Raw genomic sequence first — 121,896 nt, 5'->3', positions numbered from 1 at the left:
TCAGGGTTTGCAGGGATGAGATTGGAGTGCCCATGGCTACAGGACACCCCCTTCCCCCTCCCTCCCCTGGGTGTCTTCTCCCAACTTGTAACCGCTTTGCAGCTCCGTGGTTGGAAGGAAGACCTGCCGATCAAGGTAAGATGGGCTTCCATTCGGGTTTCCAGGGCGACAGAAGGAGCGCAGACATAGTTCAGGCATTCCCCTGGCTCCGTTGCCAGGGGAATTGATTGCTGGTGCCTGACTGTCTGGCTTCCCGAACCACGGCCAAACGCACCGAACCAGGCCTCTTCCGAACACTGGTTCGTTGGCTGTGGACGATCACGAACCGCTGGATCGCTATCGTGCGATCACCATTTTCGTGGGTTTTTTAAGTTCGTAATGCAGTTCGTGCCCATCTCTACTCTTTAAAATGGTGCAGTCCCCACAGTGCAGTCCCAAACAGAACCCTGTGACTTTTGTAAACAGATGGACTTTCATCCCTGTGATTGACGTGGGGTTGCCATTGTGTCTAGTTTATTGCTGTAGGAACAGCCAGCAGGTGGCAGCTTGAAGACCATGGTTGGTGCACAGGAGCAGGATGTAGGATTGACTGGGAAAGAATTCCATGGCTGAGCAGGAAACTAATTGCAGATGGTCCCCAGTCCAAGCCCAGCACCCTAACCACTACACCACATGTTCTCTCTGAAGATATTTTTTATTATTTTCACTTTGGTGGATATAGTCTGTGAGATCTTGTAAAGTTTTCAAATGAAAAACACTGCCAAATACTAAATACCATTTTATGACAGCCATAAAAAGCTATCAAATACTAAACTAAGGTATTATTGAATGTCAAATAAAGTCCAAAGATACAATTCTGCCAACATTAACAACAGAATGACATTTTTATATTGGTGGGGAGGGGGATTTTGCTGAGTCCCTCTTTCCACTGAAGACCCTATTTCACCTCCCATGCTGTTTGTGGTGGTCCTCTTACCCCAGGAGCAGAATTTGAAGGAAGGCTCAGTGGACTAAAGTGGGAGGGAAACGAAGTCCTTTTCCATGAACTTTGTTCCACTCTTAGTATTTTAAAATCCAGTCCCAAACCTTCAATGAATATTTTGCATATATTTGAATAGTCAGATGATATACACTGGGAAGTTTTAGGATGGAATATTGTGATGTACAGCAAACTTTTCCTAGGTGTCTAAAATATCAAAATGGCTGTGAGAAGCATTCCAAGTCAACCTGTCTGAATATTTGACTGGAGAAAACAAAACAGCATGTTACTGGCTTTCTGTCATCTTCTGAAAAGATTCTTGCTACAGGTAACTCAGAACCACAAAATCTTAATATTGTGCACACTTTCAACAAGGGTTACCATGTGCTACATAGAGCATAGGGGGTCGTAAGAGGCTTCTGTAATTACAGTGAGTCAATTATGTACTTGCTAAAATGTGCTAAAATAAAAAATACAGTTGAGAATTATTGAAGATAATTTTATCAAACCAAAACATTATTGTAACAGATACTATGGATTCAAACTTTCGCTAAATTTTGGAGAGAACTGAACCTTGTACTGTCATTCATACTTCATAAATGATAGTTAACTATATGAACAATGCCAAAAGGGTAAGAGATTATAATTTACTGGACCTGTTTCTGAGAAGTCCTTTTCAGACATTTGATTTTAGCAAAGCAACCATGCATAATGGGAATGCACACTACTTGCAATCCTCCCAATATATACTATCACTGTTTTTTGTGAATAGGACAATGTGTGTATTTTTCCAGGCTTCAGTACTCACAAACATGTACTATTAATACAAAATGGTGACTGTGCAGATTGTATCATGTACATATTCCTGTTACATGTGGCTGGTGCACCAGAACTGATGGTTTTTAGAATTATTCCTCACATAGAGATCCATATTCAGAGGTAGCACAGGTCACACACAAAGCCTATCGATATTTGTGTCCAGAATGGAAATGTGTCTGAAGAGAAAGAGAGAAGAATGACACAGACACACTAAATTGTGGGGAAATCAGGCCACAGCTCTATTGATTACAAGTTCCTCAGGTAGATGCCTCCAAATGCCTAGCATGTCTCTGGTCCCTTTCTTTTAAACATGAACTGTGGACCAAATTGGAGCCCAATCATGAGGTGTGCTTGCCCCACAAACAGGGCCAGGCTGCAGAAACCATTGTGAGATGCATGCAGCTGACCCAATGCTGGGCACAATTGCCCGGGATCCTGCCTTTCCCCATCTTCCACCCAACCACAATAATTGTTCCAATTCAAGGCTGTGAGCAGGCATTCCTCAAAAGTAAGTTCCAATGAATTCCATAGTCTGATGCATAGTATTATAGATTATGGCCCCAACTGATCATGCAGAAAAACAAGGCGATAGAAACCTGGGGTGGTAGAACAGACTGTGCCACTTTGATCTGCAAAACATTTTAAAATGTTTTGTCATGTAAAAGAATCCTAGCAAGTAAATTAAAAAAAAGCAGCACTGCAGAAACATTCCAGCCGAGCCCCCTCAATGCACTGCTGATTTTCAATTTTCGGGCAGTCTGTTTAGCTACTCCTGGATTTTCAGCATATATCTGGCTTGCATGTAGACGTACTTCAGTAAACAATTACTGCATTAACATTCTAGTCAACTTCAAGAATGCACCTTTGATTGAACATGAAAATGCAGAATGTGATGCTCAGTATGTCTCTCATTTTGACCCAGACTTCTGAGTGCATATTCCTAAGAAGGCAATGACTCATGTGTGCAACACGTACTGCATGCACAGATCCTCTTCCCAGTCCAGTTCTCAAAGCTGTATTCATGGTGCCCTGTTCACAAGTAGTAATCACACTGATCAACTATTTGGAAGAAGGTGGAATGGAGAGTCAATTTAGTGTGCAGGGTTGCCAGCCTCCAGGTATAGCCTTGAGTTTTTCTGATCTCCACACTACAGACATCAGTTCCACTGGAGAAAATGACTGCTTTGGAGGATAGATTCTGTGGCCTTATATATTACTGAGGTCCCTCTCATCTCCAAACCTCACCCTCCCCAGGTTCCAGCCCCAAGCCTCCAGGAACTTCCCATCCCAGAGTTGGCAACCGTATTAGTATGCTCCTCTACTCCTATGGGTCAGTTGATCAACAGAATGGCTACTTTTTAAAAAGAGCTACACGTGTGTGTCCAAGCCCGTATTATATTTCATAAACAAAAACTTAAGGTTACTATGAATTAAGGATGTTTTGCTTCTGTGACTTCCTTCTTTCAAATGCTGACAAAACTGGAAATTCACTGAGGAAGGTGAAGGGAGTTCTCTGCCTATGTTTTCATGCCCTATATCAAGCCATCCATTGCCTGTTTTCAGTACATGTTGCACAAAGTTTAACATGATTAGTTAATTTTATTGATAGACTAACCTACCTGGCAAAAAATAGTGCAGAGTGTATTATCTTAGATATGAAAGAGGTTTTGTCAATGTAAAGGTTAAGTGGCAGCACAACAGAAAGTTTGAAGATGCAAAGCAGTTTTATTTTGCTAACAAAATCCTTGTATTTGACATCAGCAGTGTAGTGCGGGTTTGGAGTGTGTTCCCGAGCTCCGCATGCATGCATGCTTTGTGTGCATATGCTCTCAGGACTGTGTGATGATGTCACTGGAAGTGATGTCATCATGCAGGGTGCAGGAGCGCTCCCGTGATTCTGGCCACTTGCCTCCCTGCCCCCATCAGGCAGCCCTCCACAGCAGCTGCCCACGCCGCCGCCTGTTCGGCGTGCTCCTCAGCTACAGGATGGCCAGCTCAGTGTCCAGCGAGCCAGTCACCCCATTGGCATGGCAGGCGGCCAGGGTGCCGCAGGTGGCCTCCTGCAGAGCGTGGGCTGTCCTTGGCATGGTGCCCCATGGCATCCCCCCTACATTATGCACCCAGGGCAACTGGCCTTCTCACCCCCACCCCCATGCTATGCCACTATTTGACATTATTCTGTTCCCTAATATTTAAAAACTTAGTAAGTCTTCGAGTTCTTTGTATCAAAATATATTGGAACAGTAGGGATCAATACTACTGAAGAATAGTTAATGTTATGAATACGCTTCTCAAATTTAAACCTATCATCATAGTATCACTTGGTAAAAATTTGAAGTTCTAAACCATGTTTGAGCATTAGCCTCACATTATGATTGTAAATTATCTCTCAAGTACCTTGTTGTTGTATTTACCGTATTGGTTTATGTTTCAAACTGTTGTTGTTGTTGTTATTTTTTATGAAATAAAATTTATTAAAAAAAAAAACTTAGTAAGTATGTTAAGCCCCCTAACCTGGGTAGCCCAGTCAATCCTGATCTCATTAGATCTCAGAAGCTAAGCAGGGTCAGCCTTAGTTAGTATTTGGATAGGAGACCTCCAATAAAGACCAGGGTTGCAGATCCAGAGGAGTTAGCCGTGTTAGTCTGTAGTTGCAAAACAGTAAAAATTCCAGTAAGACCTTTAAGACTAACCAACTTTATTGAGGCATAAGCTTTCGAGAACCATAGCTCTCTTCATCAGGGTTGCAGAGGCAGGCAATGGCAAACCACCTCTGATAGTCTCTTGCCTTGAAAAACCCAGCAGAGGTCGCCATACGTCAGCTCTGACTTGAGAGCACTCTCTCCACCATTACCAAGTACATTACGGACTGCAGCCTAAATGCTTGTCCATCTCCACGTCTCAAAGTGGCAAGACTTTCTAAAGGCAGTGCTTACTTTCCTTTGGAGAAGAGAAGACTTGATTTAGGTATCTTTGTGAACAATGCTTTATTTATAAGCACAACTAGAAACTCTCAGCTTTCTCTCCCACTCCTCTAAATGCACACTTGCTTCTTTTTTGACTTGCTGCTTTCAGCAGTTTGCTGCCCTATGGCAGCTTTGTAACTGTTCGCAATATTGTGAGACAGCAGAGTGTGACTGCCATCAGTTTCAATTTTGCTACCATCATTAAAAGGACTCAGAAATTAGATATATGGGGGGGGAAGGGGGGAGCTGAAAATAGCTTTCTCTTATATCTTTACACATTCTAAGTAATTTAAATAAATAGCTGTCTCAGACTCTTCCCATCTTTTTATCATGGCTTCGACCTCTCATTCATAGTGATTGAGCCAGCCAAACTCACAGGGAACAAGTTAATAGTGAGAACTTATGCTACTTTCATGAGTAGTCAGAAGTGACTTTCTGTCAGAATTCTGTATAGGGAAAACTATCTACTTGTCCATTATAGGATTACTGAATCCACACACACACACCCCTAGAATTTTGTTGATTGAAAGTCACTCACCCAGATATTATCCTATCAAAGGATTTTTTTCCCATTAAGAGCTAATACTAGTTCAGGGAAGGGGATTGGGTATCAGTTTTGTTCAGCAAAACCTCACAGGAAAAGTTACACCCCCCCCCCCATGTGGTCACAATCCAAATCCAAATAAGCTCATGTGCACCTTCTATTAGCATTTCAAGGATCTTCCAGCTTCTCATCTGGTATGACCTTAGAGAGAAGAGAACTTTGAACGGTAGAAGAAACAAGGGGAATAAGGGGGGAATTCTTGGAACCTTATCTAACATCACCACACAACCACAAATACAGCACTTGTATATATACATTGGAGTGTCCTTTAAATGGGGTGTCAGCAGCTCATTGGGAAGCTGAACCTTCCCCACCCCCCATGTACTAGTGATGACTTTTTCTCTCTAATACACACACTTCTTTTTTAAAGTATAAAACTAGGAATTTCCTAACTTGTGGTCATTTCAGAAAAGGAGAAGTTTCTTCTCCAAAGAGAGAGAGCTACAGACAATACATGACTGAAGGGAGATTAGCAGCATTCGGTATCTCGTCCATCTCTTTTCTACCAAAGAAGACCCATCCGGCTGTGGCACTGGCATCCTTCTAATATCACAGCACACCTGCCCGGTGCTGGATGGATACCTCCCCACCAGGGATGATGGGCTTGCCGTTCTTGATGCTGCTGGTAGCAGCTGTTAACTGCCATGGTAGGTTTGATTTTTACCAACTCTGCTGATACAGTGCTCTTAACAACAGGACAACGAATGATCGTGGGATAGAATTATTGGGTAGAGGCAAGGGTTTACATAATTCTAGGTGATATTTTGAGAGACAGAATGGTCAGAGTTTCCATCTGATTCCTTGGAAAAATTCTGACTGTGAGGATCGTCTGCCTAAATACAAATTTAACAAAATGTTCAGGACTTGACATGAAAAATTCTCAGCTGATATGGGAAAGGTCATCTCCTAACAAGCTTTACTTTATGAACAAAAGTAGGCTGAACAATAATGCAGGTGGTTGTCATATTTTAGAGGCTATCGCCAGATATGGGAACAGCAGCTGCTTGAGTGAATTAAAGGAGTTGCCTGTGATGTAAAGTCAACAGAAGATGGATAGTATCTGACCATTCCCAATCTGTTTACCTTTTGTATCTGTTTACGTATTGTATATTTCTTATTCACTGAAGCCAATATGTAATATTTCCTGCCAAACATATGCAATGACATAACTACCATGCACTGCATTATTTCCTATATATAGCTACACCACAGATTCAATGATAAAACTGAATGTCACTTTCACAGTATTTTGAATCCCAAGATAACCCTCAGGGAAAGACCTTATGAACTGACCACAGAAAGTACCCAGTTCAGTCCTGGGCATCTCCAGTGTAACAAATTTCAAGTAACAGGATTAAAGACCAGAGTCCTTAGGGTCAGACCAGAGTTGAAAAAGAACACAGATCACTTCAAATATACAACTTGGATTGAGGCTGTGTAGACAGAGGGTTTGACCCTTCACTTCCACATACAGCAAAATTGGACATATATTCTGTCTTTATTTACCTTGGCCACCATCTTCATAGCCTCCCCTTTAGAAAACTTTATGCTAAAAATTTTATATTGCACGCAGGCACGTCTTTAATTCATATTCTGAAAAACAGCTATGATGGAATAAAGATGCTAGTAGCAGTAGCAGTACCAGTGAGAGTAGACTATACTGGGTTTGATGGGCCACTAGTCTGACAGTATAACACAATTCACAGAACCGTGGTTAACTTTCCTTATGGTTCGTTTGTGAAACCAGGATACAGCTTACAAACAATCATTCAAATCCTGCTTTGCCTTGACATATGCGAGTTTCATTTCCTTCTTTCTGTTGCCTGGTAGGGTATCACCAGAGAACAAGCTAAAATTGAACCAGGATTAAGCTGGGAAGTATGCATTCAGACATTATACAAAACTAGAGTTACCTGTTGTTATAAAACAGCTTTAGATCTTAGTTTCACAGTCTGGTTTCAATTGCCATTATTCATACAATTACACTAACCATAGCGTGGTTTACACAATCATACTGACCATTATGGAAACAACCCATTAATTAGTGTATCATGTGTGTTAGAAACACCTACTTTTTCGCAAGGGGGTGAACTCAAGTAATTCCCCCTTGCCTCTTTGGCTGCCAGTATAATGCACCGGCAATGGGGCTTCCAAATGCTAAGATTCCTTGCAGTTTTCCTGCCCCGGTACAGCAACAGTGGCAGTTTCCCCTCTGCCATCAGCGGCTTTTCAGTTTTATTTAATCAGCAACTGCATTTCCTAGTTTCTCTGAATTCCAAGCTGTCATGTTTTAAAAAGTAATTCTCAAGCACTTTTTGTTGATGAGACATAAGGGAAAATGCAGATCTCCACAACAAAAAGGATCAGACACTTTTTTTTTTCAGAATGAAAGCTGGGAATTCAAAGAACCCGATATACACATTGTTATGATGTTATATACAATATTCAATTGCCAATTAAGAACAAAAACAAAGCCCTCTGGTGGCGTGTGGGGTGGAGGGAGACAGCCATAGTTGGTGATTGGGACAAGGAAAATGGCACCAATTTTGGAAGGACCGGGAAGATCTGGACTTTCCTATCTATGTGGGTGCCACCTAAGGTTGCCAATAGCCTGGAGAAAAAAATGTCCTGTCTTTTAACAGAGGTGTGATGGGATGTTGAGTATCAGGTGATGTTATTTACCAGCATGCCATGAAAAGCTTCAACTGCCAATTTCCGCACATCAAACAACTGTTGAAGGGACGGGACATTTCTCCAGGCCTGCTGGCCACACTAATACCACCCCAGCTTTACAGAAGCATCATTCATGATGCTCTGGAGACACCAGGGAAACTTCCCAGCTGCATGCAAGATGGACTAATGGCTCCTGCATAAGTGACCACACTGACAGCATAACTGACTAATCTGTTAAAACCATATGATTCTGCCAAAGTTTGTTGCTTTCTCCCATTCGGTATTGTTACCAGCTCCAAATACCCTGTATTTTGTAAATTATCACAGAATTAGGCAACATGTGTGATATGATCCCATCTGGAAGTAGTCATAGATTTTCTTGGACAGAAAATTGTCTTAGCAGTATGTTTATTTACTTACAGAATTCATGGAGGTTTAGTTCAGAGTCAGACACTTTGCAGAACCACCACTTAATTAAAGTAACTATAATGAGTGAATAGTATGACTGTCTGAACGCAGGCCTCTCCTCTGTACTATGGATAGTCAGGGTTTGTCAAACCAGTATCTTAAGCTAGGATCTGGAGTTGGTTTATTAACTACAGTATTAATTATGGTTCTGCATGGTGTGTGAATGCACATGTGTAGTGGCTTATCTTGGTTTAATGCTGATGTTACCAGAACTGCTCTTATTAATGGGGGAAATTAGCTTTAGCAGTCTGTAACTTAAAATTAGCGCGGATCTTAACCTATGTTTACGGAGGTCCCGATCCCAGACACTCTAGTGAAAAAGAGGCAGACTACAAATAGGTTCAATCACGTGTATTTGCTAACAATGTGGCGTAAGCCTAAACTTGCACAAGCATACAAGAGAACACACAAGATCTAAGAAATACAGAGTAGGAAATGCAGAGACTTTCGCATTAGCGGGTTCCCAACGATGGTGGGGAATACTCACAATCCTGGAGCGAAGCAGAGGCACGGCAGCGAGGTGGCCCAATGCCAGCACTGGGACCACAGATGGACAGCAAGGGGTTCTGGATAGGATGGCACGCACACCATGCGGTCTGAGAGACCGGCTTAAATACCCCAAAACGTACCCTGGGGCTGGGGCTGTACTTGGTGGTTCTCACAGATTAAGACAAAGGTTCTAATGGGTTACTGAATGGCTTGGATGGGCCACTTTGGTAATCAGATTGCGATAAGTGACACCTCAGGAAGAAGGGACAAAGGAGGGAGGGGGAAATCCGAGTGGGCTGAATGGATGTTCCAGCGGACAGGGCTTGTCCTGATGTCATCAGCTCTGGAATGCGGAGGTTTCTTTGAGATGCATTCTCTAAGTGCTTGGGATGGTCGGCACTTAGTTCCTTCTCCGGGACAGCTCCTAAGATATGCAGAGCGGGGCGAGGTGCTCTCGCTGCGGACGTGGTGTGCCCGCTTCGCCAAAATGGCTTCTCAAAGCAGTCTTCTTCCCTGGGTCCTCTGGGTGCCTGAGAACATGGATGCCGGCTGGGCATAGCTGGGGCTGGTTAGCAGGTTGCCTGGTAGCGAGGGCAAGCTCGGGGACCGGCCCGCGGGAGGCTCCAGGCGGGAACTGACCAGGGAGCGCCTAGCCAGGCTCGCTGGAGGTTTCCCCGGCAGGCGCCCGGCTGCTAGCAGCGGCTTGGGCCCATATGAGGCAGGCTTCTATGGAGGCAGGGGAAACAGCACTTAAAACACAGTCCAAAGCAGGAAACAGGCACGGTCTGTGGCAGATGGCAATGCAGGCATGGGGCACACTTGTAATAAAGTCCAAACACACACTGGGAAGTCCAGATACAGGTCTGGGCAGGGCTGCCCAGGAAAAGAGTCCTTTGTGCAGTTAACCAAACATGGAGTCAGTAAACTACACAGTCTATTGCAGCAGCAAGGTAGTTGACACGCAGGCAGGAAACTGACACGTGTACCAGAACACACACGTGCAGGGCAGTCTTTGGTGCAGCAGTAAAACAGCAGCGCAGGAAACTTTAACACAGTTCATGGCAGGCCTTAAAGCAGGAGAGGGGGCCTACTTGGCAACAATTCCCCCCCTCGGGGACCACGTGACGTCAGGCGCGTGGCTCCCCGAACTTGACTTCAAAGGCGAGGTGGTCGGCAATGTCCGGTGGTCGAGCTTCGAGCGAAGAAGGAGTGGGAAGGGAAGGAGGGGGAGGCATCACTCAAAAATTTAGTTTGGAGAACCACCTAACCGAATAATTGCAATTTAGATCAGCCAATGGGCTGCAGGTCTCTGGGTTCACACCAGGAGGTGTGCTAAGTGCAACCGTCAGAATAAATAGCAATAATTCATAGCAATGAGCAATTCATAGTTACATAGGCAGTAATGAGCAATTCATAGCAATGAGTAATTCATATACAGCGGTAGATTCATGGGTATAAGGTTAAAAGCAAAGGCAATTCATGAGCCAATTCATGAATACAGGATAAAAAGCGGGCTAATTCATATACATGTAAAAGCACAGGCAATTCATATAGCAGTTAGATCAGTTCATATGTATATATAGATTAAAAGCAATTCATAGAAGGGAGTCATATATGTTGAAAGTGAAAGGTGTAAGCAGGGCATAACTCATAGATACAAGATTAAAAGTGAGGCAATTCATAGGATATTTAATTGAATTAAAACCAATATACGTATGTATATGAGATTAAAAGCAATCATTTAAGAGATTAAAACCCAATTCATAGATAAAAGCAGCAATAATAAAAGCAAGTGCGAGGAAATAATTCATGAGGGTAAGCGGCGGAAGGGCTCATGGGGGCAGAAGAAAAATAAACTTCGCAATTAAAAGGCTAACTCATGCGGCCAGGTTAAAACCAAATTCATAAAGTTTAAAACAGGAATAGAATGACCTTTTAAAAGGGTCCGGTCAGGAGTGGTCCCGGTTAAAACCAAATTCATACAAGCTAAAACCAATGTTTAAATACCCAATAAGAGAGACCGTTCCGAAGGGGGGCCCCGGTTAGAACTCAATTCATAGGATGATAAATAGGCTAAAATCACGTCGGCGGAGGGAGTCAGGTTAAAAGGCAATTCATAAGGTTAAAAGCAAATTTATAGGAGTAAAATCGATAGGGGGAGATTAAAAGATCCCAGTTCATGGGAGGATCATGGGTGCACTTGCAATGGATAGAGTGAGGGATTAATTCGGGGCTAAATTCATAGGGGTGAAATTCATGGAAGGCAATGGAAAGAAATTCATAGAGAGCTTAAAACAATGAAGCAGCAAAGATCACAGACGGCTCAGTCCGCAGTACAGCTGCTGGACTGGGTTGCATATATACAGGAACAAGCAAACTCAGTCCATGTGTTCCAAAACACACTTCCACCCCCCCCCCTTGCTGTCTGCGTCAATCCGCAGAGCAGGGTCGGCTGGCGGCAAGAAGGGCTTCAGGCACACAGTTCTAGTCCTCATGGGGGTGGTGCTACTGGCGGTTGTTTGTAGGCGGACCGTGGGCTGGGGGGCCGAGAAATATGTCCCCCCCAGTCCACAAGAGGGCCTCGGAGCGGTGTCCGGCAGCAGAGCGTCCATGGGGCTGGTTCAGGATCCGTACACATAATAAAACATAAGCATAGTTCATAACACCATAAATAATAACACAAGCAAGGGAACAAAATGGGGCGCCAAGAATGACCTTTAAGGCAGAAGGAGGTCGGGATTGTAATGATCCAAGCGGTGGGACATCTGGAGTTGCTGGAGCTGTCGGCGACTCCAACAGCCCAAATAAAGTAGTGAGGCACACAACAAAACTTGGAAGGCCAAAATAACAACGATCGGGTGCAAAGCCAAATTGTAAATTCCAGTGGCAGTGGGGCTCCAGCCAAAGAGGGTTTCCCACCACAAGTGCTCCCCAGTGGTCTTGATCCGCTGGGCAAGATCCAAAATCTCCTTGCCATTGTGGGACACAACCAAAGCAGTAGTGTCTCCGTCCCTCTGGATGCTCTGGAGGGTGCGGTGGAGCTGCGGGTGGGTCAGGAGCTCGTGGAGCAGCTCCAGACCGATGCCAAGGGAGACTGGCTTCACATAACGATAGATGGAGGGCGCCACCAGGATCTCTTCTTGGGTCCAGACCGGTACCGTGTAGGTGAAGTCGCAGGCTGCCGCTGAAGACAGGTTGCAAAAGCAGCGATTGACTCCCGGGATCACGGGCTTGAGCTGGAACGAGTTCAGGATCACAAAGTCGCAGGCCGTTCGCACGCAGGCACATCCTTTCCCAAGGTAGACCACAGCGGAGCTGTTCTCCCGGACGACCTCGAAGGAGCACTCATTGAGGGCGTCGACTTGCGGGGCTACACAGGGATGGTGTGGTGCAAAGGCTTGGTCTTGGCAAATGAAGCCGGTCTGGTCTCGATGCTGGCACCCTTGGAGGCTGACGAGCTGCCATCCGGTCGGGGTGAAGTGGGCCCAATGGTCGGGGTGGCGGGCGTAGAGGACTTCGGTGTCGCTGACTTGGAGTCCCAGAGACACGACTGGATACACGTGGAATGACTTGTGCGCACTGGCCGTTAATAAAAATAATTTAAGCTCCTGGGTGGTCGGTGAGAATGAGGAATTTACAAGGGACCACCAGGATTCAAGCTCCAGTTCTATGGGTGACAATTTGGGCATAATCAATCTTTTAATTTCCAGGGGCAAGTGCCCGTCCGTGGCTTGCCGAATTAACCCCATGGCCACAGCCTGGTTTAATTGTTGGGCTTGCATACATGCCATGGCTACTGACACGTTGCGTTCAAAAGACTGCGTTCCTTTGAGCAGCAGAGAAAAATCTCTTTCAATTTGACTCTCCCAGTTAACTAAAATGGAGCTGATCTCGTGTTGCCCATTTGAAATGGAATTTAGGGACTGCACCACCGGTTTACCTAAGTCGGAGATGCTAGTCGTGACATGGGCAAACTTATTAGCGAGAGTCTCGATATTGACCGAATTCATGATTGCTAAGCCTCCGGCTGCGGGAACAGTCCAGTCGGCGATGCTTCGTCTGGCACGCGAGAGAGAGAGGGAGGGATCGATCCACAGTTGTAGCCATGCATTTCAACCCTTGCTACCGGCCTCCAGATAGGGAGCGCACTGCGGCAGCCTCTGGGTTATATTTAGCTCAGCTAAGTCTATGCGGATCTCTTTTAAAGACATTTGCGGGCGGACTAGAACTCTCTCTCGAATGTCAGTTTTTAAAACATGGGAGCCCACTATATGCGTGCCGCCTTGGCTTAATTGTTCGTTGCTAGCAATCAAAGGGTCAATTTGGATGGTGTGGGTCTCCTGGGTCCGGATCAGCAGGGAATAATTGCCTGGTTCATGAGTCAAATTTACAAAGAGCAGCCCAAGCCGGTGAAATTTCTCTACTAGGGGCTTGGTTTGGCATTCGGGCGTCTGTTGAACCAGTATCCAATCGGGCGGGCCGTGTTTGGCTAGGTCTTCCTCCTTTACAATCCAGGTCAGGTTCTCCCAGCGCTCTATAGCAAAGGAGAGGGCTGCACCTGAAGGGGGCGTGACAGTGACTGATGCAGTTTCCGTGGTAGTAGTGCCTAGTAGGATGGTCATTCTGAAGGGGTCTCCTGCCTTCCATACTGCGGCCGACACTAAAATAACTTCACAGTATGGTCCGAAAACCTCAGTGACAAATGGCGAGGTTTCGAAGTTGGCAGGGGTGGTATATTTGTCTACCACCGGGACTGCGGTGGGGGCTGGCCTGATACGGGGAAGGAACATACATGGAATCGGAGCAAGTGGTGAAACCGTATCAGTAGGCGAATAGCATACTAGCTCCTGGGACATAGTTTTTACTCCCACACATAAAATAACAAGCTCTGGGGGTCGGATCCACTGCTCTTCACAACTGCGGAAGTTTGTGCGATCCGTAGGGGTGGTCATATTACTCTGCTGTACAACCTTGCAGACCATCATTTCGTTTCCTGCCAGGGTGTTAATACATCTCCAGTGGGGGTAGGGCATTAATTTGGACGGGCGTCCCTCTGTTAGGGTGCCTGCCAGTACGAGCAAACACAGAGTAGAGAGGTGCCTCATCTCCTGGCCTTCTTTTCCTTTCTGTAGTGAAAATATCCTGGGGAGACCTGCGGATATAAGTACAGGTTCCCTGAGTTTGTTGCAGCAAAATGAATGAAGTAAAGCAGGGGGAAAAAGGGAGGGTGTTTTTCTGCCAGCACTGCCTATTAGGCGGGGTTCGAACGAGAAGTCCCGGAGCATTAAGCGAGCCTTCCAGCTTGTTGTTCTGGGGGACTCCTATGCGGAGGCTTCTTCCTATAGTATGTATATTTCAGGGGGGATGTCTTTGCGTCGAGCAAGGGTCGGCTGTACGTTAGGCGGGATTATGCAAACTCGCCCCAGGGGTCCCTGGGTGCCTAGACTATGTGGCCTTCAGGTGCCCCTTGCTCGGTGGCGGGCTGCTTATTTTGCGGGCTGAGAGTTATCGGTCCGGCTCGGCCTTGCCTTGCCGTTTGTTTCACTTAAAATGGCCTAGAGAGCGGCTTCCAGTAACCATAAGGGTTGCTGCTTAGGGAGACCTTCGTTTAATTTTCTAAAAATTATTTTTAAGTAGGGGTGGTTAGGGTCGAAGGTATGTTTTATGATGGTTTGCTTTTGCTTTGCCTTTTTCCCTCTGCTTTTTTTGCAGGACCTCTTGTATGTATTTCGGCGGACCATTTTTTCTAGGAACAATTTTTGGAGGGACTCCCTCGGGAGGCCCCATTTTTATGTTAAAAGAAAGAAACACACAAAGCAAAAGCACACGGGTGTGGGATACTTTCAGGTTGCCCTCACTTGGAAGGCCTGGCAGGGCTTCATTATAACTTCAATATGTCTCCCCCCCCTTCTTTTCTCTTATACGGTACGGGCAAGGGAAAAGATTACGTTAGATGGGGTGGGCGGCTGCTGGCGGAAAGGGCCGAAATGAAGCCGAAGGCTCTCGGCAGCGTTTATCGAAAAGCGGCGGAGACGGCGAAAATCTTTCGGCGCCACTGGGTCTGGGCTATTCAGGGGTCATCTTGGCGCGAGGGATTCTGGCTATGTAAATGAGGCACGCTGCCCCTTGTGCGTAGCGAACGCACCTCAATAACACATTCCAGAGGGCACATATTTACAAAATACTGACGGGTCTTTTACCTTTGCACTAAAGCGTACTAGATGGCGGCGCCGTATAGCAACTCACCATGACGAATATGAACATCAGTAAAAGAGGGGGTTGACGGGCTGGATGGGGGTTTCCTTCAGGGGAGGCACGGCCCTCAAAGCCAAAGCTGACCATCATGCGAAAGCGTGGGTCTGGCAGGTGAGACCCCGAATCTACGTAGATGCGGGATCTTCACCAGCACGGCGGGTGAAATGTTTTCAAATACAGAGATCACCTTTATTGGTGAATCTACAGTATTGGAAATCACCTTTGGGCTAAAGCCTCTCCAAACACTCGACACACGGCAACTCTCTTTTGCCTGTGCAATTTTTTTCCAAACATGCGGCTTAAAAATCCAATTAAGAATCACTTTCGGTGGTGGTCCTATTTGGCTTTGGTTGCCGTGTTTCCCCCAAGGGTCCCAACTATGGGGCCCGCCTAGTGAAGTTAAAGAATAGAACTGAAACCAAAACTCTTAACATTCACATATTGTCTGCCTTTTCTCTATACTAAAGCTACAAAGGTCTGGTCTAAGGGGACACAGGGTGTCTCTGGCCCAGGGTGGAGGGATATCTGGCGAATCACTGGGCAGAGGGGGGCTGGACTGGCGGCTGTTCCCCCAGGATCATACACAGGCGGGGCGGTTTGGAGCGGCTTTCCTTTCAATTCCTTCAATTGGGAAGCGTGGAAGTATTTTAGCCAAGTGCCTCCTGTCTTTCTCTGAATGGCTACCTGATAGACTGCTGGGGAGATTCTTTTTGTGATTGGGACGGGGCCTTGCCATTTGGCCGCTAACGAGTGCGCTTTTTGTGAGAACTTCCTATATAGAACGAGCTGTCCTTCCTCCCACTGCCTCGGGTTTCTGACCCATCCTAGCTTGCGGTCCATGTCCTTCTGAGCTGTGCCTAACTTCTGGGCCACTTGCATGTGGACGGCGTGTATGGACGAGATGAGGTCCTGAACCCAGGCGTCATTAATTACTACGGGTTGCATATCAGAAGGGAGCTGCGTGTCTAGCCAGAAGGCTTCTGGGAGCTGCATTTTCCGTCCTGTCATGACCATATGGGGCGTGAGTCCGTGAACTGCGGTGGTGCCTCTGATGGCCATTAGAATTATGGGGAGTTTTTCATCCCAGTCTCTTCCGGAGGAGCGAACCATCTTGCGGAGGGCCTCCTTGAGGGTTCGGTTGGTTCTTTCTATGGCGCCGGAAGCCTGGGGATGGCCGGCTATGTGAAAACGTTGTTAGATGCCTAATTCCTTGCAAAGTTCCTGGGTGACTTCTCCAATAAAATGTGAGCCCAAATCGGAATCCATGACTCGTACAGTGCCCCATCTCGAGAATAGGTTATTGAACAGTAGTTTGGCCGTGGTGGCTGCAGTGTTATGCTTGCACGGGAACGCCTCGACCCATTTACTGAAGGGATCTATGACCGTGAGACAGTAGCGATTGCCGCGGGGAGTGGGAGGAAGGGGGCCGATAAAGTCGATTTGTATACGAGCCCAGGGTCCATCAATTCTCTGATGCTGGAGGGGAGCTCTGGGTCCGGTAGGGTCTGCATTGACCATAGCGCAGGACAGACAGTTGTCCACCCATTGTGCTACTTCGGTACACATGCTAGGCCACCAACCAACCTCTCTGACCCTCTCCAGAGTCAGATCCTTGCCTCAGTGTCCCTGCTCGTGGACAAACTGAATCAGGTCGGCCCTGACTTCCAGTGGCACTACCCAGCGGCGATCACCGGCTGTATCTATTGCCCAAACTATGCCTTCCTCTTCTCGGATCACTAATCTTCCTGTCTGGTCTCTTCCTGCGGCTAGGAGGCCAGCTACTTCTGGGTCGGATGTCTGCAGTTGGGCTAGGTCTAGTGTACCTGCGGTTCCCTGAGCCTGGTTGCGGGCCTGTGCCCGGGTGGTGACAGGGTGGAGGGGACAGTCTGGGGCTGGTTCCGGTAAGGGAGCATTTTCCGTGGCGGCTGCCTTGGCTGCGAGGTCTGCCTGGTCATTCCAATAGGCGGTCTCTGAGTTCGTCTTTTGGTGCCCCTTAACATGCGTGACCTGCGTTGGGCCTGTGCGGGACTGGAGGAGCGTGGCTACTTGTTGCCATAGCTGCAGGTGGGCTACGGGTTTCCCATCGCTGGCTTTCCACCCCTGATTCTGCCACACCGGGAGCCAGACTGTGGCGGCTTTGGCCGTCCAATCCGAGTCTGTGTAAATGGCGAGTGGGCTTTCTGGGGGCTCAAACTCAAGCACTGCCAGAAGCGCTCGGACCTCAGCCGCTTGGCTGGAATGGGGGCGGGCTGGACCTTTGAGGGTATATGCGTCGCTCACTCGCACAGCGCCATAGCCTGTCCGAGGGGAGCCACCAATATGAAAGGAGGAGCCGTCGCAGAACCAGCATGTGAAGCCGTTCAGTCGGGCTTCTTCTAGTGGGACTCCCCAAGTGACTGGCCAAACAACCTGTGGTGGCGGGTCCAGGGGGCACTCGTGCTCGGTCCCGGTTACTAACAGGCCATAGGGGGGCTGGTGGCTCAGTGGCTTCCTTCTTAAATTCTACTCCGCGGTTGACTAAGGCTAAGGTCCATTGTGCTATGCGGGCGTTCGATACCTGCCCGTCCTGTATTTTGCCAGATAGGATGTATTTGAGGGGCGTGTGGGTGGTCTGAACTATCGTGCGCGAGCCACCTATGATAAATTCCCAATGGGTCAGACTCCAGACTAGAGCAAGGCAAGTCTTTTCGCATGGGCTGAACTTGGTCTCTACTGAAGTTAGGTTACGAGAGGCATAGGCTACTACTCTAGCGGTTCCCGCTTGCTGCTGGGTGAGCGTGGCTCCTATGCTTTTGTCCGAGACTGCTAACTGGATAAAGAACGGCTGGGTGACATCCGGATGGGCTAGAGCTGGGGCTGCAGCCAGACTACGTTTCAGTTTGGCCAAGGCTGCCTGCTGATCTGGTCCCCATTCCCAGGGAGTGTTCTTTTTAAGTAGGGCATAAAGAGGGCGAGCCTTGTCTGCAAAGGACTCGATGAAATCTCGGGAGAAGTTGAAGGTTCCTAGAAGGGCTCTAAAGGAGGGGACGTCGGTGGGTGCAGGCAGCTTGGAAATAACCTCCATTCGCTGGGCGTCCGGGGTGCGACCCTCGGGTTCCAGGGTCAGACACAGGTACTTGACACTGGTCTGAACCAATTGGGCTTTTTCCCTGCTTGCCTTGAACCCGGTCTCGCGGAGGAGTTCTAGGACTTCCCTCGTGATTTGGCGAGCTAATTCTTCCGTGGGGGCGTGGACCAGAATATCGTCCACGTAGCTCAGAACATGGGGCCTCGAGGAGGGTTGGAGGCATTCCCACATCTGGACTACATGGGCATGGCAAATACTGGGGCTGGAGTGGAATCCCTGGGGTGTTCGCTTGAATGCGTATTGCTGGCCACGGAAAGTAAATGCGAACTTATACCAGCAAGACTCATGCAACCGGATAGAGTGGAAGGCGTTGGCCAGGTCTATGACCGAGTAGAACCGGGACCCAGCGGCAATGGCCGTCAGGATCTCGTTGTACTTGGCCACAACCGGGGCAACTGGAGGGGTGGTGGCATTCAGGGCACGGAAGTCGACCGTCATTCTCCAGGTCACTCCATCTGCCTTTAGAACCGGGCACAATGGAGCGTTGCAGATGGACTGCATCGGGAGTATGACGTCCCACTCAAGGAGTCCTTCTATGGTCTTGGCTATTCCTGCCTCAGCTTCTGCTGGGTACTTGTACTGTCTCTGGGGAGGGGGGTCCTTTTCTTCAATTAGTACGCAGGCGCCCTTCACTATCCCACACTCGGCCTTGTCTGTCACCCAAACTTCGGGAAAATCCTGAACCCAGGGGTCTCCTGTGATAGGGGCGAGAGGCAAAGGGGCCTTAAGGGCTGCACATTGATGGACTGCATTGACAAAGTCTGGGCCTCCCGGGATGCGCCACAGGAGCCCATTCGCTAAGTCAATGGTCAGTCCCTCGGCTCGGAAAAACGGCATACCCAAAAGTCCGTCATCTTCTCCCCGGTTTGCGCATGCCGAAATCCGGGTGGCCAGGCTCCCAACGGTGAGGTGGATGTCCTGCCAGACCGGGGATTCCTGCATGCCGCCTCCAAAACCGGCGAGCTGCATGGTAGTAGGGGTCTGGGTTCCCTTGGTTACTAGGGTAGGCCGGAGTATATTAAGTGAAGCTCCGGTATCTATGAGGAGGATGGCAGGCTTCTTCTTTTCCCCGGGAGTCCCGATCCCTGCCTTCACTGTCGGTCTCCCCCATGTGTCCGGCTTTAGTCTGGCAACTATGCCCACGGAGGGAGACTGGGACTCGGGGCGGCCCTATTCTGATCCTGTGCCCTGGCCGGTGGACATGGCGCTTCCTCTGAAGGGGTTATTGGGGCTCGGGCGTTCCCGGACCGCAGCTATCGGGGGACCCGGAAAGGAAAGGTCCGGCGGTAAGGGGGGCGCCGTCGGGGGTACCGGGGGTTGCTGCTGGTCTTCCCAATCCATGATCGCCTTCATCAGAACAGATGTGGGCTTTCCATCGAATAGCTCCATGTTCGCTCCAATGTTTTTGAGGCGCATCCAAAGTTCCCAACGGAGGGGGTCCCTGGACTGAGGCATGTTGCCGCGGTCCTTGTAGCCCTCGTGGTCGCCTTGCGGTGCTCCCCAAGCGTTAGACTGATCTGGAGGTGGGTAGACCTGGTGGTTGTACGGGTGCGATGCTCGAGAGTGGGAAGGGGCTAGGGGCGCATCCTGTGGTCGGGGCTCGTGGGGTCCCTGCTGGGAGGAGGAGCCGTAGCTCGGGGTGGGTGCGAAGGAAACTCCCGAGCAGTAGTCCCTTGGCCCTCTTCCCCGGTTGAAACTGCTACTCCTTCCCCGCAGGATTCCTCCCCTTGCTTCCGAGTACGAGTTGCGTCCCTGCGGTCGGTACTGGGAGTGGGGGCCATGGTTGGCATAAGTGACTGCGCTTATTGGCTCGCTCTCCTTCCTACGGGAGGCCGGGGACTTCACATGGCGGATCGCTCCGGTTTCTCGCAACAGGCCTGCTATGCTCCTGATGCGAGCTTCCAGGTCTCCCCATGAGATGCTCCCAGGTTCAACTCCTGCCAGGGCTAGGCGGGTAGTACTGTTGAGGCCATCTATGACTGCCCTTCTGAATTCTAACTCGTCGAAGTCTGGTACATCGCTTGCATCTAGGTCTACCTCGTCTGCTAGCTCGGCAAGAAGCTGCTTCCTAGCTAAGTATGCCTCCGGGTCCTCTCCGGGCTTTTGGGACTCTGCAATGTACAGGGCTTTTAAGCTCTTGGTGGGCCATAGGAATGCGCACAACTCCTTGATGGACCCATACTGACTGCGGGTGGCTAGTCTTCGGTTAGAAATATAGGAATTGAGGGCCGAGACTATATCAGGGGCGGCGCATTGGCAGGCTAACTGGGCCACGTCGGAACCACTAGCGGAGGGCTGAGAGGTGGTTACATGAGTAAACCATTGAATGGCCGTATCTCGGTTTAGGGGCCCCATGCGATCTGCTATGGCTTGGAGCTCGTCGGGCCTCCAATTGCGGGTTTCCTTAACTACCCGGTCCGTCTTTTTGCCGTCTTCGTCCATGGAGACGATTTCTTTAGTGGCTATCGGATGGAGGGGCTGTGGGGCTTCCTCAGGCTGGGACGAAGGGGATGACCAGCTGTCGGCACTACCTTCGGGGAGGGCCAAGAGGGCGGCGGGATGCACGGCGGAAATTACGGCCTGCTGCATCCCCAGGTGCTGCTTTAGGGCCTCTAGCTCCCTCTTACAAGCAGAATGATCCGCGGCCGCGGTTTTGGAATGGTTGTGTTCCGCCATGAACTGCGCGGCATGGGTGAGCTTAGCAATCTTCTCTTGTCCCTCGGTTAATGCGTGCTCAGCCATATCGGCACGAGCAGTGGCCGTTTCAGCCTTGTGCTGAGCGTCCTGGAGGGCGGTAGTTAGTCCTTGTTTTTCTAATATGAAATTGACGCGTTCGGCGCGCCACTCAACTGCTCTTCTCTCGTACTCTTTTTCCTGTTCGGTTAGCTTAGTCCTGAGAGTCTGGATTTCTAGACGCAAGGCGTCCTGCTCTCGCTCTGACCTCTCCTCTAGCTCCTCCTGCGCTGTTTGCAACTTACTAATTAGGGACACGCTGTCCTGTAGGGCAGTGAAAAGTGCCCAAGTCCCATATCTATCTTTCTTGCTAGACCTAGGTTTCTCCTTCTCGCAAAAATCCTGGAAGGCGCTTCTAACTATCTGGAGTGGGTCGGGTCCCTTGAAGGAACTGGCTTCCCAAGGGCAATCTCCCTTCTTAACTAGCCACTTCTCCAGGTGGGGCACGGTGGGGTTTGCCCGGTACATTTTTCTTTTTAGTTTAAGGTTGATCTCGAGGGGGTTTAAAGGGTCCTACTTTCAGGTTCACAAGGGTATTTTAAGGGTCCTACACTCGGTTCTTCTCCACCGGAGGAGAAAGAAAATTCCTATTCCTGTTTCAAGCTTGCCTACAAGCCACGGGACCAGGAAAAGTTTACTGGCTCAGAAGGTGCTCCCAAGCTCTCTAAGCCCAAGAACAAAACGCTCAGTGCTTCCAAGCCTCTGCTCAGAAGCCAAAGCTCAGGGGTCTCCCAAACCTATACTTGGAAACCAAAACTGCTCCCAAGCCTCTGCTCAGAAGCTACAAATGCTCTCAAGCTCTCTGCCCAAGAACTAAACTCAAAGTGTCCCCAGGCCTTGTGCTCAGAGACAAACGGTTAAACTGTCTCCAAGCCTCGACCAAAAGACTGAAAGCGCTCAAGGACTGCCTCTGCAAGTCCCCAAGTAAAAGTACCCAGGAGTAAAACTACGGTACTCCCAAACGGAAAAGCGCTCAAGAGTTCAAACAACTCCCAAGCAAAAGCGCTCAAGAGTCCTACTAACTCTCAAGCGGAAAAGCGCCCAAGAGTTCTAACAACTCCCAAGCGAGGTGCGCCCAAGAGTCTACCTTAAAACTCTCAAGCACGGTGCGGCCGGTTGCCGCGGGGCTTCAGGAACCTGGCTTTAGATTCCCAAAGCTAAACTGACCAAACGGACTAACAATCCCTTCACGTTTCCTCCGGAGCGGGGATTGAAGCCTAAGTGCTGGCAGGAACGGGGTTTGGACGGACTTAGGAGAGACGGGGGAGGGCGGAAAAGAGTTTTATATGTGCTGCTTCAGGATGTATATATATATATATATCTATAGCCTACTTCTGGGATCCCACCCACATAGACGCATTTAGGTGGCCCGGAAGGTGGCCAGGAACTTCACCAGTTCAGAGGTCCTCACCCACAGTACACTGGTTATAACGGCTGGAGGGCTTCGCGGTGCACCACAAAAGGCAAGTAGTCCAAAGCTGGCTGAAGGAGGAAATGGGGAAAAGCCAACCCACAAGATAGAAATGCTCGCTAGAGCCACACACACTCACACTTTTAATTCCCTGAGCTAAATTGCGCTCTTTACACAGAGGTCTGGAAAATTTTCCTCTACGGCAGTCCGCTGAAAACACGTCTGTCGACTCACGTGGATTCACACGAACTGGGTTATGCCCGCATTCTCCACCAGTAAACTGTTACCAGAACTACTCTTATTCATGGGGGAAATTAGCTTTAGCAGTCTGTAACTTAAAATTAGCGCGGATCTTAACCTATGTTTACGGAGGTCCCGATCCCAGACACTCTAGTGAAAAAGAGGCAGACTACAAATAGGTTCAATCACGTGTATTTGCTAACAATGTGGCGTAAGCCTAAACTTGCACAAGCATACAAGAGAACACACAAGATCTAAGAAATACAGAGTAGGAAATGCAGAGACTTTCGCATTAGCGGGTTCCCAACGATGGTGGGGAATACTCACAATCCTGGAGCGAAGCAGAGGCACGGCAGCGAGGTGGCCCAATGCCAGCACTGGGACCACAGATGGACAGCAAGGGGTTCTGGATAGGATGGCATGCGCACCATGCGGTCTGAGAGACCGGCTTAAATACCCCAAAACGTACCCTGGGGCTGGGGCTGTACTTGGTGGTTCTCACAGATTAAGACAAAGGTTCTAATGGGTTACTGAATGGCTTGGATGGGCCACTTTGGTAATCAGATTGTGATAAGTGACACCTCAGGAAGAGGGGACAAAAGAGGGAGGGGGAAATCCAAGTGGGCTGAAAGGATGTTCCAGCGGACAGGGCTTGTCCTGATGTCATCAGCTTCTGGAATGCGGAGGTTTCTTTGAGATGCATTCTCTAAGTGCTTGGGATGGTCGGCACTTAGCTTCTTCTCCGGGGCGGCTCCTAAGATATGCAGAGCGGGGCGAGGTGCTCTCGCTGCGGACGTGGTGTGCCCGCTTTGCCAAAATGGCTTCCCAAAGCAGTCTTCTTTCCAGGGTCTTCTTGCTGCCTGAGAACATGGATGCCGGCTGGGCATAGCTGGGGCTGGATAGCAGGCTGCCCGGTAGCGGGGGCAAGCTCGGGGACCGGCCCGCGGGAGGCTCCAGGCGGGAACTGACCAGGGGGCGCCTAGCCAGGCTCGCTGGAGGTTTCCCCGGCAGGCGCCCGGCTGCTAGCAGCGGCTTGGGCCCATATGAGGCAGGCTTCCATGGAGGCAGGGGAAACAGCACTTAAAACACAGTCCAAAGCAGGAAACAGGCACGGTCCGTGGCAGATGGCAATGCAGGCACGGGGCATACTTGTAACACAGTCCAAACACACACTGGGAAGTCCAGATACAGGTCAGGGCAGGGCTGCCCAGAAAGAGAGTCCTTTGTGCAGTTAACCACACATGGAGTCAGTAAACTGCACAGTCTATTGCAGCAGCAAGGTAGTTGACACGCAGGCAGGAAACTGACACGTGTATTAGAACACACACGTGCAGGGCAGTCTTTGGTGCGGCAGTGAGACAGCAGCGCAGGAAACTTTAACACAGTTCATGGCAGGCCTTAAAGCAGGGGAGGGGGCCTACTTGGCAACACTGATGACCTTCCAGACTGCAGACAGAAAGAAATCAGTGCTTGTCATAGCATACAAGGATCTGAGTGATTATCTTTGAGCTGAATCCTGGTTTCACAAGCTAACCATAAACTTTTGTGAGATTTTTGAACTGAGCCAGATTGTCTTCCAGTGTTAATTTTCAAAGCTAATATATATGGGACTATAATATTATATTAAAGAAATATGCTAGAAGCTTTCATTCTTTCTTGATGACTCATTAAAATGAACAGTAAAATCAGTAAAACAATGCAGTGCCTCACGAATGTATCAGTTATTATTTTTTAAATAAACATTATTGTGCTACAGTATTTAGGGTAGTCAAATTTAGGGTAGTCAAATTTAGGGTAGTCAAATTACAAAATATATATTTTTAAAAATATAATAAAAGAAGAAAGATTTTAAAAAGAAAAATCAGTCTCTTTCCAAATATACCAATCTGTATATATTTACCCAAAGGACTTTTCCTCTTATATTTTCTATTCATATCAGACTTCTTTCCTAGCCATGTTCCTCTCTCTCATACATATAAGTATACCCACACTTTAAAAAGCCCTAATTGCAAAATTCCCAATTATGTAAAACAAAGAAAGAATGAAAGCTTCTAGACTCAGAATTTAGCATATTTCATTAATATAATATTATGTAGTCCCATATTCAGTGGCATCTGATTTTTTTCTGCCATAGATTGGCTAAAGTAGAAACTAAGGGGAAACTGTGATTCTGGTTTAGCTTCTAAATATGACAGCAGATAACAGTTGGGGTGAAGAAGTAACATGCCTGCTTTTCATGGCTTGAATGGGCCTCAGAACATCACTGTTGTGCAATGGTAGTGTGGCCTGCAGTTACGGAAAGTACAAAGGAAGTGGGCGAGGAATGACATGAGTGATGTACTGGAGCTTCGTGTGAAAATCCATGCTGGTCAGCATGAGAAATAACAACGAAGAAGAAACTACAGAATGGATTTATATTTTCTAGTGTTCTATCTCTATAAAACTCCATGCATGTAACTAAACTGGAAAATAACTGAATATCACAAGTGTTGCTGGGTTGTATGTGTACAAATACAAGATATACAATACATACAACTGGTATATAAACTATAAGTACAATCAAATAAAATATATAAAAATTCAAAAGCCAGGTCCTGCCTAGTTCTAAGTAGCAGAAAGATGTAATAGCCTCTCTCTTTTCTGATGCGTCAGTGCTGAAGCCAATGTAGACATGATGTTTTGAATGGATATCCTGGATATTTTTATTAGTAAATTTCTGCTGGGAGTAGGGTTGCCAGCTCCAAGTCGGGAAATTCCTGGAAGTCTGGGGAGTGAAACCTGGAGAAACCTGGAGAAAGTGGGGTTTGGAGAGGGAAAGGACCTTAGCATGGCATAATTCCATAGAGTCCACCCCCAAAAGTAGCCATTTTCTCCAGGTCAACTGATCTCTGTGGCCTGGAGACCAGTTGTAATTCCGGGAGATCTCTAGCCACTACCTGGAGACTGGCAACCCCAGCTGGGAGGCATTCTACTGGGGCAAAACAAGGTTAACCATCTTGTTCTGGATGACTCTAGTCAGATTTAATTCAAATATAGGCGTGCAGTTAAGAAGCCCCCCCCCCCCCGATCAGCTAATTAGCTATCCTATAGCAAATTATTTAACTGCTGGCCAGAGGTACACCAGAGATAACATTTTTGGTTCATTGCTGGGTGTAGTGTACAAGTAACACAATTATGGTTCCCTTTTAAGCTTTTTTTATTACAGCATACCTACTTAGTATTCTTAATAACAACTCAATCAACAGAAAATCATACCATCCATTATAACAAATACAAAGACCATTAAGGAGAGCAGTTGCATGAGTTCAAAAAGTATCTTACCCAAAGATAAAAAGGTCATAGATAAGGAGCCTCTTCAAAGAAGAAGAAGCTTCTGATTAGTTGAGCTTGTCATATTTATAGGGTTTCAGAACCTTTTCTTAACAATGGCTGCTTCAGAGACTCAAATTCTTTGCTATTATCTTATGATGTCATACACCAAACAGGATTATCCATATTTTAAACAATGTCTTGAAACATATAACAATAGCTAGTTCATTCTTTCTAATTTTTGTGTTAACAGTCTATGTACACTTAGTGATTACAAATTTCTCATACATCAGAATATCTTTTGGCCCTCCACCGACGTAACTATCTTCAAACAATGTTGCCAGCCTCTCTGAAGTTAGACATTCCTGCCATTCTCAGATACTCCCTGCACCTGGGCCTTGGTACATGGTGTGCATTAGTATGAGTTATATGGCTCTTCTAATCTACACATGGAAATACAACTGTGTAACTCTATGGTTTTATGCCCCCTCCAAGGATATTTTATTCTAGGCCTCTAGACTGTCTTTGTGGCCTGTCTAGTTATGGGGCCAGGCTAGCCTATTTCTGTATGCATAGGTGTCTTGAACAACTTTCTTGGTCATATCCAGCAATATCCCTATAGTTCTAGCCATATCCACAACAATCTGCCCTGTATTATTTCCCCAACTTAAAATGCCCCCCTTCCAGTTTTCTATTTGCCCTGTGGGGAACACACACAAGTTGTCTGCATGTTTCCCCAGTGGGGCCAACAGCAGCTCTAGAGGGAAATTTGAGGTAAAGAAAAGGAGTGGCAAGAAAAAGTTAAGATTCATCTTTCCCAACTCTGTAGTTCTGGCAGCTTGCTATTTACTGTTTTTTTATAAATAAAGCTTAGAAGCTCTAGTGTCCCAAGTCTCCCAGCATCGTGTCTAGTTTATCTATGGAAACATCAGTAACATTGGGAAAGAACGCAGTTTCTCCCCACAGTCCTCTCAAAGTTTCCCACTTCAAAGAGGGTTTGGGAAACCCTGGTTATTTTACAAGGGTTGGGTTGAGCAATATGGCTGTTTGCCACATCCTCCTAAGTCAGGTGCTACGCTTATGCTTTAACATCAGACACAGGGAAGAACAGGTCAGTATACTTCATCTCCTTAGACACACTGTGCAGATATCCTTTCACATGCAGCACACACATATACTTCTGTGGTTAATTGGGAATTATTTATTTACCCAAAAGAACAGACTATCTGGAAGATCCAAGGTGCAACTTAGAATAAGCAAGGAAATAAACAAACAGATCTAATTCTAGACATGTTTGGACTGAGCACCTTAAGATAAAACATTTGCAGTGTAAAATAATGTCTCTTTCACTGACTTGCAGTGCTGCAAGACTGCCATAAGGTTTATTGCTGGAACATGCCATAGACTCAACAATATCTGCCCATTGGGAAAGATCTGTGCACTCCACTCAGGATGACTGGGAGGTATGCTGGCTCTCGTCAGTCATCACCCAGTCCCAAACCACTGATGGTATATATGGTGGGCCTGGTCTGTTTGGTATTCTTATCCTTCACTGAAGAGCTATTTACATTTGTCTGTTTATCGCTGATCCCCTATGAATATATTGGATATGCAACAATACTTCATTTAAAAAAAACCCTCCAATTGCAAACAATGAAGCATCCTATATCTTACCCCATCAGTTCAAATCTGACCTTTCAAAGCCAGGTGAAACAAAAATTCTTACATGGCTTCTGGGTATGATGAGTTTTAGGAGGAATTGTGCTTTCCCAGAGTCCACCTGAATCATTGAGAACTCATCTGCTTCTTGATAACAATGGCAGGTCAACATGTGTCATGAATAACATTGGATTTTATACATGCAAACACAATTCACCTTAAGTTCAAGCATTGAAATAGCAGATATTCTTGATTTGGATCAAATTGGAATTTAAGTAGAAGACCATGTACCGATCTGATTATTTTGAAATACCAAGGAAGACTGGGCAAGAAATAGTGATTATAAAGTGATGATGACAGTATGCCGTGAGCAACTATAGTGTATGTCCATGTTATTTATGACTGACATATCCTTTTAAACCCCCATCCCTCAATGTACCAAATGCTAGGAAGGTTTTACCCTTTCTCTATAGGAATACACCGTTTCATTCTAGCCCCCCGCCCCGCCCCGTCCCGCCCTGCCTTTTTTCCTTCTTGAAGCAAACTTTAGCCTGGAATTTCCATTTTCTTAGTCAATACTTAATTGTATTCATTTTAGAATTGTAATTTTTCAACTGTGTTCCTAGTCAGAACAGAAGCAGATTTGTTCAATGATGATCAATGGTGAATCTAGAGTGTTTGACGGCTGAATGACTCGGTGCTTGCACAGGGGACTACCTTTACCTTTACCTTTAATGATGTCCTCTAAATGTGCATCCACAAGGGGGAGAGTGGCATTTTGCCCCCCTTTTGAGACTTGTATTTTGCTGCCATCCTGACTTTCTTAGTGTTCCCAAAAGGTTTTCATTGCCACCAAAGACTCTCACCTTCATTCTCTCAATTTGACTTGTAGCATAGGAAAGTTTTGTCACATGTGGATGAATTTAATGGAGCAGAATATTTTAAGTGCCTTTCATTAACACTATGCAATTTTATTAGTAATATGCAGTTAAAGCAAGGTAGAATTTTGATGTACTCTGGCTCTTTAATTATAAAAGGTTACATACCCCTGTTCTAGGGCATATTCTCAGTTCACATGGAACTATACAAAGGACTAGTTGGCTTGGCTGGATCCCTAAACTGATTATATGTCCTAGAATTCTCCCTGGAATCTTCTGCAACATGCAGGGAACAGAGGTTCTTCAGCATGGAGACAGTCCTGTGAAAGGAATTTATTTATTTATTTATTTATTTATTTATTTATTTATTTATTTATTTATTTATTTATTTATTTATTTATTTATTTATTTATTTATTTATTTATTTATAGCCCGCCTTTCTCACTGAGACTCAAGGCAGATTACACAGTACAAGCTTAGTATAATCAGTATCAAGTACATTTCCATACAGTATATCAAGTATATTTCCATACGGTATCAAGTACATTTCCATGCAGTGTCAAGGACATTTCCATAAACAATGCCATAGGGTAAATAGGGTAAATAGATACATAGGATTAGCAAGAATCCAATACAAGTAGAAGAAAATACTGGAACAGAACATAATCACTTCTAGGATTGGCAAGTCAAGCAAACTCCATTGAAAGTGGGGAGTACAATATCCTTCAAGATCTCTGCCTTCCCAACAAGCATCATTTCAGTCTTGTCTGGATTCAGTTTCAGTTCGTTGTTTTTCAACCATTTCACCACAACTGTCGGGCAGCAATCTAAGATTTCTCCTGCATCCTGTGCAGTAGAAACTACCATTCTATTTGTCAAAGTTTGATTCTAGTAGCACCTTAAAAGACCAACCAAATTTTCCATTGTATAAGCTTTCGTCAGTCAAACTTCTGGCAAAAGTGAGCTTTGACTGACAAAAACTTATACCCTGGAAAATTCTGTTGGTCTTTCAGTTTGATTCAAATTTTGTTCTCCTACTACATATTAACATAGTGGTTATCCACTGGAAACTATTTGCCTAATTGTCCCAATAAAGGATTATTCATTTTGAGTAATTGTAAGTGGAAGATGGCAATAACATCTTTTCTACAATGCCTCAAATTTAATTGTGCCGTTAGGCCCTTTTCATCTTGTCAATTATTATTCCTATACACATATTCAACTGGGTCTAAAGTAATGAATATAGTAATGGATTGTGTATCCATATTAAATAGATTTTCAGATATAAGTAAAAATATGGTTTAGATTCTTTATAACCTCATTAGGGACACCTAATTCTTGAATCTATCTTGCCATAACTTCTCTATGGATTCTAATTCCTATATAAATAATTTTATGTGATTTTATTAGGCTGTACAAATTATTCATCCATTTTAATTCTGGTCCAAAATATTTCTCCAAACCACTTAAATGCTTACCTTTTTTCAAATCCAAACAGCCAAGAAAAAACCATGTAATACCTTTTATTAGGACCAACCCAGTGACACATAAGTGTTGTAAGGATTTGGTGCCAGCGTATGGAACCTTTTAAATTTCCCAAAATTCGTCATCAGGCCAGATTTTACAACATAAAAAAGGTAGGACAGCTGATTTTTCAAATCATCATGATTTTAAGACTATCATACTAGGATATGGTGGAACTTCTGGCTGGTAAAGAAGATTCAGGTTTCAGGTTTCAAGAAAGAGGCAATAAAACAATTAAACTCCAAAGCAACAATTCCCCCACAATGGGATTCTGGAATAAAAGGGACGAATGGTCAGTCACTCAGTCAAAATTTATTTCGATACAAGATCTGCTCTGGAGAGTCACAGAGTATTGTCAAAATTGTCAAAAATTATGCTTCCTCGTCTTCTGCTTCTGTCAGTGAAACACATCGGAATCACATTATAAAATAATTAAAATCAATCAAAACACATTAAAACAGTTAAAACCAGAGCTTTGACAAAATACAAAGATATAAAAACAATTAAAAACAATTAAAATATTTTAAACAAAATTTTGCGCATGAAGAAGGGTGCACCAGACAAAACAAAAAAGTCTTCATCTACTGGTGGAAGATGGCAACAGAAGAAGACAGATGAATCTTTCTGGGAAGAGATTTCCAGAGTATTGGTGCCACAACTAACAAGGCCCTCTTCCAGGTTGCCAACCACTCATCTAATCTCAGAATATGGGGGCATCTGAAGTAGAGCCTCCAAAGATGACATCAGTGGTCTGGTAGGTCCATAATGGAGTAGGCAGTCTTTCAGATATATTGGTCCCAAAGCATATAGAAAGGCTTTAAAGGTCAACACCATCACCTTGAATTGTGCCCAGAAACCAACTGGGAGCCTGTATAGAAAGGCCAAGACTGGAGTGATATGGTACCTATGACTCACTCCAGTGAACATTGTGGCTGTAGCATATGGCACCAATTAAAGTTTCCAAACACTTTTCAAGGGCAGCCCTATGAAGAGTGCATTGCAGTAATCTAATCTAGATGTAACCAGGGCATGCACCACAATGGCCAGATTTTTTCTGCCCAGGTATGGCCACAGCTGGCTAACCGTTCAAAGCTGATAAAAGTACTCCTGGCCACAGCTTCCACCTGTTTATCCAGCTGAAGGCCTGGGTTCAAGAGCACCCTCAGACATCTGTCATCCAAAAGGGTGATACCTTAAATACCATGTCAGAACTTCTGCTCACCAGTAGCACTTCCATTTTATCAGGATTAAGCTTCAGTTTCTTACCATGCATCCACTCTAAAACTGCCTCCAAGCAATGGATCAGAGTTTCTACAGCCTCCCTGGGATCATCTGGAAGTGTGAGATGGAGCTGTCATCCACATATTGGTGGCAACCCAGCACCAAACTCCTGATGACTCACCCAGCAGTTTCATGTAGAAGTTAAAAAGCATAAGGGATAAGATGGAATCTCTTGAGACCTCACAAGCCAAAGGCCAAGGGGCAGAGCAGCAGTCCCCCAGCACCACCTTCTGAAACCTACCCTCCAGTAGGGTTTCTAGGTGTCCGCTGGTGTTGGTTAAACTCCTGTCAGTTTGCCCATCTGACCACCAATTGCTGGAGATGCGCAGGAGCTCCAGCGGGCAACTCAGGCAAACATGCAGTCCAGAAAGATACTATGGTTGTATCAAATGATGCTGAAAGGTCCAGGATAATCAACAGAGTCTCACTCCCTCTGTCCATCTCCTGGCTCAGGTTATCCAAGGCTGTTTCAGTCCCATAACCAGGCCTCAAACCAGATTAGAAAGCATTTTGTCTCTTCCAGGAAAGCTTTAAATTGAAACTAGGAGCCCAGAGTAATGTATGAATTGATGTTAACAGTTAAAAAAATAGGTTTTCTTTTTCACATCCACATAAAAGTTCCAGGTGATCATGGTTATCAGAAGACTGAAGCTGGGCCAGAGAATCATATAAGTAGTTATACTTGATGTATCCAGTGTCTAAAGCAACTGAACTTCTAAGACTTGAACTTTATTACTTAACACTGGAATAAATAAAAATGCTTTTCATTCAACTGCCATGAAAGTAAAGATAATGTAACGTTAGAATAGACTATCTGATCAGTTGAAAAGACTTGGTCATTTGAACTGTAAAATATTGACAAAATACTTTCAAATATTTTATTAACTTTACTACAGCAACAAAAATACTTAAATAATCAGCAGGTTGTATTCATGCTATAAAGAAATTGGTTAACTGTTGTTAAAAGATATCTTTCCTTTTGAAATGGTAACATATTATTATTGCTTTTAATAATGCTAGCCAAAGTATCTATAAATGTAAATGATTCATGGAACAGTAGCTCTTCTTCTTGGCTTTTCATCTGAAATACCAAGTCAGTTTTTAACATCAGTTTCAGTTATGCTAAAGAAAGTTGCCAGATCTTCGTTTGGAGGTCCCTGCAGTTACAGCAGATGGCCAGCAGGAGAAGCGTCCTTCTGTTGCTAGAACTGCCAGATTGCTGTAGGGGGGCGGGGGGGGGGGCAGCTCTTGCTCGTGTTCTTTGCTACCAAGTGACATTTCAAGGGATTTTGAAAAGTAAAGAGGCCACAACAACATTCTGGTCCCCCCAGAAATAGTTTACAACTTGGATTACAGTAAAACTTGTTCATTGACCGTATTTAACCAATTTGCCAGCATGCCAACCCTAGGTTACATATAGTAAGGCCATGCTAAACTTCAATCTGTTTTAAAGTCTGTAATAGTGTATAAAAGCAGAAGTGGAAGAACAGTAATGTTAAGGGGGAACATGGGGTGGGGGCAGAGAGAGAGAGAGAGAATCCAAAGCAGAGATAACCATTTGCAATGTGTTTCCTTAGCTACTGAAAGACCTTGTTGAGCTTTTCGTTTGCAGTGCTTTCCTCAGCAATCTGAGGCTCTGATTCACTTCTCACTTCCCCCTCTCCCTATTATAAATATCGTCAGTGGTCAAAAGAACTAGCTGACTTAGCGACAAAAAGAGGGGGGATTACTCCATTATGGTCAAAGCTTGAGGGTATTTTGCTGTTGTTGTTCCCTCTTTTATTTAGGTTAAGGAAGGAGCCATTTGTAAAATTCTCTACTGGAGAGAACGGAATGAGCCATACACGCAAGTACTGAAATACAGGGTCTTTGACTGAAATTTCTGCCACTGAAAATGACTCAGATGAATAATGCACTTTGTGGAGAAATGTCCACCACCCTACAGTTCACATTTAAAACTTTTGGTAACTGAGCAGGTCCAGTGGCAGAGTCTGAGGCAAGTCAGGATGTGAAGCCCCACAGAAAAACAGAAGTGAGAATAACCCTCACAGTTGGCACGTAGCCCATCAGTACATGTATATCCCCCCAACGGGGCATGTTTTGCTCCACTTTGGCTCCCTTACATAGCAGTGTTTTGGAAAGCATCCACATGAAGTCATTCTCTAGTCATCCTGCTGCTTTTTCCCTGCTTTATTACAATTTTCCCAGATCTGGTTTATTTATTTATTTTATTCATTCCATTTATAGTCCACCTTTCTTGCCTAGACTCAGCATGGATTACAAAACTAAAAACAAAGCAATAGGAAAAATAGACAACAAACAATTTAATGAAAACAATAGACAACAGTAGTAAAAGTGGATTGCAAAATTATAGAATGCACTAGAAAAACCATATAAAACGAACAAGAAAGCAGGATTACAAAACTGCAACAAAAACAGCATAATATAAAAAATGAGTTCTGCAATGAAAAACTGCCTGAACTTTCACAGATAATAACTACAACCCTGTTCCCTTTATAAAAATGTCCTCTAGTATACTCTTTTTGGGAAACTGCAACAATCTTTGAGTGCTGTGTTGCTGGGAAGGTATGCCTTTTTGCAGGTTGAACCTATATGGCTACCATTCCCCCTGCCATAACAACAACAACAACAACAACAACAACAACAACAACAACAACAACAACAACATCCAATTTTATACCACCTTCCAGACAACTTACACTCACTCAGAGTAGTTTACAAAGGGTGTTATTATTATCCTCACAACCATCAATCTGTGAGGTGGGTGGGACTGAGGGAGCTCTGAGAGAGCTGTGACTGACCCAAGGTCACCCAGCTGGCTACAAGCAGAGAAACAGGGAATCAAACCCAGCTCTCCAGATTAGAATCCTGCCACTCTTAACCATTACACCAAATTGGGGGGGGGGGGGAGGACTTCCTAAAATAATCAGTAATTGACAGGTCATGCTAGCACTATAATATTATAACAATCTCTTGCAACTACATACAGTCTGCATGTTCCCCCTTCTAATTCTGCAATGAAAAACATTAGAGACTTACTTTTTATTATATTGAAAGCTGGGAACTAGTACATTGTCACAACAGATTGTAATATATTATAGTGCTATAGTGATTTGCCAATTACCAATTTTACAAAAAAAGAAAAAAGGTCCTCTGATGACAGGGGCCTGGGCCGGAGGAAACGTGGCTGTGGCAAGGCAAGTGCAGAGAAAACTTATGTGATGATGCTCCATTGCTTCTGGGAATGCTTCTGCATTTGCAGCAGCAACAACAGCTACATGGAAAATCATCTTCATGTAAAAACAGCCCATCTAAAATATGGGATGATTATATTTATAATGGCCTAGTCTGAATAGCTCTGGTAAAGATTATAAGAAGATAACATGCGCTAGTGCTTTAAGCACTGAAAGCCCCATAGAAATGTAAAGTGCTACTATTACCTGGCTCAATTTTTTTTACATTAAGTCTGATATAGGGCTACCCTTAGTAACTACAGAAAATATGTATGTTTTGTATAAGCCAATGTAAGTTGATGGAACAAAATATCATGAGGGGGAAAGGATGAAAGCCTTGGATAAAGATTTTATGTTGCATCAAGCATCGATTCTGTTTAGAGGTGGAATGTGTGTGTGAATAAATGTGTGGGGAGGTGTCCCCCACAAGCAGATGGTAAGTAGTTCAGCATATTATTTAATTTACAGATCCACTGAAGAATTGCAAAACCCAAGTTGTGTGGTAGCCTTGTAAAATGGTTACCCACACAATGAGAAATCAGAATTATTTCACCACTTGTCCCGGAGAACTGAAAAGAAGAATAAGTCAAAGCTTTGAAGAAAATTATTATGAGAAAAAGAAGATCTCACTGGCTGCTTCCACACACGTTGGATAATCCACTTTCAATACGCTTTAGTGAACATTTATAACTGATTTTCTATGTGTGGAACAAAAAATCCACTTCTAAAGGATAACTAAAGTGCATTGAAAGTGCATTATTCAACGTGTGTGGAAACAGCCACTGAGTGTTTTTAGCCAAGAGCACAAAGTATGCATATAATAAGCAGACCCCTAACATTTTTAGGGAAAACAACCTCCAAGTGAACTCCAATTATGACAGATGATGAAGGATAGAAAATCTCCATGTCTGAAAATGACATCCCATAATTCCTGGCAATTCTAACTTGTCCATGTTTACCTATGAGAACTGCCAATTCTATAGTTATGAAATTCTGGTTCTCAAGAGTCAATGTTTCTTTATTTGCTTCATTTTTACCCTGCCTTTGTCCTTTCTGATTATTATTAGAAATAATAATTACTGTAATTATTATTACAAAATAATAATTACAATCCTTTCTGATTTTACTTAGAAGTTGAGCCTGTGTCTGTCTCAATGGAAAAGAAGCACTATGTGAGAATCCAGGGCGAACCATTCAGTATTAGCTGCAAATTAAGTTATCATTTCCACAAATATGATTGCCACTGGAGTTATCCTCCTTCTTCCAAAGTAAGTAATTTTCTAAGATCTTTAGTGAAGATTGTGAATTTGCCTTTTATGATGTGGCTGGAGTAGATAAGCATTGAGATGGCAAGGGTTTGCAGAACAAATAATTAATAAAAAGATGTAAACTGTTTCATGTTTCCTTGAGGATTTTATAAAAGCATCATCTTTTTACCTATCTTTATTTCCAGCCAATTTATTTTCACCTATCCTTATTCCTCCACCTACTCTGCCAACATGAACTTTATTAATTTCAATGCGATTTACACCCAATCAAATGATGGTAAGAAAGAAAAGTGTTTGCTTTCTGCTGGTTGTTTTAAGGCAGCTTTGTGACAATAAAGTTTTTGTATGTCCCTATCACAATCTGAGAAATGATACAGCTGTAAATAATGTCAGCACTCTGCTTATTTAAGTAAAATAACTTGAGCTTTATCCTTTGTGCAATGTGGGTACACATGTTTTAGGATGAGCCTTAAAAGCGTGCGAAGAATTTACTGAGGGTGATAATAACTGAAACAGTATTTTGTGTCCAACATGTGTAATGATATCCTCCTTGGCTACAGGTTCATGTGAATGCATCCTATGGGCATAGTAATAGACAATTCACTACAACATTGCAACTATACATTCCAGAGGTGCAGTTAAGTGATAGTGGGAAATATATTTGCTCTGGAAACTCTTCTGAACAAATCTTCAGTAATTCTTCAGCTATTCTTCAAGTGACAGGTGAGCAGACCTTGATGGATTCTGGGAAAGAGAATCGTCCCTTCCCAAATATTTCAAATAGGTTCCTTCTAATAGAGTATTCTAGGACCTCTATTGCTTTATTATTTGAGTCATTGTTATTCACTTGGTATGGCAAAAACTGCAGTGTATGAAAAGAATTCCAGAGAGATTTCTTTGTTGTTTGAACAGGTCATTCGTCTATTCAAAATCCTAATCTCTTGATATGATATATGTATGATAAAGGGCAAAGGTTTTTCTGGAAATAAAATATTAGAAGCAAAGAATATGTTCCCAGTTGCAAACCCCATGATGCTAGTGCAACACCACTGTAGCTACACACCTGAACAGAGAAAAGAAAGACTATAAAAAGATAGTATTTTTAGGATCTGACAGCATAACAAACTGTGCTGGAATCCATATGGACACTGCTAACACCGATCAATCATAAAACAACATGTCACTGGACACTCCCATTCCAGCTAGATAAGGAAGAAGGCAATCAAAACATCATGATAGCAGCATACTCCCATGGCACCAATGTGCCTCCACTCACAAGGGAAGGAATAAAAACAACACAGTACCTTTCACTGTATGGAGAACCATGCAATGCCCAATAGAGATCATGTGCCTATCACACTCCAAGGATCCCCTTCTGTAAACACTTTTGACAAGTAGACACACAGGGAAGGGTGCAGAATAGCCCTTTCCATAGCTCACACAGGAATGCCCAGGGCCTCTCTGATTAATGCCTGTAGAAGGAGGTGGAGCTTTCAGCAAGGCAATATAAGAGAAACAGAGACACTAGGAAGAGAAGAACAAAGAGAAAAGCCATCGAGTTTACCTCCCAACCACTCAGTGGGGAATAAGCACTGATGGAGGAAACAAGAGTTCTTGGTTTGAGTCCCACCAGCGGTCTGGATAAGGCAATGTTCACCTTTTGACAAGCACCAATCCCAGCAGGAGCAAGACAAAAAAAGGTGAGGGACTAGGATTCATACTTGACATGGCAGTTCTGTAGCCACACAGCCAGCTAGGCATACCAGAAAAGAATACATCATGGAGCAACTGGAATCCTACTTTTTCAAAACCAGTGACATATTTCAGGGCAGGAAAGAGCAGAGAACACTGATACTTGGGGTCCCCAGTTTGAATTCTGTGTATGGCTAACTACAAGGCAGCTCTGTAAGGGGTCGATTCCACATGGGTAATTTGCCCCAAGTTGAATGCTGTTGGGAAGTGGGGGGGGGGGGTTGCTTCTTCTCTGCAGCATCATGGTGCATTTGTCCACCTCGTATGGTTTCCCCAGCTTTCTCCAATCTTTCCCAAGTCTGGTTTGCTAAGCCTGGATTGCAGCTGTGTGTATGGGAAATTTTGGATATCCCTACCCACCCCAGTGTAAAACTTGAAAGCTCCAATGATAACTGTTGAGCCTTGCCTCCTCCGAAGAGAAAAGCCTTTGTCTTTCCCATGTGTTTTAATTCTTTTTCTTTTCAGAGAGAGGCTTTGTTCATTTGTCCACCCTACAGAACATGAGCCAGGAAGTGAGTTTGGGTGAAAACCTGGAACTACAGGTGCTCGTTGATGCTTACCACAGTCCTCACAACTGGACATGGACATATACGAATCCATCAACCGGCTCCAAAAATGCCATATTAAACAGCTGGATGAGTTTTGATTACACCAGGTAAAGAAATGTGTATCTGTTCTGTCTAAACTGTAGTTTTATTTCAGAAGGAATGTGCGGCCCTTACTTGGGCCATTTTTACACGCATCCTGGGAGATCGCGCAAACTCACAGCATGAAGCGTTTTCCTAGCATGATCTCCCAGCACGATCCCCTTTAATGCCCAATGATGTCAGAAAAGGGGCCATTAAACGGGATCGTGCTGGGAAATCCTGCTAGGAAGATGCTTTTATGCCATGAGTTTTGTGCGATCTTCTGGGTGCGTAGCCATGTGAAAATGGCCTTGGTTGGGGGAATCCAAACATAAGCCTGAGCAGGCATCAAATTCTATCCTAGTATAAATAGTGAAAGCAAGGTCACATTTTTTCAGCAATATAAACTACAGCGTTTTGTTTGAGATTCTAGATTCATACACATCTATACAAACTATTGTGATTGTACTGGGACTGCATTAGTATCCTGGGTACTTAGAGTCCTTGAGGTGACTACAGGTGAGAAACATAACTCTTAATCTCATTATTTTGTGTGCTATTCCATAATTTTCTGAAGCTGCACTGTCCATTTCTCTAGTGCACCCTCACACTCACTAGAATGGCCTGATCTGTACATGCCGCAGAGTAAGATACTAGAACACTGAGGTGGATTCCATGTCTTGCTACCAGGCATATTTTTGAATGCTTTCTCATTCAAATAATTTGCTGCAAGTAATGGAGCAGCACAGGAGCAGTAGAAAAAGTTTTTGCCCACAGGCATAGAATAATGAGAGCTGACACATAGGCTTGGATAATCAAAGGGCCAACTTTATTTTCATTGCTCAAGGGGATCTGCACCACACAGATCATGATCCATCTCCAAACCTAATTGCAGTGTGGGCAATTGGTGGGATGCAGAAGAGTCAGGCCTCCTCTGTTTGTGCATCCCTTATCTTACGGGCAAAGCCACCTTGGCTCTGAGCTGTCAGCCGTCATGAGGGTACAGCTCATGCTCCTCTTTGTCTAGTGTTCTTTAATGGTCAAGAGAAGTGTGCCACATCCTATTCTCTAGCCACAAAGTCTATGGGTGAAGGATAATGGCATCTCTCATGTGGGTCCTGTCTCAGATCCCTGAAGGCACCAAGGTCCCAGGCTTCTGGACTGAGGATTATCCCTTCATCATCCTAAATGATGTACCACTCAGGGTGCTCACCTAAACTGTACATGTACCACTCAAACAAAGTTCTAAGCACTGCTACCACCACAGGGGGCGATCAGATGGTCTGCCCCCCCCCATACTTCCATTTATGGCTTCTATGAGCCCTGACTTTAGATCCCCCAAGATGATGTCATGGTCTTCATCTGAAAGGTAGACTCTGTTGGCCCCTTACAGGTGTGGATAAGAATGCCTGATATCAGGGTGTTCAGTATGCTTGTTATGCATACCAGCGACCCACATCATACCTCACCATTCACCTTAGCCCGCACCCTATTCAGGCACCCCCAGGCACATTTCATCCTTCCAGCCCCTCCTCTGAATCATATCCAACCATACAATCAGGACACCCAGGAGCACTGCCTTCAAGTGCTCCATGTCTACAAGAGCCTATAGAACGAGGGACTTCCCTGCACATTTCCCCATGTGATTCTCATGGAGGTGAATTAATATGATGTGGGGTGGGAGAAAGACCTCCAGGTGTTGGTAGAGAGCAGGCAATGACTGGCTCCACAGATGCCCCTCTTCTCCAGCCATCTGATCTGGACCACATTGCTCATGCCTATCTGTGAGCTGGAGCCTCCAGCAGCCACCCTGCAGCTGGCTCAGAAGGTAATGCTGCGGCTGCAGATGGCAGCTAGATTCCATGTTTCTTGCCCTACCATACTTGTTAAAAAAGACTCTTAACATTTGCCTGCAAAGAACACTTCTGCTTCTCCTTTAACCTGCAGTTGCCCCATTGATCACATGGGTCTGACATAGATTTTGAAAACTGAGGAATGCCACTTTCTGATTGGCCTACTCATGACACCCCAACCACCCAGGGAGGCCTCTGTGGAAGCTGTCCAGAGCAGAACATGCCAAAGAGGTAGGCTGGTACCCCAAGGCCAGCCAATACATTCTTGATTACTGCCCAAAACTGATGCTTGGTAATGGGCCTACCATTGGCATGTTTGAAGAGTGGACTTGCCTCCTGGCCTTGTAGCCCTAGGAAGCCCTGCAGGACCCTTACTGGGCAGATGGTGACCTCTGAAGAGGCATAAAGGTTGATGGCCTCTCCCACCCCACTACTTCTGATCTGTTGTTTTGAAAATCTCAGCTTGGTTGCCATCCCTGCACTAGTGAAGGCAATTTCCTATACCTGCAGTGCCTTTCCCAACTGGTCCTTTCTGGATCCAGTGAGCAATTTCCTGATGCACAGGGCCCTTAAGAAGGCCAACAGTGCCACTATCTGGTACAGTCTCACCTTGAAGCCTGAGGTGCAGTATGACTCAAATACAAGGGACAACTTTGAAAGGATCTCTACTGAGACTGTGGTTCTGCTGTCCACCTTCCTTAAGTGTTTACGGGCCCACCTCTCCAGCTTCCTTCTTACCCTAAAGTTGCCTGCATTGTTTGCCTTGCCAGGCGGCCAGCTATAGTGGTGAGTGAATAGCCCAATGTGTGCAGCTGGACGTAGTATTGCATTGAGGTGGTCCACTGGGATTGACCAAGACTGCTGCAACTGCTTTTCAGACCTATATTCCTTGAAGGTCCTACAAGTCCTAGCATAACTATGCCTAATATGCATGGAGGAACAGTTTTCTACTGCCCACCAAGCCTCACCCCTCCAAGGCTTCATAGTGCCACAGGCATCTCTTCAGGCAATACCTGTGCCAAAGGGGCTAGGAGCCAAATAAGATGTACAGTAGTTCTTCTATCATACCAAAACTGTACCAAGTAGTTGGATAGGACCTCTGGCCAGAGATAGACTGCCACTACAATGGGGAAGAACTCTAGCAAAGTCAGATCCCTAATAATCCCAATGAGAACCCATTCTTGCAGCCATCTTTCCACACACCACCAGCTCCTAAAATAAGGTTGCCAGGCCTCCTTTCCCTCCCAGTGGAAGTCGGTGGGATCCAGCTCTATCCTTCACTTCCAGGAAGTGATGTCATCGTGTCACTGATGGGAGCACACACACACTTTGCAGCAGGCCAATTTGAGGCCCACTTGGCCTGATTCAGCCTTGCAGCCCAAATTGGTCCACTGTGAAATGCAGGAGTGCTCTCAAGGTCATGTGATGACATCACTCCCAGGAGGGACATAGTCACGCTGCCCTGGGAGTGCCCCTGGGAGGCCTGTTCCTCCACCTCCGCACCCGCCCCCTGCTGCCAGCCAGGTGAGTGGTGGTAATGGTGGAGCAGGGGATTCCCCACCCCCACTGGAGGACATGGGATCCTTATCCTAAAGTATACACTGAAACTATGAGTGTCTACTGCATCTTACTGAACCTGAAGCTCTGCCTTGTGCAGGAGCTCCTCCCTCCGAAATGACATGCCATTATACCCCTCCCAAAAACTGTCCCATATCTTTAGATCTTTCCTCCTGGTGCTTGTAATCCTTATTTTGCAGTGGGGGGCACAAATGCTTACATGGCAGAGCTGGCAGACAAAAGCCCTCCCCAGACCTATGATCCTACAGGCAAAGTTCAAATGTCCTACCAGAGACTGGAGTTCATGCAAAATGAATTTCCTGGCTTTGACTGGAGACAAGTCCAGTCAAGATGGCCAACTTATCCTCCAGGAGCCATGACAGCTGCACTTTTCTGTGTTCAACTCGATCCCTAATTATACCAGTTTGGTAGCAGGCCCTGCTGTTTTGTCCTCTGCTAAAGGCACCCACAGCTCATAACATGTCCTGGAGCAGCTGTATGAGCTCCCCACGCTATGGCAACCCCACCAGGCCTGTGAAAAGGAAACCAGATAGTGTGCTGTGCAGCATTGCTGAGGCCATGTTCTAACTGCCCATTCCAACTTAGTGCTGAATTTCTCAAACATTGCACTGGACAAGGAGCATGCTATTAGCAATGTCTTGTCAATAAAAAACCTGCCATTAAATGAAAAGCCCAGGAGACAGAAATTGCCTGGGTGCACTGGCAAGAAGTGGGATGCTGATTTGACATCACACTTCCCCAGTAGCACCCCCTTTCCACAGGCCCGCTCCATCTGCACCACACCAAGGAAGGATGAGTATTTAACAGAGAAGAGCTCTGGGGAGGATGCCTTCATTGGCCAATCCTCCCCTAGGGTATGAGAGATCGGGGAAATTCCCCTGGGGCTTTCTTTGGTACTTTCCCCAATGTGCAGGTTCTCCAATGGAAGGTCATTAAAAGTGTCTGCTAGGGTGCCATATGGTCTTAGTGCAGCCTACTATACTAGTTTTATGCTTGCAGGAAGATTATTTTATGCAGGTAGTATTTTAAAAAGCTATTCTTCATCTGTATTCTGAAGGTTGCCTTTTGCTGTTTGTGCTAGGGTAGAATTGTGAACTGATGGCCATAAATTCAATGTGTGGTAAAACCTACATTATGGTCAATAGTGTTCAAATACAGTACCCTGTACTGGATTGTGATCCTTTTGTATAAATGTATTAAGTGGGGTGACAAAGACCTAAACTATAATATGAATTATGCCTTCATCACTTAAATTTTCTCAGTTGCACATGGTATATTTTGTGAAAGCAACATAACTGGGCTATGAAGCAAACAAGCATGCAAAATTGTCCCAGGTCTGGTTGTCTCTGTAAAGACTATACAACTCACAATTTGTTTTCTCTTGTTGAATGTACAGCAATATACTTGGACTGAGCAGGATGACAGAAACAATGAGTGGAATGTACACTTTCTTTGCCATGAATGGTGATGCCAGTGCCTCAATTACTTTCAACATCTCTGTGAAAGGTAAATGTCTGTTCATTCTCATTGCTTCAATATTCTTTAAGTTCAGAAAGAAAAAAAGAAAGCTAATCCACATAACCAATGAACTAAAGGGAAAGTTTCAGGGTGAAACTTGCTGCTTTTCCTGCAGGCAAATGAGGTGCTGCAAAAAAGTCACAAAAGAAGTTCTAAAGAAACTCTGATGAACACCTGGTCTTGACTCTCCCTATTTTTGGGATGCCATAATCACTCACAGGAGGCAAGGTTCAACCCTGAACCTCACTGCTTTTTGTGGTGTAGACTGAAGTATCACACACGGAAAGAAAATCTTGACTGTGTTCTTACTTGAGTAAAGGACAGACCAACTACAGAGCAGCTCAGATCCCAACACCATACCTGTGATGAGTCATTGGCATGTTAACACCTTCCCACTGTATTTCATGATGCAGTTTTCAGTCAGTCAAGCAAGCCTTTATTGGCATATATAAAATATAAAATTTTAAATACAGAGACTCCATACAAAATGAGATTAAAATACAGATAGGAGCAGGGCAACAGTGCAGCAAAACCAGTATAGAATATTACTTGTCAGGGCGTATAGCCATGGCACTGTAGAGAAACTTAGCTACTATTTCAGTTATTTCCCCATCTGGGTTGTCAAGCAGGAACTGAACCTTAAAATCATCAGAAAACTCTGAAAGTTGGGCTAATATAGGATGTAGAAGATCCCGGCGTGGCGCCAGATAAAAAGGGCACTGGAGAAGAACATGGGAAACAGTTTTAACACAGTCCATCAAACAAGGACAACACTTGCTATAATAAGGAATCCCATGAAATCTGCCAGATAAAATGGCTGAAGGAAGAACATTAAATCTGGCCAGAGAAAAGGCTCTGCGTAGATTGGGAGCCAGGAGTTGGTAAAGGTATACTGCTGGGAAACTTACATTAGGGAAAATCCCCACGTTTAGGGGAGAACAAGTTCTATTAGCAGAACTATAGAGAGTTTGTAACTCTAATCCCAAAAGACTGGATTTTATTTTTGAGAAGGCCTCAGACTCAGATAGCAGGGATAAAGATTCTATAGATAAGTTCAAGGAACTTATTTTAGCTTCAATACAGGCTGACCAACTAGAGTTGGCAAATTCAGATAATAAATGGTACATATAACTGGGGAGATCAGAATTAAAATGGAGTATGATGCAGTTTTTATAGCCCCTTCTGCACCAGGGACATAACTCCTCACTTTCCCTGAAGTCAAGCCAAAAGGTATGGAATCAGCTTGTATGTGGCCATTCACACCTCTCCAAAACTTGATATTAAAATCTTTATTTTTGATACCTGGATATTTAGCCCCTATACAATATTCCCACCTGTGCCAAAGCAAAAAGAATAAAAAGGGAACTTCCCCCTGTGTTTTCAAACCAGCGATTCATCGATCCTGTGTTAGACTTTTAAAACATTTAAAAAGAGGAAAGAGGGGAGCAGGGATGAATGGAAAAGAGGGGAGGCTGGCTAGATGAGAATAGCCAGTCACAATGCAGTGGGCTGGCAGGGGGTGGGAAAGAAGCGGGGGGGAGGGGGGGACACCAAAAGAGGAATAACGAGTATGCATGGGGAAACAGCCTACCACAAAGTATTTTTTTTTAAAGTCATGGTATAAACATTCCCAGGAAAGCTGGGGGGAAGCCACATAGTGGTTTGAGTGACTCATGGCGGCAAATCTGGTGCAGAGAGTCATTAAAAAATGCTGCAATATGGGAACTGAACCAGTGAAATTGACCCATGCAGACTCGGCTTATGTTGCCAATCAAAGAACACCGTACGGAATGAAGATACATTCACTGCTTTATTGCTCCTTTGCATTTTCTATGCAGTTCCACCGACAGCCTATCCGGTGGACAGTAACTCCTCCAGCCTTTGGTGTGAAGCCAGTGGTTACCCTGCTCCACATATTGAGTGGTATGAATTGCCTCGCCATAATTCTACATCTAGGTAAGTTAATATATACGCACATATGAAGATGCCTTTCACCAGACTGCTTGTTCCCTATTGTCTTCTCTAACCTGCAGTAGCTTTCAGCACTAGATCCTTTAACTAAACTGAACAAGAGATTTTTTGCATGCAGAGCACGCAGTCTAAGACTGAACCAGAGTGAGACTTTTTAAACAGAGATATTTGGAGGTCCCTTTGTATGGCCAAATTCCTCCAGTCATTGAGAAATGTCCTGAATGATAATTTTTCTTAAGGCAAAATCTGGTTATGAATAAAACACTCAAATGAAGGAAATAAAAGATGTAGGAATTTCTTTTTATAATAACTCAGCACCCATAGTAGTAAAAAGAGTAATTAATTCATCAGCACTTTCAAAATACTATGGAGACCTCGTCATCCATTTTGTTACTGGATTGGCTCCTACCAGCTTATTTGCTGACAAGGGAGGAGGTACCCCTGTGACCACCAGAAAAGTTCCAGTGAGGACTGTGGGATATGTGAAAAAACCTATATGGGACAGGAGCTGTAGCAAGGAAGTAAGAATGCTGGTAGGATCTAACCTATTGTTTGCTATGAGCTGTTCTATCCAGCCCACTCACAAACTACATTAATAATGCTGATCATGGCTAGTTCAAATAAGCTAACAGGGTAAGTGGAGATAGCACAGAAAATGTTATGCAAAACTACATTTTGTAGAGCAGTTTCCATTCTGACATCACATTAAACTCAAGTTTAATCAAACCACCTAGTACACTATGATTTATCACTGTGTCTGGATGCAGCCATATTACTTCTCTCCTCTTTGATTTTCTAACAGATGCAGCCAAGATGGAGTGCTGCTCAAGAAGGACCCCAATCCACAGATCATGCATGACATTCCCTTTGGAAAAGTGTCAGTGAAGAGCATCCTTTTAGTTGAGGAGATCAAAGAAACTATTATGTTTTGTTGCCTAGCAATTAATAGTGAAGGAAATGATCCTATCTTCTACAAACCTCCAGTTAAAGGTGAGATAAATAAGAGCACTTCATTAGCAAAGCAAGGCTTTTCAAGGATATGTCACTCAATCTTGGCTGCAGCTGCACTTAACACTAATATAACACGCTTCTAGTAAGAAGCAGTGTAGACATACGAAACATTACTTAAGTAGTGGAGCCACGCTGGAAGCCTACTAGTTATGCTCTGTTCAGAGAACCAAGTTTATCTCTAGGATCAAGGTCACTGAAAAGCAGTTCTGAAAGTTTTCAGAAGTTAATTGTGCACAGTGCTGATTGGATGGCACTTGTATTGTTATGAAACTTTCCCTCTCTCATCCCAAGAGTAGTTTCAACATTTTAAAATAATTTATTATACTTATACTTTGCATTTGCATGGGGTGCCTGAGGGTTTTCCATCAAGGGAAATCTCTGCAGTGCCAGAGATGAGATGCCCACAGGTTGCTCATTGGGTACAAACACACCTTAAGCTAGCAAATAGTTGGGGGATCTGGTAGACTCTAATAGAATGAGATGCCCTTTCTTTTAAAAAAAATATAAAATTTTCGGTTTTTACATACAAGATAACAAACCAAAGTCTCCATTACTGGGAAAGAAAAAACATTAATAAACAATGTTTAGTAATACAGATTCTAAGGTTAGTGTTCTATAGTTATTCTTTCTGACATGCTCACTGAAAAATTAGTGAGTTAGCACCAGATTATAGGTCATCAATTTCCTTTTAAGGCAGTAACAAACATCCAGATATTTAAATGGCAAGACAAGTTTGGTTCAGATGGGGAAAAGTAAAGTGGCAAATGCTTTGATGAATAAACATTCATTAAACGGTTTAAACTAAACATACAAAATAAAGATGGACAGTTTGCCTGAAGCATCAGTGCTAGAATTACTTCATTTTATGTAACAAAGGTGAGAGGAAACCAACCTCATTGTATAAAAAGAAAAAAGCAATGAGTGTTACATTAGTATGCACCTTAAGCTAGCAAATAGTTGAGGGATCTGGTAAAATGGTTTTCTCAGTAATCCACAGAAATCTCCTTCTGTCTCTTGTTTTTTCAAAAGTTTTCCAGGAGGCCCCCACAAAGATCTCCACAACACTGATTGCCAGCTGTGTGGGAACTATAATTTTGCTTCTTCTGTGTATCATCTTCTTATTCTACAAATATACACAGGTCAGTTTCATATCCATCGACTTGTTTGCTAGTTTACCTGTTTACCTCTTCAATCGAGCTGGTCCTATCTCAATCCAAGCACTTCCATTTTACTGTGATTCTTTATATATATATATATATATATATATATATATATATATATATATATATATATATATATTCTCCACAGTTTTGTGGAGAAAGAAAGAAAGAAAGAAAGAAAGAAAGAAAGAAAGAAAGAAAGAAAGAAAGAAAGAAAGAAAGAAAGAAAGAAAGAAAAAGACCATATGCAATTGTCATCTATATACTCAAATGTTGATAAGCTTATAAGGTTCTCAAACCAATTAATTATGAGAAGTGGGCTTTTGTTTTTCCAATGCTGTAGCATTTTAGCAACGATAAGAGCACAGAGAGTCCATTTCCATTGACCATCAGTTAGGTTCCATGAGACAGGCAAATAGTTTAAAAATATATAAACATCCTCAAAAATAAATGTATATTCTAATACAAAATTAATGACTTCTTCCCAAAAGGACAGAATAACTGGATATGTCCAAAGCATATCCTTAAGAGACATGTCTTGTAAGGTTCAATGCTAACCATTGGACACTGTACTTAATCCTGTACCAAAAAGGCACTGTGGTGTCCAATATACCCTAAACATAATTTTTTGCTGAGTAAGTCACAGCTTAAATAGAAGCTATGGGTTTCTATTTCAGGGCTTAAGCCCTGTCCCATTGATTTGGCAGAACTGGACAACCTAGCTTAGTATCCACTATCCTGTAGTATAGTGGTTAAGTGGTTGGACTGATTCAGCACCCTGCTGGTTTGAATCCCACTATTGCCATGAGATGAGAGTCTCTCTGCATGAGACATCTGGCATGGGAAGAACACGTGTCAGAAGATGCAACGTTAGCCAGGAACCAAAGTTTAAAAAGACAGAACTGGCAGCAGGGCAAAGGCTTTGGTATACACTGGAGCTGTGTGAAGGGGCTGTGAAATACCAGAAGGGAAACTTCAGCCTATTATAACCTCTCCAGGGTCAAGCCTGACTCTGGAAGGCAGCTCCTGGCCATTTCCATTCCTCATTGCTCTCTGGTCAGGATCCCACACAGTTTTAGACTGGAGAGGTGAAATTGACAGAGCCTTCTGGGACGCAAAGATGAAATTAACAAACCCTCTGAGGAGCGCTCTCTGCCAGCTGTCTTTTTAAACTATGCTTCCCAGCTAACATTGCGTCTCCCTACACTTCACAAACAGGTGCCGAAGTGTCTCATTTAGATGGCCTTGGGCAAGCCACTCCTCTCAGCCTCTGCTCCCCAGCTGTATTTTGAGGATAATAATAACACTGATTCTGTTCACCACTCTGAGTGGAACACTAATCTGTCTAGAAGAGCAGTATATAAGCAGAGTTATTATCTCTGAGACTCTGCATATCACATTAAATGATATCAAGTATTTATAAATAAATATTGTAGGTTTCATTTTCTGTGTTGATTCAATGAAAGTTTCCAGAAGCGCAGGAGATTCTGAAACACTCAGCGCTACAAGGCCATATTTAAATACCAACAAATGTTGCAATTGTAAATATTGCCATTCAGCAAAAGTTGGCAAATCACCTGGATTCATGTCACAGTAACATTGAGACTAGACTACTGCAATGCACTCTACATAGGTCTCCCCTCAAAGTCGTCTTGAAGACTCCAGCTGATGCAGAATGCTCCAGCTTGTTTACTCTCAGGAGCCAGATGGAGTGTGCATATCACTCCCATTCTGCATTCACTCCATTAACTGCCCATCAGTTACCAGACTTAATTCAAGGTCATGGCTATTGCATTCAGAGCCCTTCATATCTGTGAAACTGCCTCTCCCCCTATCATCCACCATGCAGCTTTGTTCACCTGAACAGGGCCTTCTGCAGATACCCCCTTGCAGCTGGGCAAAATCAACAGCTGCCCATACATATGCTTTTTCTTTGGTAACCCCCACCTTATGGAACGGTCTGCCTGAGGAGTTCAGGAAAGCTCCCACTCTCCTGGCTTTCCACAAACTATGCAAAAATGAATTATTCAGGAGGACTTTATACCCAGATTATAGGGCTGTGACATAAGAAATAGCTCAGAGAGAGGACTGGGTAGGGACAGGAACTACAGACTACACCTTTGGGTACTGTCTGCTGATATAGATATGCTCAGTTTCCACACTGCTAAACATGCCATGCTAATTAGTTGCACTTTATTTTAGAAAGATTTCACCTCTGTGCTTGGCTTTATGCTTGTTTTCAAATTTTCTGCAACCATACCCTGTTGTATCTGTTGTTCATTATTGTATCTGCCCTATTGTACTGTTGTTCATTATTGTATTTTGCTTACTGAATGTCCTAGCTGTTGACTAGAGATGGGCACGGACCGCATTACGGACCTAATTTTTCCACGGACTCACCCTGTTCGTGGTTCGCGAACACGCGGGCCGTGGGCTTGTGTTTTTCTCACGAAAGTGCCGAACATTGGGGCTTTCTGTCCGTGTGTCCGTTGCCCCTTAATGCCAGGATTCCCGCTCAAACAATTTCCTAGGCAACAGTGGAAACATCTTCCCCGTTTGGAACACACCAATCTTAGCTCAGGAAACCTTGATTGGCAGCTCTGTCAGCCAAACAGAGATCACCCTTTCTGTATAACAGACAACCTTGATTGGCAGCTCTGTCAGCCAAACAGATCACTCTTTCTGTATAACAGACAACACACGCAAAGCGTCGGCTCCATTCTCCTGGCGCGGGGACGCGAGTTAGTTCTAAGCTCAGCAACTGCTTGCTGTGGGGAATTTTTGTGTGCGTGTGTGTGTGTGAGAGAGAGCGCGGCTTGGGCTTCAGCTGCAAGAGAGCTTTCTCTTTTCTCCATTTCTCCTCCTTTCTATTCAGAGCACTTTAAAAAAAATCCTTTTACCGCGCTGATTTTTTCTGCGTTGGGAGTCCTTGGGTTCTTCTCGGGCAATCCCCCCTCCCCCCCCAAATCTCTTCCTTTTTTCTGGGTTTGCTGGTGGGTTCTATTGTGCTGTGACACCACCCCACTCATAGACCCACAGTGGGTGCAAGGCAGCTTTGGGCGTTGTCTGCTTCAGTTCTTGCCATCTTTCCCGCACTTTTTTTTTTGGCTGCTGATGAGATGCAAGGGGAGGAAGACTGCTATTAAGCTCTGTGAAACACCTACTCTCGTGACCGGCAGCTCGCTTTGGGGGGGCTCTCTGCTTCATTCCTTTCAAAGCCTTTCACTCCCTCAATAGTGGGTGACTTGGGGGGACATTTCCAGCCTGGCTTTTGAGGTGCAGGGGGCAGACTGCTACTGGCCTCTGTGAAACACCTCCTCTCTGGGACCACTGGCAGCAGGTTTTGGGGGGCTCTGTCTGCTTCTTTCTAAGCCTTTTTCACTCCCTCAATAGTGGGTGACTTGGGGGGATATTTCCAGCCTGGCTTTTGAGGTGCAGGGGGCAGACTGCTACTGTCCTCTGTGAAACACCTCCTCTCTGGGACCACTGGCAGCAGGTTTTGGGGGGCTCTGTCTGCTTGACTTCTTTCTAAGCCTTTTTCACTCCCTCAATAGTGGGTGACTTGGGGGGATATTTCCAGCCTGGCTATTGAGGTGCAGGGGGAGATTGCTACTTGCCTCTGTGAAACACCTCCTCTCTGGGACCACTGGCAGCAGGTTTTGGGGGGCTCTGTCTGCTTCTTTCTAAGCCTTTTTCACTCCCTCAATAGTGGGTGACTTGGGGGGATATTTCCAGCCTGGCTTTTGAGGTGCAGGGGGCAGACTGCTACTGGCCTCTGTGAAACACCTCCTCTCTGGGACCACTGGCAGCAGGTTTTGGGGGGCTCTGTCTGCTTGACTTCTTTCTAAGCCTTTTTCACTCCCTCAATAGTGGGTGACTTGGGGGGATATTTCCAGCCTGGCTTTTGAGGTGCAGGGGGCGATTGCTACTGGCCTCTGTGAAACACCCACCCTAGAACCACTGGCAGCAGGTTTTGGGGGGCTCTGTCTGCTTCTTTCTAAGCCTTTTTCACTCCCTCAATAGTGGGTGACTTGGGGGGATATTTCCAGCCTGGTTTTTGAGGTGCAGGGGGCGATTGCTACTGGCCTCTGTGAAACACCCACCCTAGAACCACTGGCAGCAGGTTTTGGGAGGCTCTGTCTGCTTCTTTCTAAGCCTTTTTCACTCCCTCAATAGTGGGTGACTTGGGGGGATATTTCCAGCCTGGCTTTTGAGGTGCAGGGGGCAGACTGCTACTGGCCTCTGTGAAACACCTCCTCTCTGGGACCACTGGCAGCAGGTTTGGGGGGGCTCTGTCTGCTTGACTTCTTTCTAAGCCTTTTTCACTCCCTCAATAGTGGGTGACTTGGGGGGATATTTCCAGCCTGGCTATTGAGGTGCAGGGGGCGATTGCTACTTGCCTCTGTGAAACACCTACTCTCTGGGTCCACTGGCAGCAGGTTTTGGGGGGCTCTGTCTGCTTGACTCCTTTCTAAGCCTTTTTCACTCCCTCAATAGTGGGTGACTTGGGGGGACATTTCCAGCCTGGCTTTTGAGGTGCAGGGGGCGATTGCTACTTGCCTCTGTGAAACACCTCCTCTCTGGGACCACTGGCAGCAGGTTTTGGGGGGCTCTGTCTGCTTGACTTCTTTCTAAGCCTTTTTCACTCCCTCAATAGTGGGTGACTTGGGGGGATATTTCCTGCCTGGCTTTTGAGGTGCAGGGGGAGATTGCTACTGGCCTCTGTTAAACACCTACTCTCTGGTGACCAGCAGCTCGATTTGGGGGGGGCTCTCTGCTTCACTCCTTTCAAAGCTGAATGGATGTCCCTGGCATCCTCCTCCTTGTGACATGTCCTGTCCTTGGTATCCTCCACCTGACGACACATCCTGTCCCAGGTATCCTCCTGATGACAAGCCCTGTCCCTGGCGTCCTCCTCCTGATGACAAGCCCTATCCCTGGTATCCTCCTCCTAACGACAAGCCCTGTCCCTGGTATTCTCCTCTTGACCAGTTCTGCCCCTGGTATCCTCCTCCTGACAACACATCCTGTCCCTGGTGTCCTCCTTATGACGACAAGTTCTATCCCTGGTATCCTCCTCCTAACGACAAGTCCTGTCCCTGGTATCCTCCTCCTGGCGACACGTCCTGTCCCTGGCACCTTCTAAGTACCTCCTCTTGTTCTTTATAAACTCTACTGCTTCCATTACAATTTGTATGTTGAAGAAACAGTCTAAGGCACGACTGCTGTCCCTTTCTGGCGAGGCAGGAAGGTGGGTGAGGGCCGCTGCCGCCAAGTTTACGCTAAGCCGGAACTTCAGGTGTGGTCACCTGGTAGGTGTGGGATCAGGTTTCCCCTGGGTGAATGTGGCCTCCTTCCCCCACCCCCCTCGGTGGAAATACAAGCACACTGCATTTTGTCCTGTCGGGAACGGGGGGAAGCTCCCTCTCCCCCTCCTCGTGACAACACGTCCTGTCCCTGGTGTCCTCCTCTGATGACAAAGTCCTGTCCCTGGTATCCTCCTCCTGATGACAAGCCCTGTCCCTGGCGTCCTCCTCCTGATGACAAGCCCTATCCCTGGTATCCTCCTCCTAACGACAAGCCCTGTCCCTGGTATTCTCCTCTTGACCAGTTCTGCCCCTGGTATCCTCCTCCTGACAACACATCCTGTCCCTGGTGTCCTCCTTATGACGACAAGTTCTATCCCTGGTATCCTCCTCCTAACGACAAGTCCTGTCCCTGGTATCCTCCTCCTGGCGACACGTCCTGTCCCTGGCACCTTCTAAGTACCTCCTCTTGTTCTTTATAAACTCTACTGCTTCCATTACAATTTGTATGTTGAAGAAACAGTCTAAGGCACGACTGCTGTCCCTTTCTGGCGAGGCAGGAAGGTGGGTGAGGGCCGCTGCCGCCAAGTTTACGCTAAGCCGGAACTTCAGGTGTGGTCACCTGGTAGGTGTGGGATCAGGTTTCCCCTGGGTGAATGTGGCCTCCTTCCCCCACCCCCCTCGGTGGAAATACAAGCACACTGCATTTTGTCCTGTCGGGAACGGGGGGAAGCTCCCTCTCCCCCTCCTCGTGACAACACGTCCTGTCCCTGGTGTCCTCCTCTGATGACAAAGTCCTGTCCCTGGTATCCTCCTCCTGATGACAAGCCCTGTCCCTGGTATCCTCCTCCTGATGACAAAGTCCTGTCTTTGCGGCCACCCTCTCTCCACTCACCCCCTACTGGGGCCAGTGAAGGGGGCTCCTGCAGGGAGGGGCAGCCGCCATCGAAACCCACCTCTCCGACGTGGCAGCCGCACTCTCGCCAGCCACTCGAACCCCAACTGGGGCCAGTGAAGGGGGCCCCCGCAGGGAGGGGTCGGCCGCCGCCAGCACCCACCTTCCTGTCTTCGCGGCCGCCCTCTCCCCACTCACCCCCAACCGGGGCCAGTGTAGGGGGCCCCCGCAGGGAGGGGCAGCCGCCGTGGAAACCCACCTCTCCGACGTGGTGGCCGCCCCCTCTTGCCCGCCACTCGAAGCCCAACCGGGGCCAGTGAAGGGGGCCCCCGCAGGGAGGGGTCGGCCGCCGCCAGCACCCACCTTCCTGTCTTCGCGGCTGCCCTCTCCCCACTCACCCCCAACTGGGGCCAGTGTAGGGGGCCCCTGCAGGGAGGGGCAGCCGCCGTGGAAACCCACCTCTCCGACATGGTGGCCGCCTCCTCTGGGCCGGCCACTCGTACCCCAACCGGGGCAAGTGAAGGGGGCCCCTGCAGGGAGGGGCCGGCCGCCGCCAGAACCCACTTCCCTGTCTTGGCGGCAGCAAGCAAACACACAAGCCCTGTCCCTGGTGTCTTCCTCCTGACGACACGTCCTGTCCCTGGCACCTTCTAAGTACCTCCTCTTATTCTTTATGAACTCTACTGCTTCCATTAGAATTTATACGTTGAAGAAACAGTCTAAGGCACATGATGAGCTTCCTTGATTGACTGCATCACGTTCGGTGAAGTGGGTTTCGTCGGCGACCATCCTGCTCCCGCGAGCGCAAGGGCCCCTCTGAGGGTCAGTCCCCAAAGTCCGGTGACGAGGAGAGTGGCCCAGGTCAGAGCTCTGCCCCTAACCCAAGCAAGCAGACACACAAGGCCTTTCTGTGGCACCTTCTAAGTCCCTCCTCTTTTTCTTGATATGATTTCTGTCTTAACAAACCAGTGTAAGGCACATGATGACTGACTGAGCTTATACAAACATATATTATCCCCCTCCCAACTACAAGGCCTGTCCCTGGCACCTTCTAAGTACCTCCTCTTATTCTTTATGAACTCAATGACTTCCAGTATAATTTGTATGACAGAACAGGCTAAGGCACGACCGCTGTCCATCTCATCGTTTCTGGCGAGGCAGGAAGATGGGTGAGGTCGGCAGCTGCCGCCGAAATGTTCCTCGGGGGTGGGTCCCTGACTTCAGGATACTGGCCATTTGTGGTACTTCATGGTCCTCCCTCTCCTCCTGATGACACATCCAGTCCCTCCCTGAATCCTCCCAAGGGTGACACGCTCTGCCCCTTTCTGGAAATGCAGGAAGGTGTCAGGTCAGCTGCCTCCGAAGGATGCTAAGTCAGCAGTTGGCACTTCAGGTGCGGTCTCCCAATAGCGGGGGGGAATCAGGCCGCCCAAAGGGCAAATGTCAACTCTCCCCCAGTGACAGTACTGGCACACTCCCGTGGGGCCAGACCACCCCGCACCACCTCCCTTCCTTTGCGGGGATTCCGCCCCGCTCACCTTTGGCCCGGCGGCCGGGCACATGGGGGGTGCCGCCGGCGAGCAGCCAGACCCCCCGCCCCCTCAGGGGAGGCGGCTGGGCCCCGCCTCCCTGGGCCTGCCGGGCCCATTCTGCCCCGCTCTCCTTTGGCCCGGCGGCCGGGCACATGGGGAGTGCCGCCGGCGAGCGGCCAGACCCCCCGCTCCCTGCTATGCCCAGCAGCCGCTGCCAGCATACACCTTCCTTCCTGGTGGGGAATACCACCCTTCTCCCCTCTTGCCCGCCACTCGAAGCCCAATCAGGGCCAGTGAAGGGGGCCCCCTCAGGGAGGGGGCGGCTGCCATTGAAACCCACCTCTCCCACATGGTGGCCGCCCTCTCGCCAGCCACTCGAACCCCAACCAGCATATCCTTCCTTTGACAACACTGCCACGTTCGGTGAAGTGGGTTTTGTCGGCGACTGTCCTGCTCCTGTGAGCGCAAGGGCCCCTCTGAGGGTCAATCCCCACAGTCCGGTGACAAGGAGGACAGTGGCCCAGGTCAGCTTGCTTGCTTGAAAGCAAGCAAGCTGACACACCACATCACTGAAATGGGACTCATTGTCCACTGCCCAAAGAGGCTCCTTCTGAACAGGGTAGCATGAGTTCCTTCCCTCAAGGTGTGGAAGACATCCTTTCCCTCCCTCGCGTGCCTTCCATTCCAGCAAGGGGCCTTTGAATTGCTGCATGATCTCCTGTTTTGGAGTTGGCTTTCACTCAAGTCCATCCATTCATTTCCCATCATGGAGATGCCCCAGGAAGGGCATCTTTTGTTGATGCAGCCCCATGTAGGTGGGTTTTGTGTGCAGCCACCTCTCCTGGACAGGAGCACAAGTCTCCCTCCTTGCCCCAAGGGCGGGTAAGGGTCAGTCAGAATAGGGGAGGGGCAATTGTTTGTCTCTTTGGAAAAGTGCTAATTGAGGAGCGTTACATGAGAACCTTTGGTGGGGAAAGTCGCCTGAAGTGAAAATGTGTGGGAAAACCAGGCCTTTTCTGACCCGAACCGGTCCGTGGACCGGTTCGCGAACCGGGCCCGGTCCGTTAAAAGTTCGTGGACCGTGGTCCGTGGAAGCCCACAAACCCCGGACCGGCGGTCCGTGGGAAAATGCCGGTCCGTGCCCACCTCTACTGTTGACTATATTGCATTTCATTTTCACTATGTAATCCACCTTGAGTCTCAGTAAGAAAGGCAGGCAGGCAGGCGATAAATAAATAAATCATCTAGATCTCAGCTGTTAAAAGGACAAAAACTCATCAGTGTAACCTGTTAATCAATCCAGAGTAAAAAAAAGATTTCCTCCTAATTTTTAAATCTGGATTGGCCCACAATATTAGTTTAGAATGTGAGAATGGTACTGTTGTACAGAAATTGCAGTAGGAACAGGATCCTTTTTAACATAAGTAGACTGTAATGCATCCCATTTAAAAAGCAGCTCCAAAAAAGACACCTCCAAGAGAACCCAAGATGGATAATGCAATTGAGAGGAGCAAGCCCAATAATTTGTACAAATTTATTTATTTTATTTATTTTATCAAATTTATACTCCGCCCTCCCTGCGAATGGGCTCAGGGTGGCTAACTACATATATTATACAATTAAAACCATATACATATCTTAAAAAACCATTAAAAAATACAAACTGGTGCCATGATCAGTTCAGGCTATAATAAATTTTAAATTGTGTAAATCTGGATGTTGTTATGGTTGTGAATGTATAATTGTTTTATATATTTTAACCTCTATGTATCTGTAATCCGCCCTGAGCCTGCTGGAAATGTGGGGAAGGTGGAACATAAATCGAAAATAAATAAATAAATAATAAATAAAATAAAATAATAAATATCTAAAAAAGCATGTACATAGCTGTGGCACAGCCCAGGGCGGTCGCCAACAGAGCATGGGATGCGGCAAACAGGAAGGGGACAATTTGCTGACTCTCAACCAAAGGCCCAGTGGAACATTTCCATTTTGCAAGCTCCGTGAAACTGTAAGAGGTCCCGCAGGGCCCATATCTCAATTGGGAGTGTGTTCCACCAGACTGGAGCCAAGGCTGAAAAGGCCCTGGCCCTGGCCCTGGTCAAGGCTAGACAAATGTCCCACAGGCTGGGGACACCAGGAGCTGCTTATCCTGAGGGATGCTACACACCAAAGAATGGCAGGTGGACATCTGTTCCCCTAGTGCCACCCTTTGTCCTCGACAACATCGGAGAAAGAACCGCCCCCTAAGGGACACCGCACACCAAAGAATGGCAGGCGGACATCTGTTCCCCTAGTGCCACCCTCTGTCCCTGACCGTGGAGAAAGGAGCTCAGCCACTGAAAGGCTGTCCCATGAATCTCCATGGCAGCAAAGCAGTGGGTCAACAGGTCATGATCAACTGTGTCAAACACTGCCATAAGATCTAAAAGTACCAGCGCCGACCTGCCTTTATCCAGGTGTCACTGCAGATTGTCTGTGAGGGTGACCGGAGCTGCCTCCATACCATGGCCAAGCCAGAAGCCAGATTAGAATGGATCCAGGATGGAGGACCTTGCCCAGAAATAAAAGATTCGAAATTGGGCAATAATTGGCTGCATCAGCAAGATCCAGTGATAGTGTCTTTAATAAGGGCTGCACCACTGCCTCCATCAGTGAGTTAACAAATATGCGTGATAATATGAACTAAGATCAGGAAAATCAAATCCTCCATTAATTGCAAGTTGTATCCTCTTTACAGAAATCTGAGGTGACGAACCTTTCGTCACATAAATTTATGAAATGATGTATTAATTTTGTGAATATATTTACAAAATATATCAAAAGGAATTGCATGCAAAACATATATAATTCAAGGTATAATATTCCCTTTGAGTGTATTTACATTACCCCATAATGACAAGTTGAGAGTTGCCCATCTGTCTGAATCCAAAGATATATCAGCAATCAACTTGTTAAGCATAATCATATACTTAATATCTCTATGAATCAATATTCCAAGATAAGTAATGACATCTGGGCACCACGAGCAAATACATTCCATGATATATTGTCTCCCAGTGGTATCATCTCTGATTTTTTCCAATTAATTAAATAACCAGACAAATCACCAAAATTATTAATCAGGCTCATTAATATGGGGATAGAGGACAGAGGTTCTGAAATAAATAATAAAAGATCATCTGCATATACAGTAATTTTAAATTCTAAAGAGTTATGTATAGAGCCATGAATATTATTATTTTATCTAATAGCACAAGCTAGAGGTTTCAAACAAATAAAAAATAGGAGGAGCAAGAAGACAACCTTATCTACTACCCCTCTCAAGAGGAAAAGGTACAGAAAAGATTGGTCTGTATCCTAGATAAAGAATTCTAATCAATTTCAAACATTCTTGAGGCAAGCCAAATTTAGTCAGTGTGATAAAAATAAATTTCCAATATATCTTGTCAAAAGCTTTTTCAGCGTTGAGTGAAAGAATAGCCACCAGATCTCTTTCTATTTAATACAATCACATCAGCAATCATCCTAAGATTATCAGATTGCCTACCTCAAATAAATTCAACCTGGTCTACATGTATCAACGTGCTAATAAGCTTATCAACACACCATTTAAGGCAGCAAAAGAATATGAATTATAATGATTAAGGATGAGAAGGATGTAATATATACTGTCTCTATTGAAATAAATTTACAGTTTCAAAGGTTTTATTCTAAATTGTATATTAAAGGCAAAGAATTATCAGATAAAGACTTGGAAGGATCTTTCTCTCAGAGTGATCTTCCATGTTTAGATATTAGCAACAGCTTCTTGCTGAACCTTTGCATATGGATGAAATTAAAGTAGCAATAATGAATATGAGCACTTGAATCTCCAGGAGCAGATAGGTTATTAGAATGGTATAAAACCTTTTCAGGTTTTCTAATTCCAAAATTATATCAATTGTACAATTTTACTGTGATTCTTCATCTATATGCAAGTAAAGCTTAATTTTTATCTTCCAACCAAAAAGATTTTTCAATAACTAGTAAGTTTGTAGACAAAGTTGGTATCTGTTGGTATCTCTCCTTTCCCCTTTGCTGCAGTAGCCATTCTGGAAGGAACGAAGTTTACAAGGGAAATTTGCGGACTATATAAGAAGACTGGCCTTTTCACAACCATTAATGGTCTGTCATCCTCCCCACATAACACATTCTGAAAGTCCAGAGAAATATCACCCAGGTCCCTTAAAAACAAACTAATGTATATACTAGGCTGGATCATATCAGAAATAGAGTAATCTTTTCCACTCAGAAGACAAAGGGGTCTTATTTCTCATATGTTAGCATTAGCTTTAACTTTGTAGTGGAAAAAACCCAGCTTTTATTCTGTGACCCTGAGTTGTTGTCCCGTAGAGTTCATGTTGAGGTGTGGATTGCAGGTAAACTTTAAATAAATGAAATACTCTCAAAACTTGCCTGCCTGGATTCTGAAGAGAAACCTGTAGCCGTATCCTATTGTATTCTATATTCATACATTATACATTTCCAGCTAAACTGTGCCTACGTAGAACAAGGAGAATTTAATTTCCTGTCAAGCTGTAGGTTGATCTTGTTGGCCTGCAAAGAAATTAACAATTAGGAATCAGATCAATTACTTGCAAAGGAGAGAGAGGGAATTTAAAATGGTGTGTTGCTGGTGTCATGACACTGGGAAAAGTAGGGGTGAAACCACACAAGACAAAATACACTTGAACTACACTTGAATTACAAAATACAATCGAATTACCCGTGTAATTCAAGTGTATTTTGTCATGTGTGGTGAGACCCTAGGATGTAAAGTGAATGGACAGTACTGAATCCATATCAGCCAGTAAAAGTATGTGTGGTGCTCATAATCCCTTGCATTAATTTGTTAGCTTTTTTGCCCACTCACTTTGTGTTTGAAGTTTTTTTTAATGTTTTACCATTATGTAGTAATGCAGAGCCCCATGGTGCAGACTGGTAAGCTGCAATACTGCAGCCCAAGCTCTGCTCATGACCTGAGTTTGATCCTGGCGGAAGCCTGGTTCAGGTAGCCAGCAAAAGGTTGACTCAGCCTTCCATCCTTCTGAGGTCGGTAAAATGAGTACCCAGTTTCCTGGGGGTAAAGTATAGATGACTGGGGAAGGCAATAGTAAACCACCCCGTAACAAAAGTCTGCCAAAAAAAACGTTGTGATGCAATGTCCCCCCATGGGTAAGTAATGACTCGGTGCTTGCACAGGGGAATACCTTTACCTTTTAGTGTACCTACATGCTTAGCACCTCAAAGTTTTAGGGGCTTCAAAATCTCTAACCAGGTCTTGTGTAAAAGCTCAGCTGATTATGAATATATGTAATTAATAAATATTTCTAAAAATATTCCAGCACAGGTGAAGACTTTCATAGTAACTGAGTTTTTCAACCTACAGCTTCCAAATGGCATGAGAATAATTCAGACTAACCTGAGAAGGAAAAACTTGACTGAATCGAGTCAATCCCTGTATCTAATTTGTTTTTTAAAAGTCCATACACTAATGGTTAAACTGAGTAGGGTCTCTGTTCTATGGACGGGAGACTACAGATACTTTAGACCGCAGGGGACAGATTATGATCACTGGCACTAGCCTTGTAGCACCAATGTATGTTTGATGTGTGGCATTCTCTTCCTTTTAGAAACCAAAGTATGAAGTACACTGGAAGATCCTTGAGTCCTGTGAAGGAAATAATTACATCTATATTGATCCCACCCAGCTGCCTTACAATGAGAAATGGGAGTTTCCCAGGAACAACTTGCAATTTGGTGAGGGGCAAACATATCATATTAATAATTGGGATTCTGAATGGGATAAAATAAAAACATTTACTCTTCCCTCAGCTAGCAGCAGAAGATACATACAACAGAAAAGACAGTTATGTTTACTGGGACAGAAAATCAGGGCCAGCTGTGATGGAAAAATAATAGGAAACAATGCAAGATACAGAAGCAGCTCTTCTTGTTCTCTGTGCATTTCATCCAGATGCAATGAGGAATGATACTTCAACACATATCTACTCATTATCTTGTAATCATGTACACACAGAGATGCCGGCATGCATGCATTCAAAGTCAGAAGTTGTTTTCCTCATTTTGTTGCACTTCTAAACATCAGATTTGCTTTCACAGGAAAGACTCTTGGAGCAGGAGCTTTTGGAAAGGTGGTTGAAGCCACTGCATTTGGGCTAGGAAAAGAAGATTCTGGCCTGAAAGTGGCTGTGAAAATGCTGAAATGTGAGTGCAGGATAGGAAAATGCTATTATCAAGACTGTATACATGTATTTAAAGAACAGTCCATAATGAACAGGTCCCATGCAGTTTTCAAACACAACTCATGCCATCCAAATGGAATGTCACACAACCCTAGCAAAGTAGGTCTTACAAGCACCACAGAATATTTCATTTGGGACCAACTCCAAGCATAAATTATTTCAAATTTCTATCATTCTCTCATTTTTTTCTCCCTTATGCACACATATATTGTAGATTTTTTTATGTAGGCAGTTTTGTCACCCTTCCAGAATGCTTCTGTCCCCTTACTGCAGCTGCCTCTAATTTGCAGCCCACCATGCATCCACAATCACACACCACCCGCCCTTGTCTCTTCCTCACATGCACACTCCTAGCTAACAGCCACTTCACATTGGTAAATCTATCTTTGCCACAGTGGGCACAACTTATAATTGTCTGAAAAAGCTCACATCCCACTGAACAGTCCTTATACCTGCTAATTAAAAACAACTCCTACATGGGTCAGGAGGAAAATGGGGAATAAGCAAGAATTAATACATGAAGCCATCAACTGATTTCTGTTTAAGAACAGAGTTTGTTAATCTCTATCATTCTTTCCTCTCTCTTCTCTAGCCTTTCCCCTTTCTTTCCTTCATACCACTTCTATGGTAGATTTTAATATAACATTCTTATTTCTGGTTCCAGCAACAGCATATTCTGATGAGCAGGAAGCCCTCATGTCAGAACTGAAGATCATGAGCCATTTGGGGCACCATGAGAATATCGTCAACCTGTTGGGCGCGTGCACCCATGGAGGTAACAAGATGTCATGATGGTACCATTACATCCCCCATTGCCTCCAGTCCAGTTCTTCTGAACTATCCCTTCCCGTGACATCTACTTTACCACGATGGAATCAGTAGCCTCTCCATCTGACATCAATCTGCTCAGAACAATAGCCTACCAGACTGCTTTGGATTTAAAAAATGGGGAGGATGGTAGGGAAGTAAGATACAGATGGCATTTTTAGTTTGATCCTATGTAGTTCTGTGCGTCAAAACCCTTTGCAGTGTTGGAGCCTACAAATTATTCTTGTCAGCTATCCTTATCATTTCACTGGTAGGCTGGCTGGGTGCCCAGACTGCCTGGCCGGGCTGCCTGGCCATTTCCCTGGTCTGGCAGCAGCACACAGCTGAAGGAGTCCTGGGCAGTGCTGTGCAGCTGCAGGAGGCTAGTTGGACTCCCAGACTGGCTGACCACTTCCCTGATCCAGCAGTGGCACCATGCAACCACAAGAGGCTGGGTGGCAGGGCTAGGTGATAGAACGGTGGAGAGGGGGAGAGGCCAGGTGTCTGGTATTTGGAAACATTTTCCCCAGACATTCCCTCAAAACAACATACTGTCCAGGTGAAAACCAGACACCTGGCAACCCTATTGGTAGGAACAGGACAGAATTAATCATGAGATGCATATCTGAGAATAGCATTGCCAGCTGTTTTTAGTAGATCAGAATGTACGTATACATAGAGGGCTATACCTGAACTCTTAACAAGCAGAAAGAGAAAACAATAAAGCCATTCTCTGGCCATTTTTAATATATTATTCTTTCTAGGCCCCATCTTCGTTATCACTGAGTACTGTCCATATGGAGACTTATTGAATTTCCTGCGAAAGGCAGCTGAATCTCTCATAATCCAGGATTTAACCTTGGAGTCTTCTTTTGATAGCACAGTGGCTGACTATAAGAATATGTACCTTGGGAAGAAATATGTTCGAAGGTAGGAATCCAAGCCATGTGTCACATGATATCAGGGATAAAGTTCAATTGAGCTAGACAGTCAGGTTCTTCATCTGTATCATATGCTTAGGAATCACATCTAATTTGTCATCAAAAATGAAAATCAATTCTACCTCAGTTTGATTAATCAACAGATCACTTGGTGTACTTATATTTTACAATTATGTCTTCCAGTATATCAGTTCATCAATTCAACATCTTACCCTTAATGAACTGGGATTGAATCACAGATGTACAAATTATAAACCATCGTTGGTTACAAATGTCTGAGTGTAAAATATCAGAAATAAATTTCAAACTGTAAATGCCTTCCTTTGTCAATATGAAAGAAATGTATCTGAAAATCCCTTCCAAAGAGATAGGTACAATGGGCAGAAAACCAGAGAGGCAGATACCTTCACTGTTAGACCCATAGAGGCAAAATCTTACATAATAGGTTGGTATATCAGGCCAAATTCCCCAGTTCTCTTCCTGAGTCCATTTTTTTTGAGGAACTTCGGCAATAACAAAGGCATTTTTGAATGAGGGTCCACTGTCAAAGTCCTGATACCTGCCTGCCTCACATGTCCACCACGAGGAATATGAAAAGCCTAAAAGTTTACCTGAAGCACATCGTAGTAATGTAACTCATTCAAACAGTAGAGTGTTTTCTGAGAATGGTGTCTATCAGAGACTGTGGGCTGTGCTACTAATTTTGGAATTCAAAAACAGCTCTAGAATCTTGGTCCTCCATAACAATGGTAATTCTAAGCACTATATCCTTGGCCAGTCATTTGGTATAAAATGCACACACATTGTGCACTCAATGAAACAACTGGGAAGAGGGAAAGAATGATCTGCATAACAAGAAGCCCTAAAATAATTGATCTTGGCATAGTAAAAAACAGTTTTCACATACCTCTCTGATCTTCATGAACTGAATACTTCTAGTTTTTCAAAGTGTTTTTGCTGTAAGACAAGGTGGACTTGGCCTAAAGACTAGAGGTGGGCACGGTCCGCATAATGGACCTAATTTCGTCACGAACTTACCCAGTTCGTCCTTCGTGAACACGCGGGCCGTGGGCTTGTGCGCCAAACATTGGGGCTTTCTGTCTGTGTGTCCGTTGGCCCGTCATGCCAAGATTCCCACTCAAACAATTTCCTAGGCAACGGTGTGGAGCCACCTTCCCTGTTTGGAACACACCAATCATAGCCCAGGAAACCTTGATTGGCAGCTCTGTCAGCCAAACAGAGATCACCAGCCTTTCTGCATAAAAGACAAAGCGCGTGAAGCCCCACTCCATTTTGCTGGCGCAGGGGCGTGAGTTAGCTTCTAAGCTTAACAACTGCTTGCTGTGGGGAAGTTTTTTTTTTTTTGTGAGAGCGCGGCTTGTGCCTTGGGGCTTTGGGGCTTCAGGTGCAAGAGAGCTTTCTCTTTTCTCCATTCCTGTTTAATTTTTTTCTCCTTTCAATTCTAGTTTTCTTGAGAGCACTTTTAAAAAAATCCTTTTACCGCACTATCAGGTTACTCTGATTTCTTTCTGTGTTTTTCGAGTCCTTGGGTTCTTCTCGGGCTTAATCCTCCCCTCCCCCCCCCAAAAAAATCTCTTCCTTTTTTCTGTGTTGCCGGTGGGTTCTATTGTGCTCTGACCCCACCCACTCACAGACCCACAGTGGGTGCAAGGCAGCTTTGGACGTTGTCTGCTTGAGTTCTTGCCTTCTTTCCCCCACGTTCTTTCTTGGCTGCTGATGAGATGCAAGAGGAGGGAGAGTGCTATTAGGCTCTGTGAAACACCCACTCTTTGATGACCGGCAGCACACTTTGGGGGGGCTCTCTGCTTCACTTCTTCCTAAGCCCTTCACTCCCTAAATAGTGGGTGACTTGGGGGGACATTTCCTGCCTGGCTTTTGAGGTGCAAGGGAGAGACTGCTACTGGCCTCTGTGAAACACCTACTCTCTGGTGACTAGCAGCTTGCTTTGGGGGCTCTCTCTGCTTGATATCTTTCTAAGCCTTTCACTCCCTAAATAGTGGATGACTTGGGGGGACATTTCCTGCCTGGCTTTTGAGGTGCAAGGGGAAGACTGCTACTGGCCTCTGTGAAACACTCGCTCTTTGACGACTGGCAGCACGTTTTGGGGCTCTCTCTGCTTCTTCTTTCTCAGCCTTTCACTCCCTAAAAAGTGGGTGACTTTGGGGGAGCTTTTCTGCCTGGCTTTTGAGGTGAAGGGGGGGCTGCTACTGGCCTCTGTGAAACCCCACTCTTTGATGACTAGCAGCACGCTTTGGGGGGCTCTCTGCTTCACTTCTTTCTAAGCCTTTCACTCCCTAAATAGTGGGTGACTTTGGGGGAGCTTTCCTGCCTGGCTTTTGAGGTGAAGGGGGGGCTGCTACTGGCCTCTGTGAAACACCCGCTCTCTGACGACTGGCACAAGGAGCACAAGTCTCCCTCCTTCCACCAAGGACGGGTAAGGGTCAGTCAGAATAGGGGAGGGGAAGTTGTTGTTGGTCTAAGTCTTTGGAAAAGTGATAATTGAAGAATGTTACATGAAAACCTCTGGGGGGGGGAAGTCCAGTAAAGTGAAAATCTGTGGGAAAAACAAGGCCTACTGAATCAAACTGGTTCTCGAACCAGTTCTCGAACCGGGCCGGTCCGTTTAAAAGTTCGTGGTCCGTGAAAGTCCATGAACCACGAACCGGCGGTCCGTGGCCAACTCCTGGTCCGTGCCCATCTCTACGAAGGACAGTAGATACCATACTATTGCTAACTTTCACTTTCCGGTTGTTTTCTTTCATTCAGTGATAGTGGATTTGGAAGTCAGTGTATAGGAGACAGCTATCTGGAAATGAGACCAGTGGCAACGTCAATCTCCATGCCGGCAAAAGGTATATAATCAGGAGGAGGAGAATGTATACTTTTATCAGGCTGCTGGTGCTTAATATCAAAAAAGTGGCAGAGTAGCTTTTAAACAAACTCCTGGGGCTGGAGGAAAACTGACAAGAGCCACAGAGCCTCTGGTACGGAATAATTCATTCTAAAGGGATGATGCTCCAAGTGGGAGCAGGCTAGCACTTGAGCAAGAGAGTAGGGAATAAATGAGCCATGTGAGAAGACCAAAGGCCAAGGAACTTGAAATGAGGTATAGGTGTCTATATGCAAAGCTAGAAGGCTACGAGCCAAGATGTGGGGAACTGGAGAGCTTGGTGCTAAATGACAACTTAGAGAGAGTGGGCATTTCAGAAACCCGGTAGAAGAGGGGAAATCAAATGGGATGTGGTTATTTCTGAATAAAAACTCTATAGATAGGACAGGGAATGGCATGTTGGTGCGTGGTGTTGCTCTGTATATCATACAGTCAAATATACTAGAAATGATAAAGGAATATACCCCTCACTGTGTTTTACCATATCCTAAGGGTAACTTAGAACTGAGGAGAGGGGGTACTATCAACTGCCTGATCAACCATGAGGGTGATTGGTGGGAGAATTTCAGGGTCGGGGACAAGCTATTAGTTGTGCAGGTGGGCATCATTACTTCCAGTGTGAAACTGGGAGAGATGTCTTTGCATCCTGGTGACACTATAGGATTCAACCCAAGCTCTATGGTTAATGCAGAGTTTGGGGTGGATATTTTAGTGATGTGCTAGTGTTACTTCCAGTTTTGCACTGGAAGTGATATTATGCATTGGTGTAATGATGAACTGTCCCCCATTTCCCCCCACCAAGCTGTCTAGTGGTAGTGGGGAATGGGCACCCAGGCCAGGAGGTCTCCTGCTATAGTGGGAGACCTAGCCAGCCAGATGATCTTGATAGAAAAGGAATTGACTGTAATACAACAAAAATTGTCCACTGTTTTGCCAGTGGAAGCGCTGCTCCATTAGTGCAAGTGCTATTATTATACCAATGGAAGAGCACCATCATATCCAACCTACAAGACTAGCATACTCTGGATATTCAGGAATGGGCAAGAAAGGAAGGGTTGGTTCCTTTTCTAGGAATAGTTTTCATGATACAGTTGTGGTACCAAATTCAAGTGCTTTTAACCACAATCACATTTTAAGGTACATTAAGCTGGACTTTATTTACCTTCCTGTGCTGGGCTTCAACATTAATTTTATCCTGCTAGGGAAATAATGCCCTCTATTGATCACTATGAATTTTCCTCCAATAAAGGTCAGAGTTCAGATTCAGAAGAGGAAAAGGAGAACAAACCAGCTCTTGACTTACATGACTTGCTTCAGTTCGCTAACCAAGTGGCCCAGGGGATGTCCTTTCTTGCTTCAAAAAACGTGAGTCCTTCATCCTCCTCATAACTCCTTATTAGCAAAATGACTGCCTTTAGGTGCAGGGAGGCAAAGGTCAGACTTGCCAACCTCTAGGTGAGGCCTGCAGATCTCCTGTAATTACAATTTATCACTAGAAAATGAGATCAGTTCCACTGGAGAAAATGGCTGCTTTAGAAGGTAGACTATATGGCATTATACACCACTAAGGTAGGGTTGCCAGCCTCCAGGTGTGGCTAGAGATCTCCCAAAATTTCAACTGATCTCCAAGAAATAGATATTAGTTTCCCTGGAGAAAATGGCTATTTTGGACTCACTGGCCTTATACTCTGCTGAGGTCCCTCCCATCCCCAAACACTACCCTCTCCAAGCTCCACCCCGCCAAAATCTCCAGGAATTTAAACTATGTTTCCCAGCTAACATTGTGTCTCCCTACACTTGACAAACATATGTTGAGGTGTCAAGTAGAGAACCCCAAAGAAACCTTGAGTTTTCTTAAATAAAAAGCAACAAAAGCCTATCATGTTCTCCCTGAACTTTTTACTGCTCAGAGAAGTGGGAGCACGTAACATATTATGTGGAAACATTTTGAAGTAACATGTTTAAATAATACTAGATGAGCAGTGTGTTGTACATTAAATCTGTGATGTTATTTTTCTTAAATTGTATAAGCCTGTTTGTTTGTTTCATAGGGTTGGATCTATCACTGTGTCAGCAAAAGGTGCTGACAGTCATGGATCTTACCTGGATTCCCCTCCTTCAGTGGTCCTGTCAGTGATGGGAAAGGGAGGGGGCGATTTCATCATCCTCTCCCTCCCACTGAAGCCTCCTGAATGGCCTGGGTCCATGTGGGTCCCGTGTAGGATTTCCAACTCCATCTTGGGAAATACCTGGAGATTTGAGAACACTGCCAGGGGAATGCAGAGTTTGTGGAGGGGAGGGAACTCAGCAGGGATGTGGTGTACTCCAAAGTCACCATTTTCTTTAAGGTAGTCTGGAGATAAGTTGTCATTCTGGGAGAACTTCAGACCACACCTTGAGGTTGGCAAGCCTAGTCCTGCAAACTCAGGAATAAATTTCCCTGTGGTTAGATACAGCTGCTGGGCAGAGGTCAAATCCACATTCACCCATTACCCGCATGTTTATTGGATATCTTCCGTTTGCCTCCAATCCACGATTTTGTCCTTAGTTCACATTCCTGCTTCCAATCCGTCTTTCTCGCGCGTCCCTCTGGTCACACGGCTGCTCGAAAACCGCTTTTTTGGGTAGGACCTTTTTTTCCCGCCCATTTTTTAAAAAAAATTTTGAGCGCACTTTTCCGTTATTTCGATCTTGCCTTATAAAGAAACATCATTGAAGATAATGATGCCTCTCTTTCCCCCACTGACAGCACTGATGGCTCTCTCCCATTTCTTTTTTGGAAATTTGGAAGCATGTGGGAAGCTTTCGTGGGCATTTCCTATGCAGGACAGTTCAGTGCCTGAATTTTACTGAAGTTTCACTTCCTTGGAGTGTCATTATTTCAATATTTCATAATTTCGATATTACAGTAATATAAAATAAAAAAAATAAAAAACAGTTAAAAAGGAAGTTTCGCGAGTCCGTTCTGAGGATGGATTCACCCCAAAATGATTTTTCAAACTACCAGATTTGATTCAGAAACAGCATAATCAATAAATCCAATGCTATGAAGTCAAAAACAGTCTTTGCAGACTATGGAGCACTTGCAAGTTGAATCAGCCAATAGGAACTCTCGGAACGGCCGGAGAGACAGGAAGGGGGTGGTTTTTAAAAAAACCACGTAAATTGTGCATTTGCCCGTTCACGGCCACCGTGAAACTCCCGTTGAAAACCTGTGACCACATATTCGGGAGAAATATGAATGAAATGCGTCTGTTTAATGAGGTAATGTGACCGGCACTCGGGATTGCGTGGGGAATGCGGGGAACATGCGACTTAGAATGAGTAATGTGGATTCGACCCAGAGAGGAACATGGGAAAGATCCACCGTTCTAAGGTCTGTGGATTACTGGACCCAACCAACCGTATTGGACTGAGAACTTGCTCTTCAAAAAGTAAAATAGATAGATGGGTATAATTAATTTGGATTATTCCAGTTCCTTAGATCTACATCATAAATAATTAGGATTTTTAACAAATAATTAGGTGTACATACTAATGTTGAAAAGTAATATGAATATTGTTTTTAAACTAGTGTCTCCCGCCCTACGCAGTACAAAGTTGAGATCTCATTCTGCCTGAACTATACATATTTGCTTAGTGGTTTAACCTCAGTGTTCTAAAGCTGTAGCTTTTTTGCCTTTTTCTTCCTTTCAGGAAGAAGGAACTGAAACTTACCGTTGGGGTTTCTGCCCCACTATGTTATAAATATAATTGGCAATAGCAGCCTCTTTGGCTCTTCTTGACTATTTGCAGAGTGCAATGCCCTTCTGCAGTGGCTTAGTCAGCAAGGGAACCTGAAAGCAGGGACTCAGACCGCCACAACACCACAGTTGTGGTGTTTGTGACAACTCTGTTCCTTTAATCTGAGCCAGTGTTTTAGATTGCCCTAGTCCACTGCAGGATTTAAGAACTCTGGTCAAGATAGAACAGAGTAAAAGGAAGTTACTGCAGCTCCATAGAGCCAAAGAACCTGACTTATTAAACTGTGCTACTGTTCAAAACTAGCATTAAGGACACAACAACTATGGATGTCAACTTCTAGGTGGGACCTGGAGATCTCCCTAAATTACAACTGATCTCCAGACTACAGAGTTCAACTCCCCTGGTGAAAATGTCTGCTGTGGAGTCTATGGCATTATTCTCTGCATAGGTCCTTCCCCTCTCCAAATTCTACCCTCTCTAGGCTCCTAAATCTCCAGGATTTTTCTGACTAGAGTCAGAAACCTTAACAACCCTAACCCTAACAACAACAGATACCTATTTTTTATGTGTGAAAAGTCTGTTTATTGATAAGATTTTATCAGTTACATAGTTGAGCAGGAGATACATGTAACATTCTGAATTTTGGAAAGATTTGACTAACATTAAGGAATTGTGTCTTTGGAAAATTCAGCATAATAATGAAGGAAAATATGAATTACACTTAACATGCAAATATCCAAAACTGTAGTTGTGCCACACATAGGAAGTTGTTAGCCAAACAAGGCAAAAATAAATTGTTATTGTCATGGCTAATTCATGGCCACTTCAGTGTGTGGTGAATTGGTGAAATAGAGTTTTATAATAAGGATTATCTTTTGTAGGTGTCAACACAGTAAAATAAGTGGCCTCTTGTGAGTCCAAATGTAAATCATACATGATCTTCAGCCTGCAGCATTTTCTACTCTATTATCCCTGAAGTGTGTCTGTGACATTATGATAGCTGGAAGACTGAACTTTAGCCCAGACTTCATCTGAATGAAATCCCACCAAGCACCACTGAAGGAGGAACAAGGAGGCCAAAAGAATGTAGCACCTTCCAATATATTTTCTGGCACTCAAATGCTGCTTTCTTTCCTAACGTAAAAGAAATAGCATTCCACATTGGAACAGGAAGTACTTAAAAAGACCCCAGCAGCAATCTCCTTTGGGTCTGCAGGGAGCCCAAGTCTCCTGCTTTGGTGGGATACCTCCCCACCCTCTGCCAGATGTACCCACCACCACTCAGCTGGGTGACAAGGGAAAACTGTAGGGGAAAATGTGGGGGTGGTAGGCATTACTGGCAAAGCCATGACATCACTCCCAGCAAGACCTAGAGATGTTGTCATCATGTCCAGTGATGCTCACAGAGTTTGGGCCAAATGCCAGAGCATTGCCAGCAATTCAGTGTAATTTCCAGGTCACACCAAAAGTGACAATATGATGTTGTTCAGAAGCATACCCTCGCCCAACAGGCCCAACAGGTCTCCCAACCTCAGGTTGGCAACCCTAATTCAGCTATAATAATTCATTTGCTTGGATATGGATGCCTAGTAGACCACAAATATTTAGATCACTATCATGGTATCTCAATACATTTTTCTCTTTTTCATCTGCTAATCTCATATTTGTAAATCCTATGGCCATAGCTGGGTACAAAAGTCAGAAACAGCAAAGGAAAATAGGGTGTAACTTACTCTACTGTCTATCCCATCCAGTGTATCCACCGAGATTTGGCTGCAAGAAATGTGCTAGTGGCTGAAGGACAAGTGGCAAAGATCTGTGACTTCGGCCTGGCTAGAGACATTATGAATGATACAAATTATGTCGTCAAAGGCAATGTAAGTAACTGGGATGACACCTTTGTGTTAGCACAACAGGCTAAGAGGAACTACTTTCTACTGCATGAAATCTGGTTTAGCAAAAAGAGCAGTTGAGGCATAAATTATATTCTGCTAGTTCATGAGTGGTCTGAGCAATGGTTTTGCAATTCCAGGCTCGGCTGCCAGTGAAATGGATGGCACCAGAGAGTATCTTCGAATGTGTTTACACAGTACAGAGTGATGTATGGTCTTATGGCATCCTTCTCTGGGAGATATTTTCTCTAGGTAAGGAAATATGAACTTGTTTCAGTTTTTCTGCATGCAAGAAACGTTGTTAGAAATGGGGATAAGAACATCAGAAGACCGCTGCTGGATGGGACCAATTGTCCATCTAGTCCAGCATCCTGTCTCACACAGTGGCTAACCAGTTACTATGGAGGGCCAACAACAAGGCATAGAGGCTGAGACCTTCCCCTGAACTTCCGTCCTGGCACTGGTACTTACTGCCTCTGAATGCGGAGGCTACCTATAGTCACCATGTCTAGTAGCCACTGACAGACCTATTCCCCATGAATCTGTCTAATTCCTTTTTAAAGCTATTAAAGAATTGGGATAGAATAAAGGGATGACATATAAGGCTCATATTCATGGAGAAAAAGCATGAGAGAAAAGACAAATTGACACTAGACTACTTATAAAAGGCATAGTCAGAGCAGAGCTTGGTGGGAGCCACATACTTGCTAGAGCCCGGATAAGTCAGGGCTAGGGCTGCCATCTTGAAGCAGGACCTACTTGAAGACAGCACTCGCTGCCGCTGACTTTTGCAAACCCAGTGGAGATAATGTCTCAAAATCCCCTTGTGGCAATTCAGAGGCCTCTCTTAGTTTACCTACTTGCTCTCTTCTATCACACCCTCTTCTGCTTCCAGTGATGAAGCCCCTTTGTGAAACTAAAGCACAATGCTTATTGTTACAATTACAGGCAGGAGCCCCTATCCTGGCGTGAAAGTGGACAGTAAATTTTACAGCCTGGTGAAACAGGGGTACCATATGGCCAGGCCTGATTTTGCTTCAGATGATATGTAAGTATGAATTCAGGAACGGCACCTGAACAACTGAATGTATGAAACTGAGCCATATACTTGGTCCAAATATCATTTATTGCAGCCAGCACTGCAGTTTTTAAATCCCAGCAAGATTATTCCTCTCTTAATCAATCACTATTATGAAATTGCTTGAAAATTATTCTCTGGAAAAATCTATTCCCTTCCGTAGCATCAGTGGAAGACTGTATATATGTGATGTTCGCTGAGTTATTTAACGGGCTGCAACATTTTTGCTGACCTGCAACAGCCACTTTACACAGAAATAAATCAGACTGTGTGCTGTGTTATCAGACTCTGTGCTATATAAAATCATTATAACATCTGCTTTTTATCTACTGGCAAGATTCACAAGCTCCCCCCCTCAGCTTTGCACAATTTAGTGCTGAGCAGTGATGAATCGATTTTCCCCCCCATCCAGGTACAATATCATGAAGGCCTGCTGGAGCTTGGAGCCCATTCAACGGCCAACCTTCGCTCAGATTTGCACTGTCATTCAAAAGCAGCTAGATGCCACTAAAAAACAGGTAGTTATTTAAATTGCTAAGGGGGAAAGGAAGATGGAAACCCATGCCCATGTGATTGGTTTTCACAGAAACTGCATTGTGTCCCTTCACTCACCCCCCCTCCCCACCTTCCATCTATGTTTGGGTGTGATTTCTATCAGCAGTATCTTGGATAAGGGATTTCTCGCCATAATAGTTCACTATTGGTTGAGCACTTAGAATCATAGAATCACACTGCTGAATTACATTGCTGACCTTATTAGTTCAGATCTTGTCTATACAATCAACTGATACCCAAACGGCAGAACGGCAATTCAAGACTCATGGCCGTGATCCATTGTTTATTTAGGAGATTTTTATGCCACCTCTCCAGTCTTGCTCAAGGTGGCTTACAATTAAAATAATAAATTATCAATGCAAAAAGAATTAAATAAGCCCAGGGACATAACTGCATAAAACAATTTATAAAATAGACCTCAGACCAGAAGCAAACCATAAAACAGCTGGAAAGATAAACCCCACATTAAAAGCCTGGATGAAAAGAAATGGTTTGACCTGGCACATGAAAAAACAGTAAAGTAGGCACCAAGTGAACGGGGGGGGGGGGGGGACACCAGGGATAGCATTCCAAAGGCAAAGCTCCACCACAGAAAATGTCCTGTCTCTAATTGCCACCCACCTCACTTCTGAAGGTGAGGGTAGCGTGAGCAGGGCTTGGGGGGCAAATCTTAACTGGTGGGCTGAAGACTGCCTTTCAGATATCCTGGCCCCAGACCATTTAGAGCCTTAAAGGTACAAACAAGCCCTTTGAATTGTGCTGGGGAACTGTTAGCAAGCCAGTGCAGTTTTTTCCAGCACAGAGGTGATACAATATAATCCTTAAATAGGCTTCGTTGTGGGGATCCTCCCCAATTAGTAAAGTTTTCACTCCAAAGACTAATGGGGCATCCTGTGTTCCTAGAAAACCAAAAGTAGGAAACAAAAAGCAGGCAACAAACAGTTTAAATTAAAATCACAGCATTTCCTTTTTTGCTTCAGACTGTGATGATGTCACTCTAGGACCTAAAGTGATTTTTTTCTTCTCCCTTTCACCATCTTCTAAAGGATTATACAAACTTGCCAAGAAACAAAGAAAATGACAGTGCATGTGACCCCGCCAGCTTCGAGGAATCCTGTGAAGTCGGAGAGAGCAGGCAGCCCCTCCTGAACAGCAACAATTACCAGTTCTGTTAGAGGTGGTTGCTCACAGGATCTTCATGTCTGCTTGAGTACTGCATTTCAGCTGGGATGCAGGTCCTTCAGGGCCTCTGGGATTTGCGTATCTGAAAACTAGATGCTTTCATTCACAAGTCACAGCCTGAGAGTCTACTATGAATTGGTAACAGACTCCAAGCCATTTGTTTCCTCCTGCCCTTAACAACTGGCTTGTATTTAGGTTAGCTAAAAATAAGAAGCTTAGCTAAGATCATTATATCAAGAGGGTGATTGGCATAACAAAGCACCATCTCTGAGTATAAGCATGCTTGCAAGAGTGGGAATGGAGCCGTAAATTTTAAAAGCAAACATTCAACATTTCATATGTACCTCACTAGCCTTTTGTGTGTAAATTCTAAGAGATTAGATTGTTAGAGAACTCTCTTTATTAGAGATTTTTTCTTGTACATAAATGAATAGCCAGTAGTTGGTAACATTTCCTGCCACAAAGAATCAACAACCTATATACTTCACGTCTCGTATTCTGTACGGGGACAAATAGAACAGAAATAACTTCCTATTAGCTCAAATAAAACGAAAAATACAGCTCTAATTCTCCGCAGAGTGAGAATCTCATACTAGAAGAGTCTCTCATTTATGATTACCATGTAGAACTTGTTAATCATGTCTACAAAACATTGCATGCTTTATAACTAATTTCCAGTGATGCAATCAGTTAGTTAAGATTTAAGTATAAGCAAACTTATGATTTGACTAATGGCTGGTTTTGAATTAACTAAGCTAATTGCTAGTAGGAAAGAACTAAAGAATAAATATAGTTTATCATTTAATGATTTGTGGTAATTCTATTAACTGAACAACTATAATCTAGGAGAACTGCAGCCATTATTATAATGGATTGCTTGCTAAATCATTATAATAGCCTTTATAAACTGATTTATAAACATTTGACAAACCAATACTTTAAGTCAATGGAAAAAATAATAAAGAAAAGCTTAATCCAGTCTATTTTATCATCTCAAATATAAAGGGTGAAAATTCAAAGAACCTATGAGTTGGTATATCACTTCATTAAGCTATGTTCTACCCTTTATTGCTGGCAGCTAAATGTATGGACTGACTCCACTGTGTTTCATGTGATACGAAATAAGAAATTTAAAGCTCTAGTGGTGAGACACTTACTGTAGCTCGCTTATCAACCTACAACAGACTTTCACTACTCTTATGCTGGTTGAATTTTAGAAAATATACATACTGTATCAAATGTAGATGATGGCTGGATAGTACAAGCAGAAATTCTTTTTAGCCCTTAAAGTCTGAAGGGCTCAGTGTACAAATACTGTACTACCCCCCCACCCCCCCACACACACATTTCATCATCTTGGCAGCTAGAAGCCATGAGGTACTGCTCCTGTGCTATTTTTTGGATACACAGCTGACAGAAGTTCAACAGTGGCCCTATCTCAGGTCTCTCAGTACTTAGTTAGGGGCTGCTGAAATTTGCCTTTTAAGCTCACAGGAGATATTGTTGGCAAAAGCATAGTGAGCTAGGGCACTCTGGGGGCCATATAGGCTGTGTTTGTGGGGCTACAGGATGGAGAAACAACACCTGTATTGCAGAGGCACACAGCTTTGTAATGGTGGTAAATTAAAAATGGTACCGAAAATATTGAAGGCAGCTAACTGTATAGAGGCATATAGATCCAGAGGAGTTAGCCGTGTTAGTCTGTAGTAGCAAAAATAGAAGCGTCCAACAGCACCTTTAAGACTAACCAACTTTACTGTAGCATAAGATTTCGAGAATCACAGTTCTCTTCTTCAGATGTATAGAGGCAGACAGCCTCTAAACAGAAAAGACTGGCATCTGCTCCATTTGGACAAGGCTGGTTATCTAGATTATGGAATGTTCTGAAATTAAGCTAATGTTGTATATATGCTTTAATGTCAATAATATAAGTGTTGGAATGTATTAAGTTCCAGAACTTATAGCAATGGCAGCAAGGCCAGGACAATTCTGTTGTTTATGATTTCTCCTGAGCTATTTTTATAAAAGAAAAACCAACACAAGTTAGGAGCTGTGTTGATGCGGAACATTTAACTTACATTTATGCCTCAAAGTGGTTCTATAATTCACACCTTGTAGCAATTCTGCATTTATACTTCCAGTGTTCCCAAGCTATCATGTGAAGCATTTTAAATGCTCAGATGTGTAAAAACATTACAAGTGTTGCAGCTTTAAAATCAAAAACTAGAACCAGACATCCTAAAGGATGAAGTTAACATTTTAATCAATGTTCTATAGCAATTCCATTTTATACCAGTTTTAGAGAAAGAGAACCAACTTTTCTAAGCAGCCACATTTGACATCTTATATAAATTAAACAGGAAGCCAATGAAGCTTGGCTACAACTGCCTATACAATTAGAATATTAACAAATTGGGGTGTGGGGGGGGTACATTTTCTGCTCTATCCCTCTCCTCCTCCTTTCTCTCCCCTGGCAGCCCCCATAGCCTTCCCCTTCCTTGCTTCCTTCTTTCTTTGCAATCCACTAACCAATCTACCTTTATCTGCCGCTCTGTCTTCAGCTTTCCCTCCTTCCCTCCCCCCAACAAATGTTTGGTTGAGTTGCAGAGTAGTCCCTGCCACTGGGTCCAGCCAAATCACACAAATAGTGAGTCTTTGGTGGTTACTGCCAGATCTGGCCACAGCAATTGAGCCCAAATCCATTGGGTATTTTTCCATTGGACATAAATGGGGAAGGGGATGTTTTAGCCTCCAAGCCCACCCTTGCCCTCCAGCTTTGCTTTACAGAAACCAAGGTTTGGAAGGCTAGCAATATTTTTTGTAGCTGCCTAGCAAACCCCAAGATGGCCCTGAGATCACAGAATGTAGCCTCTGTGGGGATTCTTTTATTAAAGCTATAGGTGTTGTTTCTATTGTTTGGGGGACTTTTAACCTCCTAATGTGTTTTTTTTGTTAAGATTCCAGATTTTCTGCAAACCTGGAACTTCCTTGTAGAGACATCTCCTTTTTGTCCTTGGCTCCACTTTGTGGATTATTGATCCACACTCAGTGGCCCCGTTGAGAATTCAATATATGAAACAAAAGGCATTTGTACTGTAAAGGGGCAGGGTTTTTTAGTACAAACTGATATCATACAAATATTTGGAGGACTGTAGCAAAAGCCAGGTTAACATCTCCAGCTGAAAGCCTGCAGTCTCAGGCTGCAATTCCCAGTATGGCTGTCCTAGGCTCCATAGTGCCTGCTGACATTTTTCCTTTTGTCTACTTGTTTCCCTCCCTGAAGCATTACTTCCTTAAGTAGTGAGTGGGTCCTAGTTTTCCTCCACTTCACTGGAGCAGGAGGTGCTTCAAAAGTATCCGAGGTATCACCCTTGGGTGTGCAATAAATACCCATTCAGAAAGAGCATTATAGGAGTAAGCTTGGCTTAGAACCTGTTTGGCTCCACCTCCCAAAAGTCTGAAAGTGCCCACAGGCTCAGAAAGATTTGGAACCTCAATTATCAGGAAACTAGTCTGGGAAAATCTCTGCTTGAGATCTTAGAAATCAACCAGTAGGCAATACTAACCTAGTTTGACTTGGTATAAGATGGCTCCATTGTTCTCCATATGCACAACTAGCTAACTAGATTTCTAACACCTTGCACTAGTATTTTCTTGATACATGATCATTTTTAAATAGTTTAACTGCTATGTTTTATGTATCCAAGCCTCTATTTCCATTAAAACTGATTTAAAATGAACAGACTTATAATTGCTCTGAAAATAAATCAAGTTGATTAAGCATGTATTCTCAGAATTGTGTTATTTTCTCCATTAGTTGCGTATCTTCTGTATTTTAAAAAAAGCCCAACAGGCCTTGTCAATCCTTCTAGTCTTCAATCCTCAGAAAGTATAGTAGCTTTTAAGACAAGAAAGCAAAGGTTTATAAAAAACCAAGCACCTCATTGCCAGATTCTAATACCTGTTGTGAAGCATCATGTAAGATCAAGCTTAAGGATTTAAGTGCAAAACAAAGGCCAAGAGGGGCAGGAATCACTGACAGTGTCAAACGCAGTTAGTTCTATTCTATTTAACAGACACTCTAACCCCTTCAACACTTTTTTTGCTTCGTAACAAATTAAACAAAATATTAAAGCACTGTTTACTTCATTTTTTGCTTCATTTTTTTACCCTACCAATCTCCATCCCTGACAAAAGAAGCCCAACTTTCAAACGCTTTACCCCGGAAAGCTTGTTGATTTTTAAGGTGATACTGAACTCGAATATTGCTATTCTTCCCAACAGTGAACTCAAGCAGCTTATATAATTCTCCTCACAACAACCCTGTGAGGTAGATTAGGCTGAGTGTGTGCGACTGGCCCAAGGTCACCCAGCGAACTTCCACGGCAGACTGGGGATTCAAATCTGGGTTTCCCAGATCTTAGTTTGACACTAATCATTACACCACACTGGCTCTCACAATGAAAATTAAACTTTTTACTCCTGATAATTACCCTTAGGAGGGTCAAAACATTGTTTACCTAGAATAGGAGACTCCCTATAACCAAATTTAATTTATAAATAGCCCGCTTTTCGAACACAAAACAACCCAACATACTATTTTAGCAGGCATTTTTTTGTTGTTACAGACCTATGACCACTCCACAAAGCTTGTCCATACATTTCCTGGGAAATGGGAAACACAACAAACCAAATTAGCATTCTTTGGCTTTCAAAGTATTTAAGCTGCCAAGCTAGGAGACTCGCTCAAACACTGGAGACAGTAACTTACAACAGTTCATCACTGACTGAAAAAGTGTCTTTAATAAATTAGCATTTTTAAGAGCAAATCATAATCTTTGTTCATAAATTCAATACATGTTTTTACAACACAGTACACACTAGAATCCTTCACAGAAGGGAGCTGCACACCACAAATCTGTTCATTCAATGAATAAAACATACTTGAACCCTCACACACAGGTACACACTCCAGATTTCCTGCTTTCAGCTACAGCAGAAGTCTGTTTTCACTTCTCAGGTTTATAGATGGCCAAGAGCAGCTAAAGGGAATCAGTGGACAATGCAACTAGTTTACACACCATGGTTCAACATATAAATGGGAAGAAAAAACGCTGGTCTCTTCTGAACACGGTGTTCAGAACACAATATGAAACTCACCCAGTACAGTTTTATAATACTGGAACTGGGGAGTACGTAGTGGCTTTCAGAAGGTCCAGTCAAGTGTGTATCCTCCCAAACAAGTTTTAGTAAGGAATGCAAGTCATAAAAATGTCTTGTTAGATTGCGTTCCTTGAATCCAACCACTGTTGTACAAGTATTCTTTGTGGTGTCCCTAAATGTAAGACAACCTATGAAGTCCATAGATAGGATATAAAAAAATAAAGTGCCTGAAAATAGATTGCAGAAGCCTGAAGAGCTCCTCCTGACCAACAGTATAGTTTCATCATCCCAAGCATACAAATCCCTGAAGAGCCTTTAAAACCATGCTAGCTAAGGTAATTACAAGCCTATCTTAAAGTATGTGTCCATTTAAACAGGTTCACTCTGGATTTCAACCCCCAAGTAAGCTTAGAGGCTCCTCAGGATGAGAAAAAATTAGCCAAAGGAGCAGATACATGCTTAACTCCTTGATACTGATGGGGATTAAAGATCAAGTTTCTTCAAACTAGAGCCCAGTAGCAGCTAGGGCTACACAGCAGGCTCATCATTGTATTATGATTTCCATATTTATACTACAGTATAAGGGATCCATAAACAACTCTGCTCTTTTTCATCCCCTACCCTTTCACTTATGATCCCAAAACACTGCAACATATACATTTCAAAAACAGTTCAAGTTCTGTAAAGCCATTGCCACCTCTTGCCTGAAACAGGTGCCTGAAACATCCTCCTTTTCTCCCTTACAGCAACCTGTCCTGGTTAGTTTACAGATCTCAACAACATCTTGGAAGGGAAGACTGCCTTTTTTATAGAAAGGCATTTGCAGATCTCAATCTCACAGGAGTAAATCCAGATTTCATGGAAGCACATGACTCTTTGGACTATGTAAGCTGTCAAAGCTGTTCCACACTGGAACTCCTCTGTGTGATAAACTGCTTGAACTATCTGCAGAGATGCTTCAACGGCCTAACAATCATCTCTATGGCTAGATGACTTCAGAGTAGGTTATGCAATACCATCCTCTCCTTGGTTTTCTACATCTTCCTCTATTTCTGTTTTGATTTGGGCCACGCCCAGACGATATAAGGTATCTCGGATCACCACCTCACCAGGCTGGCAGCTCTGCACAATCTCATGAATTTGCCTGTTCACAATCTCGCGGCTAGAGAGGAAATCCATCAGGCGATTGTAGAGGTAATAGTGGGTTGCATTGTCAAAGGTGATAGGCCTCTGGCGGACGTTACTTGTTTTGCTATCGCTGATGGCTGTAATGATGGCACTGTAGGGTTCTAGTTCCCGGCAGAGGGAGAGGGCACGATGCCGAGCTGTTGGGTCCCTCTGAGTGTTCTGCTCTGTCCCAGTATAAACTACTCGGCGGGATGCAGATTTGGTGACTGGGTGTTGAATAGAATGTTCAGCACTGGTCATATCCACATTGTAATGTCTGTCAAGAAGTTCTGGGCAGGACACATACTGATGAAAGAGAAAGAAAGCAAAAGTTATTTCATACCATAATGTTTTCCATAGTTTACTTGATCAGTGCTTGCTAAACAAGAAAAAACAAACAAACAGGATTTGCGACTGGATCCAAATCCCTATATGGCCAAAGACTCTTTGGGTAAATCAAAGTCTTCCACGTTTAGTTCTGCATTTGCTTAATAGGAATGGCTTATTACTGCTACTGAAAGAAGCACTCAAGACAGGATGGGTCAGATACACACACAAAAACCCAGCCATCTGGAGCATTTCAGATTGGGTAAGGATATATTTACGCAGACAGACACTGAAACATATTCCCTTACTATAAACAAGGACGAGGATTGGAGAGGACCAGTAACTCAGTGATGGCACACAAAAGGTGGCAGGTTCAGTGTCTGCTATCTCCACTTAAAGGACCTCAAGGAACAGGAATGGGGAACCACTGCTCATTAGGGTAGAATGTATAGATGGACTACTGGTCCAACTCATTGTAAAACAGCTGCGTATATTTATTGGCTTTCCCCTTTTTTTGCCAATAACTGCCAATGCAGTTTTTGGCAGTCATCAAAAATAGCCATCCAATCTTTGACTGACTAAAACCACAGCACTATTTGCCATTAATTCCAATACTCTGAGTTTGAAAAATAGGTGTAGGTATTAAAGGGAGGGCAGAACAAGTATGCAAAGGTAACCCAATCGTACAAGTGTACCATGATAGACAAAGGCTGTTTTTCACTTGAATTGTAAAAATCTAAATTTGAAAGCAGGAGGCAAAAGAAATATTTGGAAAATGGCACAGGCTGTTGCAAATATAAAATTGGCCCAGATTATCACAGAGAAAAAACACACACAATAGTTAGGAACCTCCCTACTTACAACCTTGTCTTCATAGCATCTCTAGAGAGGACAACTCATCACAGACACTCTCACTAGCTTTGGAAACAGTGCAACAGAGCAAGGCCACTAACCCTTAAAGGCTCCATGGGGTCAGAGAAGCATCCCTGGTTCCTCCCCCACATCTGAGCAGTCAAGTCAGGGTAGCAGATGTCTGCGCACAATGCCACAGAAGTGGCCAAGTCTACCACATAGACTGGTGGCCAGTGGCGTGAAGAGGCTAGGAGATCCACATGGTCCCGGGGACTTTCCCCTCTCACAATGTATTTTGAGCCACACATGACCTGTGAAGATAAAAGTTGTAACAGGTTTGGTGCAATACACTGGAAGAAAGGGAAACACCCAGGGAATAAAAACAAGCCCAGCCCTCAGCTTCCATCACATGCTTTCCAAAGTCTAGCATGACAATGGAACCTTCTCTGAAAGCAAATTAAATTAATGTTCTACAAAAAAATCTTCAAATTAGGACAAAAAAAAGAAAAGAACACAAACTATTGTAGCACCACGATCTAGCAATCAATAGTCCCTGTGCCTAATTACCCCGTATGAAGATTTCCTCCTTTACTGTGAGCCAGAAAGAACAATATTACCCAATCTAGCCACATAACATACTACATTAACCCATGACAATTCCCACTTGCATATATCTTTTCACTTTATAATAAAAAATATCAAAGTTAGTAAAACATCAGTTTAATTGCTTGGTCACACTTGCTGTGTACACTGAACCAGTGCACTGGTGCAATTTTTCAATCAAACTCACCTGATGTGGACACACTTTGTAGATTTTTCCTCCAGTGAAATGTGCTAGGGGCTGTTTGATCTGTGTCCCATTCTGTACAAAATCATACAGAGCCAGCAGAGAAAGACAGAGCTGCTCCTAGGAAAAGTGAACATACCAACAAAGAAAGAAAGTTAGTCACACGTAAATAGCTGATTCTTTGAGAGAAGGGCAAGGGTATTAAAGACAGGTATACATGAATACAAATCCTCTTCTATAGAAGCTACAAAATATTTCAGAATTGGTGGTTTGTCTAGAGGATGTGAAAAGAAAAAAAATCCTCAAACCTGAAGTAGACAAACTATTATCATCCCGTATTTTTGCATGCCATTTTCCTTCATGGGTTTTCACTCAGTTTGACAGTGGAGGTGTTTCAACATGGGAATGTGCATAAACAGATTATCTAGATTAATTTCAAGATGACTTTCAACCTGGTTTAGGGACAGATACAGCAGTGGCTGCCATAGAGATACTGGGGAAATGTGTTTCTATTACTTTCCCTAGATCTGTCAGTAGCTTTTGGTTCTATTAATTATGAGATCCTTCTGAACAGTTTTACAAGTTGGGGATTAAGGGTACTACTTTGTTATGGTTATGCTCTTCACTGGAGAGTAAATTTCAGAAGTGGGTTTTAAGCGATAGTTGTTCTCAAGGATCAATTTGATCTCCTGTACATCTTAATATCCATGCAATGCCATTCAATAAGGAGGCCATTTGGAAACACTGAGTACAGCTGTCACTCCATAGACAACACCAAACTGTCTGTTTTATCTTTCAGGAGAAGGGGGCAATGTCAGTTCTGAATTTGTGTATCAGCTCTAACCTCAATCCATATAAAAGAAAAACAATTGGGGGTGAGGGGGGGTGGGACATGAAAATTCTAGTCTTGAACTTGCACTCTTCCCGAAAGACTAGGTTCTCAGAGTGCCCAGATGTTGCTGCAGCCCAGACCACCTTTTACCAGCTATGGCTGGGCAATTGCATCCTCTACTGGAAGACAGAAAGATCTAGTTATCATTATATAGTGAAATGATCTCTAGATTGGACTACTTTAACACTTCTTATGTTGTGCTGACTGTGGAGATGGTGTCATGTATGCCTGTCTGCATATCTGTTATGAATGCATTCTGTGTTATGTGCTGATCCTCTGAGGGCATGGGAAGTTTCTTATTGATGCTAAGCCAATTGGTTATCTTGCAGGTATTTACTTTCTCTTTCCCTGGCACTTCGAGCAAGTGTCCTTGAATGCCGGCTGCGGCCGGCTCAAGATGTATCCTTCTTGGGAATTGAGATGATTTCATTCTTTGCTCTGTCTAGCCTAAACCTATCTTCTCCCCTTCAACCCCCCTGGCTCCTTTGCACCAGAACTGTCCTGAGGGCGGGAATCTTCCCTATAACTAACACTACCAACCCCATTTACGTCACTTCTGCAAATCAGTGATTTAGACTGGAGTAACTCTGTTTAGGATTGCACTGTAATTCAAGGTGCTTTGCCCTATAAAGCCTGAAACCATCTGTATCCTAAGTATTTCAGAGCTTTTGGTAACTGAGACCGTGATCTGTACTACAGATCTGGGGGAGAGGATTTTCTCTCTCTTTTTTTTGTATGATGCTTTAATATTTTGGATAATTGATTAATTTTAAACTGATTACAGGTAATAAAAATTGTAATTATCACTTTGAAATTTTAATACATTTGGTAAATAAACAGATAAATGTAATTAAAATATATTCAAACTGAGCATCCCAGGGACCACTGTGTGCTTATAGAAAAGATCCATTACCTTTGAGTCGCCTGCATCCCAAGGAATACTGCACTGTGTCAAGAAATTCTGCAGCTCTTCCTCACTGTAAGAACCAATCTGCTCCATTTTACAAGTTTCATCCTGAATCAGCCTCCCCAGAACACTTGCACTGCCTAAACAACAAGAGATCATGTTGTTTCGCTGCTCTTAGAAGAGAACATCAAGTCACTTATGCAAGGCAGGCAATGGTGCTTGTCTTACACCCAAATGCTCCCACTAAGCCCCTTACCAAGTCTGAATCAAAAGTGAATATAATTTATGCAGCTCCAACTGACATTAGGAGACCTATGACAGGTTAAACTTTACAATTCCAATGACAGCACTGTCAAAAAGATCATCCCCATTGTGGAAATCCATAGAGAACTGGCAAAATTTAAAGGGTCCTTAGCCCTTAAGCTAACCAACCATTTATAGTTTGTTGTCATGTATGTATGTCAGGTTATCCCTGGCAGAGATGATACTATTATGTGTAATTTTTGTGTCATTGGGCAACAAACAGGGTAAGTAGCACTGCAGGAAAAAGCTTTTCAGCAGCACTAATACAGGAGCTAGCACCATTATACCAGCCTTTTAGGATTCTGCCATACTGTGGAAATACAGTCCTCAGAGCAGCAAGTTAATGCCTTCTTAATTCTTAAAGAGTACTATGGACACCAATGACCCTGCTACATACCAGAATTTCTACAAAAACAAGTTACCTGGCATCATATGTGTTTCCAAGTTCTTCTCTCTCTCTGTGTTGACTACCACAGAGCTCCTCATCAGCGGTGGAAAGAAGGGGGCTATGATAGAGGCATCAAACTTTGTGATAGGGATGCTGGAAGGAAATGCTACTTGCTCTATCACTTCAGTCTCCATAGTAGACCAGAAATCTTCCACATTTACTTCACTAGATGCCAAGAACTCTGGCCAGGTAAACTTAACAGTAGAAGAAAGGGGAGGGATGGAAAAATCAAAAACATTAATCAATACTTGCAAGACTGTATTATGTTAAACCCTATACATTTTAATATTCTGTTAAAACCCTATAAATTTAAACAGGTTCTTCTTTCTGCTTTGATATTCACTGTACCACTTTGCTCTGGGAGCTTCCATGTAGGTTAATGAAAATAGAACCATTGCTTTTAGGTGGGCAATCAATATAATGCCTTTGAAATCCCCCTTCTCATTAAAAGAGGAGTAAATAAAATATAGACTAACTGTAAACATCATATTAGTACTACAATGTATATTTTGAGAAATACAGTTCAAGGTGCAGCTGGATGTTATGACGCCTAAGATGGTCTACCTCAATATTTTTCAGCGACAAAACATTGTCCACATTCCTCTGGGCTATTTCAACTTTGGGTGCAATGCCACAGATTCCGCAGATCATATCATTATAGTCCCGGACAGTGAGGCATTCAAAGGCCCAATATCCATTGCACAGCAGCTCCTCAAGCTGACTCAGCTCCTCAGTGTTCAGATTTTTCTCTGTTGGGGGAAAAAATAAGAAAGAGAGCCAAGTAAAATACTTAAAGCTATATTCATGCCCTATATCTGCAGGAAGACCAACAAGTCAATGGCTTTAAAGGGTGCCTTTAAACAGCTATGGAGTCAGCCGTCTGGGGGAAGCCTTGTGCAACTGGAACAGCTCTGAATCCCCAGCCTAGAGGCTGCCGCGTCACTGCCCTGCAGAACTGCCACAGGCATCAATAAGGGGAAAGGGCCATTCTTGTTATGAATTCTTATTTTAACCTATTTGTTGAAATTTATTTTTAAGTTGCCTTGAATCCCCAAATGGCAGAAAGACTAGGCATGAATCTTGAAAATAAATAAATGAGTGGGTGAAAACTAAAAAAAAAAACCCTTAGAGGGAATAGAGGTATTAATGTATAAGCTAAAGGAATCTGGTGAAGTAGCAAGATTTAAAGTTAATAAAGGAAGAACAAAGATGCTAAGAAAGAATACGCAGGAAAAAGAGAAAAGTCAGCTGATGGAAAAAACATGATTTATAATTGAAAAAAGGGTAAATCCTTAGGGGTAATACTGACAAATAAAAATACGATGTTGTTCCAAAACAACTACGTCAAGATATGAAATGAAATTTAAAAAGACCTAGACAGATGGGAGAAATTACAACTATCATTGTTAGGAATGAATTGTTAGGAAGAATTTCTGTTATTACAATGAATGTTCTGCCAAGTGAAGGACTGTATGACTAATAATTTTGGCTATAATATCCATATGGAACAATGGGAGAAAATGTGGAATTATGGTCTAAAATTTACATTATGTTTTAATTTGAAAGAGAACTTCTGTAAAATGATGTATAGGTGGTTCAAGACCCCACAAAAATTAACTAAGATGTTTAATGGGGTGTCAAACAAATGTTGGAAGTGTCAAAAAAAGGAGGGTTCCTTCCACCATATGTGGTGGACCTGCCCTGTTGCTAAAAAGTACTGGAAACAAATACATCTAACAATGCAAAAAATATTAAATAGAGTTGCTGAGGGATAAAACAACAGCCAATTTTGTGAAGATCTGGAAACCTTTCATGGACTTTCTGTATGTGAAAGAACAGTCTGAGCTAATGATTTGTGGATTTGAAAATTATAATTAGAAGGTTGGCAACAAATGAAGTATGGGGGGAAATGCAGATATCTTCGCAGTAAAGTCAAAGTTATACGTTTAGTTAAGATATGGGTATTATGGAAGAGCTATTGATTAAGTAACAAGCTTAAAGAAATTTTGTAAAATGTCCAAATGGTATGTCTCCCTCTATGTTTTCATTCATTTGTTTTTTATGTTTTTGTTACTTTACGTGAACTTTTGCATGTTTGTTGTAATAAAATAATTTTTAAAAAAAAATTTTTTAAATAAAATAAAATGAATGAATGAACATGTTGGTGAACTTTCCAATTCCGTATCTTCAGCACAGAGCAAGAGCGAGAGCACAAGAGAGCAAGAGCGAGAGAGCGAGACTCATCCTCAGACAAGTTAACAAGGACAGCACAGCCTGTGTACACTGTATGGCAGGTTTTCTACACAAGTTTCAAGAGTTTCCTGGGACACAGGTGCTGCTTGCCTTTTCCATGGCACTCCTAACTGGGGGACATAAATTACATAAGCCGGCATCCAACTAAGACAAAGCATAATGTGTTCTAGTCACTGTGGCTTGGAAGCCACTACTAAGTCACAGGCAACTTAGCACAATCCAGTAACTTTGAAGCCTTGACTTAAAATAGTAGAAGAAAAAGGAGTTACTGATCCTGTGAAAGCAACTTTATACTCTGCCAGCAGACAATCCAGTAATGGATCATCTTACAGAACTCTGTGGAGTCCTGACCTGTCTGTCTTTTATAAACACACACAAGCACCCTGCCCATGCCACCCAAAACTTTAAAACAATGTCTTTATGCTTTTAACAGATTGATCATGGTTGTTTCAAGGACAAAAAGAAACAGGAATATCCATACCAGTCTGCTCCTGCACAGATTCCAAGATACTGCTGATGGCCACCTTAGGATCTTCGCCAAGTTTAATATGATTTCTTATAGTGAAAAGAAGATCCAGGCTCACTAAAAGCTTGTTACCTACATTAAACAAGCCTACAATTGGGAAACAAAGCCAAGAAAACAGCTATTACTAGGAATGCAGAAATATAGATCATAAGACAGTGAGAAACCATCCCAAGTTCAAATCTTGCTACTACACACAATGCAGTCTCATGGAACATACAAATTTAAAATGCACTTATCACCACTTGTATTCCTCCTTTTAAAGCAAACTAGGTTTATTAACGCACTCACTCACCTGTGTATATATCATTGAAGCTATGGAGGGCCAAGCATTGCACATTGACACACACTTTGAGTTGAGCAGTGACCACTTGCAGCCGGTTAGCTGTCAGCAACCAACACTCCTGAGGGCCTGCAAGGGAACTGTAACAATGGAGAGGAGATGAAATTAACCCTGTACTCATACTGGTCTCTACTTTAAGAAATGAGAAAAGAGTAACACAAAACCTTGCAGCTATCTGCATCATTCACGTCTCTTTCTTTCTCTCCATGCGTGCGCATGCGCACGCACACACAAACATGTTGTAAATGCAAATGAATTGGAACCACAGATATAGTGCCTATTCCTTTCCTTTTTGTTCCCTTAGAAGATAATCAATTCTTTTTCATCATTTTTCAGACGTAAGTGATAGAAGGACTGACAAATTTCGCTACTGCCAGAGTAGTCTTAGGATAATTATCTCTCAACAAATAAAAAGAGTTTCTGAGGTGCAGGGGGGTGATTGATAAGTAATAAGTGGCTTAATATAGTAGTCTCCAATATTCTCAAACAAACAGCATTCAAGCAGGACACGTAAGGATGTATCACTCCTACGGAGACTGCAAGGGCAGATTCTGTCAAAATAAGGCATGTTCAAAAATCTTCCTTCTAAAACCATAAAAAGTATAATATTCAATCTTGCAAATAAAAAAACTCTGCAATAACATGGAATGATTAAATAATACATATGGGGGGGTACAGATTTTGGAGGAGTACTGCCAAAGAACAAGGGGGGTCAGATATGTTGAGCTCTCACCGTCAAACGTTCATGGTCAATTTCTAAAACACGCTTTTTAATTAAAGAGAAAGCTTTTGATTTGCCCATATCAGAAAGCTTTTGATTTGTCCATACTGACTAAGTGCCTATTCAAACTGTACTAGGAATGTGAGCTCTTGAGGAACACATGAAATATGGAATTCTTCCAAACCTCCATCCATAAAAAGATCAGTATACACAAATTATAAATTATCCCCCAAGAAAAAAAAGAGGTGGGAATAAAATCCTAATTCTAGCGCACAGGAAGTATACCGACAATAGAGATGCAAGGAAAATACAAGTACAACTTCCTAAGATTCTAGAAGCATGGATTAGTCTTGAACTAAGGAGAATTTAATAAATAATAAATATAAATACAAAGTAAGATTTCAACCCAAATGTCCCCAGAAAAAAATTCAGTTCTCAAAGCGGAAAAACTTACTTCAAGCCCCCTTTGAATAAAGGGCTGCTACAGAGAAGACACTGGGAGGATGGAAACTCGTAGTAGTTCGACCAAGAGGTCTGCTCAATGGTAACTGTCTCCTCATTCATGTTGGACAGGATGAGCCGTGAGCTGTTGAGTTCATGAATCAGTGCGAATACATCAGCCAGCTCAGATTCATTCTCAGGGATCTGTATTACTTTGCGTAGAAGCTGCAGCGTAGATTGGCGCTGGATCTCTTTTTGGGAGGGTATTAAAGGGTCACTGGTGTTCAATACATCTGTGGGGCCAGTGGCGGCCTCCTAGGTAGAAAGGGAAATGTCACTTTGATTTTATGTCAAGACACTTGTGAAATGTGAAGTACCACAATACTGAGGTGGATCCTACCCATCCTACCACTCTTCTGCCTCTCAGTCAATCTCCATCTTGCTTGCTTTGTATAGATAACAAAGCTCATTTTTTTGGTTCTAGTTTGAAGCCTATCTCCAATCTAGGAGGCTCTTCCATTGGAGGAACCACCACTTAAGTTCAAGGAAGGCTCCTTAGAGGATGGTTGGATCCACTCTATTGTCTCTGTTTGAAGGATAAGGTATTATAGATGTTGATAGGATAAATGTACCAAATTGTTAAACGTTTGAGGGTTTTCTTATCACTTAGCCTTGTTCTTGAAAGAGTGATTCGGTGTCGCAGCCTTAATGGCTTTTATCGCCTGTTCCTGGACTCAGCCTTGCTAAATAAACAGGTCAGTGCGCCTTCTTTCAGTTTCATCTAGCTGGCCTCTTACTGAGATTCTGCTGACCTGGCTATGCTAATCTATGCTACCGTAATCTCCATTTTGGACTAATATACCTTTGAAGGCATCTTAGAAACTCCAATCAGTACAGTATGCAGCAGTAAGGCTCCTCTCTACAGTCAGCCACTCAGAACAGATAACTCCAGTGCTGAGGGCCGTCATGCTTAACGAACCACGTCTCTCAGTGTACTCCCCTGCCCCAGTTACATTCGGCAGGCAGTCTCCCTCCTTAAGGTGCTCTCCTTTAAGACTATCCTTATGGCTACAGTGAGACCATGGGTTTTTCTGCGATGGGTCCAGATCTTTGAAAAAGCCTGCCAGAATGGTTGGAGAGGGCACCTTCACTTCCAACATTCAGGAAGGCAGTCTTGCTCCAGAGACTATTTGATAGAAGATGAATTGTTTCAGCAGATCTGGCTGTGTGTTATTGAGCTTATGTGTTTTAAATCTTGAATGCTTTTAAATTTATAATTTGTGTATTTTACTGTGTTTTATTGTTGTTAATTGTACTATTATGATTTATGTCCTTACATTTTGGTTGCTGTACTGTTTGTTGCCATGACTCTGAGGAGATAAAGAGGAGTAGAAATGCTTTTAAATAAGTAATAAATTTGGTTTGCAAGTTTTCTCCTCATTTCAACTAACAAAGGTATGCTGATCCATTCTCCTCTAACTTCCAAGTTGGAGCTCCTTAACACACATTATATAGTTCTCTAAAAGGAAATCCAGAAACTGCAACTGCTACAAATTGCAGCTGCATGTCTACTGATGGTGTGTACCTATGACACCAATCCTGGAACAGTTTCCATGGTTACCTGTTTCCAGTCTCCATTCAAGGGTGTGGTTCTTATCTTTACAACATGGGATGCCCCCCACGTAAATGTCCACATGCCAGTGTAGGTCTTTGAAACAGCTCCTCCTTCCAGCATTAGGTTTGGTTCTCTACCAAGGCTGATGGAGTGGCCTACCAGCAGAGGTTTATACAGTTCTGTGTCTCCCTCAATTCTGGAAGCTGTGCAGGGCAGTCCTCTAACACAGGAGCTTCTGTGAGCTAGGACTATGCTGGGGTTGTGGATTCTCTTGTTTATTGGCAAGTGAAAAGGGGGTGCTTGATCACACAGAGGCCCAGTTTCCTCATTCCTCCTGTTTTTTCTGAGTGACCCTCCATAAATCAGACACTCATCTTTAAGACCCAGTTCACCCTGACAGCTAACAAAAAGCACAAGAGAGGGCCAGGGCGGCTCCTCCATTCCTTTATTGCAACATTCTTCAGGAAGGAGTGTACCAAGAGTGATGAGATACAAAAACCCAAGTTGACAACACCCAAGGAGTTAAATCTGTACTTCACAGTAAATGGTTTCACTAGTATGGCTAATTTAAAAAAATCTAAGCAGGGCTTGTATACTTCCACCTTTTCGTAGTCTAAAACAACATAAATTTCTGGAAGGCAGAAAAAAATTTCCAGCAAGGATCTGTACCTAGGACAGTGACAAAAGCTTGTACACTATCATGTAGACTTTGCAGTAGTTTAAGTACCAATTATTCAAGTCTTTTCCTAACTACTCAAAGCTGCCAGCTATAATCTATATAGTGTATTCTGCTGTAGAAATGAAAGACTATTCTGGTAGCCAAAAGAAAGGAGAAGCCTAAATGGACGACTGAGGAAACTCTTAAAATTGCTAAAGATAGATGAGAAGCAAAAACAAAAGGCAACAGAAGTAGGGTCGAAATTCTAAATGCAGCTTTTCAGTGGCTTGCACTCAGAGACAAAGAAATCTATTATAATAACCAGTGCAAAGAGATTGAAGAGAGCAACAAAAAAGGAAGAACAAGAGACTTGTTCCAAAAGATCCGAGAAATCAAAGGGAAATTCAAGCCATGTCTTGGGATGCTGAAAGATCAACATGGAAATACAGTATCTGATCAGGACAAAATAAAGGAAAGATGGAAACAATACACTGAAGAACTATACAAAAGAGATCGAAGGATGACAGATACTTTTGACGAAGAATCTTTTGATGAAGAACCAGAAGTCATAGACAGTGAAGTAAAAGCTGCACTCAAAGCAATTGGGAGAAAAAAAAACACCTGGAGTAGTTGGAATACCAACAGAGCTATTTCAAGCTACAGAAATGGAGTCCATCAGAATCTTAACAAGAATGTCAACAAATATAGAAAACAAAACAATGGCCCACAGACTGGACACGCTCAGTCTACATTCTAATCCCCCAAAAAGGAGATGCCAAGGAGTGCAGCAACTATCGGACAATCGTGTTAATTTCCCATGCAAGCAAAGTAATGCTCAAAATTATACAGCAAAGACTCTTACCATATATGGAACGAGAAATGCCAGATGTTCAAACTGGATTCAGAAAAGGAAGAGAGGCACCAGAGATCACATTGCAAATTTACAATGGCTAATGGAACATACCAGGGAATCTCAGAAGAAAATCAGCCTGTGTTTTAGATTACGGCAAAGCTTTTGACTGTGTTGATCATGAAAAGCTATGGAGAGTCTTAAAAGAAATGGGGGTGCCACAACATCCGATTGTTTTGATGTGCAACCTATATTCTGGACAAGAGGCTACTGTCAGGACAGAATATGGGGAAATGGAATGGTTTCCAATTGACAAGGGTGTCAGACAAGGATGCATATTATTTCCCTATCTGTTCAACCTCTATGCAGAGTATATTATAAGGAAAGCTGGCTTAGATCTAGAAGGTGGAGTGAAAATTGATGGGAGGAACATTAATTTGAGATACGCAATGACACCACATTACTAGCAGAAAAGTAAAGACTTGAAACAACTACTGAAGAAGGAGGAGAAAGCGCCAAAGCAGGACTACAACTGAACATCAAGAAGACAAAAGTATTGACTACCAAGGAATTACACAATTTTAAAGTTGACAATGAGGAAATTGAAGTGGTTCAAGATTTTCTATTCCTTGGCTCAATCATCAACCAACAGGGAGACTGCAATGAAGAAATCAGAAGAAGATTGAGACTTGGAAGAGCAGCTGTGAGGGAGCTAGATAAAAACCCTTAAAGATAAAGATATCTCTCTGGGAACCAAGATCAAGATAATCCAAACTATGGTATTCCCCACTGCCATGTATGTATGTGAAAGTTGGACAGTAAAGAAAGCTGACAATCCAACATTGACAATCCTAATTACTGTTGCAAGGAACTGGATATCGACTCACTGCTTTTGAACAGTGTTTATGCTATGGCCTGAAGAAAGATTTAAATATCTGAAACAAGTGAAAAAAAGAGACCGGCGTGGCTCGTTGCCTTTGATCTAATTACGACTACGCCTTGCCTTGGATCATTTTACGGCTCTGCTTTCCACAGCAACTTCGTCCTCGCACTTCTGACGATTTTCTAGCTTGAACACTGCAGCTTGCTCATCGACGCCTGCAGTTTCCAAAGCGGGACGTGCCTTGTCACACACCCCGACATTGGATTTTCTCCAGTCCTCGCTACCGGACCTACATTGCGACTTTATTTTCTTTAATTTGCATGCCTTATAAGGAACGTGGGTCTTGTTGTTTAATTGTATTTATTCACTAAATTGGTGAAATAATACACTTTGGTGAGAATTTTTTGATCCACATTGTTCTGTATTTTTTGTGCCTTACTTCCTTGAGCAGGGTGCTCCTTATTCAGTCTCTTTAATATAGTTATGCCAAATTAAAAAAACTTTTTGGAAATAATTGATAAAGGTAATCTTCTGCATTCTGGTGCTCTAGCAACACTGTTTTAGTTCAGCAAGGGCAGCAGAGAGCAGAGAAAGCAGCTACGTAAGTAACAAACCAGAAGACCTTATATAGTTCTTGCCAAAGTGCATTGGACCAACAGGTTCCAACTAACCAAATCAAAATGCCTAGCATTTTGAGGAATCTGTAACTGCACAGACTCTCAATAAATCACTTCACTATTGAAATGGCTATGGTGTGGCTGAGCTATCTATCCTGCTGTCTGGGGTCTGAGGCGCAGCCCCCGGACTTGCTGGGAAGAGGGGACAGGAGACAGCCGGGAGACAGCTGCCCAGCTGCCCTGCCACCTCAACAGACACCCAGGGCTAGAACCTGCCAGCATCCAAGGGAGGGAAGGAAGCACCCAAGCCCCAGAGGGTTAGAAGGGGCAGGTGGAAGCCAGCTAGCCCCACCCTCCAGTGGGAGGCTAGGAGCCCAGGCAGGGAGAGTGAGGACAACCAGGAGAGGACCAGAGCAGAGGGAGAAGGCACAGGAAGCAGGGACAGCCAGCAGCAAACCAGCCAGCAACCTTACCAGCAGTAGAGGGAAGGCAGCCAAGGCACCACAGGGCCACACCCCAGCCTGCAGGCAGGCTAGAAGGGATTAGCCAGAGTCAGGTGAGACTGGGAGCAAAGCAGCCTGAGGCATTCAGTAGAGGAAGCCTGGCAGTCAGCAAGGAGACAGGTGTGGCTGCCCACAGAGGCCAACGAAGTGACCACAGGTTTAGCTGCCTAGGACAGCTACAGCCATGGCTAGAGGGATGGGGAGTGTGGTTGGCAGATGAAGCTGGAAATGGGAGAAGGGATATAAGGGAAGTTCTCTTCCAAGGTGGGGTGGCGAGTTAGGAGCAGGATGTGGGAAGATGGTGAGTTGTTTAGGAGAGAGGTGAAAGAAGGAGGAGAGAGAGAGAAGAAGAAGAAGAAGGGAGAGAACAACAAGCAAGGAGGAGGAGAGGAGAGGAGGGGAGGGGAGGGTGAAGGCTTTGGGCAGCTGGAGGCAGGAGGAAGCAGCTGGGAGTCAGCCAGGTTGAGCAGGCCTGCGAGTGGGTTGAGCGGGAGTGAGGGTGAGGTATACCCCGCTCCTTCCACGGAGCAAGGCCCTGCACCATCCCTGATGGCTTTCCAGAGTTGAAGTCAGGTGTGCCAGTGTACAGCCCATGGCAGAACCCGACACCTGTGACTTCAAAGTGCCAGCTCTGCCTGCTTTGGGGGGGATGCCAAAAATCTCCCACTGTCTGGCAGTCAAACACCTACCTGTGCTCCTTCTGGAGCCTTGTCTTTCTTGGATTACCAAATGCAAGCTTCTGGGCTCACAACTGTCACATAGCACCTATTTTTTAAAATTTCTATATTGCACCTAATGATTCCAGGCATAATAATAAAAATAAAAATGAACAACAACTCACCAGGGCTTTCCCTGTTTTTTCAGTTCTGTCTTTGGCAAGATTGTAGCCACAGCTGGGACAGATCCGAGGCTTGTGCCGATTGGTGTATATATAGCTGCAAGAAGGGTTCTTACACTTCCCTTTACCTCGTGACGTTGCCAGCCCCAGATCCTGCAGGCAGAGAGACTAGTTCTTTATCCACTTTGCTTTATATAAATAGACATCCAGTTGCCTTGTGATGTGTGTATATGTCTACTTCCTTCTTACCAAAAATAAGATTAAATATGACACAGTCACGGTACTTCTAGCTAAAACTGTTTGCTTCAGGGTCTGCTATAAATACCATATGTACATAAATTAAGACACCTATGTAAACTCCCTATGAGTATTGGAGGCTTGTATTCATGAACAGGCAAGAAGGAGCCAAGACAATTATTATCCAAGAAGGGTTAATGTCAAGTAAGATAATGTCTGTACACATGGAAACATTTCCCTGCATTAGTATGAGCCACCACACGTGGGAAACAAAAGCCACATATGCCCTTGCACTAGCAGCTGCAACATTTATGAGCAAATCAATCTGTAAACATTTAGGGACTAAAATAATGGCAGAACATAATGCAAGAAAAAGAAGAGCAGGTAGAAAGTGACCCAGAAACTAAACCACAAGGGACTGAGAGACTCAAAGGATGGGTGAATGACACAGCAAAGCTTTCACTTTCAAATTCAGTTAAGGTCAATGGAGTAGGTTTCATCTTTTAAAAACCTGCTTGAAATCCAGGAAGCTTCCAAGGCTTCAAATAGCAAAGGCTTTGATAGGTCCAGTTGACCAGGCCACAATTAATTTTGCTTGACAAAAAGATGATTCTTGCCAATCAGGAATGTGAGAGAGCCCATCCATATTCTCCTTTAAAGACTAAGCAGCAACTTCAGGCAACACAGTCTGAGAAGCCATCCGATGTCTAAAGATTCTTACCAGGGTTACAGTGCAGCTGTACTTGTAAGAAGGGAATACATCTGGCTTGACCTCCACCACTTTGACCTGAGATGCTGAGCTGTTTGTGTTGCCATGACGCTTTAGATTGAGAACAAGGAGGCAAAAGAGAAATAAAACTAAGTCAGATACATTATTAGTTCCTTCCGAACCTGCAATCTTCCCCAGAAAAAATGTGATTCTCTTTTTCCTCACTATCACAACTTCACTATTCACTTCACAATTCATGTAACGTACCTATGGACTACCAAGCTATTGTCTAAAGAATTGTTCAAACTATTACAGACACAAGGTCCTGGCCTCTCATAAACCACAAGGAACTAACATCTATAGGTCAAAGACTGAGGCATGCAAAATAAACTCTACTCAAGTACATAAGTTATGTACTATTTTCTCCCTCAATTCACATTAGAGAACTGAATCCACACTGCATATTAATATATGCATTCTAGGACAATAAAAGAACATTCAAACTAAACATGCAGTTACCTTATGTTCTTCTACAGTGGGCAGGGGAGATTGGCCCAGCTGCTTCAAAGTATTGGGCTTCAGTCCTGAGATTCTTACAAGGGAATTTTTTTCTTAAAGAACAAACAAGAATGGGGTATTTAGTGTATCAAAAAAATCTGCATCGCTAAGTTTAATTCTATATTCCAGCAAAAATGCAGATATGCATTGTGCTGCAGTCAATCATCTCCAAATGATTGCAGTATCACTCAGTGGCTCTGGAGCCACATGAGGCTCTTTGGCATGCCGCCTGTGGCTTTTCTAAGCACTGTTTCTGCGTGGAATATTCAAGAATGTGGGCAAGTCTGATGGGGTTTGTGGTTGAGAAGTGGCTCCCACCAAGAAACAGCTGCCACCAGAGAAATAGATTAGCTGCAAGCCTCCCTAAGGTGCAAGCATCATGCTAGGGATGGAAATAAATGTAGCTCTTTTGGCTAATGGTGACCACGAATGTGACTGTCCACTAGCTGCAGAGTGAGTACCAGTGCTTTAAAAGTTATCTCACAACAGTAGGTGAAACTGACATCTCAGGCTGCATTTACAGAACAAGAGGTCATGACACTGCATCACGCATGCTCTGAGCACTCTCTTTCCAAAAGTTGCACTAAGATAGTAACTTCTAATCATCAAACCTACAGCTGTAGAGTGAAGGCCTACTATTCAGAAAATGCAGCCCCCTCTTCTGGGCTTTACCATTATTTGGAAATGACTGCCGACAACTGGGTTGCTCTGTCTTGGTTTCTCTCGCCATGCCGAAAGGTGCAGGCAAAATTGCTCTCATGGGTCTTGCAGCCGCCAGCAAGGATGGCTTGGGTCTTGCTTTGCTTTTCTGCTCCTGACCTTTGGGTGCAGTGCCAAGGCCATCACCTCTGAAAAGGCAAAATATGCAGTTGAGAACTCCAGAGATTATACATGCTAGCAACAGTTACAATCTGCCTGGGGCAAAGCTGTGGGTTTTAAACTGATCTGTCATTGTCTAAATGAAACACAGAGGGCGACAAACAGCTTTGACTCACAGGCACATACACAGATCTGTTAAGAACTTTTCTAAACAGGGTGGAAAATAAAAGTTATTTGAAGTTGTTGTTTCAAAATGCACTGAGAAATTCCAGCATGTTATTTGGATTTACACAGCAGCACAGCACCAACTCTGACTTCTCCACAGAAAACTGACTTACCCCATTGTTTGTTTCACTGCGGGCACTGGGTTTGAAAGCGTATTTGCAGAATTCATCGTTTCAGTGGATGTCGGGGTCTCCAGCCCTTCATTCTCCCTCTCCTTCTGTTCTAATGAAGAGTCTATGCATGCAGAGCTCTCTTGAAGCTGAATAACTGCAGGAGCACTCCCTTGTTCCTCTGGCTGAATGTTATTTGCAAGGATGTGAGCCTCGGAGATTATCACTTCTTCCCACTCAGTCTCCTGCATCTGCTCCCCAGCAGGAGCTGTGTTCAGTAGCTGGCTGACAGCTTCAGAGATCTCTAGAGTACATTTCGATGCAACATCCTGTACCATTGTCTGTCCTAAGGCTAATGGTGGCTGACTTCTTTTGGGCCCCAATGTTTTTATAGGCACACCCGAATTTGGATCTGATTTGCCTTTCATCTGCTTCTCCTGAAAGCACAAAACACTTGCAATCAGTATCACACTCATTTCATTTTAGATGTTTGCAACCAACCATACTCAAATATTGCGAAAAAACCTGAGAAGCGCAGACAGGAGAAAGAAATGAATGATTAATGGTTGAAGAGGAGGCACTAACATTACAAAACAAGTATGTCTACCCATTATCCCCATCACAACATCTTTACTTTGCACCATTTTCCATAGACCACACATACAGAGAAACAGCCAGAAAACAGATGACCTTTTCATAACAAGAACATGTGGCAAACCTTCTCCAAGCTGCCCTATCAGGCACAAGGTGTAAAAAGTAAAAAAATCCAGTAGTACCTTTAAGACTAACCAACTTTATTGAGGTATAAGCTTTCAAAAATCACAGCTCTCTTCGTCAGATGCATCTTAAAAGTGCTACTGGACTTTTTACTATTTTGTAACTACAAACTAACAAGGCTAACTCCTCTGAAGGTGTAAAAAAGCATGAATAACGGTGAAATCCTAAGCAGAGTTACACCAGTCTAAGCCTACTGAAATCAATGGGCTTAGACTGGAGTAACTTTACTTAGGATTTCACTGTAAGAAAAGTAGCAGGAGAAAAAGCACTTGCTGTAGAAGTCAGAAAGCCCCCCACAAGAGGTGATGAAGAGCTAGTGCATAAACTCTCTAAATAAATAAAAACAGTCTAGAAAGGATCAAAGGATCAAAGTCTCGGCACAATCAAGAATTCTGACTTTCATTGCCATACTTTAAATGATGACATTTTATTATAGTTTATCTACCCCTGTGCTTGAGGTGCCTTTCCAGGACTCTCCAATTATTGTAAATTTAAACACACATTAGTTCTGGAGGTGCTGGAAGCCACTGGGGGAAGGGAGGGGGCAAGAATGAAGTCTGTGCATGGCCTTTCATGTGCGAGTCATAGGATCCAAGCCACTATGCTCCTGTCTACAGAAGGCCCATATGAGGTACAGAGAAAGGGTAGTTTTGTCATGATAGCAGATAGAAAACATGCAGAAGTGACAATATCTATGTCATTGTGGCATTTGTCAGTCAAGACTACTAGTATTCAGGGCCAGTTTTGATACTACAAACACTAGACGGGAAGTTGTGAATGTACTACTGAGAATTACACCACAGGCTACTGTCCATCTGCCCATGATAGTCTATACCAAACCAACTGATTATTGGTAGATTTGTTCTATGCAAAACTTTGTAAAAGCTTAGGGACAGTCTTTTGCAGGAATTCAGTTTGTATATTTCAAATGGTGAGCTCTGACTCAGTCTAAGGAAGAGCATCTAAAACAAATTTCCACTTGAAAATTAAAGGGTAGTTTGTATTATCAACCACCCTCAGTCTAGAATGTTTGCAAGTATGGTGTAAATCCTTTTCATACTCTTCCTGCTATGCACAAAGGTTCAGGAGATCCACCATTTCTACAAAAATGTTGAATCACCACTTTCACGCTTTTATTTTCTGGATTAAAAACCAAAGTAAAAAAGTTAGCTGCATTTTTCAAAATCTGAAACATACCTTTGGAATCCATTTTCCTCCCAGGAAGTTGCCACACATAGGACATTTGGGTGGTTTGTGTCTGGTCACATAAGTGAAGGAGCAGCTAGGATTGGAGCAATTTCCATGCCCTCTGCGAGTGTAAGTAGTTGTCTGAAGTGATAGGGCACGAATTATTTCACAGAACAAGGATTTACATCATTAAGTTTCCTGCCTCTCAGCAAGCATACATTCTGAGCCCCCAGAATTACCCAACAGAAATTACATGCTTTATGACTGACTTACAGAAAGTTAAATACTTCTCCCAGAAAGGAAATTTGTATAAGATCTGGTCATGGAGGAAGGGTGAGGTGAAGAGGGCAGAGGTTTTAATCTCTTAAATCTATAGGCTATACATGCAATATATCTGAAACTGGTGTACTGGGGAAACACAAAACATTACTTCTTTCATTAAATAAGTGAAACGGCCAATCATCCCAATGAATAGGTTTCTCTGCTTGCTGGCACACTGGACCAGGGGTATGAACAGACCACTGCCAGGTGGTGGGAGTAGAAACAGGATTGCACCCGTAGGGCAGGATCACATGCACTATGTTCACATGGCTCTCTGGACAAAAGCCTAATCTGGGCAGCCCCTCATGCAGCTCGTGTTAGCCAGAGTTTGAGGGAATTTACTGAGGATGAAATACTCTTGCTTCTTCCACTTCACTCCCACTAAACTGGTATGCTTTAAAACAGTTCATTTTCCACTGCAGAAAGCCAAAGGTTAATCCATCTGTGGCTATTATGCCAGATTTGATTTGTATTGCATTAAAGCAGCCTTGCTTTACATCTTAATGATGTGAGCAGGAAGCATAGGAAACATACAATTGCTTTCGCTTTTGTGTGCAGCCAGAGAACAGAGACAGAAGGTGACCAGTTAGTTCCCTGTGTAAGTGCAGGAGGGAGCTAGAAAGCAGGCTGCATTCCTCACTTCAGTCCGGCAGCTAAATGTGAGAGGAACTGATCACGGACCTCTACCCTGGAATATGCAGCCATCCTCCTAGGGCGGTTTAAGCTTCAATGAAAAACGCCCCTTCACAGTTTGGGTGTTTCTGCAGACCAGGAAGTGTATTGGCTGAATTCACTTATCAACCAACCTGCCCTACTGGATCCTCTTCCCTGCCATTTCTACAAAGTCATGGCACAAGCTAAGTGAAGCAGTAGCAACATTTCCAATTTCCAGGGCATACCTACCTCCTCAGGCCTTGCGCCTGCTATCTTTACAGAGTAACTGGGCAAAAGAAGAACTCATTAAGGTGTGAGAAAGATCGCTTCCCTCAGAACTAGACCTGTATCACTATAATGCATGAAAAATGAACAGCTTTCCAAGAGAGATGGCCTCAGCATTTCCTGAACTCACCAGTTTGATTGATGCCGGATTTTCCAGAACAGAATGGGCTGGCAGAGGTAGCATAATGAACTGTGCAGTCGGTGTTGAAGAATTACATTCTTCTCTGTCCTACAAATAAAAATCAGAGTAAAAAACGTGCAACTTTTTATCTATGCCCTAGTCATTCATCACAGTCATTCATCCTTATATACAAAAGCAACAAGACATCCAGAAATTAGGTTTGCTTAATAGATTGCTTGTTTTCCCAATGAAAGCATCTAGAATCATTCTAAAGGTAGTAGAACAGCAGAATTTGAGTTCAATGTCATCCTAGAGACCAACAAGATTTTTAGGGTCAGAGCTCCCTTTGTCAGATACAGAGAGGAGTGGAGGTCCCTGAGCCTTTATATCCCAGTTAGGAGGTGGGTGGTGTGAAGAAAAGGGAGTCAGGATATAAAGGTACAATGCAGCTGATTAGAGCAGAAATTAGCTTCTGTAGCAAAATAAAAACCCTCTCTCTCTATTGAGCTCCATGGGGTGGGGTGAGGGGTCCATTGTTCTGAACTTGTAAATGATCTCAATTTCAGCAATCTCATGCTGCGATCCCCACCCACCTCCTGATTGGGATATAAAGGCTCAGGGATCTTCATTGATCCCTGTATCTGAAGAAGGGAGCTCTGACTCTCGAAAGCTTATACACTAAAGATCTTGTTGGGTCTCTAAGGCACAACTAGACTCAAATTATTTTGTTCTACTGCTTACCAACCCAGCTACATACCTGACATTTTTCTAAAGGTAGAAATCAATTTAAATGAAGGTGGCCCACGTTTCCATCCCTAGATCTGAAGATCTAAACAGAATCCTAGACAATACTTGAAAGAAATCACTGATGTTTCTGTTTATTATTCTGTTAATAAGACTCCGATATATCAAATCCTACCTTTACTACTTGGTCAAAGAAGAGTTTTAAATATTTTTTCCTTGGGACTAGAGGTTTAACAACAGGTACAGGACCATATCTAATGCTTTTTTTCACCAGTCATTCACTACTACATAACTTTCAATGATGTCCCCTTCACTGCAGGCCCCCAATATACCCAGCACCATTCCAAGAGAACACCGTGGGTTGCAGAAGGAAAAGGGAAGTAGGAAACTTCTCCAACAGAGCTCCACTCATAGTTCCTTGGATGCAGTCCATTATAATCTGCAGGGATGGAGACAACTACCTTGATCTATCAACAAAGCTACAAAACAGTAGAGATCCTACACCATAAACAGCAAGAGGAATCCTATACACACTTACTTAAGAGTAAGTGCCAGTGATATTAATGGAACTTACTTCCAGGGGGGAAATGCGTAAGATTGGAATGTAAATCTGAAAACAGGAAGAAGAGAAACTACCATAATCTTTACTTACTCTTCTGGTCACCACTGTTACCACAGAGAGGCCATCTGAAACCTGTGGTTGTGCCACACTAACACCCCCATTGGGGTTGTCTGAGGAGCTGTTAACCAAAGTCTCTTCAATAACCACGCTGGCTGTTTGATATGGATAGTTATCTCCTACTTCCAAAGGAGTTTCATCCAAGATGACATCCCCGGCTACTTTATGTGCAGTAGGTTGGGCATAGTGAGACAAGATTTCTGATGCAACAACTTCTTCTATTGTGTCTGACTGAACAAATGAGGCAGGGTCTTCTGCAACCCTTTCAACGGCAATACACTGCTCAGAAATGCCAATTTGATGGGCTTCTATAGAAAGGATGTTCTGCACAGCACTGTGGGAAGCACCCGTGGCATTAGCAGAAGCTGTTAGTCCTTCTGATGTTGTCTGGCCCTGGGCCACGCAGAGTTCCAAGTGCTGCTTACTCTTCTCTTCCTGTAGAGTGCCTTTGGGAATAATTATGTAATCTGAACGAGGGAGGATTTTCCGGAAACCTGGAATGTCAGGAACTACAGCAGTCAGGGAAGACAACTTCGAGTTCTACAAAAAAAAAAAGGTGAGATGAGAACAACAATCAGACTGTTGTTTTAATGCATCCTTCACACATCACTGCTTCAGAAGGCAAAAGACTACCAAGGCCTCCTTATTTTTAGAAAAACTGCCATTAATGCTCTCAGTAAGCTCATTTGCTCTTTCCATTTGAAAGCTTAAGGAAATTCCTCCATCTAGGCCCACCACTGCATTCTTACTGTAGTGTGCGCCTACTTTTCCCCCATCCCCCAAGTTCATATGCATTCATTGCGTGTACAGGTGGCTGCTTCACAACAGTGGTTTTTGTAACTACTTTAAAGCACTCTATAAAGTAGACAAAAATTAATGATCTATAAATACTATAGATGATACTGTATCAAACATTAGTCCAGTCAGTTGCACTCAAGCATTTTATGTTAATGATAAGCCTTCTGACAAATGCATTGTAACAGGGCCATTTTAAGTGCCTAGGTACTTGTACCAAAATTTGCAGGGGCCCAAGCTCCCAGGTTCCTGGAATTTTTCCAGAGACATTAGAAGATGAGAAGTAGCAGCTTAAAGAACCCTAGATGCTTGACAGCTCTAAAGAGCTGTTTTTTTCTTGAAACAACAGTGAAATTTAGAATGAAATGAAGCCACGATACTTTCAGCATTTCATTCTTTTAGGTTTTCCATATAGAGCATCATATGCTAGCTACAATTATTGTCATGCCTGGAAGTGTCATGAAAAGAAGCTACTCATACAAGTTAAATTACCGGGTCTAAACCTTCTTTCTCTAATTTGGCCTTCTCCAAATAATAACTTTTCTCAGCCACACTGAGCAGCCTCCAGCTTTCACTGATCTTCTTGTTAATTTCAGACTGGGGAAGATGTGGGAGCTCCTGTTGAACTTTCAGGTATATGTCATAGTAATACAGAAGGTATGCAGATCTGAAAAGTAAACAAAAGCCAGCCTTTTAAAACCTGCTCAAAATATGACACGAATCAAAGAACTTGGGGCTTCTGCTGGATAAACAGCTGGCAGCTGTGGCCAGGAGTGTCTTTTATCAACTTTGACTGCTTAGCCAGCAGGGGTCTTCCTGAGCAGAGGACTGCCTTTGAGAAGTGTTCTGAAACTTTAACTGGTGCAGGCAGAATGCTGATTGGAGTGAATAGTACAGACCATGTCACTCCAGTCTTGGCCCATCTACATTAGCTCCCAATTTGTTTCTGGCCACAATTTAAGGTGCTGGTGCCAACCTTTATAGCCCTATATGGTTTGGAAGAACTACGTACTTCCTTATGAACTTGTCCAATCATGGCAGTCATCTTCCAAAGCCCTATTAAGGTGCCCCCATCTTCTGAGATTAGGCAGGTGGCAACCCAGGAAAGGGCCTTCTTGGTAAGTGCACCAAAACTTTGGAATTTTCTCCGGGGAGATTTGTCTGCCCCTTCTGTTTACATAGTCTGCCAGCAGGTAAAGACTTTTGTTTTGTTTGGCATTTCCTAAGTGATCCCTCCATACTGCTTAATGTTTTAATTTTTTTTAATGTTTTTGCACGTATTTTAGCTCTGGTTTTAATTTTTTAATGATGTGTTGGAAGCTGGGGATGATTTTAAAATGTGATTTTATTTCATATGTTTTATTTTGATAGTTACCTTGGTAGCCCTTCCAAGAGCAGAAAACCAAGTAGAAATTTTGTAAACTAAATAAAAAATAAACACACCTATCCCACACTCACCAGGATTCACAGATCTGTTTCTGAATAAGTAGTAAGAAAATATAAGAAAGTTTTCTGTAAACAAGGTTGTATAAAGACTAGATCTGAAAGCTACATACTATGGGACTTTTTATCACTCCAGTTAGAACACACGCTGGAGCTAGAGCCACTCTGTATCCTATCATAGGTGTACAGCAATCCATTGCCTGCTCTTGCTCTTACACTTTTGATTTCATTAATATAGAAGGGACACAGATACTCTCTACACCAGCTAATAGTGGTAGACACACAATCTATCTTGCTATAACCTGCTTTTTATTGTAAACAAATCACACAAGTTTTCTTCAGGAGTTCTCTCAGGCACTCAAGGGTTTCTATAAGAAGATACTTCACTGAAACAAATTCAAAATAATACACTTATTACAAACTCAAAGACTTACCACTTTGCCACTGCATACTAAACTCATAGAAAAAGTCAATACTTTGTTTCACATTTCCTATCAAGGGTCTAACAAAAAATGCCAGATGTATCTACACTGTTTATTGATAAGACTCATGACAGACTGGTTTCTATTCACAGTGCTTAAGACTTGATTTTTTTGGTCTGTGTTCATGAATAAAGGCCTATTTTAGCCAAGTATGAGTGTTAGGAAATCATTCTGTATGTGAAGTCATCCTAAAAAGAAAGCTGTTTATGTATTAACCCATTAACAAAAAAAATCACTCACCTGGGTTTTTTAGCTTTTTCCCCTTGATCTCCAGGACTTCTATATTTTTTCTTCTTTTTAGATGGCACAGGAGACGCATAGGTGTATGTACCTTCTATCTCCTCCATTACTACAGTTACTTCACTACCATCATATGGAGCCTCCATTACTAGACAGAAATCCCAAGTTAGACTCTCTCCAAGTCATTAAACCCTCTCTGTTACATGGTATAAAATCGGTCCTCGTGTCTGAAAGACTCATGACTGAAAATCTTGGCTGAAAGACACAGATCCAGAATACATCAATATGACAAAGAAATCCTTAGATCTATCTAACATAAAACCACTATAGTTCTGACAGCTCCTAGTCCAGTAGGAATGATACCTACAGGTCTAAACATCGCAGGCTACTGGGATGATTTGAGTCTCTGAGAGAAAGACACAGTGTAAGGGCTTTTCCAAACAGAAGCACTCTCCAATGGACGCTTCATTGTTGCGGCAGCTGCTGATGCAGCACAGCAGCTACAAGACTTCCAGCTGGCAGGTTTCCCTGCATTTTGCTTTCCCCATCCACCACCAGGGGCCTGTTTAACCCATAACTGACAGATCATTATATTGGTACATTGATTGTATTAATTACTAATTTTAAAAGCCTCTTGGTGGTGCCATCACAGGCATGGTTTCAACACAGGCACCAACTTGTGTTGTTTCCCCATTCTTGGTGCAGCTGAAGATACAGTACAGCAACAATGAGGCTTCCATATGGCAGGTTTCCCCAAAGTTTCCCTACCCCAGTCCCCTGGCATCAGATATTCCCCCCTTCCTCAAGGCCACTTGGGCCTTTCCAAAGCAGGTTTGGAAAAGATCAGAGAAAAGCCAGAGAAACTTGCAGGGGAATGTGTGCACAAATGAACCACAATGCTGTCAGGAAGCAGGGGAAAAACTGCTTCCTGACCGCACTGAACCCAGGGAAGATAAATTGTGTGGAAATGGCCAGGGGCTAGGGATGGCCATGTGGGCCATTTCCATGTGGTTTATCTGCCCTGGGTTCAATGCTGTTGGGCAGTAGTTTTTTCCCGTTCCCACCTATATGGCAGCCATCCTGGCTTTGCTGTGATTGTTCCCAAAACTGCAACAATGCAAGTTTGGGAAGGATTTTATTGCACATACTTACTTACAAGTTATCAACAATTAACTGTAGGTTTGCAATATGTGAACAGTTTTGAACCCATGGGCACACGTCACAGCTTTGCTTGCCAGAAGTAATATCCACGTAAGAAACAAAATTGCTGTGTATGAGAGAGCCACTACAGATCTGAACTGGTTCACTGTGATCAAACATTCATTACAAATACTAAGCATTAAAACAAAAAAAAGTTCAACAATAAACATTTTAAATACATTTCTACAGTTTTGAAGGCAGATCAGAGTATTTCTACACCGCTTGCTTTCCAATTTCTACTTTAAATTCTGACCTGTAAAATCTTTAGGGGCATATCTTATAGTATCTACCCTGAACGGAACAAACACCTCGATGCAGAAACAATGCAGAAAAGCGCTTAGAAGAGAGTTATTTTTATTACATTGGGGCATAAGAGTAAATAAGAACTGTGCCCCTCCTTCAGTTTTTCATGAACCTTCCTCCATTCTCCTAATGGACCCTAGAGCCTAAAAGTGCTCCTTCAACTTCATTTGCCTCCGATATCAAAGCAGATCTGGGCATCGCCAGCAGCAAGCTTAAGTACGGGGAGGAGGTGCTGATAAACAGGGTCCCCTACAACTCGCTGCACTCACTCAACTACCAAAGGCATTACGTAGTTGAGGCGCTCATTCAAGGCGAGCGCTGTACCGCTTTCCAGCGCGCCCCTGAACTTACCTGGGCGCGCAGGATGGGACGGTCAGCAGGAGAAAACGCTGTAGCTTCAGCATACCGAGGAGCGGGATTAGGCCACTCTACTCAAGGAAACTCTAACATTCGCTAATGCAAGAAGAGACGCCTCGGCCATTAACACTTTATTGGGAATACCCAAAGTGGAGCTTAATCCAGGCACCGTACCGGAATCTCACCCTCTACGAGTTCTTCCGGTGTCTACAGGTCACCCTAGGCATGAACATCCGAGTGAGCATCAGCTAAGGGGAAAAGCCATAGAGTTAAGAAAATCCGTGCACGAGAAGGGTGAGTCGGAAGCCTATCCAGGATCCTAGAGCGAAGCCTGTGGACTGGAGGGTCAGCGCCCAATTGCAGGCGGTTTCTTATAACTGGTATTAAAATCCCGAGACATTTCCATGTGTTTTCAGTTCGGTACAGAGGCATAGCCTTGCAGGGGGCTAAGGGGGCGGCCGCCTGGCCGCCTGGCCGAGGGGGCACCTGGTCTATGGCTCTCCGGGAGCGCCCCTTTGCCGCTGCTGCCTGCCTCAGCGCCCAGCAAAGGGGGGGGGGGGCTCCAGTTCACCGGGCGCAGCGCAGGCGGGGACGCAAGGGGAGAGGCTGGCTGCCTCGCTGCTCGCCTTCCCATTCCTTCACCGGAGCTGCCAGGCACACCACTAGTGTGCGAGAAGACAAGTGAGGAGGCAGCAGCCCGCTTTCCCGCTTGTCTCCCTGCTTCTCCGCCTGCCACGCCGCCAGGGCGCCCTGCAATGCCAGCGGCGAAGGGGCGAGAAGGCAAGTGAGGAGGCAGCCTGCTTCCCCTCTCGCCTCCCCGCCTGCGGTGCCGCCGGAGCGCACCAAGGCAGGTGGCAGCAGCAAAGGGGCGCTCCTGGGGGCAGGGACCAGGTGCCCCCTCAAAATTTTGCATAGGGGTGCAGGCAGGCAAGTGGGGAGGCTGGCTGCTTCGCTGCTCGCCTTCCCATTCCTTCACCGGAGCTGCCGGGCACACCGCCAGTGCTGGGGGCGGGGGGGGGGGGCGGGATGCCTCCTCTCTTGCCTTGTCGCTCCTTCTCCAGCACTCCTGGGCGCCCGACGGGGAAGCAAGGAGCAGAGGCGTAGCATGCAGGGGGAGGGGGGGCGGCCACCCCTATGAAAAATTTTGAGGGGGCACCTGGCCCCTACCCCGCCCCCAGGGGCGCCCCTTTGCTGCTGCCACCTGCCTTGGTGCGCTCCAGCGCCGCCACAGTTGGGGAGGAGAGAGGGGAAGCAGGCTGCCTCCTCGCCCCTTCGCCGCCAGCACTGCCGGGCGCCCCGGCGGCATGGCAGGCGGAGAAGTGGGGAGACAAACGGGAAAGCAGGCTGCCTCCTCACCCCTTCGCCAGCACTGCTGGGCGCCCTGGCGCTGTAGCAGGCGGGGAAGCGGGGAGCAGAGGCGTAGCTCCTTTGCCGCTGCCGCCTGCTTCAGCGCCCAGCGAGCCAGGGGCTATGGCGGCGACACAGGCGAGGTGGCGAGCGGGGAAGCAAGCTGCCTCCTCACTTGCCTTCTTGGCCCCTTCACCGAGCGGGGCGCAGGCAGGGAAGCGAGGAGGCAAGAGGAAAGGCTGGCTGCCTCGCAGCGGGGGGGGGGGGGGAGCGGGCTGCCTCCTCTCTTGTCTTCTCGCTCCTTCTTCGCCAGCACTCCTGGGCGCTCCTTCACTGGCATTGCTAGGCACTCCCGGCGGCGGCGTGGCAGGAGGGAAAGCCTGGAGGCAAGCAGGGAAGCCCGCTGCCTTGCTGCTCGCCTTCCCGTCCCTTTGCCGGAGCCGCGGGCACCCCGCCAGTGGGGCAGGCAGCGGGGAGACAAGCGAGGAAGCGGGCTGCCACCTCGCTTGCCTTCTCGCCCCTTCACCAGCACTGCTGGGCACCCCGGCAGTGTGACAGGTGGAGAAGCAGGAAGGCAAGTGGGGAGGGGGGCTGCCTTGCTGCTCAAGGCAGGCCCAAGTGAAGGGGGTGCCCCTGTGCAATAACATCACTGAAGTGACCTCATCATGCAGTGGCTACTTCTGCTGTTTCAAGGTAGGGGGCCATCTTTGAAGAAGGCGTTTTTTGCAGCTGCAATGCTGAATCAAGTATAACCCCTAGCTCTTAACTGAATCTACAAGGATCAATTGAACCCTATCAAAAGTGGGGAGCACAGTACCTCCTCCTTCCAAACTAGCATCATTTCCATCTTGTCTGGGTTCAGTTTCAATTTGTTAGTTTTCAGCCATTTGACTACAGCTGTCAGGCAGTGTCTTAATATCTCTACTGCATCACCAGGGGATTTGGATAGCAAGATATAGAGCTGGGTGTCATCTGCATACTGATGACATCCAATTCCAAAGCCAAGAATGATTTCTCCTAGAGGCTTTACATAGAGGTTGAATAACATGGTAAGACTGCGCCCTGTGGAACCCTCCCAGATAGTTCTCACACTGAAGATAGCTGGTCTCCCACAGTATCCCTTTGAGTTTATTCCATAAAGAATGATTTAAACCAGTCCAAGGCACATCCCGATACCCATTTCTGCCTCCAAATGTGTCAGAAGAATGGCATGATCTACTGTATCAATGGCTGCAGATAGATCAAGGAGGAGCAACAAAGAAGCGTGGCCTTTGTCTACATACAGAAGGAGGTCATCAAATAAAGCCATGAGAGCTAAATCCATCCCGCAGCCCGGTTTGAATACAGACTGAAAGGGGTCCAGAGCACCACAGTTATCCAAGAAGACCTGGAGATTTCTTTCACCTTGTATCTTACTTTTTAAAATAATGAAAGCTGGTAATTCAGAGAACTTGTTAGACTAGTGGTTATAGCATTATAGTGATATTCAATTGTTGATTTTTTTTAAAAGGCTATGGTGGCACTGGAGGGAGGATGTGATGGATGCAGTCAAGGGACTAGGGCAGTGTTGTGTCTTAAGAATGATAAAAACTTTTTAAAAAACTGCTATGGTGACAGTTTATATGCAGGAAGGCATTTTTAAAAATACAAACTGGCCCTCAGTAGCTTCCTGCAGACAAGAATCAAGCCTTGAAGATGGGGAGTTCCAGGTCCAGGGTTCCAGGGAGGCGGCAGTGTACTGCAGGTATATTACTGGGTGTGGTTTATTTACGCCATATCAGAAATATAATATAAGGCTTTATTTCATTCTTTACAAGCTTAAATGTGTGATGTTTTATTTGGTGTGTGGGGGACCTACCTTACACATTTTTACCAAGCCCAGATGAATTATGCTTATGCCCTGTCTACAGAATTCCATTCAATAAAATCATTATTTTAAAAAGGGCATTTTGAAAACTTAAGGTATGTTCCCTTGTCTGACAAAGTGAGCTCTAACTCTCAAAAGCTCATACCCTGAAAATGTACTTGGTTTTTAAGTTGCTGTCAGACACGCTTGTCTGCCTTACATCAATTACCTTACGTAGGGCTCCTGTGTGTTGGGAAAGGGAAACCTCCTGCTAGCTCCTTATCTGTCTCCTGCTGTTTTGTTTATTCATGCCTTCCTGCTATGTCCGAGAAGGGATTTCGGCTCCCTCAAAACTTATCCCACCCCCGATTTATCAGGAAAGCGTCTGTGAAAAGCACGAACTAGTCTACTAGCTTTGACATCAGAGGATTTGATCCATTTGGTTTGCCCCTTATCAAAATGCTTTCACTGAATGAGATAGTATCACCCCATTTCCACTTAGAATCAAGGATAGAGTCCACTTCGTGGTGAGGCTACCCATCCACCATGATGGGGAGTGGGGCCCTCTGTTCAAGGTGCCACATGTCCGGTTCTGGGGCTTTCTTCAGGAGACTGAAATGAAACACAGGATGTACATGTTTCAGTTTTTTAGGCAACTCCAGTTCCACAGTTACATCATTAATCAGTTTGAGTACATGGAAAGGGCCCAGAAATTTCCAACCAAGTTTTTTACTCGGCTGTTCTCCTCTGAAGTTCTTGGTGGAGACATACACTCTATCCTCTGGTTTCAGGGCCCACTGGGGGCTGCGCTTTCAGGCTGCATGTTTCTTATAATCCAGTTTAGCCTTTTCCAAAATGTGTTTAATCACATCCCATTGCTTCATTGGGGAAGGTAGGGCCCCATTCCCTCAGGAATTCCTCCACTTGCACTAGGAAGTATCCCAGCTCCTCAGGGTTTCCTTCAAATCGAGTTTCCAGCTTACGTAATTCCAGTGGCAGCTGAAGCAGCATCCCCAGCCCTCTTCCTTCCCCAAGTGCCAAGTACCCCCCAGTGGCCCGTCTCCGGAGACCACCGGCAGCAGCCCCGGTTGCATCAGCTCTTGGCCTCGTCGCCCACCTGGGAACACAGGTTGTTAGTTAGCCAGCGCCCCCACCACTGGGTCTGCATGGCCGCCTGGCTCCATTAGTTGGTCTGGTTGGATTGCGGCAAGCGCCACGCCGTGCACAAATCCCAAGAGAGCATACATGTTGCACCTCGGCACCTCCATCTCCTCCCGAATCGCCGCTGCAGGGTTCATCCCTGCTCATTCCAATTTGGGTTCACTGTCTTCTCCATCCACTTTCTGGAGTGGTCCTTCACCCAGGAACAGACTCCGTCTGCACAGGCTTTTCCATCAGATCTTCTGCGTTCTCTTCTCCCTCCCTCGAGGAGCCCCTCCGGGTGTGGTGTCCTCCAACCAGTCTAGAAAGCTGTTGTGCCATCATGGGTTTGTACCCCCTTCTCCTCCAACGCCTTGGCATTGGGCCCACACGGGTTTGCAGGGTCTTTAGTTTGATTAGGTTGTTCCTCGGGCGTCACAGGAGTACTACTGCCCGCTCCTGCTGCCCTGGCACAGGTAGTAGAATTTCGCAAGTACTCCGGGTCTGAGAGAATTGGAGGAAAATTCCTGTCAAAATGTTGGGTTCTGACAGGTGGACCCCCCCCCCCCGCCCCCGATTCTCCACTTCATCAGACCAGGCTGATCAATTTCTTTATCAGAGGATCACAGTTCATGACTAATTCATGACTCCAACAGGTTGTTGACAGGAATGCTGGTACAAAGCAAAGCATCAATGGTTATACTCCCCCTTTCCCCCTCTTCCCCCCCCCCTTTCCTCAGCCAGGGCCATTAGTTTTGACGCAAAGCATCTAGGCCTGGAGAATTGTTAGTCTATCCTGTGAGAATAGTTCTTCAATGCTATCCCTTCTCAGACATAGCAGGAAGGCATGAATAAACAAAACAGCAGGAGAAGATAAGGAGCTAACAGGTTTCCCTTTCCCCACACACAACACACAGGAGCCCTAGGTAATGTACCTGATATATGGCAGACATCTAGTACGAATGTCTGACAGGTGATACTGGATCCACATCTTGCTGGCTATCCACATGAAACTATCTTGATCACAGAAGGCTTTTATGCTTTCCAGACAACTAGCATACTGCACAGGGTAATGGAATTAAGTAGTGCCTGTCAGCCATGAGCAACTGCACAACTAGTTCTTAGAAAACATTACTGGCTTCCTACAGAATACCACTGCAGCAATGTATTATTTATAAACAGGCGTTTTGAAAACTTGGAACTTCCTCCATTAACTTGCTTGCTTTTTACTTTTAAAGGAGTTTTAAGGACTATCCTGTTTCCTTCAGTGTCTGTCTTCCAGCTAACTGCAACCTAGCAGCATTTAATAATGCCTGTCAAGAACAGGAAGTTTGAACAAATCCCACTCTACAACCAATTCTTAGACAAGAAGTCATAAAGGAAATATTCATCATGTATTTTATGACATTTCTAATTAAGCTCTAACTATTCCTAAACTTTGTATACACTGGTCTCAGGTGTCATAGACCAGGTTCAGAAGTTTAAACCCAAATATTTAGATATGTTATCCAATTTTCACATCTATGGTGTGGTTTAATGGAAGGTTCCCAGTGATGCAAAGAGGGGTTATCTACATTGCCCCCCTAATCCTTTCAATCAGTGCAACAAATGCAAAGGGGAGTATAAAGTTCACATAATCCTTTTGAAACTGATTGAAAAATCTCATTTTAATGAAAAATTCATGATTTTTCTTCTCTTTCACTGTCCACTTTCTTACATGTTGTGAAGATACTTGAAAGCTAGTATGATCTAGTGTCAAATTATGACCTGGAAGAACCAGGGTTCAAGTCCCCACTCACCACAGATAACCTTGAGCTGGTCTCTCTCAGCCTAACCTCTCTCACAGTGATGTTGTGGAGAGAAAAGAAGAACCATGTACACTATTCTGAGCTCCTTGGATAAAAATGTAAAGACAGAACCAGAGTCAGCATATCCCATTGAAATCATTGATAAATTAATGGTAGACAATGAATGAAAACAAACTATTGAAGTATTATGTGAAGTTAAATGACAGTGTTAAATCTGAAGTCAATTATTTAGCTTACTGCAGTCCGACAACAAGTGGGTCACAGTAATTGGTCACAACAAGCTATCTGATCTCTGTCAAGCATGTAATAGTTCACTTTGCCATGAAACTCTTGGTAGCACCTGTGAAAGTTCAGTATGACCCATTATATTTATTCATTTCAAAACCAAAATGAACTAAGTTCATCAAGTTGACCTGTAAATAACGAAAGATTAGGCAAAAAACATGAAAGTACAACCCTATTACATAAACTTTATAGCAGAGAACAGATATTGTGGGTTGCATGCGAAATAGTGTTTCAGCTAAATTATGTGTAATTTCCAAATGTCCACCAGGCACATAATAGTATCATGAAATAATGATCACAGGGTGCATACATTTTGTTCTGTTGAACTAACCGATTTTTAAATAGGGATAATATACTTCTATTTTAAGATCTCTATTACTACCCCACAACATAAAGATGTCAATAGTACCAACTTCTTTTTATGAAAGTTAAGCAAATGTTTTCTATCACTTAAAGCAGAATATTTTACAGTTATTGATGCAAGACTAAACTAGTTGACTCATGGTGTGTGTTGTCTTGGGCACAGTTCTCTAGAATTGCAGAGTTGGCACTGCAATAAATAAGTTAGTCTGTAAAATGCCACATGAAAAAACACTGCTGTGCAGCTGAACATTCGGATGAGATGCAGAAATCTCTATCCTTGGATAAGAAGTGGCTTGGCTTTCTGTTCCTTCTTCCCTACATATAGGCAACATATATCTGTATCTACATACAAACACAAGTTAACAAAAATCTGTAGAATTGTGTAACAGCTGACTCTTAATCTCTTGAAATACTTAGCAATAGAACTCCTTGCTATAATTATTATTAAATCAAAGTCTCAACAGCTGCAAGATTTGAGCTGTGAACAGTACGATCCTAACAAGAGACACATGCTTCTAAGCCCATTGATATCAATGGGTTTAGAAGGGATGCAAAACTGCTTAGTGCTGCACCAAATGTTCTTTTCAAGTGAAGGAAGAGGCTGACACTGAAACTGCAAAAACTTAAGAAAAAGTCTTATTTAATTTCAAAGGAATAAAATAAACACTACACAAAGAAGTACTGCTGTGAATCCCCATACAACTTTCCAGGATTATAAATATTTCCACTTATCAGCTAACATTAATGAACTGCATATTGCCTATCCAGAATAGTATAAATTATGAAGAAATGGTGGCATATTATTTTTTAAAAACTTTCCCCAGCACACTCAGCATGTTCAGCAGTAATCAGAAATGAACAGTTTTGCAATAAACTAGCACAATTTGTTTTAAGAACCTTAAATAAAGTACTACTCAAAATCTCCTATGTTCTGTAAGGCTGCAGTTTCATGTTGCTTCCCTGTGCTGAATCACTCTCCCGTTCTTCCAGTATTCTCCGTTGTGCATTACTAGTCAGATTTCATATAAAGGTAATTATGACAGGCTGTAGAAAGGATCTCATATGAGGAAAGGTTAAACTATTTGCAGACAAAACAAACGAACAATCGAGTAGTAATGTAAAATGATGGATTACATAGCTGAGATCAAATGATGTTGCCAAGTAGGCCCCCTCTCCTGCTTTAAGGCCTGCCATGAACTGTGTTAAAGTTTCCTGCGTTGCTGTTTTACTGCTGCTACACAAAGACTGCTTTGCACGTGTGTACTCTAATACACGTGTCAGTTTCCTGCCTGCTTGTTAATTACCTTGCTGCTGCAATAGACTGTGTAGTTGGCTGACTCCGTATTTGGTTAGCTGCACAAAGGACTCTTTTTCTGGGCAACCCTGCCCAGACCTATATCTGGATTTCCCAGTGTGTGTGTGTTTGGACTTTATTACAAGTGTGCTCCGTGCCTGCATGACCATCTACCACGGACCGTGCCTGTTCCCTGCTTTGGACTGTGTTTTGTGTGCTGTTTCCCCTGCCTCCATGAAAGCCTGTCTCATACGGGCCCAAGCCGCTGCTAGCAGCCGGGCGCCTGCCGGGGAAACCTCCAGCGAGCCTGGCTAGGCGCTCCCTGGTCAGTTCCCGCCTGGAGCCTCCCGCGGGTCGGTCGCCGAGCTTGTCCTCGCTACCGGGCAGCCTGCTATCCAGCCCCAGCTATGCCCAGCCGGCATCCATGTTCTCAGGCAGCCAGAAGACCCAGGGAAGAAGACTGCTTTGAGAAGCCATTTCGGCGAAGCGGGCACACCACGTCCGCAGCGAGAGTACCTCGCCCCGCTCTGCATATCTTAGGAGCCGCCCCGGAGAAGGAACTAAGTGCCGACCATCCCAAGCACTTAGAGAATGCATCTCAAAGAAACCTCCGCATTCCAGAGCTGATGACATCAGGACAAGCCCTGTCCGCTGGAACATCCTTTCAGCCCACTTGGATTTCCCACTCCCTCTTTTGTCCCCTCTTCCTGAGGTGTCACTTATCACAATCTGATTACCAAAGTGGCCCATCCAAGCCATTCAGTAACCCATTAGAACCTTTGTTTTAAACTGTGAGAACCACCAAGTACAGCACCAGCCCCGGGGTACGTTTTGGGGTATTTAAGCTGGTCTCCCAGACCACTCGGTGCTCGTGCCACCCTATCCAGAACCCCTTGCTGTCCGTCTGTGGTCCCAGTGCTGGCATTGGGCCACCTCGCTGTTGTGTCTCTGCTTCGCTTCAGGATAAGTGAGTATTCCCCACCATCATTGGGAACCAGCTAATGCGAAAGTCTCTGCATTTCCTACTCTGTATTTCTTAGATCTTGTGTGTTCTCTTGTATGCTTGTGCAAGTTTAGGCTTACGCCACACTAAATACACGTGTTTGAACCTATTTGTAGTCTGCCTCTTTTTCACTAGAGTGTCTGGAATCGGGACCTCCGTAGACATAGGTTAAGATCCGCGCTAATTTTAAGTTACAGACTGCTATAGCTAATTCCCCATTATAATAAAGAGCAGTTCTGGTAACAATGAGCAATCTGAAGGCTCTTCCAGGTTAGCTATTTCCCTGGTGTTACATTTTCCCTAGCCGTACTACCTGTCAAAAACACTTCTGGCAGGCATAGCAACCAAAAGGAAACAACAACAAGCAATCAAGAGCCATTGCTTATACAGAACCAAATCACAGCCCTTCCAGGCCAGTGGGGTAGCAGTGTGATTGGTGCAACAGACCTATAATACAATACACTTCAGTAATAAGATCTACATGTTACTCTGCTGATTGGAAAATATCCCTGACAATTATGTAATTGCTCTTTCTGTCACACTTTTCCCACCCTCCCACCCCTCATCTTGAACTCAAACAGCCAATTACCAGAAAAATGACAGCTTCTGAAGACTTCCAAATTTTGACTGTTGTTACATTTTTCAGTTCCGATTAATAACAATTAAATCAATGAATGGGGCATTTTTTAGTTCAGGGTTTGATAAACTTTATATCCAAATGCACATTTCTAGTGAACTTACTTGGAGGCTGTTTGGGCAGTTCCACCCCACCCACCCCCACTCCCCAGAAGTGTTTACTAGCTCTTAGATAGCTGGTAGACCCATATTGCTGCCACGTTGCAGATGAGTAAAGAAAGTAGCCTCACAACTCTTAGTTTTTTTCTGTTATGCAGGAGTGGGGGAGGGGGAATAGGAAACTGCTAAAGTTTCTCTCAGCAGAAATCTCAGAACCTATCCTAGCACTGGGTCTGTGCTCTGAAACTCTGTTGTTCTAATACAAAAGCTTTCTTCCATAATACTCAGCTACAATCAGGTCCTAGTCTACTGCACTGAAGAAGTTAAGGCAGAGCTACCTATCAGTCCCATACTAAATACAGTGACACCCTTGTAAGTCCATTGGACATTACCCCCCTTGTGTCCTTAAAGAAACATGGGGGTCTTCACTACGTCAACTTCAAAAACATTTGTATAGAGGCAACCCTGTTGTCCCTCATTTCTTTTCTACAGGACACTGCATACCTAGCCATGTCTAGTGTTTCCCCATTTTCTCAGTCTCTTGATTGCTTTTTGTTACTACCATTAAGCCCCTACGTTTTACATCAAACTTTTTTCAAAAACTGTAATTGCTTTCTGCTCAGAATAGACAGAATCCCCATAAAAACACTCAACCATCCAAACTTAAGAACATCAGTTTTCAGTTCGTAAACCAAGCTAATAGCCAAGATTAGGAGCACCTAATTTAACATGTTCTCTCTGTTCTGCGGATCTGACATCACTACGTGATGGCTGTTTGTATAAATTTTTCCCGATAATTGTTTTTGTTACCATGTTTGACAGTGCCATCCTAAGCAGAATTACCCGTCTAAGCTCATTGACTTTAATGGACTTAGAAGGATATAACTCTGCTCAGGACAGCACTTTAGGAGATTCAAGATAGTTTCAGGTGGTTAACCGTGCTGGTCTGCAGTGGATGAGCAAGGTTTGAGTCCAGTAGCACTTTAAAGACCAACAAGAATTTCCAGGAAGTAAGTTTTCAAGAGTCAAGCTCTCTTCATCAGATATGAGTAGGAATGGAGATCTCTGAGTCTTTTTATCCTAGTCAGAAGGTGAGAGGGGTTTTGCAAAGACGTACGTTAGGATGTGGAGGTACAACGTGAAAAGTAATTAGCTTGATTAGACAGACCAGAGGAGGAAATGCAGAAAATTAGCATCTGTAGTGAGAGAAGAATCCTATGTCCCTATTGAGCCCTGGGGTCCATTGTTCTGAATCTGTGAATGAACTCAGTTTGAGGAATCTTACATTGTAATCTTCCTTTGAAGTTTCTCTGTTTCAGGATGCCCACTCTTAGGTCAGCAATGAAATGTCCTGGACAATTAAAATGTTCTCCCACTGGTTTTTGAGTGTTGTGATTTTTAATATAAGATTTACGTCCATTTATTCTTTTACATAGGGACTGACCTGTTTGTCTGATTTGTAGGGTTTTCAAGGCCAAAGAGATTCAGAGATAGTTTGCCATTGCCCACCTTTGCATAGTGACCCTGGACTTCCTTGGTAGTCTAAATACTAACCATGACTGACCATGCTTAGCTTCAGAGATCTGATTAGACGAGGCTTGCCTGGATCATCAAGGTCAAGGTAAATATTTATCTTATATAATGGTCTACTTTATAATAGTCCATGTTAAGTCTTCTGCCTGCCAGCCCATTTACTTGCTCCTCTGTGCAAAAAAGCCTCAAAGACAAATCCTGGACTACTTCTCAAAAGTAATTTGGAATATATCTGATGCTAGGTTCTCAGTGCTGCTGATTTTAAAAAATCAGTTTACGTGTGTCTATATGAATTCCAGCAGCTCATTTTAAATATCTCCAAAAGCTGAATGCTTTGTTTTACACATAAAATAGTCCATTTAGAGTTGGCAAATGGAAGTGTGGCTTCTGGCCATTGTGACTCTCATCTATGCACCACGCAGAGCAGCTATCATTTGAGTCTCTCTCTCCTGCTAAGTTCCCTGCTTCAGGCCTGTGGAAGAAATGAAGCAGCATCTAGTCCAAGAGAAATCGTTCTTCTTTCATGTTTGGGCACCACTGATGTTCTGAAAAGCTTACTCAGTTTGGGTATTATTTTCAGCTAGCAAAACCTGAAGTGGACCTTCTTTCACTTGGGCAAAGGAAGTGACAGGCCCCTGTGGTCTAGCCACTTCACAGTGTTTGCCCCCACCTGCCCTTGCTTCTGTTCTCTGCTTGCACTGCTGCCAGCTACGTTTTACATCAAATCTCTGGTGATGTACCTTATCATCTTCTACAGCTGGGCATTGATTAAAAGAATTATTAAAGCAGCTTAGGCTATCTGTTGCTTGCATGGTAAAAGGTTTCCAAACATACATGAGTCTCCAATGAACGAAACAGATTGCCCATACCATTTTATAGAAAATATTTTAAAACAATTTGACATCCATTAATTTGTACACATGTAGTAGAAATTCCAGTGTAGTGGGAGACCTCCTTGCTGGGTACTCGATTCCCTGCCACTCCTTTACAGGCCAGCAGAGGGGGAGTCTTATGTACTACCTGTGCTTTACGTTGTCTAATGTCAGTCCTAGAATTGTGTTCTGTTTCAGTATTTCTTCTACTTTGTATTGGATTCTTGCTAGTGCTATGTCTTTTTAAACTTGTATCTATTTACCCCATGGCATCGTTTATGTCCATACTGTATGGCAATGTACTTGATACTGATTGTACTAATCTCATACTGTGTAATCCGCCTTGAGTCTCAATAAGAAAGGCAGACTATGAATGACATAAATAAATAAAAATAAAAAATAAATGAAGGGAGCTCCTCAGTGTTAAACTGATGCACTACATCACATCCAGCACTGCTCCATTCACCCCAAACTCTATGAATCCTAGAGTGTCATCCTCTGCAGTGACATCATTTTTGTTCAGGGTGTTTTTGCCAGAAGTGATGTCTCACATGGACCTTAAGAAGATTGCCCCTGCCTTATGCATGTGCACTCCTCCTACCTTTCAAACCATGGACTCTAAAACAAGGAGCCTAACCTGCCCAAACAGACATTAATGTGGAAAGAATGGATATCTATTGGTCTGTATAGTGTGGTATTTTTCTTAACCACATTTCTTGTAAAATAAACCTGGCCCAGCCCAAAAGTTAACCTTCCAGACAGCAACAGCTAATATACATAGGAAGTCATTCACAAACAACCCCTTGAAAATAGTATGGTTCCCTGCATCACTGGACATTGCAGGAATCTTGTGTGTTTTATAGTCCCCATCGCCCTTTCTAGGCCTCCCCCACCCCTCCAGGACCAAAGCTGGAATGCTTGGTACTAAATTACAATGGAGATGTAGTAGGCATTTCAGAAACTTCACGGTATGGGGAAAATCAACAGGGCACTCTTATCCCTGGATATAAGGTCTATATGCAGGACAGATAGGAGCGTATTAGGGGCAGTGTTGCTTCATACATCAAAGACAGAATAGCGTCAAGTAAGCTAAACAACTCCCTCACAGAATTGCTACAAATGGAGATACTGGGCCTAAGAGTTAGTTAAAAGTAGCGTGTCTGTTGCTCCCCTGATCAAAACCAGATGGAAGAACTTGAAATGGAGAGGAAAATAAGGCAAATGACCAAAGAAGAGAGTGACTTCAACTAACCTCACACTGATTGGGCAACAGTGTACTCAAATCATGCCATGGATCAAGCTTTCTAGAAGTAAGTGGTCACAAAGCCAAATAGATGTGTTGGACCTTTTTATGAATGGAACTGAAAACCTGCTGCGAGATACACTGTTGGACCAGTTTAGAACACTGACCACAGTGCTAATAAACTCAGCGCTCACGTCAACAGACAGTTGCCTCCAAAGTCCCAAACAATAATTTTTTATTTCAAAAGAGGAAACTTTGCTAAAATGAGGAAACGAGTCAGTAGGGTTGCTAGGTGTCCAGTTTTCACCTGGAAAGTCTGGTATTTTCTTGGACTGTCCAGGGGAAATGCTCTGAAAATACCAGACACCTGAATGTGGGAGGGGAGGGAGGAGAAGAGGAGGAAGAGAAGGGAAAGTCAAGGAAGGAAGCAGCACAGAATGCAGGAAGCTGGCCCACTCACTGCAGCAGAACAGGCAGGACTTGGTCTGGGGGCCAATGTTGCTTGGAGGCTGGGCCCCCAGCACCCCCGCCT

The 121,896-nt window shown here is 44.1% G+C and overlaps 2 protein-coding genes across 4 annotated transcripts; one reads left to right on the top strand and one right to left on the bottom strand.

The window, feature by feature from the left end:
• The first annotated feature begins 5,796 nt into the window (after positions 1-5,796).
• Positions 5,797-78,344, top strand: CSF1R (colony stimulating factor 1 receptor). Of its 2 annotated transcripts, none has more exons than XM_054977354.1 (19): positions 5,797-6,015; positions 35,804-35,937; positions 36,498-36,660; positions 38,155-38,344; positions 43,143-43,252; positions 45,103-45,220; positions 46,038-46,225; positions 47,276-47,385; positions 60,815-60,941; positions 61,305-61,409; positions 62,112-62,222; positions 63,019-63,184; positions 65,983-66,068; positions 67,356-67,471; positions 71,605-71,727; positions 71,883-71,994; positions 72,691-72,790; positions 73,233-73,338; positions 74,422-78,344. In XM_054977354.1, exons 1-19 carry the CDS (start codon positions 5,943-5,945, stop codon positions 74,548-74,550), a joined length of 2,367 nt encoding a protein of 788 aa, XP_054833329.1. In that variant the 5' UTR covers positions 5,797-5,942; the 3' UTR covers positions 74,551-78,344. The 2 variants fall into 2 exon arrangements, with proteins under 2 accessions (XP_054833329.1, XP_054833328.1); XM_054977353.1 differs by having other exon boundaries at positions 35,801-35,937.
• A 1,009-nt stretch (positions 78,345-79,353) lies between these two features.
• Positions 79,354-108,053, bottom strand: HMGXB3 (HMG-box containing 3). 2 transcript variants are annotated; one of them, XM_054978715.1, is made up of 20 exons: positions 107,890-108,053; positions 106,036-106,290; positions 104,363-104,537; positions 103,049-103,615; positions 101,662-101,760; positions 100,281-100,412; positions 98,310-98,743; positions 97,825-98,000; positions 97,114-97,205; positions 96,607-96,705; positions 95,652-95,801; positions 89,698-89,999; positions 88,475-88,602; positions 88,138-88,269; positions 85,968-86,152; positions 85,378-85,597; positions 84,659-84,792; positions 82,857-82,973; positions 82,168-82,377; positions 79,354-81,193 (listed from the first exon to the last, which is right to left on the bottom strand). In XM_054978715.1, exons 2-20 carry the CDS (start codon positions 106,179-106,181, stop codon positions 80,726-80,728), a joined length of 3,966 nt encoding a protein of 1,321 aa, XP_054834690.1. In that variant the 5' UTR covers positions 106,182-106,290; positions 107,890-108,053; the 3' UTR covers positions 79,354-80,725. The 2 variants fall into 2 exon arrangements, with proteins under 2 accessions (XP_054834690.1, XP_054834692.1); XM_054978717.1 differs by having other exon boundaries at positions 106,036-106,183.
• Between the last annotated feature and the right edge of the window lie 13,843 nt (positions 108,054-121,896).

The sequence above is a fragment of the Eublepharis macularius genome, chromosome 4 (assembly GCF_028583425.1).
Source record: "Eublepharis macularius isolate TG4126 chromosome 4, MPM_Emac_v1.0, whole genome shotgun sequence".
NCBI lineage: Eukaryota > Metazoa > Chordata > Lepidosauria > Squamata > Eublepharidae > Eublepharis > Eublepharis macularius.
Note: the sequence above shows the minus strand (reverse complement) of the source record. Positions and strands in the feature narration are given on the sequence as shown.

Excerpts from the sequence above, each read along its gene's own strand:
- CSF1R (XM_054977353.1), top strand. The coding sequence starts at position 5,943 with ATGGATACCTCCCCACCAGGGATGATGGGCTTGCCGTTCTTGATGCTG. Across the intron at positions 45,221-46,037 it reads CGCCATAATTCTACATCTAG|ATGCAGCCAAGATGGAGTGC; the intron begins GTAAGTTAATAT and ends ATTTTCTAACAG. Across the intron at positions 62,223-63,018 it reads GGGCGCGTGCACCCATGGAG|GCCCCATCTTCGTTATCACT; the intron begins GTAACAAGATGT and ends TATTCTTTCTAG.
- HMGXB3 (XM_054978715.1), bottom strand. The coding sequence starts at position 106,181 with ATGGAGGCTCCATATGATGGTAGTGAAGTAACTGTAGTAATGGAGGAG. Across the intron at positions 100,413-101,661 it reads ATCCGGCATCAATCAAACTG|ACAACTACTTACACTCGCAG; the intron begins GTGAGTTCAGGA and ends CTATCACTTCAG. Across the intron at positions 88,270-88,474 it reads CTTCAATGATATATACACAG|GCTTGTTTAATGTAGGTAAC; the intron begins GTGAGTGAGTGC and ends TCCCAATTGTAG.